The 144,179-nt window shown below is 40.5% G+C and overlaps 1 protein-coding gene across 1 annotated transcript; it reads right to left on the bottom strand.

Annotated features, from left to right (window-relative positions):
- Window positions 1-56,995: 56,995 nt before the first annotated feature.
- LOC126470287 (leucine-rich melanocyte differentiation-associated protein-like) lies at window positions 56,996-100,349 on the bottom strand. Its single transcript, XM_050098038.1, has 6 exons — window positions 100,122-100,349; window positions 98,912-99,139; window positions 87,617-87,756; window positions 82,814-82,937; window positions 62,256-62,340; window positions 56,996-59,936 (listed from the first exon to the last, which is right to left on the bottom strand). Exons 1-6 carry the CDS (start codon window positions 100,203-100,205, stop codon window positions 59,857-59,859), a joined length of 741 nt encoding a protein of 246 aa, XP_049953995.1. The 5' UTR covers window positions 100,206-100,349; the 3' UTR covers window positions 56,996-59,856.
- Between the last annotated feature and the right edge of the window lie 43,830 nt (window positions 100,350-144,179).

Below are 144,179 nucleotides of genomic sequence, written 5' to 3'. Positions count from 1 at the left end.
AGGTTCAGATGCAATGTCGTACACTTTCACGCTGAAAGGACGATCATGTGTATTACGTGCAAATTACTTCCCGCCAATTGATTTGAGCACTGGTCAATGGAGTGTTGCATTGATTGAACTGGAGACGTACAACAGCATGCCAAATATCACCGAGACTAACAATAAACTGCATCTCGATATTAATGGTGAAAAAGATATTCTGGAAATAGAACCTGGTGCATACGATATCGACAATTTAAACGACGTCTTAAAGTAGTCCAGAAAAGGTATTGAACTACGTGCAAACATCAATACACTTAAATCTCAAATAAGAACTGTAAATACAACTATAGACGTTAACCAGAAAGGTTCAATAGGACACCTGCTGACTTTCACAAAAGGACAGATTTTGAAGAAGGAGCCAAGTAAATTTTACAAGTCGAATCAGACAGTGGACATATTCCCAGTCAATACAATACGCGTCGAGTGTAACATTGCAACGAACTCCTATCTCAACGATACTCTCATTCACACTATTTACGGATTCTTCCCCTCAGTTGCAACGGGGTATAAGATTGTTGAGACCCCTGCCAATGCAATATACCTTCCGATGACAGCTCAGACATTGGACTATTTGGAGCTGCGTATTGTGGACCAGAATAATCAACTAGTTGACTTTCGTGGTGAGTAAATCATTGTACGATTACACCTAAGACAAGATGGACGTGCGACATAAAACAAGTGCACGCAATCCAAAGCTTGCCACTTCGCTACCGAACAGCAAAGTGATAACACCCGCGAACTACGAGTTTCTTAAATCAGTTAGCCTGAAGCTTCGCAATAACGTCATCACTCAATATAACCAGTCCAGTAGAGTATGATGAGAGAATTATACATCAGGAATACTTCTCACATAAACCTTACGCTTCAATCATATTTAAGAAGAATAATGAAATCAGGATTGTCATACAGCACCAGGACGCACTCACACTTCCGTGCAAGAGTTTCATATATCTCTAGGGGTCATTGAAGAAAACTGACGGCAGCGATACAGTGGGATCCAAGCTGACATGTAATGTATTAGCATTCCTCTTCCAATAGATACGCTATGAACTCAGTGTCTCTGAGATCGACCGTACACGCAATGTCGGCATAACATCGACCCTTAAAACATACGTCTCGGCATCGCCAGCAGATTTGCATAGTTTAGAAAATGTAGGCTGGTTCATAGACGAGCCAGAGGATGGAGCAGCTCAAGGGTACACGCGATTTACTGCTTGAATACCTCTAAAAGTGCTTGTGGGATACTTTGAGAATATGAGTCAGATTATTATGAATGCTAAACAAGGACTCATTCTGGCGCGGAGTGCGACGGACAATAACTCATACATTCAAGGAGCTCAAGAAGAGAATATGATCACAATCAACAAGATAATATGGAAAATGCCTCACATCAGTGTATCCGACAAGGAGTGTTTGAAGCTTTTAACAGTGCTGAATTCAGGTACATTTCTGTAACTGACATTCCGCTCATGGGAGATCTTCGAGTACCCAGTGTTACTGACCACGAGCAGACAAACATGGGCTATTAAGACCTCCAGCCATCTAGAGACACCCAGGTTCATCATACTTGCTTTTCAGACCGATAGAAGAGGAAATACAGCAAAAGATTCCACCGTGTTCGATAACTACAAGTTAACTAATGTCAAAGTCTACCTCAATTCAAAATTCTATCCATATGACAATCTACATCTGCAGTGGAACCAAAATGTATACAGCCTAGCATGTGGCATGTATGCAAGGTTTCGTCCTTCTTACTATGAAATTGCTGAAGGAGAGGGAGGTGGGTGCCTACTAGGTCCACATAAGTTCAATGAGCTTTCACCGATCATTGTAATAGACTGCTCTAAACAGAATGAAATAATTAAGTCTGGACCTACAGATGTGCGAATCGAATTTGAATCATCGACAAATTTCCCAGAACACACTGCCGCATATGCTTTAGTTCTACATGACCGTGTAATCCAATACTGTCCACTCACAGGTATTGTGCAGCGAACTGTATAAATGAATATATACTGCCCTGTACCTTGATCATCTGATGATGGCTTGTCACCAAGTGAACATCATTGCAGATGCTCAGGGATTCTATAATGGAGAGCGAAGACAGTTCATACTTAAAGATGTTGCGTTTGTTGCGTACACACAAGACGCTGGAATAATTGAGACATTCACTGCAAATATTGAATCACCAAGACCCTTCAAGAAAGTGAAGTGCTCTAAAACACAGAAGAACGTAAAGTGGTTAACTCATTTCTACCATGGAATTCATTGGGATGATGCTGGCATACCCTATAAAAATGTGCTGACTGCACTTAAATTATTCGATCACATGGACACCATAGTCTACGTGAAGGGAAAGGACAAATATTTAAATTTGCTTCTATTCAAGACCTGGAATTCTATGGCTGTCCATCTATCCATCGACTCAAGAACATTTATCAAAAAAGTGCTATTGTATCTGCAATGAGAATGTAAAATAACTTTTAAGTTGGATGAGAAATAAATAATATTTTATTCTTCCATGAGAGTACCTGCTTTCTTTCTGTGACACCGACGTCCGTAGCAAGTAAGTTTATTGGTTATACTGTGCCTGAGACACATTCCACTGTCTGAGGCACATACCTCTCAGCCTTTGAGTTCAGTTTCGCCTGATGAGTAACTCATTCTGCGTCATTAATAGACGAGCTTTCACCTCACCTGCGTGGAAGCCACTCAAAGTGACAGCTAAGATGCGATGCATCATGTACCAGCCACATGTGTGTGGCCACCGGACCTGAAAATGACAGCTCAGGGGCAATGCGTAAGCGAGATGGTCGCCACTGGATGAATTCCAGAATTTGTCATTCAGAAATCATTCTTTTAAAGCAACATACCTTATAGGCATGTGCAGTGCAATGTGGATGTACCCACGCCTTGTACAGAAATATATTTATCATGTTTTAATAAAAATAATGATGACTGAGGGTTGAAACAATAACATTCGACATTTTTACAATAAAGTAATTTATTATTGAATTCAGAATTTTTTAACACTGTTTGCGAAATATCAGTTTACACATACACCATTCAGATTTTTTTTGCGTTATATCAGTTTACAGATGCATGATTGGTTTTAGACGGAAAATATTAACATTGGTTCTGCTCTTTGCAGATACGTGTTTCAGATTTTACATTATTCAGGAATATGAGCATTCTGCTCAGGTAAATGATATATATATATATATATATATATATATATATATATATATATATATATATATATATAGTGTAATTAGCTTGTAATACCTCTGCATATACAGGGTGTTACAAAAAGGTACGGCCAAACTTTCAGGAAACATTCCTCACACACAAATAAAGAAAAGATGTTATGTGGACATGTGTCCAGAAACGCTTAATTTCCATGTTAGAGCTCATTTTAGTACTTCCTCGATTCACCGCCATGATTTCATGCGGGATACTCTACCTGTGCTGCTAGAACATGTGCCTTTACAAGTACGACACAACATGTGGTTCATGCACGATGGAGCTCCTGCACATTTCAGTCGAATTGTTCGTACGCTTCTCAACAACAGATTCGGTGACCAATGGATTGGTAGAGGTGGACCAATTCCATGGCCTCCACTCGCTCCTGACCTCAACCCTGTTGACCTTCATTTATGGGGGCATTTGACAGTTCATGTCTACGCAACCCCGGTACCAAATGTAGAGACTCTTCGTGCTCGTATCGTGGACGGCTGTGATACAATATGCCATTCTCCAGGGCTGCATCAGCGCGTCAGGGATTCCATGCGACGGAGGGTGGATGAGTTCGAAAGCATCGTTGATGCAAGCTCGCAGTTCTGGCACGTTTCTTGGTAGAGGTTTAAACACTGAATCTTTCACATGACCCCACAAAAGGAAATCGCATGGGGTTAGGTCGGGAGAGCGTGGAGGCCATGACATGAATTGCTGATCATGATCTCCACCACGACCGATCCATCGGTTTTCCAATCTCCTGTTTAAGAAATGCCGAACATCATGATGGAAGTGTGGTGGAGCACCATCCTATGGTACGTTTAGCTCCATGCTTGCTTTATTTGTCGACTTCCGTGGGCTACGTGTGAAACTTGCCCGCACGCGTTCAACCGTTTCTTCGCTCACGGCAGGCCGACCCGTTGATTTCCCCCTACAGAGGCATCCAGAAGCTCTAAACTGCGCATACCATCGCCGAATGGAGTTAGCAGTTGGTGGATCTTCGTTGAACTTCGTCCTGAAGTGTCGTTGCACTGTTATGACTGACTGATGCGAGTGCATTTCAAGCACGACATACGCCTTCTCGGCTCCTGTCGCCATTTTGTCTCACTGCGCTCTCGAGCGCTCTGGCGGCAGAAACCTGAAGTGCGGCTTCAGCCGAACAAAACTTTATGAGTTTTTCTACGTATCTGTAGTGTGTCGTGACCATATGTCAATGAATGGAGCTACAGTGAATTTATGAAATCGCTTCAATCATTTGTAATAACCCTGTACATGGAAGCACGCAAACTGATACACACCACACAACACTCTCATCCAATATTTACACTATGATAAAAGAGCCGTACTATTTCCATGCATAACCCTCAATCACCACATTCACACGCTCATTCCCTCTCTATCAATCAACCAGCGTCCCCCACCATAAATTCTGCGAGTATGAGAGGGTTTCCATCCCATCCTCACAAATGGCTCTTTTATTGTCATGAGGAGACAATCCGACTTTAAACTGCAGGACAGTGTATACATGATGACCCCGTGATCGAATGTTAGTTTGTTGAACCATGTGTGGACAAGCACCTTGAATGCTGTGACCATACAGGCATTGCAAATAGTCCTCAACCATAAGAACACGAGATGCCATGCATCTAACACCCTTTGCCCACCTCTGAGTGCCGCCGTCCATTGTACAATATGCATGCATTTTGGACCTCAATCCCACAAGCTCTACAATTGGTAAACCATTTGACTCGTCTTTCATGAGACCGACAACTTTCTTGTTCTGAGGAACAATACCATAAAGATTATCGTCCCCATAAAAAGAGGTGTCGAATTCTTTACCATTGCACCTAATTACTTCATATGGATCGCAGTTCTTGATCCAGTAGATAAATCTGTCTGTATCCATATGAAGTAACTTTGGTTCTACAAAATTAGGTTTCGCAAACTCATAGTGGAAGCGGTACATGTAGAATTTGGAGGTATCCAGTATGCACATTCCTAAATAGATAGGCTTCATAAACTCTACTGGAGTCTTCGACATCTCCAAAGCAACAAAGTTTTCATCGAAGATTGTGGCATGCTTAAAATATGGCCTGGCTATACATTTTCTCACGCCATAACGCCCTTCCGATTCGGTTATAATCAAAATATCGCGTTCATTTCGCACATTCTGCATAGTTTTCCCGAAAATGGAATTGTTCATTAATTTATAAAAAAAATTTTCAAAATCATTACTCGCGACCGCTCTCTTTTCGGTATTTAGTTCAATATACTCCTTCAACCAGGGGGATTGCTTGAAGGAGATTGCGCAGGTGACTCTGACAAGCTTCATCCCTAATCTGAGGCACTGCTGGAGGTTACGATAATGAATAATATACCTCTGCTTATCTCCAACAGTAGCCAAATTCCTCGCGGAATTTGTTGCTCTGTACATAACGACAAGTCGCTTGTCTCTCCATGCAAATTATTGGGGTATGCGATGTCTGCCTCAAGTACATACCCTACATCAGAAGCAGCCGCAAAACCCATTATTTGTCCACCTAATCCCTTCAGTTCGTCTTCGGGCACCCGTTGAAACCGACCAACTGGCAGTGGCTGCATCATGGCGTGCCCTTATAAGTTGTTCACACCTAAGTACAAAATGTAACTAGAATTAAGGGATGCGTTGAACTGGACACCCATCTGCGGGTTATTTGCCTTGGCATACCTGTGAAAACAATGACAAAGTCCCCCACGGATCCCTCGCTCAAAAAATAGAAGCATTGCAGGATCAGTCAAAAGTTCAATTCTGCGTCCCGTTTTTTTGAGCATAGCGTCCCAGGACAACCCAGGTGCCAGAGTCCAGAGAGTACATGGTCATACATACACTCCGGAACTTTTCGAAAACATATGCAAGCAAACACACGTCTGTGTCCATGTGTAACCTTGCACATTCTCCCAAATTGGGAATGTTGAATTCCCACCAGACATCCACGGCACGCTTATAATCTGCTGTAGTTATAGCATCACGTGTGAGAGCACTGGTGAAAGCAGATATGTCGGGAAGTCTGGTTTCATTGAGTTTCGCCATACTATCAACATACTCGTACGGGAAAACTCCGCTCCTAGTCGCAAGTTGGAACTTTTCCTCATCGGGAAATGCAGATCGAGTTATATGCATATCATTCCGCCGTAAAGTCTCAACCAGTTTCTGCATAAAGCGTAAAGGGTCAAGGAAATGGAGCGTAATTTTTGGTGTCATTCGTTTTGAAAAAGAAAGATACTTCTCAATACTTTCAGGGAGGACACTGACCTGATCTTTCTTCATACCGAACTTAGCCAAGTGCTCAACTAGAAAATGAGCGTCATACCTGCTCAAATTATGAAAAAAGACGGGTATGTGTCTAGGTAACTGATACTTCAAGTTGCATGCGTTGTGAGCTGCACTGCAGAACTTACCTGGAAGATGACAATGATCTCTACAGGGAGTTTCCACTTTTCTATCTAAGACCAGACCACAAATATGACAATTAACCGCCTTTTGATATAATTTATCATCTTCCTTTGATTTGGTCATGGGAAAATTGCTGCTGTATAGACTGTCTCCTTCCCATGAACGTTTTGAAGCCAAACCGCTGGGTCGTTCCCTACATAAGACTGATAGCGGTTAAGTTTAGAATCATATGCACATACAACTTGGAACACTGCCGAATAAGGTACGTGTTTTTGTGTGAAGTTTCTGTGTGAGCCTAGGGGATTCCCTTCACAACGAGTAATAGGAGCCAGCAGGCATTTAAAATCGGCAAACACAACAAAAGGACATCGTTGCTGATGGCGAGCATTTTGAAATTTAATGAAGTTATTTTCAAATGTCTCTGAGCTCTATGGGACTTAACTTATTAGGTCATCAGTCCCCTAGAACTTAGAATTGCTTAAACCTAACTAACCTAAGGACATCACACACATCCATGCCCGAGGCAGGATTCGAACCTGCGACCGTAGCGGTCGCGCAGTTAGAGACTGAAGTTATTTTCCTCAGTGGGCATAATCACATGTACCGCATCCTTGGAAGCACAATCTAATAGATGTATCACTAATAACTGTTCAGATGAAAAATAATTCAAACGCCTTAAACAAATATGATTTTTATCCTGATATCTACTTAACTAGGAGAAAAAGGAGTCGAGACATGTTTTTGATCCAGATGTAGTGGTGATTATGACCTTCAGAGAAGATCAGCATGTTTACATGCAACTCTCGCTCACCTGCAAATTTTGAGAAATGGAGGGGACCGACTATTGTGTGCTTGTCTTGCTCATCTAACTTGTCCTTCTGCTTCTTCTCCAGACCATAAACGTGAACCGATATTCCGGTATTCTGAGCCTCAAACTTACGTATTTCCTGGATATTTACAGGGAACTCTATACCGGCAAAGTTATAATGTCTCTTGGTATCTTTTACTTTGTAACTGCCCGGATGCTGGGGATGTTTCTTGTAATTTCTCTGACAAGCCAGGACTGACCATGCAAAACAAGCATTATCATACTGATTTTGAACATTAATGCACGCCTGATTATTAGCAATATCTAAAGGGAGTTTAATATAACTGGACCCTCCTTTTATTGGATCATAGACATGTATATGAATGTCGAGGTGTGGTATACAGCTGAGCGCTTTAATGGAGCCATGTACTTCTATCTCGGAAAATCGTGCCATAATAGCGCTCAAGGTGGATTCTCGACACCACTCAGCAATGGATGTGCTCCGAGAAATAACGCCATTATTACCCCATATATAGTGCAGAGTCGTTGTGTCTGCGTCACCCTGATGTTTAGGTGGGTGACTCAATTCGTAGCATAATACTGCGCTGCATTTAACGGCGTTAAATCCCAGATCTTCTAGGACTTTGAGCAGCTCGGTCTCCAAGACAGGGAGGCACACCTCTGAAAACCGGGGAGGGTCGCGATTCCTCCCGCCTGGATTCTCAATTCTAGTTAATGAGATGCGCCCCTCAAAAGCCCTAGCAACTGCTGAGTATTCTAAGGAGATCATTACGCCATTATTCTGATCCAAATCATTATCAATAGGACGGGGGAGAGGACTACCGCTAGCCATAGGATAATTACAATTACTAATGGTACTATTATAACTCGGAGCCCACCCGGTAGACGATTGAGCTGGCGATGGCGCGTCATCATCTACAGGGAGAGGTATGCGTGTTGGGACACGAACCTTGTGCTGGCGGAGGCGGGGGTGAGCTGCTTGAGGAGGAGGTGGCGTTGACAGCCGACTGAAGCAGCCGGGCTGCGTCAACGGCCCCCGGGCTGCGTTGCTCCCCCTACCTGCCTGTAGGGTGGGAGACCATTGTTCTTCTTCTTCTTCTTCTTCTTCGTGACCTGCCGGTTGAGTTGCCCAGGGACGCCAGTGGGGTGGTGCGGGGGTGGTGCCTGCGCGCCTTCCGCTGCTGCTGCTGCCGCCTCTCTCACAGCTGTGATAGGGGCTACACAGGGCACCACATGTCTTTGCGGCTGTGTGCCGTCGATTCCCGCCCCCGCAACCACCACTATAGGTATACGGGCTATGCCGTGTAATATACCTATAACATACACAAGAAAAAAATATAAGTTTAATGATGTAGATTTAAAAAAGCAATAAATAATAGTAAGACTAAATAATGGTAATTATTTGCAGTAATGTTAATGTTCGAAAGTATTCAACTTCTCCGCTCTGGTTCCATGGTTTGAGCAACTCATTGCCACATTCAACAAGGTCTCCAAACCAATGCGGCAGATCGATTTTTTCCTCCTCCTCTAAAAACTCGATAATTTGGCTGTCCTGTGCAGCGTCCACCATTTGACCCTCACCTTGCACGCCTTCCTCGGCACAACCCTCCCAGACGGCCGCTGGTGGCCGAGCGGTTCTAGGCGCTTCAGTCTGGAACCGCGCGACCGCTACGGTCGCAGGTTCGAATCCTGCCTCGGGCATGGATGTGTATGATCCTTAGGTTAGTTAGGTTTAAGTAGTTCTAAGTTCTGCCGATTAAGTGCCTCAAGTTCTGGACTGATGTAATCTAGAAAGATGGAAAAGACTGAGTATAACATCGAGTATGGAAATAAAAATGTCTGTAGAAGTGCAGTGACTTAAATGATACAGAAATCAGCGGACCAAAACAGCTATCACATATAGACACAAACACACACACAATCTGTTAAAAGACCTGGCAATCTTTGGAGAGATCGCTCCAAAACAGATATAACATGTAACACGTGGACGCAGAACATAGAGAGACAACACGTGGACACGCAGTCTGTATAGAGAGCGGTCCAAAATAGTTATAACACGTAACTCACAGAACATATAGACAAACAATCCGTTAAAAGACCAGGCTTTCTTTATAGAGAGCAGTCCAAAACGGATGTAGACAAACAACACGCAGTCTGTATAGAGAGCGGTCCAAAACAGATATAACACGTAACACGCAACATATAGACACAAACACACACACAATCCGTTAAAAGACCTGGCAATCTTTAGAGAGAGTGGTCCAAAACGGATATAACACGTAACATGTGGACACAGAACATAGAGACACACAACATATAGACACAGAACATAGACATACACAACACGTGGACACAAATACACACAGTCCATAAAAAGACCTAGCAATCTTTATACAGAGCGGTCCAAAACGGACGTCGCACTCATACACAGAGTTAGAGGGTACAGATATCGGAAATATGAATATGTACTTACCACGTAATGGAACTCGTCCACACGAGACCGTTTGCTGCTGCTACTGCCAGTGCCACAGTCGCTGGTGCTGGATGCTCGCTTCACAATGACTGAATGCACAATCAGGTCAGTAGGGGGACAACCTTCGCGCCAGGACACGGTTCATTGTTGCCAAATTTATTCAAGATGGCGGCGATAACGTCATCCAAGATGGCGGCATGTAGACTTGGCAACATCGCATGACGTCATCCAAGATGACGGATTTAGGCGGGGAAATAGGTCAATTGTGCTACATCCACTAACCTAACCTTCAGAAAAATGGCGGGAAGTTTGAATTTTGGCGAGAAAAAAGTCCAATTGTGCTACGTCCACTAACCTAAGGTTCCAGAAATAAAAAAAATGGCGGGAAGTTTGAATTCCAACAGGATAATGCATGCAAAGACTGTACTTGTCTTTATTATTATTACTGATTATCATTCATTGTCATTCGTTGTCATTCATTGTCATTCATTGCCATTCATTGTCATTCATTGTCATTCATTGTCACTCATTGTCACTCATTATCATTCATTATCATTCAGTATTATTGACCTGGCTCCACTAGAAAATTCCCTCCAAATTCAAATTCCTACACGAAAATGGCTGCAAAACCTTATTTTTGTTTATTATTATTCGTTATCATTTATTAACATTCATTATCAGTCATTGTCATTTATTATCATTTATTATCATTCATTATCATTTATTATTATAGGCCTACCTCCACTAGAAAATTGCGCCAAATTCAAATTCCAACACGATATTCTCTCGAAAACTGTACTTCTATGTATTATTATCATTTATTATTTATTCACGATGTCCGATTTTCTCGGTGAGAAAGCCATTCTCCTTACATCCATAACAAAAATCTATCACAAGTCCAAATCCCCAACACCATAATTGATCACATGTACGAGCTTTCTAAGTCACTAATCTTTTTTTTCACTGGTAGCCTATCATAATCGCGTCAAATAATAAACTGCACTTGTAGTAATGTAATTCAAGTCCTTTGATTTTGGAGGGGGGAAGGACTGAAGACTTTATTTCAAGCAGAACGGTCATCAGATGTTTCCAACACAGTCAGCACACACATCTTTGATATCGCAGTGCAGTCACCACGACGTCCGCGCTCCAACTGAATTAGTTCAAATCCTCACCACCCCATGGCCAGCGCGTGGGGACACTGGCTACGCCTGTTACGTGAGGCGGCCGGCCACTAGCGTGTGGGCCAAGCCCAGCGATCGCCCCCACGCTGCAGACCTGTTTTCGCTGGACATGCTGGAACTTGTCGAGTTTGACGTAACAGCGGCCCCTTGTCCGCTCACCACGTGTATTCGTCACCTCCGCACGTTTCCCGCCAAAATTGTCTCCCTCCGAGCTGAATCACACAACGGTCGGCCGTTTCCCTGCAACACTTTCGGCGCCATGTTCAAACCTGTCAATGCTGACCTCACACAGAAGTTCGCCACGTGTCCCTGTGCGAGCGAGAACGCAGTGCTACACTTTTGGCGGCAAAGTTTGCTCGACAGTGGAATCCGCCATGACTATATAACAGCACCTTTGGACCGCACTAGAACGCCCGCTAATTGACTCTTGCGTGCGCGTAATAAGTGTGCAATTGCTGTGCCGCCGCCCCGCTCACTTCACACACCCTCCATACACGCGACGGACATAGCCTTTTGTAAATACCTGAAAAATGACTCTTTACTTCAGACATTACGGTCATGCAGGTGTGTCCCAACTGACTTCTCCATGCTCACACAGCGAAACTCCAGAGCGCAGCTGACGTACGTGCGGCCGGCTGAGCCCGCTCCCTGGCCCGCTGACGTCAAGCACACCCCCACGGCCAGCGCGACAGGTAGGCGGCGGCGAGCGGCGCCTGAGCGTCCCACCACTAATAACGGTCGGCCGCGCCCGCGAGCACTTAACACCGGACACGATGTTTCCTGTCGATCGCATGTCGTACGAAGGATACGTTTGGCGCCAGAGTTTGACCGACAGTGGAATCCACCATGACCATATAACAGCACATTTGCTCGTCGCGAGAACGCTCGCTAATTCACCCTCACCACCCCGCTATATTAAATAATTCCATTTACAATTTCATATACATATTAAACGTGTTCAACTCCCTAATATCAACTACTTTTCGAAGACCAGAACGCCACCTACTCCTACTAGGAACCAGCGCAAAGTTTGAAATCTGCCAGTAAACATAGCTCACTTGCACTTCCGCCACCAACCTAAGAAAATTGTTTCAAACTAAGCCACCAGCACTCAACATCTTCCTACACGTTTCTGGTAAACGGACTCACCCTGCACTAGGTCCACGGACCGAGGAACGAATTTACTTTATTTAGGAATGGAGTACATATATCACACTGACATGTCCCACATCATACAGACCTGCAAAACACTCCTACATAACTCATTTATAATATTCTAGACACACGCTTGCTAATTGTAAACAGTTAAAAATAACTCATAGCACAGCCTACAGACATGCGAACCGTTCGTAAATAATGCAAAACATTTACCTCCAAATAGCCAAACAACTGCTAATTTTTGCAAATAATTTCAGTGCATAGGCCAATGCTACATATCTTTTTCAGACTTTTACTTCTCATATGTTTCGATATGTAAGGCTGACATAAGGCAGTTTCTGAACTCCAGTAGTGCACTACACTTGGCAACACAACCACACCCATCAAGATATTCATTCCATTCCAGACCTGTAGCTCCTCTACAGATAAATTTGTCCAGTTATTTGTCTAGTCACTCACATTCTGACCAGATTGCCGTTATTGCGCAAAAACAGCTCGGACTGCGCTGTACTGCTCGGGGAAGTAAGGAATTGCTGCACTCTATTTATTTGGAGCCCTTTTATTTAGTCGTGGAGTATATTTGTCACAAAACACCCGCACTGATTCGACTGTGGTCATCTGACACAGGCCACAAACACGTAAACAAGTCCTAATTTCACCACACAATAGCAAACAGTTTTTAAATAATGCAGTACACAATATCAGCAGACGAGCTCTGTATTCTTAAACTCTCCAAATAAAGCACCGCACAGTGCACAGACATGCTCGCAAAGTAGTGCAAGAGATGCGCCCAAACACCACCAGCTGCCAAACCGACCAAAAGTCTCTGCCCGGCCTCCCCCAAACATGACCTCAACACAGTCGCATTTGCACCTATCACCGGAGAAATTGATATCGCCTAAGCGCCTTAGATTACGCTCCAAGGCAGATCGCGCGTGCGCGCGTGCGGTCGTCGGGGAAGGGGATTCCAGAGTCTCCAGCCAAGTTCATCTTCCGAGCGCTCGTGACAGCCGACACATGTGAAAGCTGCATTGTTCTTCTCATGTGTACCGCCGGCGTCTCGGGTCTGGACCTACCTTCACGTCTATTCTCAGAATAGCTCATAGCTCGTTGACACACTCGATTAACGCGGCCGGGAAAACATTTACTACTCGCATGCAACCGAGATGGTGACGGTAAAACCAAATCACTCTGATCTGCGCTGCAGGCGCATGTAATCATTGAGAACACTATTTATTTTTTTCGAACAACTTATTTAACCATACAGTGTATCTATCACGCTATCACAAAACACCAATCCCAGATGTGCCCTGGACCATGTTGCACAGCCCACAGACACGTACCCAATCATAATTTCAGTACACACAATAGCAAACTGCTACTAAATAATTCTTCACACTGATGTGTAGATACGCTCAGTACTCGTAAACTATCCTAATAACGCATAGCAGAGCCTGCAGATCCGCTCGCAAAATAACTCAGCAGACGTGCGCAGGTACCCCCACTGTGCACCCTGCCCACTGGATCGTGAAGTCACCGATCCGTCTGATTTCAGACCTTGCACAGCCCCTGCTCGGCTTCCGCAAGCATGAGTTGGCGCGGTCAACGTTCTCGCCAGGTGTCAAAGCAAACCCATATGTCCGTCCAGGACAGCGATCCCGAGCCGCGACCACCGAACGCGGGTGAATGTCAACTTTATATCAACGTAGCATAATTCCAAAGCGCAGCCTCCATACGCTAGACACATCATAGCAGCACATGTCCTTACCTCCTATGACACTGTAGCACACTGTACATTGCTCCTTACAAGACATTACACGGACCTTTAACTAAACATAACTACACATCCCTGCTCTCGCCTTGTCGCGTGACCAGCCATCTAAAAATCTTCTCAGTATTATTCCTACTTTACAACTTTTTTTTTTAATAAGATCTAATTTACACCTCCCACCGCACATAACCTCACACCTGTCCCACTATCAACTTATGCAAACGTGCTCAACCCTATCTTGACACTCATATATCACCCCATAAACCATGCCCATCAATCAATTTACCATTCTCATCCCCTCTTTTCGAATTACAAACGTAGCCTCTATCTAAACACCAATCAACTCATCTTTCTCGCACTTTCAACAGTAAAATTAATTTTACACACACCCAGAAATACCAAACCCAATTAAAGATTCAAACTTTTATACAAACCATCAAGCACATACGAAAATATTCAAAGCCTGGTCCCTGATCTCTGCAATTTAAGTTGGAGAAAGGCATATCTATTACCTTCTGCAACCTGTCTATAAACAGAACGATCTCAGTTACTACAACAGGACCTTGTTTTGACCATTCGCCGGAAATGCGCGCAATGTTGTATGCCTCAAACTAGGTACAAGTACAACAGATCCTCAACACCCTATCATCTTTATCCTCTACCATCAAACAGTGAAAAAGTCGCGAAGGCACCAATGTGATCCACCTCCAGCGTGGACAAACGGAATTCACAATACTCCCCCCCCCCCCCCCCCAATAACTCAGAGTGCAACCATCCAAGAATTCCTAACAGCTCACCAAATCCAACACCTCAAACTACAAATGCCTATATGAACACGATCATATTAAATACCCTTTAAAGTTTGATCACCCATACTCTAAGCGAATGAGAAGCTGCCTCTGGCCCTTGTTCAAACAGTGTTTTCTAACACGCTTTTGCACACTGCCAAGCATTTCGTCTTTCTGCCGTGACTTCGAAGTCATTGTCTGATTCTAAACAGACATTAACACGGACTGATGCACACTCTCTCACAGGAAACTATACCTTACACCTTATAAATCATATTCTATCGACGATAGCATAACACTGAATGATTTTAAATAAAGGACACCCACAACACAAGGAAAATAGAAGAGCCTGCTGGCGTTGTAGCCACTTCCCTCGAAAGTGATTGACCACCTCTACATTTAAACTCATACGTTGCAGTGACCGAATAGTTTATAACTCTGCATTCAATTTCTAGTGATTGGTCATTTTTGCACACAAGTACAGGATCACCGTTTTCGGTGCTAGCAACCCTGGAAGTTGCGGTCCATCAACCAAAATTTCTCCCCCAACTCAAGCAAGCATTGTCAGTCAATCATTATGTCGTACCCAATGCACAGATGTGATGGATAAGACACCACCGATCTACTGTAATATTATCCATCACAGCTGATATCGCGAAAAATTTTCACAGTAAGTCCAACACTGGCTAATCATGTGACAGCTTGTTTTCTTAATTTCAGTATCATAGCTAAACCATACATCCTCTACTTTGCAAGTATCATTGCGATCACTCATAGATGACTGCTCAACACGTCCATTCACACTTAATAATCGAACACATAAAGATGATCAAATTACACCAGACAACGCTATACATATTTCTAAGACCTCGCACATAGTACACAATCAATCTCTCTGCATATGGCGGTCACAGAGCTATCTAGTCCTCTTACGTTAAAAGACCATCCTCACCTTGGCATTGACCTACCTACCCCGCAACATCACTACCCAATTATTCCTCAACCGAACAGATGAATACAGCTACACTCCACCTCTCTTAACTGAATAGAGCTTTCCTAGTCCTAATCCATCCAAGTGCACCACATTTCCCGAAATGTAACCAAGTCTTGGAGCTTAGCACACCATATCGATCTATAGTAACAGATCTCAAAGTGCCTTAGTTTAATAGCATATAGTTAAGAAGAACAAGAACGGAGCGATATTTATACACAATGTAGTTCGACAGATTTTTAAGCAAATCATCCAATCTATCATGTGTAAAGTATTGTTCCAGAGTCCATGATCGGTGCATCGAAGGTTCCGGTAGGAGAGAGAGAGAGAGAGAGAGAGAGAGAGAACATAAACACACACATGATCCTAAGACTAGAACGTTCAGCACTTAAAAACGGGCAATAACCTTAGATCGCTTACTTTTCCATCCTGTCAGACCTACATCCTTCTCCCCGGTCACCTTACGCTGAGCTATCTCTACCCCAATCATAAAACTTTTCCTTTATATGATACGAGCCCAATATAGCCCTGTGGATATGTCTAGTGCCCAATGATCACACCAGATCGCGAGTCAGAAATAATACTATTACTCCATCAGGTCTATATAAAAAATGATAGTTATTAGCAGCCGGTATATCCTACAAGCAAACAGATACGTATAACAGCAACGTCCAACATGTGAAAATTAAAAGTCATCCCGTCACCGACTCAGTGCGGGTGTTTTGTGACAAATATACTCCACGACTAAATAAAAGGGCTCCAAATAAATAGTGCAGCAATTCCTTACTTCCCCAAGCAGCACAGCGCAGTCAGAGCTGTTTTTGCAAAATAACGGCAATCTGGTCAGAATGTGAGTGAGTGGACAAATAACTGGACAAATTTATCTGTAGAGGAGTTACAGGTCTGGAATGGAATGAATATCTTGATGGGTGTTGTTGTGTTGCCAAGTGTAGTGCACTACTGGAGTTCAGAAACTGCCTTATGTCAGCCTTACATATCGAAACCTATGAGAAGTAAAAGTTTGAAAAAGATATGTAGCAAATAAATAAAGTACACTCGTTATTCCTTCCATCGGCCTATGCACTGAAATTATTTGCAAAAATTAGCAGTTGTTTGGCTATTTGGAGGTAAATGTTTTGCATTATTTACGAACGGTTCGCATGTCTGTAGGCTGTGCTATGAGTTATTTTTAACTGTTTACAATTAGCAAGTGTGTGTCTAGAATATTATAAATGAGTTATGTAGGAGTGTTTTGCAGGTCTGTATGATATGGGACAAGTCGGTGTGATATATGTACTCCATTCCCAAATAAAGTAAATTCGTTCCTCGGTCCGTGGACCTAGTGCAGGGTGAGTCCGTTTACCAGAAACGTGTAGGAAGATGTTGAGTGCTGGTGGCTTAGTTTGAAACAATTTTCTTAGGTTGGTGGCGGAAGTGCAAGTGAGCTATGTTTACTGGCAGATTTCAAACTTTGCGCTGGTTCCTAGTAGGAGTAGGTGGCGTTCTGGTCTTCGAAAAGTAGTTGATATTAGGGAGTTGAACACGTGTAATATGTATATGAAATTGTAAATGGAATTATTTAATATAGTGGGGTGGTGAGGGTGAATTAGCGAGCGTTGTCGCGACGAGCAAATGTGCTGTTATATGGTCATGGTGGATTCCACTGTCGGTCAAACTCTGGCGCCAAACGTATCCTTCGTACGACATGCGATCGACAGGAAACATCGTGTCCGGTGTTAAGTGCTCGCGGGCGCGGCCGACCGTTTGTGGTGGGACGCTCAGGCGCCGCTCGCCGCCGCCTACCTGTCGCGCTGGCCGTGGGGGTGTGCTTGACGTCAGCGGGCCAGGGAGCGGGCTCAGCCGGCCGCACGTACGTCAGCTGCGCTCTGGAGTTTCGCTGTGTGGGCATGGAGAAGTCAGTTGGGACACACCTGCGTGACCGTAATGTCTGAAGTAAAGAGTCATTTTTCAGGTATTTACAAAAGGCTATGTCCGTCGCGTCTATGGAGGGTGTGTGACGTGAGAGGGGCGGCGGCACAGCAATTGCACACTTATTACGCGCACGCAAGAGTCAATTAGCGGGCGTTCTAGTGCGGTCCAAAGATGCTGTTATATAGTCATGGCGGCTTCCACTGTCGAGCAAACTTTGCCGCCAAAAGTGTAGCACTGCGTTCTCGCTCGCACAGGGACACGTGGCGAACTTCTGTGTGAGGTCAGCATTGACAGGTTTGAACATGGCGCCGAAAGTGTTGCAGGGAAACGGCCGACCGTTGTGTGCTTCAGCTCGGAGGGAGACAATTTTGGCGGGAAACGTGCGGAGGTGACGAATACACGTGGTGAGCGGACAAGGGGCTGCTGTTACGTCAAACTCGACTAGTTCCAGCATGTCCAGCGAAAACAGGTTTGCAACGTGGGGGCGATCGCTGGGCTTGGCCCACACGCTAGTGGCCGGCCGCCTCACGCAACAGGCGTAGGCAGTGTCTCCACGCGCTGGCTATGGGGTGGTGAGGATTTGAACTAATTCAGTTGGAGCGCGGACGTCGTGGTGACTGCACTGCGATATCAAAGATGTGTGTGCTGACCGTGCTGCTTGAAATAAAGTCTTCAGTCCCTTCCCACCTGCAAAATCAAAGGACTTGAATTACGTTACTACAAGTGCAGTTTATTATTTGACGCGATTATGATAGGCTACCAGTGAAAAAAAAGATAAGTGACTTAGAAAGCTCATACATGTGATCAATTATGGTGTTGGGATTTGGACTTGTGATAGATTTTTGTTATGGATGTAAGGAGAATGGCTTTCTCACCGAGAAAATCGAACATCTTGAATAAATAATAAATGATAATAATACATAGAAGTACAGTTTTCGAGAGAATATCGTGTTGGAATTTGAATTTGGCGCAATTTTCTAGTGGAGGTAGGCCTATAATAATAAATGATAATGAATGATAATAAATGATAATAAATAACAATGACTGATAATGAATGTTAATAAATGATAATGAATAATAATAAACGAAAGTAAGGTTTTGCAGCCATTATCGTGTAGGAATTTGAATTTGGAGGGAATTTTCTAGTGGAGGTAGGTAAATAATAACAAATAATAATAAATGATAATAAATAATAATGAATGATAATGAATGATAATGAATGACAATGAATGACAATGAATGATAATGAATGTTAATAAATGATAATGAATGATAATGGATGTTAATGAATGATAATCAATAATGATAAAGACAAGTACGGTCTTTGCATGCATTATCCTGTTGGAATTGAAACTTCCCGCCATTTTTTTTCTTCTGGAGGCTTATGTTAGTGGACGTAGCACAACTGGAATTTTTTCCCGCCAAAATACAAACTTCCCGCCATTTTTTCTGAAGGTTAGGTTAGTGGACATAGCACAATTGACCTATTTTCCCGCCGAAATCCGCCATCTTAGATGACGTCATGTGAATATTGCCAATTCTACATGCCGCCATCTTGGATGACGTCATCGCCGCCATCTTGAATAAATTTGGCAACAATGCAGTGTGTCCTGACACGAAGGTTGTCCCCCTACTCACGTCTACGCACACACTTATCGAATAAAGTATAGGAGAAGTGATGGCGAGTTGGGTTGTGGTCTGGTTTATATAGGTTCTATGACGTAGAGTCACATGACTAGTGCAGTAGCCAATAGGAGAGCAGCATTCTATGGGTGGGTGGTAGTACATCATGAAGGATCACTGCGCCCCTAGTGGGAAAATGTGAAAATTTTGATTTGTTCATTGAATATAGAAGTAGTAGATTAAAGGTGAAATGGAATTAAGTACTTGGGTAATTAAAACGTTAGATGCGTGATGTGAGTGTTACTTCACTTAGAATATTTACAGAAGACTATGTCCGGTGCATGTATGGAGGTGGTGGCCGAGGGTGTATGACATAAGCGGTCGGACACCTGCGGGCCAGTGACACGGCACAAGAAGGAGCGGACGATCTTGTGTCATCACCCGGCGTCATGGTAGCGTCCTCTGGCGGCAACGATATGAACTAAGCCAGTTGGGCTCTGGAGCTCGTGGTGGATACTCTGGGTGCAGTCATCTTGAATAACAGTACTTCCGTCACGATCTGATGTCAAAGTGGCACTCTCTGGCGGCAGTGATATGAACTAAGCCAGTTGGAATCCAGACCCAGTGACAAACACATCTGCTTGAATTTGGTTAAATAATAAAGACAAGTACTTTTTTCCCACCATTTTCCTTGCATAGTAGAGATAACAGGGGTGTGATGCATTATCATGTTGGAATTTGAACTTCCCGCGATTTTTCTTGGGGAGGTGGTTAGGTTAGTGGAGGTAGTCCAAGTGACCTATCTTCCCGCCAAAATTCAAACTTCACGCCAAAATCCGCCATCTTGATTGACGTCACAGCCGCCATCTTGGATAACGGTACTTTGAGCTCATAGCAGTGTCGTCCCAATAGTAGTGTGATTTGCAAACATGTACATATACATGTAAAGCCTCAGCAGGATGTAATGTCAATTGTGCAGCACTTGTTGTGTCAGAGAAAAGGAGTACAAGACATGCTTAGAAATGAGCTGACATCCTCCTTATACACTGTTATTTGGCAAGGCAAGGTTCTTACCATAATTGCTTACTGTAATAAATGCATAGTTTTTTCATAAGAGTACAGAATGAATCAAGAAAATGTGGATGAGATGAGTACTGCGGACGAAACACAAGGAGTGAACATTGTAGACTGGGCCTGGCCGCAGCTTACAATGTACAGACTAGCCTGGTGTCAAGGCATGAGACTGATGTGGGCTGGTGAGCCAGCAGCCAGCTAACTGGCCAGTTTGCACCAGCTCGATTTAAAGGCACAAGATTGAGGCTGGCTGGTGAGCCAGCAAGTGGGCAACTGACCATTTCATGCCAGCCTGGTGTTGAGGAGTGAGACTGGGGTGGGCTGGTCAGCCAGCAAGTGAGCAACAGGCCAGTTCATGCCAACCCACATGTGGCAGGCAGCAGCAGGTTAGCAGTCTCCAGCAAGTGACACTGCACATGACACAACTTGTTGGGTGAGATGGTTGGGGGATCGGTTGTTGGGAAGTCATACCCAGCTGACTTCTCAACACAAAAAATCTGTTGGTCGTTTAGAACTGTTACGTGGTTATAAAAGAGTTCTCTATTGAACAGAGTACTCAGAAAAGTGTTGAGTTCACTGCACTACCGCCAAGCCTTTATGGCTTGATAAAGGTGCATAATGGACATGTTCCTCTAAGACCTACAATGAGTGCCACTGGTTCACCCACTTATTCGATTGCCAAGTTTTTGAGAACATTATTACGACCGTATGTGGGCCGATCAGATTCCTGTATCAAGAATTCGGCACATTTTATCAGTAAATTTAACGGCATAGTGGTCCAGCTGGCGGACCTATTAGTTAGTTTTGATGTGGTATCGCTATTTATTATGGTTCCACTCAATGAAGTGCTGCAACAGCTGAATCGGATTTTTTCTCCCGATATTGTAGAATTGTTTAAAAATTGCCCCAGGGCCACGTATTGCAAATAGAATTATGCGTTCTATGAAAAGACTGATGGTGTGGCTATGGGGAGCCTCTTAAGCCCAGTTATAGCAAATTTCTTTATGGAAAAATTCGAGGAATAGACATCGGAAACTGCCAACAAAAAACCTAATATCTGGTTCCACTACATTGATTATTGGTTGGTTGATTTGAGGGAAGGTACCAAAAAGCGAGGTCACCAGTCCCATCGGATTAGGGAAGGATGGGGAAGGAAGTCGGCTGTGCCCTTTCAAAGGAACCATCCTGGGACTTGCATGAAGTGATTTAGAGAAATCACAGAAAACCTAAATCAGGATGAACTGATGTGGGTTTGAACCATCGTCCTCCCAAATGCGAATCCAGTGTGCTAACCACTGTGGCACCTTGCTTGGTTACATGGATGATACATTTGTTTTGTGGAGGCATAGCAGAGAGGAAACAGGTCGTTTTCACGAGCATTAGTCCGAAGATTCAGTTTATCATGGTGGAGGAGGCAGGCAGAAGCTTAAATTTGCTTGATTTGTTAGTTTTCAAGTAAGAAGATGGTAGCTTAGGCCACACAGTTTGCTGAAAATCCATCCACACATACCATTACCTAAAACGGGATTCGAACCACCACCCACAACAAAAGTGAGGTGGGTAGAGCAGGGAACCATAACTAATTGAGGCGGAATTAAAATATCTCACCGACACATTACTCAAGAATGGTTATTTGTCTGCTGAGGTAAAACGAGCGCAAAAATCATATTGATGCACATGTGTCTGTGATATCGAAAGTTTTCCTCCCTTTCAGTAAGAACATTACAGACCGAAAAGGAAAAATCTTGAAAAAACGCAACATCAAGGTAATCTACTAACCCATTCAGTAGATTCCAGATCACTTAAAATTGGTCAAGGATGCTCGCTCGCAAACCACTGGAGAAAGAAGGAATTTATGGGATTCCATGTATTTGTGGGGAGATGTACGTGGGTACTACAAAAATAACGGTCAAAAAACTACTATAAGAGCACAGGGCCAATTTTAGAAGGGAGAGACTGACAGATCAGCTGTTGCAGAACACGCTTTTCAGCCTGGAGACCACCCATTCATTGTGATATGACTTGGGTACTGGTAGCCACAAGCAGATGCCATGAAAGTTTCTACAGATACGCCATAGAGATTGTAAAACACCCTATGGATTACAGTAGGAAGGAGGAGGGTGTGAGACTGAATGACATTTGGATGCCAGTGCTGAAGAAGACGTATACCAGTCTTGCACCATTGGGTAATAGCAACAGTGGACGACAGCAGTCCACAACGGGCATTTGGACTCGAGTATTCGAAGCATGTGACGTCAGGCTGCAGTCTAGGTTTATATGAGCCTTACTGCAGTCGGTAGTGAGCCGACCCTACATGAAGATATCCTCTCCAGATGGGGTTTAAGTATGAAATCCATTCGACCATGGCATAATAGCCTGAAACAATTCATTAAGTGTGACATTGACATCAGCTTCCCCCTGTGTGATTTGGCCATCGAAAACTGCATAATATTCACAGAAAAAACAGCTAAATATTTGCAACAAGTAATAATACAAAAGTCGTTGGTGCTCATTTCAGTCGCAGTAATTGACGTCATTCTCTTAGGTTCCTGTGTAACCACACGGTTGGAAATCACAACATACTGAGAAAAAAAACAGATAATTATTTGTGACAAGCAAGGAAAATAAATATCGTTTCACTCACAGCAATTTCATCCTTCGTTTTTTAATCAGACAGAAGTCACAAAATCGAAGTAACTCATTCCTGAGTGAGCGCCCTCTTATATGTAAATAACATCAAATATTGCAGAACGTACTTGTATTTCATTAATAATAAAACCACAGAATCTGTTAACAAACACAAAGGTGAAAAAACCAACTTCATTCAACTCCAGAACTTGGTGTCCCTAACAACAAGCCTAAGACATGTGATTCCCAACAATTTTATCATTCATTCCTTGAAGGTTTCTACCCCTGTCACATCATTAACTGATATTTAATTTAAGAAATTGTACCAAAGGTGGATGTGTTTGGGACAAATATTCAATGCATCATAGCCTTGAAATGGCATACTTCCATAACACACAAATTATAATACAAAAACAACGAAATAAGATGAAATCAATATGGTTTACCACAGTTTGCATTGAGTGACATGTCTCTTTGATGTCAGTTGTGAGTAAGCCAAGCATGTCACAAATGTGATATGGAAACACTGTGTTTTGCTGGACTGATCTTTGAAAATGTTGTTTTTGACCTGTGCTACACTGAATCTTTATGGTAAACTAAGTAGAGAACTATGCTCAAATGACTGTGTTCTTATAAATTGTGAGCTGTGGAATAAAGGTGTTTATGATAAGTGTTGCCACTGAAACTGTCACTGAATTTGTGGACTAGCCTTGTTGTTGTGTTATGTAAACAGCAGAGTTAAGTAACTCGTCGTCAACCCAAAAAGTCTGTTTAAGTTTAATAAATGTGTGAAATAAGAGATTATGAAGACAGTGGTGTTGAGTCTGTTTAACATCATCAGTACCAAAAAAAGAACTTTCAGTTTTGAGATTACATTTTTAAGGACTACCAAGAATGAGAATATAAGGCTGGAACCAGGCTAGTACCATCACACATCAGGGTTAGGACCAATACTGGCCTTATTAACAGGAATAGTGGTAACCAACTAAGTTCTCCTTGGGACACTTTACTAGCCACAATACACTGTGAGCACTTCCACCTGAGAGACATCTGTATGGCACACAAGGTGGAGATGGACTGACCACACCACGACTCGAGTGCGGCCCTTCCCACCAGTCCCATCCATCCAGCATTACAACCATCTAGCAGTTGTAGATGGGACTCCATAGATAAAGTTTTGAAAAGGATCCCATGCTCAGAAATGTAAAATGTGTCATTCAAATGTAAAATATGACGCCCCCCTCCCCCCCCCCCCCCCACACACACACATACACAGCAGAGACAATGAATTCTGACCTATGTGCTCTACAGGAGCTACTCCATGTGCTAACTCTGTGTGCACTGAACAAGGTCCATTTGCAATACATACATTCATACAGATGGTCCACAAACCGTGTTGTGTGTCCTCGAAGCAGTACAGTCCACCCTTCTAATTGCAATAGTACAATTTTTTCCAGCAGTTGTTGTAATCAGGCAAAAGTGGTACGTGATGGGCTGAGGCGATCAGGAAAACATTCACCATACACATGTTTTGCACATCTACCATTACATATTGTACCCTGAAGTGGGAGATTTGAAAGTGATTTGATCTTAAAACTTATTTTATATCCGAGTGGTACTTTCTGGACATGGGCTCCTTATGAAAACTTTATTTACTAAGTCCCCTCTATAACCCCTACAAGTTTGTAATAGGAATTGTGAAACACGCTGTACAAAGATAACTGAGACACCATCTCAACACTTAACCAGAAGATGATAGGACTAACACTCATTGAAAAGTCATGCCATTTCAATGAACCCATTTAGCTGGAAAACTGTGAGCTTTACATTAGTACCTACAATGAATGTTAATCTCAATGGTCAATCAAAATAAGTGTTTTATACACTGAAGCCCCAAAGAAACTGGTATAGGCATGCATAATCAAACAGACAAATGTAAACAGGCAGAATATGGCACGGCAGTTGGCAATGGCTATGTAAAACAACAAGTGTATGGCACATTTATTAGATTAGTTAGCTGCTGCTACAATGAAAAGATTTAAGTGAGTTTGAATGTAGTGTTATAGTTGGCACAAGAGCGATGGGACGCAGCATCTACGAGGTAGTGATGAAGTGGGGATTTTCCCGTATGACCATTTCACAAGTGTACTGTGAATATCAGGAATCTGGTAAAACGCCAAATCTCTGACATTGCTGCGGCTGGAAAAGACCCTCCAAGAACAGGACCAAAGACAACAGAAGAGAATCGTTCAATATGACAGAAGTGCAACCCTTCTGCAAATTGCTGCAGATGTCAATGCTGGGCCATCAACAAGTATCAGCATGCCAAGTATTCAACGAAACATCATTGATATGGGCTTTCAGAACCAAACCCCCACTTGTGTACCCTTGATGACTGCGTGGCACAAAGCTTTACGCTCACCTGGGCTGGGCCTGTCACCACTGACATTGAACTGTTGATGACTGGATACATGTTTCCTGATCAAACGAGTCTCGTTTCAAATTGTATCGAGCAGAGAGTTGTGTACGGGTATGGAGACAACTTCATGAATCCATGGGCAAGTTGTTGGAGGCTCTATAATGCTGTGGGGTGTGTGCAGTTGGAACGATATGGGACCCCTGATACAGCTAGATATGACTCTGAGAGGTGACACATACATAAGCATCCTGTCTGATCACTTGCATCCATTCATGTCCATTGTGCATTCCAATGGACCTGGGCAATTCCAGCAGAACAGTGGGACACCGCACATGTTCAGAATTGAGTTTAAACACTTCCAATGGCCACCAAGTTCCCCAGACATGAACGTTATTGAGCATATCTGGGATGCCTTGCAACATGCTGTTCAGAAGAGATCTCCACCATCTCGTACTCTTTTTATGGACAGCCCTGCAGAATTCACGGTGTCAGTTCCCTCCAGCACTACTTCAGACAATAGTTGAGTCCATGCCACATTGTATTGTGGCACTTCTGTATGCTTGCAAGGCTGTACCAGTTTCTTTGGCTCTTCAGTGTATTTTTTACTGTTTTTCCCATTCTCAAGCATTTTCAATACAATGTATATCAAATCTATTGAAATTTGGAATAATGCACTGTTTTGCTATTAATAAATTTGAGTAATGTGGAAATAGAAGCACAAACTCACAGAGGACAAGCTGGAGTAAGGAATTTGGCAATGAAATTTCTAAAGGAGGCATTCCAGTCATCACCTTCACAGATTTAGGGGAACAACTAGAAAATTCAATCTGAATCGTTGATTGGGGATTTGAACCCCTCTTTTCTCAAGTATGAGGTTAGTCAGGTGATGCAGATGGAATTAGACTAGAAAACAAGACTCTGAAATTAGTAGATGAGTTTTGCTATTTGGACAGCAAAATAACTGATGATGGCTGAAGTAGAGGGAATATAAATTGTAGACTGGCAATGAGAAGGAAAGTGTTTATGAAGAAGAGAATTTCATTAACATCGAATATTGATTTAAGTGTTAGGAAGCCTTTTCTGAAAGTACTTGTATGGAGTGTAGCCATGTATGAAAGTGAAACGTGGATGATAAACAGTTTGGAAAAGAAGAGAATAGAAGCTTTTGAAATATGGTGCTACAGAATAATGCTGAAGATTAGATGGGTAGAACAGTAACTGATAAGGAGGTACTCAATAGAATTGGAGAGAAACGAAATTGTGGTACAACCTGACTAGAAGAAGGGATTGATTGGTGGGACACATTCTGAGACATCAAGGGATCACCAGTTAAGTATCGAAGGGAAGTATAGGGGGTAAAAAGCATAGGGGGAGACCAAGAGATGGACATAGTAAGCAGATTGAGAAGGATGTAAGTTGCAGTGATTATTTGGAGGTGAAGAGGCTTTCACAGGATAGAGTAGCATGGAGAGTTCCATAAAACCAGTCTTTGGATTGAAGACCACAACAATGACGTCACTCAATCGCTCAGTCGCTGTAAATGGCATTGATGATCTTGACATATACAGGCCTCAAAAATTGTACACACAAATGTAACAGGAATAACTCAAAAGTTTTAGAAAACTGGTGCAAAAGTATTCTGTCTGCTCCCTAAAATCAGTAGCTAAGGCATATCGAGATGTTCAGTGCTTTCCAAGACCTTGCCCCCAGGTGGCATACTTTAAGTGAAGAACAGTACCTTAAATTCATAAGAAATCTCAAGGACTCTTTAAACTGTTGCATTTAAAATGGAGGGAAAGCATTCTCCCATAAGATAGAATTAAATAAATCGGTATTTAAAACGAGTTGTAACAGGTTGGGCTGTATGAATGAAGGCAGATGAAAACTAGTGTCTCATCAGTGAATCTCTCTGAGTATATTTTGCCTCCTTTAGTACATAGAAAATGTGTCAGTTATATGTCATTTTCATGGGAGACCCTGCTGTCTAGCTGCCTCCACCAGCATCATATTGAGAATGGTAGGCCAACATATATTTTTATTTTATACGTTGTAAAGGAAGTTTTGAATATGATCTCAACAGTTGTAAAATTTATTATTCTCATATGAATACATAGTAAGATGTGTTTTCAGAATGTTCAACAATCCAAGAGGGGTGGGGGAATTCATGGAGGGAAAGACAGGAAAGAACTGTGACCCACACCTGCCCACAACCATATCCTGGATCCATGTTTGTTCTAACTACTTTGAAATTGTGACCTTTCTGTAGAAGACCTACAGTGACAACATAACTAATATCATTTGTCTCTATCCGTATATTTCAAATCCGGTAACTCCAGTTAGTGAGCGATTTGTTTGGATATAGGATAAGTCAGTAAAATATGCTTTAGAAGTATTATTTCAAATACAGTTAGTAATAACAAGGTATGTAGGATATAAGAAGTACAAAAAAATGAATTAATGAATATCAGTACAGAACAGAAAATAATTAACAAAATGTTAGTAAAATAATGAATACAACGTGAACAAATAAGCCCACGTAACAGATATTTTAAAAGGACACAACCTTTATTAAAATAAATAACAATTTGTGTGTGTAAATACTTAATTGGTAAGAAATAGATTTTACTGAATAGTATTAGACTACATTATTTTAAATTATTGTGTGGAGCTAGCGTATTGCTGAGGTTCTTTAATTCACAATATACAGGATCTCTACAATTAAAGTTCCAGTTTCAAAACATTGTAGAAAGAGAACCATTGCTAAGAATGGCATCAAATTTGAAGAGTATATTATCAATGCAGGGGCAAATGTCATGGAGCAGTAAATAAATAAATAAATTTAACGAAAATTTGACCAATACATGGTACCATAAGCATCAGAATATGCACGCCAATAGATGCGCAGCACACAGCTATTCCTCAATTTACGTCTGTGAGACCCATCAGGACTGTCTCCATGATGGATTGTGTGCTGCTGGTAAAGCTCTTTTACAAGAATGGTGACTGTGCACCAGTATCCCTACAGAAGTTCTGGACACTCAAGCGTATGAAATAGGGCAATGGTCTGATGCCTGCTAACGGCTGGTGAAAATGATTACAAAATTCGAAAAGACAGGTTCTTTTGAAGTGCAATGTGCAGAGGGAGCAAAGTAGTTGATCTGATGTCTGTCAAAGACATGGCCCAGCATTGCAGGAGGCATCGGACAGTGGTGTGCAAACATGCTGTGCGTGGGGAATTGCCTGAATGTTGGACATGCTTGTGAGCATGGCGCAAAAAATCCTACAAACCATTCTCAATTGCTATCTGTACAAAACCACTCATGTTCAAGAGTTGCTTCCTGCTGACCTGCCAGCAAGACAAATATTTGCTCTGAAATTTCTTGCTCACATGGAAGTGGGCAATTAATCACCATGGAACATTCTGTGGACAGACAAAGCCCATTTCCATTTCAAGACCATGTCAATACGAAGAAATGCAGAATATTGGTAACAGAAAACCCGCACACACATCAATCAGTACCACTTCATTCCACAAAGATCTCTCTGTGGTGCAGGTTGATGGCATCATTTATCATAGGGCCATATTTTTTCATGAGATGAGTCCTGTGGGTCCTGTTACCTGTACCATCAATGGTAAAAGCTATGAGAGTCTTTTGCACACCAATGTCATTCCAACCCTTCAACATCGTGGATGTGAGGGCAGGATCATCTTTATGAAAGATGGCACTCCTCAGCACATTGCACAGCCAGAGAAGTGGCTGCTGCAGACACATTTCGAAAATGCTAGAATTATCAGCTATCATTTTCATACAACCTGGTCGTCCAGATCATCTGATCTTAACCTGTATGACTTCTGGCTGTGGGATTACCTGAAAGATGCTGTGTTCAGTGCACCAATTATGAATGTAGCTGAACTGAAGGCATGCACTGTGCAATGCCTTCTGAACATGAGGCGTGAGACATTCCAATCTGTTGTGGAACATGCTGTTTGTCGATTTCAACTTTTGGCAGAAAACAATGGACAGCATATTGAACATGTCTTGTGCCAGTACCATGACAGCTAGAAACCAATGTCATTTTCCTTTTTATGTGGTTTGGTTCCAGGACATCTAAAAACCAATGCAAGTTTGCTTTTTATGTGGTTTTTGACACCAAGACAATTCAAAACTGATGTCATTTTGCTTTTTATGCAGTTTTTGGCCTCAGGACAGTTAAAAACTGATTTTTCACATCTGATGTGATACAACCTTGCATTGGTGGATGGTCTTATCTAAAGAACAGTGTCACAACTGCTGACTGCCGAACTTGTGCAGTCATGTTCATGGAACAGTTCAAATGGAGTAATGTGCAACTTAAACCATAGCTGTCGTACTGCGATTCATTTGTCATTTGTATCTGATGCCATTTACATTAACATACTTACAGTGTCAACTGTTGGTAAAATTTTCGTTTTTTCCCCCACAGCTTTTCCCCCCGTGTCAATAATATGCCATTCAAATTTGATGTCATTCTGAGCAGTGGTTCTCTTTCTACGGTGTTTTGAAACTGGAACTTTAATTATGGACATCTTGTTGGTCAAGCTTTCCCCTTGTATTGTATTTATGATGTAAGACTTTTATTTTACGCAAAAAAAAACAACAAATCAGTGACTGGTGCCAAAATGATTTATTGTGTACAGTACATAGTATCACATGTCTGGGTGCCTGCGAGGCAAATCATCACAGTCTGACAGAAGGTTATTAAAGGGGCACCAGTTACCACATCTGGTAGTGTGGTATTGTTCTGCAGTGTAGTGACTAGTACTACAATGTACACACATCAGGATAATGTGGAAATGGTTTTCATCCACCCAGCGGGCTTGAGTCAACAGGAAGCAGCCTCAAAATATCACAAGAAACATCCAAACCAACATAAGCCTAATCACAGAAAGACTGGCCATTTAATGGAATTGTTAAAGTCTACAGGCAGTGTTCACAGTAAAAGACATTCCAGATGACCATGCATAGCAACAGGGGATGCAAAATCAGCAGCCATACTAGGTAAGGTGATAGTGAATGCAAGTTGGTCAACAAGAAATGTGACATCAGCCAAGCCTCTGTTTCCAGGACACTGTCCTCTAATCATTTCCACCCGTTTCATATCTGATTTGAGCAAGAACTTCAGAGTTATAATACTGACAGTCAGGTGAAAGCCTGTAAATAATCTGAAGAAAGACGCACACACCAGTGGAACCCTGAAGCTGATAGTTTCTTCAGCAATGAAACTGGTTTCCATTTGAAGGGGAGGGTGAATAGACATAATGTCATCTATTGGGCAAATGACAATCCCCATCTCACTATCGAGCTTACAATCAGACTATCCCTAGTTTAAATGTGAGATGTGGCATACATGGAGATGTTCTCATTGGCCCCATATTTTTTAACAGCATGCTCAATGTTGCACACTACAGACATCATCTTGACCAAACATTACTATATGATTTGGACAATCTGCCTCTTAAATGGAGATGTAGCTTTTTCTTCCAACAGGATGGCACACCTCCACACTTAGCATGAAATGTCTGCTGACTCCTGGATGAGGTTCTTCCTGGGCACTGGACTGATAGAGGGAGTCTTGGTGGAATGGTCACCTAGTCTGCTAGACCTAATGCAACTGGAATTTTTACTTTGGGGGCACCTCAAGTTTACAGTGTACACCAGCACACCAAGAACATTAATTGAACTACAGGAGAATATCACCAGAGCCTAAACAGAAGTACCAATAATGACATTACGGTCAGCATCTAGCAGTGTCTGTTGCTGTGCTCATGTGTGTTGTCTGTAGGATGGAAGTCAGTTTGAGCACCTTCTGCATTAGAGGTACGTGCAAACAACTGACCAGGGTTGGCAGTTATGTTGTACTGTTAAGTTTCAGGTCATCATTGATCAATGGTGTAAAATTTTGTTTGCATGATTAAAGCACATCTGTAGCATGCATTTGTCTTTTTGTATTTTAGCTATCTCCAATAATAACGACTTTGTCCTATGGGCCAAGACTAGTGAATCACCAATGTAGACTTAAAGTAAAGCACCCTGAGGAGGAGGGGGAAGTAAAATGAAAATTCATGGGTTGAGAGAGTACATGATGTTATTTCAATTATTACAAAATCATGGCCAATTTACAAATAACTTGGCAGTATGAGCCCATTCATCAGTATGATTTTGCAACCCCTCTGGCCTGGATCCACAAACTGATTTGGTTGGGAACAGTGTCATAAAGCCATTGCATTCTCTCCTGAGACAGCCTGGCCAACTGATGTTATAATTGGTCCTTGATATTTGGATAATGAAACTGGAACAATGTTGTTGTCTCAGCTGGTGGTACACACATTCTATTGGGGATGGATATGGAGATCTCCCTGGCCAGGACGGTACCTCAACATCATGTACACAGTTCATAGACACCAGTGTTGTTTGTGGATGAGCACTGTCCTCTTAAAGAATGGCACTATGATACTACTGGATAAGAGGTAACACACATGTACCCAGGACATCCATGAAGTATTGTTGGGCCGTCAGAGTTACCTCAATCATTACCAGCTATGACCTGAACTCCCACTTGATGGTTCCCTATGCCATGATGCCTGGAGTAACATTGTTGTGCTGTTGTGTCACCCCCATCCTTGCCAAAGTGGATATCTGGGGTAGTGTAGAACTGCAGTTAATCACTGAACTCAATACAACACCATTCATCAGCAGTCCACGCTAGCCAATCATGGCACCACTCCAAACACAGCCATTTGTTTTGTGGTGTTAAAAGCATCCTAAGACTGGGATGGTAATTCCCTAGTCCAGCTGCTGGTAATCTCTGACCAATGGTGTGTGATGACACAAAATGCTGCAGGGAGTCCATTACTTATTACTGGATGGTGGGCACAGACATGATGAGGTTATGATGTACTTGGTGCACATTATGGTGCTCCTTCCTTGTGGTGATCAGCTGTGGTAGACCAGAACCTTGAGAATGACTATGTCTACCCTCACATTCTCATGATGTTCAATATCAGACCACTGTCACATCAGAATGCCTCACAAATCTAGATACTGCACAATATGACCAAATGCCCAATTGAAAACCCATAATGAGGCACCTTTCAAATGTTGTCATGTGCTGGTAACACTGTCTGAGATGAGTATTGGCCTCTGTGTGTCCTTCACAGTGATCACCTAACACCTGATGATGTTCATGCTCATTATATTCCCTAGCAGGCCTGGTAACAAAACTAATGCATGCTGCTAGCTGTTTTACCTGTCACAGAGGATTGCAACTTTAATTATTTAGATGTTCACCTATGACTCGTACATGTATGAAGTTATAATGAGATCTGAATATATCTTCTGAGTGATTCACCTTTTTTGTTAGGCTGTGTATATTGCAGTATTACTGTAAGACTTCCTAATTTACTCATCAAATTTCTACATGAATGTCTAAGGTGAAATCTGTACATGACTCTAATAACTGTCTTTTGAATGGGAAAACTGTTGTTGCCTGTGATTAGTTCCCCCAGAGTACAGTAAATGTCATAGGACAGTAATGAGTGCAAGTAGCTGAAGCATGTAGTTTTGACTACATTAGTATTACAAATAGAAGTACAGTAGACTCTTGACTATCCAGCCTAATGTAGCAGAGGGTCAAGCCAGATGACAAAAAAGCCAGGCAGGCACAAGTTCTATAAATTCTCTCATCCGACCCCAGCCATACCATTCAAAACAGCCATTTTTTTATACCAAAACCCAATTTTATTAACATTTTCTGACCTCTTACGTAATACATGCTAGTTATAAGAGTTTTTTTTATGTACATACTGCGCCCTTCAAAAATTGTCACAGGAAACAGTTGGCATTGTAAAGTACGAAGGTATGATTACACATGTGTGAAAAGCCAGGCCTTTTTTATATAAAAAAAACCTTACAGGTTTTACAGTTTTTTAAAGTCTTTGACAGACAACTGTTTCCCTCCTTTAGCCTCTTGTGTGCTTTAATATCCCTCCACTAGCACAAACAGGTGAGATCAGTTGGTGTTGGTTCCTTCTGCTCACTGTATACTATAGTCATCTCTCAATTGTTTTGAATCCTTCAGAATGTGGGATGAGATATTTCTTGTCATTAACTTTGCCTCCTGCTCTCCCAGCATGACCACTTAGAAAATATCGTTGTCAGTTAGTTCACCAACTTCATCATTTGTCATCCATTCTGTGATGTCCTCTGCATCAGTGTACTCTAAGCCCAGTACATTTTTGAGCGGCAAAATGATTTCATCATTCCATCTTTGACTTCAGATTCACACATAGATTCAACCAAGTTAAAATGTCCACCTTCATGGTCTAATAGAATTTTCCAGACCTTACAAATAATATGTTCAGAATCCTTTCCCGTGCTTCGGCCACTCACCTTACAACATCTAGAAAGTCAATCCTCTTCAGAATGGTTACACAGTTTTCATTATTATCAATCACTTACATCAGTGATCTGAGAAGATGGTGGTGATACTTCTTCTTTAGTATTAGGATGCCTTAGTCCATCAGCTGACAAAGAACATTCGCTTTGATATCTCCATCTGTGAGTTTGTCACTGACAGGAGGCAAAGACGCATTATCAAGAAGCAGCAGAGCTTTCCTTGATAAATTTTTGGCTCTCAAATATTTCTCTACACCTGATAAGAATTCATTTTGGAACCAACTTTTAAAGATTCCTGAATTCATCCACACTTTCTTTTGACGAGAGTAACATAAGGGCAGTGATTCCTGATTTTTCAGGTTTTTGAAAGCTCTAGGTCTCCATAATTTCCCTATTAATGTAAGCCTAAGCTTGTGGTTGCCAGTTCTATTATGTACGGCAATATGGTAACTTATTCCCTACTTTCCTTGTACCTGGGGGCTGCAGCTTCCTTTTTTTAAAGCAGCATTTTCATAGGGACCATCTTGTAATTTAAATCACTCTCATCACAACTGTACAACTGTTCACCAGAAATTCTGTCCTTGTCAACTAACTTCGAAAGATAGTCTTTAAACAAAGGCACAGCCTCCTTGCCAGTGGGCAAAGTCTCTCCACTAATGGTAATGTAGCGAATACCAACCCGTTTTTATCCACTAATCCAGCCATCCATCACTGGCAGTAAATTCTGAATCTTCTCCTTCTATTTCCCACTGAAATTGCAGTGCTTTTTCCTGCAATATCGGCCCAGTAACAGGTAAACCTTTTGCTCTTAAATGTTCATGCCACAAAAATAAAGCTTCCTTAACTTCTTTATGCTTACCTTTCAACAATGTCTTCCTTTCTTTTATTCCGCTTCCACTAGCTTGGGAAGCACACCACTTTTCAGTTTCTACTAGATTTTTCTTCCAGCCTTCAACATTACTTTTTCCTACCCATAACTCAGAAGCATTAGTTTTGGTTGCTACCTACCTGGAGGTAAAATAGTCCCCCATTCGGATCTCCAGGCGGGAACTACTCAGGAGGACATTGTTATCAGGAGAAAGAAAACTGGTGTTCTACGGGTCGGAGCGTGGAATGTCAGATCCTTTAATTGGGCACGTAGGTTAGAAAATTTAAAAAGGGAAATGGATAGGTTAAAGTTAGATATAGTGGGAATTAGTGAAGTCCAGCGGCAGGAGGAACAAGACTTCTGGTCAGGTGAATACAGGGTTATAAATACAAAATCAAATTAGGGTAATGCAGGAGTAGGTTTAATAATGAATAAAAAAATAGGAATGCGGGTAAGCTACTACAAACAGCATAGTGAATGCATAATTGTGGCCAAGATAGATACAAATCCCACACCTACGACAGTAGTACAAGTTTATATGCCAACTAGCTCCGCAGATGACAAAGAGATTGATGAAATGTACGATGAGATAAAAGAAATTATTCAGATAGTGAAGGGGGACGAAAATTTAATAGTCATGGGTGACTGGAATTTGATAGTAGGAAAAGGAAGAGAAGGAAACGTAGTAGGTGACTATGGAATGGGGGTAAGGAATGAAAGAGGAAGCCGACTGGTAGAATTTTGCACAGAGCATAACTTAGTCATAGCTAACACTTGGTTCAAGAACCATAAAAGAAGGTTGTATACATGGAAGAAGCCTGGAGATACTGACAGGTTTCAGATAGATTATATAATGGTAAGGCAGAGATTTAGGAACCAGGTTTTAAATTGTAAGACATTTCCAGGGGCAGATGTGGATCTGACCACAATCTATTGGTTATGAACTGTAGATTAAAATTAAAGAAACTGCAAAAAGGTGGGAATTTAAGGAGATGGGACCTGGATAAACTGACAGAACCAGAGGTTGTAGAGAGTTTCAGAGAGAGCATTAGGGAACAATTGACAACAATGGGTGAAAGAAATACAGTAGAAGAAGAATGGGTAGCTTTGAGAGATGAAATAGTGAAGGCAGCAGAGGATCAAATAGGTAAAAAGACAAGGGCAAATAGAAATCCTTGGGTAACAGAAGAGATACTGAATTTAATTGATGAAAGGAGAAAATACAAAAATGCAGTAAATGAAGCAGGCAAAAAGGAATACAAACGTCTCAAAAATGAGATCGACAGGAAGTGCAAAATGGCTAAGCAGGGATGGTTAGAGGACAAATGTAAGGATGTAGAGTCGTATATCACTAGGGGTAAGATAGATACTGCCTACAGGAAAATTAAAGAAACCTTTGCAGAAAAGAGAACCACTTGCATGAATATCAAGAGCTCAGATGGAAACCCAGTTTTAAGCAAAGAAGGGAAAGCAGATAGGTATAAGGAGTATATACAGGGTCTATACAAGGACAATGTTCTTGAGGACAATATTATGGAAATGGAAGAAGATGTAGATGAAGATGAAATGGGAGATATGATACTGCATGAAGAGTTTGACAGAGCACTGAAAGACCTAAGTCAAAACAAGGCCTCGGGAGTAGACAACATTCCATTAGAACTACTGACGGCCTTGGGAGAGCCAGCCCCGACAAAACTCTACCATCTGGTGAGCAAGATGTATGAGACAAGCGAAATACCCTCAGACTTCAAGAAGAATATAATAATTCCAATCCCAAAGAAAGCAGGTGTTGACAGATGTGAAAATTACCGAACTATAAGTTTAATAAGCCATGGCTGCAAAATGCTAACATGAATTCTTTACAGACGAATGGAAAAACTAGTAGAAGCCAACCTCGGGGAAGATCAGTTTGGATTCCATAGAAATGTTGGAACACGTGAGGCAATACTGACCCTACAACTTATCTTAGAAAATAGAATAAGGAAAGGCAAACCTACATTGCTAGCATTTGTAGACTTAGAGAAAGCTTTTGACAATGTTGACCGGAATACTCTCTTTCAAATTCTGAAGGTGGCATGGGTAAAATACAGGGAGCCAAAGGCTATTTACAATTTGTACAGAAACCAGATGGCAGTTATAAGAGTCGAGGGACATGAAGGGGAAGCAGTGGTTGGGAAGGGGGTGAGACAGGGTTGTAGCCTATCCCCGATGTTATTCAATCTGTATATTGAGCAAGCAGTAAAGGAAACAAAAGGAAAATTCGGAGTAAGTATTAAAATCCGTGGAGAAGAAATAAAAACTGAGGTTCGCCGATGACATTGTAATTCTGTCAGAGACAGCAAAGGACCTGGAAGAGCAGCTGAATGGAATGGACATGGTCTTGAAAGGAGGATATATGATGAACATCAACAAAAGCAAAACTAGGATAATGGAATGTAGTCGAATTAAATCGGGTGATGCTGTGGGAATTAGATTAGGAAATGAGATGCTTAAAGTAGTAAATGAGTTTTGCTACTTGGGGAGCAAAATAACTGATGTGGTCGAAGTAGAGAGGATATAAAATGTAGACTGGCAATGGCAAGAAAAGTGTTTCTGAAGAAGAGAAATGTGTTAACATGGAGTATAGATTTAAGTGTCAGGAAGTCTTATGGAGTGTAGCCATGTGAAACGTGGATGATAAATAGTTTGGACAAGAAGAGAATACAAACTTTCGAAATGTGGTGCTACAGAAGAATGCTGTAGATTAGATGGGTAGATCACATAACTAATGAGAAGATATTGAATAGAATTGGGGAGAAGAGAAATTTGTGGCACACCTTGACTAGAAGAAGGGATCGGTTGGTAGGGCATATTCTGAGGCATCATGGGATCAGCAATTTAGTATTGGAGGGCAGCACAGAGGGTAAAAATCATAGAGGGAGACCAAGAGATGAATACACTAAACAGATTCAGAAGGATGTAGGTTGCAGTAGGTACTGGGAGTTGAAGAAGCTTGCACAGGATAGACTAGCATGGAGAGCTGCATCAAACCAGCCTCTGGACTAAAGACTACAACAACAGCTACCTCAGAATCCAGTCACATTACAGCACGTAAATTTTTATCCATTGTCACCATAAGTTTTCTTTCTTTTCTTTTTTTAGTGCTCATTTTGAATTCTTTAATTAAAGTACAAAGGACTGCACAAAACAACAGTTTAACAATGCATGCACTTTGGATGTCTGATGTACAAATGAAGAAACAAAAAATACACCATTGCCAACAGAGCTGCCCTCTACGTGGGTTCCTCGTAGTTTGTGAGTACTGGAATAGGACTTCAAAGTAATGTTTGTTGAAGAGTGATTCTGGTAATTTATTCAGTATTAACAATACAGCATGTACCTTATAACAGTGACTCCAGATATTCTAGAAACACAAAAGATGCATGAAACACTTTGAAAGGCCAGGCAGCATTGTAGCCAGCACCAGCTTGCTAAAGATTTGGAAAAGTACCATAAGTGTAATAAATTAATCCTCATTTTTATCACAGAGATGTATTATTATGATATTAATTAAATATGCCAGATAATATAGAGGCCAGATAGCCTCAAGCCAGATAGTCAAGGGTGTACTGTAACAATACAGACAGCATATGAGGGTGAACTAAAGTTTTTTTATAGGTGAGGCACATGATCAGTCCATTTATACTCATTGCCATTAAAGAACTATGTCAAAAAGGATCCAACCAATGTGCTGCATATTGAGTGGGTATGTTGCATACCATCAGCTATGCCACTGATTACTTTTTCGCAGTCGGCCGCTCACATGGGGACTATGAGTGGAGCCGTGATGTCATGCACACTGGTTGATATAAGAGGGCCCCAAACAGCCATACTGGTCAGTACAACAGTGGTAGTGTCACTAGAGCATTATCTGAACATGCATTATGCCTAGGCAACACACCTGTCAGTAATTGCTCAGCTGGATGAGTTTGAGTGGGGCCGCGTTATAAGGTCATGGGAAACTAGTTGGTCCTATCAATATATTGTGCACTATACCAGTTTTACAGACACCACCATTGCCCATTGTAGGAGGCAATGAATAAAGGAAGGCACACATGCACACAGGTAGGATCTGAACGTCCGACATGCACTGCAGGGAGGGAGCACCAAAGGATTGTCCACCACGCACAGGCAGATCTGATGACAAAGATAGAGGCTATTCAGTGGGCTGTCCTGCCTTCTATGCAATATCCTGTAAGTGCTACTATCACTGGTAGGCAGCTGCATGATGCAGGGCTCATCACAAAGCTACTGTTATGATGCCTGCCACTCACACCCCCACATTGTCATACCCGACTCACTTGCTGTTGGCAACAATGGACATGGAGACATGCAGAATGGCAGCAGGTCATCTTTAGTGATGACTTCTGTCTTGGAGGTGACCACAATCGAGTCAGTGTCTGTAGGTGCACCGGAGAGTACAATGGAGAGCGGTTTGCGGCCTCCCGTCACACATCCCACCAGGCTGTTGTGACGCTGTAAGGAGTGTTATCCATTAGTGCCCATTAACTGTGAGTGTTCGTAACAGGCTCCATGACAGCTACACAGTACATGTATCAGGTCTTGCAAGTGGTAGCAATGCTGTTCGAGAACATTCACACTCGTGCCCTATTTCAACAGGAAAAGCCTCGTCCTCATACCGCAGCTGCATGTCTTGCACCTGTGGGTACTCTACTGTGGCTGGCCATGTTGCCCAATCTCTCTCTTATAAAGAATGTGTGGGACACCATGGAGCAAGTCATCAGGTCTCCACCTCCAACCACCAAGCAAGATCTGCCTGCTCAGATGCAAGCAGCATGGTATTGAGTATCACAGGACTACATTCGAGATATGTAAAGCTCCACGCTGCATGTCTTGATGCTTGTATTCACAAACATGGGAGCGTGACACCATATTAGCATGTACATTTTGTAGCCATGTAGCACAATACATGGTCCTTCCAAGTTGAAAGTGTAATCATTTCGTATGTGTGGTGCCATCTATTTGATCTACAATGATTGCAATCTGCTTTGTCCTTCTGGGTGCAGCTCTTTTTATGACAATGAGTATAAGATTATCATCAGTCTGTAACAGGTATTTAAGTGGTATGTATCGATGATAATGATAATAATAATAATAATAATAATAATAATGATAATAATAATGGGATAAGAAAGAATACCACAAAATATATCTGAATACATATAACAGGGGAAGACCATAATTTAAATGGATTCAAGGAATAGAAAGGAATATGCCCAACAGACATTTGACCATTGAATACAGACAAACAGATTATTATGGAGGCTCAGATGTGGGATGCGGTAGGAACCCATAGGATCCCCACAAATATACAAGTATATACACCTAAAAAAGCTTACATGATTCCACACTCATTGGGTGTTGATAATTACATTTCATGTTAATTTGTCCCTGCAATTTTCTGTTCAACCTGAACTGAATAAACTGTGTTTTGTCTGCATTTAGAGAGAGTGCACTTGATTCAAACTACTTTAGAACTTCACAAAATACAGTATGCCATACTGGAAATGTCATCAGTAACAAGTGTAAAATGTGTCTCAAGGTGAGAATACATTGGAAAGCCATTAATAAGGATAAGGAACAAGAGGGAACCAAGCATAAAGACCTATGAGACACCACATTCACCAAAGTAAGGAAGGAAGATTGGGTTTAATGTCCCTCAACATTGAGGTCATTAGAGATGGAGCATAAGCTCGGATTGTGCTGAGGATGTGGAAGGAAATCAGCTGTGCCCTCTCAAAGGAACCATCCCGCCATTAGCCTGGAGTGATTTAGGGAAATCATGGAAAACCTAAGTCTCTATGGCCAGACACAAGTGTGAACCATTATCCTTCCAAATGCAAGTCTAGTGTGACTCAGTTACCAGTGCCCAACTGATATGGGTTTTGCAGCAGTGAAATTCAACAAAACCATCATTTAGATAGAATTTTATCCACATCTCATATGATCCACTTGATCCATAAAACTCTGCCTTCCCTAAAAGAATCTCATGGTTGACACATTCAAAGGCTTTGGCCAGGTCACAAAATATTCTGTTAATAGATTATAAGATTTAGCTGGTAAATGAGAATATGGCTTGTTCACCTGATATACCCTGTTGGAAGCCACCTTCGGTTTTGATCAGTAAGTTATGGTGGGTAACTAGCTTTCATGAACAAGCTTTTCTAAAATTTTTGAGAATCATGTAAGAAGGGAAACTGGAGGGTAATTGTTTCCACTTGCTAATCCTTTTTATGAGGTTTAACAATGGCATACTTAAGTTGATCTGGGACAGATCCTTGTTGCAGTGATTCATTAAAGTTACAGTATTTACAGCATAGTATCCCATTTATAGGATAATAATGGTATTTAAAAATTTCGATCAATATTTCACCAATACCAGTGGAGATCTTTTTTTTTCATTTCCCTCTCAATTTCATTTACATTGATGGGGACATTTGGATCTCATTAACATTTGAGAGACCTGTTTTTTGAAACAGAGCCACAGCCTCATCAACAGATCCACTACATCTAATTTGGGATGCAGCTACCACGAAATGATTGTGGAAAATCTCTACTACTTCTTAGTTTTATTAAAAATGATCCTATAATGTTTGACGTCATTGACATTTGTATCCCCTGAAGTTTTTCTGGTTTCTGTTTTTATTATACTCCATATAGTCTTTATCTTACACACATCAAAAAAAGTTTTGCATCATCTCAGTTCCGAGAGTTCCGAAATCTGTACAGAAAATTGGAATAGAGATCAACATAAACATCATTTCGGCCCTTTTTATTACTCATGAAAACTACAAATTGCATGTTGTACCACCATACAGCAAGACCTTCAGAGGAGGAGGTCCAAATTGCTGTACACACTGGTACCTGTAATACCCAGTAGCACGTCCTCTTGCATTGCTACATGCCTGTATTCGTCGTGGCATACTATCCACAAGTTCATCAAGGCACTGTTGGTCCAGATTCTCCCACTCCTCAATGGCAATTTGGCATAGATCCTCAGAGTGGTTGGTGGCTCATGTTGTCCATAAGTAGCCCTTTTCAATCTATCCCAGGCATGTTCGATAGGGTTCATGTCTGGAGAACATGTTGGCCACTCTAGTTAAGCAATATTATATCCTGAAGGAAGTCATTCACAAGATGTGGACGATGGGGGTGCGAATTGTCATCTATGAAGAAGAATGCCTCGCCAATATGCTGCCAATATGGTTGCACTATTGGTCGGAGGATGGTATTCATGTATCATACAGCCGGTTATGGTGCCTTCCATGACCGCCAGGGGTGTACTTCGGCCCCACATAATGCCACCCCAAAACATCAGGGAACCTCCACCTTGCTGCACCCGCTGGACAGTGTGTCTAAAGACTGATGAGGTTGCCTTCAAATATGTCTGTGACGATCGTCTGGTTGAAGGCATCTGCGACACTCATCAGTGAAGAGAATGCGATTCCAATCCTGAGCCACAGTCCTTTTACACAAAGTGTTGATCCCTTGGGTAAACCAACATTTATTAGTGGGGGACACAGTAGTTTTTATGAGCAGTTTTTTTGGTAAATATTGACTGAAACTAAAAAATAAACTGTTTTACAAATAGTTTAAACTCATCATCTACATTATCTTCATTACAGATTGCACCCAAGTCCATGTCCTGTAAGTAATTTCTGAAGCTTATAAAATTTTCCGTATTGATACACCTAAAAATTGGGTAACAGAAACTGACTTCATATGTTGGGTATCACCTCTGATTACAAGTAATTGGCTATCATGTTCACAAAGACCATTTAAAATTTGCTGAATTGTTCCTGAATGCAGTATTTGCTTCTGTCTACCACTCTATACACTACATTGTCTCTGAAGTAAATAATGACTACACCTTTCAACAAACATTTTTACTACAGTTGGCATACTATAATTATTGAGTTTTAGAATGTTAATTTTTTCTCTTGTGCTGTGTTGTGTAAATATGCACATATATCTGTTATCACTCTTGAAATTTTTGTATAATTTTACTGATAAAACTTCCCCCCTCTCCAAGTACTTTATAATCACTTAGGGAACAGTGAATTTTACGATAATCATTTACATCTAACATTTCTATATTTTTTATTTCCTTATAAAAGTCAGCATCTGTCCAGTAAATCTGTAGATTAATAATACAGTTCAGTGTTATGTCCATATTTGGATTTCATAATGCAGTAATGAAAACCATAAATTCATACCCTAGATAAATCTCAAGTGCTCAGTTCCATATAAATTGGGCTGTTAAACATTATTTTCTTCCCTAACTTTTGTAAGACTGCAAGTGTTTAACATTAAAATGGGTCTAATTTTAAACATGTTAGGAACACTCAGTTTCTTATAATTCCCGTAGTTATTTGTTTATATCATCACACATTGCTCACAGTATATATTTTTTGTAATTAATCTCCACACCAATATAAATAGTTCTGGTTGTAAATATGTTCAGCAGTTCTATAGATTACCAACTTTGTAATGGTTTGTGACTGTTAACTGTTTAGAAAACATGAAGTTTTCAACACCTTTACCCCAGAGGCAAGTGGTAGTGAAGACACACAGCACATTAAATTCGTTGGAAGAACATACAAGTGAGTTGTACAACAGGTTTGGTGAGAATCTGTTCATCTACGATCTCCTTATGGGGCAAGTAGAGGCAACACTTAGTTACCATAAATGAAATTTGTTTCAATTCAATGATTGTTTAAATTTTTTATTTTTTTCTGGGGGGGGGGGGGGGGGGGGGCGGGCGGCACCAGGCAAAGTGTGATATATGAGTCTAACAAAGATGGCTACATCACTTTTAGCACTTGACCCACTTGAGGCATCCTCTTAGTAAAGGTTGTAGCATCAGTTGGGGTATCTTCTTTTTATGGCCTGTTGGACAAGAGATTCCATGTATTAGTAGTTTCAATTTAATTGATTTCAGGAGGAATGCAGTTCAAACATCATTGTCATATTCCCCTCTGTCAGATTAAGCACACCTATACTGCATGAAAATGATGAGAATAAACTGGTGTACAGAACTCAAGGATGAAAGTCACTTTCACATGATTTGTCACTGCCACGTAACATAGCTTGATGAAACTAGGACAATACATAGAATAAACAGTTACAGTATAACCTGAAGGGGAACCGAAAAAAAAGAAAAGAAAAACAATGAGACAGACAGAAACAACACTTTTATTTACCATGGATGATGGTGCATGCTCTGCAACATTTTACCATGTTGGTCACAATGCTGGTGAGGTGTTCTTGTGGTAGAGCATTCCATTCTTCCACCAACATACTCGACAACCGCTAAATGGCGACTGGTGCATGTGGACATGCTACAATATGCATCCCACATGTGATCAGTGGGATTTAAGTTGGGAGAATGGGTAAGCCAGTCCATTTGCTGAATATCCTCTCATTCCAAGTGCTCCTTCAGCTGTGCAGTTTGATGTGGTCGTACATTATCATGAGTAAAAATGAAGTCAGGGCCAAAAACACCCCTGAAAAGATGCACATTGGGAAGCAATACAGTATCACAATAATATTAACTGGGGAGTGTACTGTACTCAAATTTTCAAAGCCAGTATTCCCATACAACATTATGCATACCCACACCATGGTACCTGCACCACCAAAAAAAGTGACCATGTTCAACAATGTTCCGGGGTGCATTACGTTCCCACCTCTCACCATATGAAACAATACCCAGAATCACAAATAAGTTTGAATCTGTTCTAATATGAGAAGAGCACGAGACCGCACTCCACGCTGTATGACATTCACTTGCTTTATTTCTTTGTTCATAGTCCTTGGTGTCGACGTACTGCATTGTTATACTGGCTGAAAAATGGGAGGTGGAAGTTCAACACTGACTGCTGTCAATGATGTAGCTGACAATTGCACATTTACATTTCATAGTTCTTTACTTCCACTGTTCACAATGCCCCCCCCCCCCCCCCAATATTACAAAGTTATATGGCCAGTTCACTATTGGTGAATGATAAGCCTCATTAATAGCTTGCCGGCAAACATCAGCATACTGCTACAATAGTTTGCTGTTGAACATCTACGAGCAGTAAATACCTAACCACACAGTTCACAATTTTTGCAGAATATTAAGGTACTTGTGACACTATTTCTCACATAAATTGAACAGACACTGTCATTGTTTTAAAACATGTCCTATTGGTATTACACTAATTCCACTGTTGAGTTAATGCATTATTGTTATTCTAACTGATACAGAATTCCAGCCTGAAAATCAGCCGTGGACTGACTGTCTTGGGGCCAAAAATCAGGCCTTTATATATCTTCACAATAATAGGCACTGAAACTACATTGTTCGATTTTAAATTTAGAGAAATTACAATTAAAATATAACTCATTCAATTAACTGAATCCATTGAAAAATCCCTCCTTTTCTAACAGTTTCCTCTATCACAAAGATTAGTCTGAATTGTTCATTAAATAATGAAACTAACAGATATAGTTATACAAACAATACTTTTGACAAACTTGGTAATTATTTTGGAATTAATTAAGTGCTCGCTTTGCTAATATGTTTTTGAGTAGAGCCAAATAAATATTTTTATTGCTCGACCCTTGCATTTTTGCACTGGAGGCCTTGAATTACTAGCAATGGTATTTTTTTTTTTCACAATTTTGCATTTTTCAATATTTTTACAATCTGCAAATGATGACTTACTTCCCCACGAATCCTGACTGTGGTAACTTCAAAGTATATAAGAAAACAGTCATATGCTGAGCCATACCAATGTGATCCTGTGCCCTTGATAGAACTGCTAAGCCTGCACACTGTCTGTCCCCCCCCCCTACCCCTTTCTACAATGTTTTCTACATACATTTAGTGAATTTTGTAATTTGTGAAGCAAGTTTGATAAAAATTAAGCATTATTGACAATATATTTCTTAAATGAGCTATATAGATGAAATGATACAGATACCATAGGTGTAACCACAATGAAGAAATATTTGTGAAGACACCAAATAACCTGTACTTCCTGAACAATGTCAGCAGCCTTTTCAATAGTTTCTGAATGACTGATCTGACCTTGTAACATCAACCAACACGGCCTTGCTGTGCTAGTACTGCAAACGGCTGAAGGCAAGTGGAAACTATAGCTGTAACTTTTCTCTCACACAAGAATGCGAGAATGCACTTGTACTAAATAGTTAAGTGAAGATAGCATCCTCTTACTTAAGATATTCTAGAGGTAAAGTAGTTCCCCCATTTGGATCTCTGGATGGGGACTACTTAGCACGATGACATCATCAGGAAAAACGAAACATATTCTTCGGGTCACAGTGTGGTATGTTATATACCTCAATCGGATAAGCAGGTTAGAGAATTTAATTTGGGAAATGGATATATTAAAGTTAGCGATAGTGAGAGTTAATGAAGTGCACTAGCAGGAAGAACATAACCTGTGTTCAAGTCAGTACAAGGTTATCAATGCAAAATCAGATAGAGATAATCTAGTAGTAGGTTTAATAATAAGACAATAGAAATGTGGGTAAGCTTCTACGAACAGCATAATTATCATAGCCAAGATATACAAAAGCTTACAGGCATTACAGTAGCACAAGTTTATATGCTTACTAGCTCCACAGGTGATGAGGAGATTGACGAATGATTGTTCAGATAGTTGTGATGGATGACTGAAATTCAGTAGTAGGAAAAAGAAAAGATGGAAAAATACATAGTTTGGAACTTAAATAGTGGCAACACTGCTGTGGAGACACTATGCAATGGAATCTGCTATTGTCGCTGATGTGCGCACAATCAAGGGAAACACAGTCACTTGTGAGCGAGTGGTCTAACGTAATGGTGTCACTATGTTTTCGAAGCAGGAGCAATGGAGTTGGATCAAGATTGAATGTGCCAGAGGTCATCCAGCACGACAGTGTCATCAAGGCCTTCAAGAGGCGTGCGGGAAATCAGCATTGCCGTACAGAACCTTCAACGAAGGTTGGCAAACTGTAGCAGACATGCATTGGGGAGGTCGTCCTAGCGTCTCTGAAGAAGACATGCATGCTATTGCCGCTTTAGTGGACAGTGATTGATGACATATGATTCGTGAGCTCACCCACAAAACCAGGTTAGCACATACGACTGTGCTTTCCAGAAGGAATGCCTGGGCATGCGAAAAATTTCAACACAATGGATTCCACATAACTTGATGGAAATGCAGAAATGGATGCATTACAACGCTTCTCAGACACACTTGGTGCGCTATGAGCGTGAAGGAAAGGCTTTCTTGCACCGTATTGTAACACTGGATGAGACATGGGCCACATCGTATGAACCAAAACTGAAACACCAATCCAACGAATGGCGTCATTATGGGTCGCCACGAAAGTTGAAAGTGTGTCAGAGCCCCAGTATGATGAAAGTTATGGTGATTCTCATGTACGACTGTGATTGTGTTATACTAACACATTACATTCCTCCATGACAGGTCATCATCAATGCACAGTATTACTGTTCATTTTTGGAGCATCACCTGTGATCAGTTTTGCAAAAGAAGCGGCGACACTTTCTGCACAACCCACCCATCATTTTGCCCGACAATGCCCAGGCGCAAGCTGTGGCTGCTCTGTTCGGTCGATGGGACTGGGAAGTACTGTACCATCCACCACACTCACTGGATTTAAGTCCTTGTGACTTTGATTTGATTCCAAAGATGAAGTAACTACTTCATGACATTCACTTCAGAACTGTTCCAGAGATTCGACAGGCAGTAGATGGCCCCATTCGCACCATCAACAGAACAGGCTTTGCTAACAGTGTACTACGCCTCCCACATCGCTGGCAACGGATTCTATACAACACTGGTGACTACTTTGAAGGACAGTAACAGGTGCCCATGTAACTCTTTTGTATCAGTTGTGAATAAATAGTTGCCACTATTTAAGTTCCAACCCTCGTATTTGGAGAACATGGTCTGGATAAAAGGAATGAAAGAGGAATCCGTGTGGTAAAATGTTACAAAGAACGTAACTGAATCATTGCCTACATTTGATTTCAATTCATGTAAGAAGATTGTGTATGGGGAAGACACCTAGAGACACTGGAAGGTTTCAGAGTGATTATGTGATGGAAAGCCGAGTTTTTGGAATCAGGTTTTAAAGTGTAAAGGCATTTCCAGAGGCAGGTGTGCACTCTGACCATAATTTATCCGTTATTAGCTGTAGATTAAAAGTGAAAAATTAGCATAATGGTAGGAAAGTAAGGAGATGGGACATGGATAAGTTGAAAGAACCAGAGTTTCAGAAGGAGCATTAGACAATGTTAGACTGAAACAAGGGAAACAAATACAATAGAAATAAATGGATAACTTTGAGAGGTGAAACAGTGAAGGCAGCAGAGGATCACATAGGTAAAAAGACAGGACCTAGTACGAATCCTTGGATATCACAGTAGATAATGAATTTAATTGGCAAGAGGAATGGCTTGGCTCTGTGCACTATGGGACTCAACATCTTAGGTCATAAGTCCCCTAGAACTTAGAACTACTTAAACCTAACTAACCTAAGGACATCACACACACCCATGCCCGAGGCAGGATTCGAACCTGCGACCGTAGCAGTCCCGCGGTTCTGGACTGCGGCAAGAGGAGTAAATATAAAAATGAAGCAGGTGAAAGGGAATACAGATGTCTAAAAAATGAAACTGATAGAAAGGGCAAAAAGATTAAGCAGGAAGGGGTGGAGGATAAATGCGAGGCTGTAGAAGCATACATAAGTAGATGAGAAATACACGCTGCTCATGGAAAATCAAAGAGATCTTTGGAAAAAAGAGAAGCGACTGTATAAATATTATGAGTTCAGATAGCAGCCAGTGCTGTGCAAAAAAGGGAAAGCTGAAATGCAGTGTAGGATTATTGCCTCTACCAGGGCAATGAATCTGAAGACACGATTATAGGAAGGGAAGAAGAAGCAGATGAAGATGAGGTGGGAGATATGCTAATGGAAGAAGAATTTAACAGAGCACTGAAACATCTAAGTGAAAACAAGCCTCCTGGAGTAAAGGACATTTCCTCAGAGTCCATGGGAGAGCTAGCCACGACAAAACTATTCCACCTGGTGTGCAAGATATATGACAAAGGCAAAATACGCAATGATTCCAGGAAGAATATAATAATTCCAATTCCAAAGAACACAGGTGTTGACAGTTGTTATAAGAACTACCAAACCATCAGTCATGGTTCCAAAATATTGATATGAATTATTTACAGAAGAATGGAAAAATTAGTAGCAGCTGACTTTGGGGTTCAAAAGTTTGGGTTCCAGACAAATGTAGAAACCATGCAAGACAATACTGATCCTATGAGATATCCTACAGGATAGGTCAAAGAAAGGCAAACTTACATTAATTGCATTTGTAGATTTAGAGAAACCTTTGGACAATGTGGATTGGACTATATACTTTGAAATTTTAAAAGTAGCATGGATAAAATACAAGGAGCAAAACGTTATTCACAACTTCTATAGAAACCACACTGCAATTATGAGACTCAATGGACATAAACGGGAAGCAACTGTTGAGAAGAGAGTGATACAAGGATGTAGTTTATCCCTGATGTTATTCAGTCTGCACATTGAGCAAGTTGTGAAGGAAACCAAAGGGAAATTTTAAAACGGAATTAAAGTTCAGGAACAAGGCATAAGGATTTGCAGTTTTCTGATGAGATTGTAATTCTGTCAAAGATGGTTAAGGACTTGGTAGCCGTTGAACAGACTGGAAATTTTCTTGAAAAGAAATTATGAGATGTAGGTCAATAAATGTAAAAACAAGAGAAGTGGGATGAAATTGTAATAAATCAGGTGATGCTGAGGGAATTAGATTATGAAATGACACACTGAAAGCAGCAGATGAGTTTTGTTGTTTGGGCAACAAAATAACTGATGATGGTCCCAAAATGGTTACGAAATCTTTTCTGAAGGTACTTGACTGGAATGTAGCTGTGTATGGCAGTGAAACATGGGCGAAAGGCAATTCAGACAAGAAGATAATACACTGAAGTCCCAAATAAATTGGTATAGGCATGCGTATTCAAATACAGATATATGTAAACAGGCAGAATACGGTACTGTGGTTGGCAGTGCCTATATAAGACGACAAGTGTCTGTTGTTGTTAGATTGGTTACTGCTGCTACAATAGCAGGTTATCAAGATTTAAGAGAGTTTGAATGTGATGTTACAGTCAGCGCACAAGCGATGGGACACAGCATCTACAAGGTAGCGATGAAGTGGGGATTTTCCCTTACGACCATTTCACGAGTGAATTGTGAATATCAGGAATCTAGTAAAACATCAAATCTCTGACATCGCTGCGGCCGGAAAAAGATCCTGCAAGAATGGGACCAATGACAACTCAGGAGAATTGTTCCACATGACAGAAGTGGAGCCCTTCTGCAAATTGCTGCATATTTCAATGCTGAGCCATCAACTAGTATCAGTGTGAGAACCATTCAACGAAACATTATCAATATGGGCTTTCAGAGCTGAAGGCCAACTCGTGTACCCTTGATGACTGTGCAACACAAAGTTTTACACCTCACTTGGGCCCATCAACACTGACATTGAACTGTTGATGACTGGAAACATATCGCCTAGTCGGACAAGTCTCACTTCAAATTGTATCAAACGGATGGATGTGTACAGGTATGGAGACAATCTCATGACTCTATGGACCCTGCATATCAGCAGGGGACTGTTCAAGCTGGTGGAGGCTGGTGTGAGGCATGACATGGGACCCCTGATACGTCTATATATGACTTTGACATGTGACATGTTCGTAAGCATCCTGTCTGATCACCTGCATCCATTCAGGTCCGTTGTGCATTCCAATGGTCTTGACCATAGATGTTAAGTCCCATAGTACTCAGAGCCATTTCCAATGGACTTGAGCAATTCCAGCATGACATATTTTCAGAATCTCTACTGAGTGGCTCCAGGAACACACTTCTGAATTTAAACACTTCCGCTGGCTTCCAAACTTTCCAGACATGAACATTAGTGAGCATATCTGGGATGCCTTGCAACGTACTGTTCAGAAGATATCTCCACTGCCTCATTCTCTTACAGATTTATGGGCAGCCCTGCAAGATTCACTGTGCCAATTCCCGCCCCTCCCCCCCCCCCCTTCCCCCCTCCCAGCATTACTTCAGACATTAGTCGAGTCCATGCCACGTCATGTTGTGGCACTTCTGCATGCTTGCGGGAGCCCTACAAGGTATTAGGCAGGTCTACCTGTTCCTTTGGCTCTTGAGTGTAGAAGCTTTTAGAATGTCACGTTACAAAAGACTACTGAAGATTAGATGGGTTGATGGAATAGCAAATAAATCAAAATGGGGAAAAAAGAAATGTAGGCACAACTAAACCAAAATAATGGGTCAGTTCGCTGAACACATTGTGGGGCATCAAGGAATTATCAGTTTGGTAATGGAAGTATCGCATGCTCTAAGCCAAAATCACAAAACCACCGAGTGGTCACATGTGCAACTCCGCTTGCTTGTCATCAACTGGCTTGTGAATAACACCGACCATTCCTACCCTGCTACATTACTGGTGACCGGATATGTTGTCTTCATGCTAACATAAGGAAAAGAAAGGAATGGTTGAGCCCAAACAAAGCAGCAAGTTCTTAAACAAAGATCTGGGCACATACACGAAAGATAATATTATGCATCTGGTGGAACAGCGACATTGTGGGATACTAAAAATTGCCTCCCTAAGATGTAATCATCACTGCTGACAATTAGTGTGACAAACTGAGATGTCTTGCAGACACAGTCCATGAGCAATGGCCAGGAAGACTCCATAAAGTGATGCAACTCCACGATATCGCCTGCCTACATTCTGATAGACTGACAAAATACACTATACAGAAGTTGGTCTGGGAAGTCTTTCGCACCCACATTATTCGCCTGAATGTGTGCCCTCATGTTTTCACCTCTTCCACTCTCTATCAAAGAACCTTCAGGGAACTTCCTTCCCAGATGAAAATGCGCTGAAAACATGGCTCAATGAATTCTTCACCTCAAAACTAAGTGATTTCTACAGACACGAAATCCAAAAGTTACCCTAACTTTGGTAGACTGTTGTAAACAATGAAGGAGAATATATTATTGATAACTAAGTCACTGTTATGTTTATCCATTGTGTTTATTAAACTTACGGAAATGTGCTACAAACTTATACACTAGCCAAATACAGCGTATAGTAACTAACAGATTTGCTCCTCATGAATTATTAATAGTGCATAAATTATTAATTGGATATGATTAAAACTGAAAAATTTGCGAAAAGGTAGGAAGTTAAGGAGCTGTGACACAGATTAATTGAAAGAACCACAGGTTGTTGAGAATTTCAAGAGTATTAGATGTTCGCCTGAAACTAGGGCAACAAATACAATAAAAATGAATGGATAGCTTTGAGAGTTGAAATCATTTCCCAAAATTACATTTTTATTATAATTTTAATTTAAATTTGTTTGCTTTGAGCAAAGCAAACTCATTGGTTATGTCTCTGAAATGAAATTGGCAGCTGTGTCATATTCTGTCGACAAGACAGCTAAATTTGACAATCTGTTTCACTTATACTCCACCTTAAGTAGCTTTCTATCATCTTCAGTTTCCTTAAGCTGCACTGAAAAGATGCTGGTGTCACTAGACTTGTTATAAGTTTCCTCAACTAATTTCAATATTGTAACCCATACTTGGTTAAAAAAACTTCAAAATACACAAATGGGAAGCTGTATCAGTGTTTTTCATCAACTTTTTTCCCTGGTATTTGAAAGCCACCATTTCGTTAAACAGCTCACCTATATCAATATTTCTGCTATATTTGACACCAAAATCTGCTGCATATTTTTCAAAATAAGATACAGAGCTCTCATTTCAGACATTGCTAACAGGGAATAAAAGTAAGATGAAATAATATGTTACATGTGAGATCTGTTTCACATTTCATTTCACTTATTGTTGAATCAAATAAGTTAAACAACTTTACTTCAATCCTTAGTTGGCAGAAATCAGCAAAAATCAGAAGCCTTCGGTCAAATATCATATTTGCTTCAGCACCCACTCACCAAACTTTGAGAACCTACAATACCACAGCGAAGTTGCATCAGATACTTCATTGTTGCTCGTGAGTTGCATAGTTGTCAGCTGCATGAACCAAGAGTACTGTTACTAAACTGAGTTAACTTGGGTTGAAGGAATTTCAAGTCAATCCACATTAGACTGTTGCCAACTTAAATTGTGTTCATGCGGTGTGCGGCCGCCGTCACTATCGATAAGTTTCATGTGAGGTTGGAGTTTACTGCCGCTGTGCGGAATGAACCTGAGTTGAATTGTGTTGAGTCTAAGCCTGCAAAATGGAATGTCACTCACTACTGCATCTACATTTATACTCCACAAGCCACCCAATGGTGTGTGGCGGAGGGCACTTTACGTGCCACTGTCATTATCTCCATTTTCTGTTCCAGCCGCGTATGATTCGCGGGAAGAATGACTGTCTGAAAGCCTCCGTGCGCAATCGAATCTCTCTAATTTTACATTCGTGATCTCCTCAGGAGGTATAAGTAGGGGGAAGCAATATATTCGATACCTCATCCAGAAACGCACCCTCTCGAAACCTGGCGAGCAAGCTACACCGCGATGCAGAGCGCCTCTCTTGCAGAGTCTGCCATTTGAGTTTGCTAAACATCTCCATAACGCTATGACGGTTACCAAATAACCCTGTGACGAAATGCGCCGCTCTTCTTTGGATCTTCTCTATCTCCTCCGTCAACCTGATCTGGTATGGATCCCACACTGATGAGCAATACTCAAGTATAGGTCGAACAAGTGTTTTGTAAGCCACCTGTGACCTTTAAAAATGCAGTAGTTTATTATGATCAGCTTTGTTTGATAAAAATTCGTGAAGTGCTTGATAAGTGTTATTTACAAGAGGGTCTATACAAAAAATTAGCATCATGGCAATTCAGAAATATATATATTTAAATTTTTGAGTACAAAATGACTGAGGGTAATGACGAAGAAACGAGAATTTACACAATTCATGTTAGAGTTGTGGTATTTGGCTGCCTGAAGATCATCAGACTGTCATCAAAATCCTTATAGCAAATGCCGTGTCTCTCTCATGAGTGCGTTTTTGAATTGTGGCCTATAGCACGGAAACCATTCATGTACATGACAAAGCATTTGGCAACCTTGAGATCATGCGAGCACCATCCAGATCTTACAACAAATTCAACATGTCTCATGAGTGTATTTTCAAATTTCAGCCCATAGTATGGCATCCATTAATGCTAGTGATGAGGCAACTGGCTACCTTAAGATCATCAGATCACTGACAAACCATTACAGCAAATTCTGGGTGTATCACCATCTTCAAAATTTCATGAATATATAGCCCATAAGGAAAAAAAAAACTTGCAATGGGTGGAACATATTGATTTGACATCAAATATTTGTTTGTCAGAAAAAAAAAAAAAAATGTGTTTTCAGTTTGATCACTGATTTCATATATGAAATTGCAATCAAACCAGTTCACAAACCACGCATATGCTACTGAGAGGAATTAACACTATTAGGATTTTCCTACCAACACGGTTTGGTTACCGCATCTTAACAGAAGTTACAATCCAAGCAGATGTGAACGTGGCAAATGACGTCCTGCCGACTGCGAAATTTGGGTTGGTTAACCTAACTGAATTGTAATTTGTGCTGATGTGAGCAAGAGAACAATGTTTAATGTTCTCTCAGCCTTTACGTTCCAACTAGGTTTGAACTTTGCTTACGCACAGTTTCAACTTGGTTTGGTGAAAACTCTTATTGAACCCCCACTAGGATCGGTTTGAGAACATCTTTCAACACAAGCAACTTATCATTTGGCACCTGCCCTCTCCCCCTTTTCCCTCGTAGGGTTTCAACCATGTCAGTTTTCACTATTACCTGTAATACACACTGTATACAACTCTTACACTGATGCTCGTTCCCACTTGTCACCCTAAGCAGCTACTACTAATCGTGATATGTCCTGTATAGAAAACTTAACAATTGTCTCTCCCCTGGTGTTCCTTTCTGCTTGGCACCCTCCAAGCAGCGGCTTGTGTTGCACAGGCCCTAAATCAGCACCGGCACTGTTGACACACAGTCCATGTGATGCCTGTTTGGTAGAGGTCATTTCTTTATGATATTACTATGAAGAACTGACACTGTGACAACAGCGTGAATTTAGTCTGTGGTTGAGAGAAAGGCTTCTTCTCACAGGTAGGGCATGTGAACTCATGTACTGCTCCCAGTTAATTCTTTCTTTTTGTTTTTTCTTATGATCAGTTTCTGTACCCCCTTTGCACCTGCACCCTTGGCAGAGGCCAATCTTGCCAAGACCTTGGTACGGCTCTGGTCATATGAATTAGAAAATGAATTCCCTTTTCCATAAGGTGTGATATTATAAACGTCTTTCAACTTGTTTAAACCTCTATACATATTTTGCTGGTTTGAACACATTGCTTACCAGCATTGCTACTGCTACCCAGTACAAGTGCCTGAGCAATAAAATTTTTTATCTGTACGTGTAGTATTTTGTGCGAGAATATCACTCATCTGGTAAGCTAACTCATATGAACTTGAATATCTTATCTACTGGTATAGCTTTTCAACCCTTATTTCATCAACAGACTATGTGAAACAGACACAATACTCATAAGAAGGAATAGTAATAATTGGATTCTACTCCGTCAAAGACCTTGCATCGTGCTGGCTGTAATTATTATGAGTATTAAATGATAGAAATTTGTTCCTCCACTCTCTTACTCAGTGAGTCTAATGGGTGTGAGCACTGAGATACAGATTAAGCTTTGTCAAAAATAAGAATACAACAACAGAGTAATAACACACTGATGGAAAGGAAATTCACAACACAAAAAATAATTAATGTAGAGTAATGAAATTTCAGGAATGCATTTGTCTAAGTAACATATTTAAGTGGTTGACATTGCAAGATCACAGGTTAATGTAAGCACGAGATAGGCTGTTGCAAATGTGAAAAGCTGGTACATTAATAACGCATGTAACCACAAGAATGTTGAACGCAAGCATGCAGACGTGCATGCATTGTGTTGTGCAGGTGCCAGATGTCAATTTGTGGGCTGGAGTTCCATGCCTGTTACACTCACCACATCCATTCTCAAAGGTAATTAATGTTCACAACTGTTACAATGTGTATTTAAAGCAAAATTGATCTGCATCCTCATAGAGACGCTACTAATGCCACTCTTATGCAACTGGCACAAAATATGAATAGACATCATCTTTCACGTGTAGAAACATGCCTACCAACTTTCATTTATGTCATGCAACTCCTCCTCGTTATGTCCTAGACCAGCAGCAGAAAAAATATATTAAAAGTCACCTTAAGTGTTACATACTTAGGTGCTCTCTAATCTTAGACTACTCACTGGATAGTTTCAAGTTATATATGCACACTGTGGTGTTCCTCACTGCACAGTTTCAAGTTACCTATCCTCCCCAATCAGTGTCCCTCAGTGTACACCATAAGATTACATACAGACACATTTTCACACATATGCAAATATGTACACAAAAGGAGAACACCATCCTTCTCCCCCACACGAGCGTGTGCACACATACCTTCAGTACTGCCTACATACTTTAAGAGTCAGTTATATTTTATGAAAAAATTACTAACTATTGCACTGAATACAAATATTATTCTTTCCCAGCTTATGCTGCTAACAGTCCATGCCTCTGAATTTGAACTGAATTAGTTTCATTATTTTTCCAGTTTTGGAACATAATATGTATACCATCATTTCCACTGCTTCAGTAGAAAAACATCTATGTACTGTAAGTAGAAAGTTTCAAGGCTGTTTAGTCTTCAGACGACACTGTTTCAGTTACAATAAAACTACCCAGTATTGAATGAAAAAGGCAGCAAGGAAGCCCTATAACAGCAAGAAATACACTGAGGATCATCTAAAATGTAGAGACGACTGTTAACTATATTTATTTACAAAATCTCGTATACAATACAAATTCTGTTACGTATAAAAGAGTTATAATACACACAAAGGCCTTAATAGAATAACATGATTCATATGAGAGAAGCATTTGTACATGTTTCAGATCTTTGTTGGTGACATCACAGTTGTTAGATATACCACTCAGTTTATTACAATAATAAAATATTTTTCTACAAAAGTATCAAGAGATATTTCACAATATCAACCACTGAAAACAAACATGAGTACCATCTTACCATCACGTTATTAAAGAGTATCATTTCTCACATGAGATTCTTAATATTGCAGTAAAGCTCATACAGGATTAGTGTATCTTGGTCAAATTTATTTCTGACATGGAACTGGCACAACGTTAAGGCACAACTTTTATTTTTGCACATGACTATTCCACTTTTGCAATTTTTAAGATCAACTTATAATGGTAGTAGCAATTGTAGTAAATAATAACAATGGCAAAGTTTATTAAGAATATGTTTCTTCTCTAGCTTTTGTCCAGTTTATCTCTAAGATGAGACTTGAACTGACAGTTATGAAATTAACAATTCCTACGCAATTTTATTGTGTTACGAATGACCACAGTTTTCATCATTTTTTTCTTCTTTTTATCACTTGCCAATACAGTTGTCTCAAAAATTAGGATGACTAACTTTATTATCATCATTAGCTTCCACTTTTCTTTAGGACACATGTTTAACATGTACTCAATCTACTTGGTCAATTGCTGCACAATTCGTTTTGGAAACAGATCTAATGACACAAACAAACTGTATATTTTAGTGAAAAAACAAGTGGTATTAAATTTATATTTGATTCAGAAGTTCTCTCCATTCAAGTAAAAGATTAGTTAACAATTGCACCAAATTAAAATGGCCATAGACATCAGAACCCAATTTACTGCTAGAAGTTTATAACTTGTCAATTATAAAATGACAATGGCTACATTTCATGTTAATGTCAATTCTAACTATATCACAAAACTTATTTTCTGTGCTGCTGCTGCTGCTGCTAGATTACGTTTTCCACTTAATATAGAAACAATAGTTCCAAGGCATCCAAATAATAACAATGTAAATTCCATCATATCTGTAAACTAGATCTGACATATGCATCTACAGAGTCCTATGGCGTGTAGTGGAAGTAATGAACATGTAATGGATTCACATATTGTGAAAACGTATTAGCGTCAGCTACTTGTGACAAAAATAAAAGTTTGTGCTGGACTGGGACTCGAACCTGGATTTCCCACTTGACACTATCAACTGCCTTAACCACTCTGGTTATCCGAACGTGCCCCCAGTGCTGGTCCAAACATCAGATTCAGCTATTCAAGCATGCCCCCAGTACCGATCTGAACCTCGGATAGCCAAGGTTTGGACCAGCAATGAGGGCATGCTCGGACAGCCGAAGTGATTAAGGCAACTGCTGATGACAAGTGGGAAATCTGGATTTGAGTCCCCATCGAGCACAAATTTTCATTTGTTACAAGTTGCCGAAGCTAATACATATTCATGATATGTTAATACATTTCATAATTCCCACAGCTGCAAATCATCAAAGACGGTGTCTGTTCGTTCAGACATGCATGCATGTCTGAAGGACATTGTATTTTAATAAATGCAGTTACTGCAGAAACGCAGACACTGTTGCCATTAATAATTAACAGATATTAATTTCATATAATTGGAAATCTAAGAAAGGCCTGCAGAGGTAACCTCATGTCAGAATAACAGAAAATATTCACTAACACCTGTTCTTTTTACTGTTGTAATGTATCAGTGCCTACCTCAATTACACTGGATTACAGGGCACTAGGCATCAAGGGAATGTAATTCCTTTTGTGGAGCTTTTATTTCAATGCAATTCTGTCACAGGATGACAAACTGAGGTGTTTAACAGACTAACAAAATTGACAAATTTCACTTCTTTTATGATGAAGTTGAACAAACATTTACAGTTACAGCAGAACTCTACTGAAAAATCATTGAAACATGCCCTGTGCCTGTAATTGCAGATGTGGTGATTTCTAATACCACTAATATGGTGGCATGGTGCATAGTGCCACAATAAGCAGTGACTACTTTTCTCAATGTATCCAGGTGGTTTCATTTCCTACTTTGGGAATTCCTTTCTTTTTGTCTATCTGAAGCAGTAAATATTTCACACTAGGTTGGTAAATATGAGGTAGCTGAAAAAATATATATAAACAGGATATAAAATGACATACCACATCATGTCATGGTTAGTTTGAGCAATGTGTGCAACATAAAAGTGTACTCTCATAGTGTGCCAATATACAAGAAATGTACTTCACACATGTATGCCACAGAATGTAAGCTAGTAACTGGATTTTCTTTTTGATACATTGAACATAAGCTCTCATTTACAATTAAAATAAGTTCTGTAAAACATGAAATACTGATGACCACTATGCTCCGTCCAGCAAGAAAAAATATGGGAAAGGCACAACAAAAAAACTGTTACACATAATTGCTTTTGGGCAAAGCATTCTTCAGCAAAGAAAACACACATACACATTTACACAAGCAAGTCCGTGTTTTCTTTGCTGGAAAAGGCTTTAGCCAAAAGCTGTGATGTGTAACAATCTTTTTGTTCTGCCTGACTACAATTCAATGGGCCATCTTTACAGTGAGGAGCAATCTATCCTTTTCCTAATATTGTTAATATTCCAGCCTGGAGTTTCCACTGTTTGATTATGCTATGGTAAAGTAACTTAATGATTATGAGAGAAGTGCAAGGAGAGAAGGCAAGATAATGACAATACCACATTAAATTTACAGTGACACCAGCTGCATGTCTTGCTTCAATTTCTTAAAGGTCATTATTCTTAATGAAACGATTCCCTTCAGAGTGTTTCCCAGAGTAGCGATACCGACATTTACCATATGCACCTGAAAAAAGGAAACACTAAGTATTTACTTTCTGAGACTAATTATGATTATAAAATATGTTTCAATGTCTCATATTAACATGCAGTTCAATAAACAAATAGCAATTTGAATGTAGTGCACAAATTTTTAGAACTACAAATTAGAACTACTGTTCCTTTTAGGGACTGGCTCTGTAGCTAATCAATATATTAATTTTCGTACTGGTGAAATAAACTGTATTTTTATAAGACCCTGAGAATTTTAAAAAGAATGCAGTTGTTTTTCATATAATTTTCAGAAGCAACCAATGTTGTTTTAAAGCTTTCCACAAGACATTTTTCATGAAACAGCCATTTTGGATTGCTTTAGCTGCTGTTTGTTAAGGTGACATGTCTTAAATGGTTGGAGGATGTGACACAATGGAATTCTAAGTCAGTCCATGAGGCACAATTGGTTGGTGTAATTATTAGTGCACAGCAAACAAAATGACAAAATTTAGGGATATGTACAGACTAGCACAGAGTTTTAAATTGAACACATAATCCTTTCCCAGCAGCTCTCTCTCTCTCCCAGCAGCTCTCTCTCTCTCTATCTGGGAGGTGAGAATGCTTCATTAAGGTTTGCTAACCACCCGTCCTATATTCACATGTTGCTTCTGATGTGGCAAAACCAAATAGTACATGCGCTGTAGAAATTATGACCAAGCTCAACAGGAAAGTGACTTATGGAGCCCTGTCTGTTGCGTCCCAAATGTAGTGTGTTGACTCAACTTGTGTTTTTTGCACAAAATTGGACAAGATACACTTAAGACATTACTTAAGTGACCCCTATCTAGTAAGGCACATCCTCATACCATGACAGTAATACAATATGCTCTATAACTTCTACTCTCAGCCTCATCAAGAATTTGTGGCACCGCAGAAATGTACTAGTACTGTGATTTCCACCCATTCTGAACAGGTTTCAGCACCCAGAATGGTTGTTTATCGACCGTGCCATATTTAACTTTGGACAGTCATGGGAAATTTGTCACACAATTAATCGACATGGTAACATGTATCACTATCCCTATTTAACTGTGTTCAACTTCATAGAGACTGGTCCCATGTGAGTTTCCTTAGTCTATGAAACACAAAAACTGTCTACAGTAAATTGTACTGTAGAACTGCAGCTCAGCACAGGTCCAGATGTCTAGGTGATTCACAGATGGTAAAGAAGATTGGAGGCAGACAGTTCCCAAAACATATGTTCTCCATCTCTGTCATCTCGACACACTGATTAGCAGCTGGATATAACGATCTTTAAAGTAACTTTGATTGACAGAACAATGACTGCCAGAGACATCTCAGCTACTGTACATACTAATTAGCTGATCTCTTGCTGGGAGTGGTACTATGTTCCTTTGGTATGTTTATCATTGACACTGGTTTATCTGTGAGTATGTTTCTGGTATTAAGCTGACTGTCTCTGATGAAATGACAGTTTTATGTCCTTAGATATGATGACATGCAAAACACATTGTGTGTTCACAACCGCTGTTCAGAACCAACAGGTACAATAAGCTGCACATGCCAACTGTCGCGGTTTGGGGGGGATACTAATCTGGAGGAATCTGGCAAGTGATTTTTACATCTGTGTGGTCATCAGTCCTGTCACCAGAACATATCTGAACCCTTTTCGGAACCCAATCTGACAATGCACATCTCCACACCACTTGTTCAATGTAGCATGCTCTGTATCTTCCACTTGGGCTGTCTAAGCAATTAAATCTCAGCCCCATCAAGCATACATGGGACAGCAGAGCTGTCATTGATGTCTATTAGCTCACTGGCCCATAATGACCACTACCCAGTTACACCAAAATGAAATAAAAGCCTTTGTTTCTGTAGCACAAACACACATTCAACACCACAATAACACATCACACGAAATGTTAGATTCTTGTGTGGTCTCATACACTGGTCCTACTCATTATCAAGGGCTGTAGCAACTAATCTCTCTCTCTCTCTCTCTCTCTCTCTCTCTCTCTCTCTCTCTCTCTCTCTCTCTGTGTGTGTGTGTGTGTGTGTGTGTGTGTATGTGTGTGTGTGTGAGAGAGAGAGAGAGAGAGAGAGAGAGAGAGAGAGAGAGAGAGAGAGAGTTAAAAACGGGAAGAAAGTGAGACAACAATCATTCTGGAAGACTGGACTTTGCTTTATTAATGAAACTAAAGTGTGAGAACTCTATGCACAATACCATAATTCTAAAATAGCCAAAAACATGCTGTATATTTTAATAAAAATAATCTTGCAACACTATTTCTATGGAGAAATTAATATGACATTCTGAATTTTTATTCACCTTGATGATCTCCAATACTTCGCTTAGAACCTGGTAGTGGTGTGTACTTGGAATTGAAGGTTGCATGCGAGTCATCTCTACCTTCCTGCAGAATTGACAAAAACGAAAGTACTGTATAAATATTTTTCGCAACACATTTTGCTGTAATAGTTCATTACTTTCTACACAAAATATAAGAGCCGATAGTGGTAGTCTTGTAAATCACTACTGATTAGTTAAATTACCTCAACAATCCATTTAAATGTCTTAATAATAAACTATTCCTCATTCATGCAAAAATCCCTTGATTTCTCTTTTATTATAACATTGCTGTTGTTATCCTCAAAGTGATAAAAAAGGAAGGAACGAAGGAAGGTAGATTAGAGATTAATGTCCCATCAACAGTACAGTCATTACGGATGGAGCACTAGCACAGATTATGAAAGGATGGGGAATGAAATCGTCCATGCACTTTTTAAAGGAACCATCTCAGCATTTGCCCGAAGTGATTTAGAGAAATTGTGGAAAACCTAAATATGGATGGCTGGAATTTGAACTGTCGTCCTCCCGAATGTGAGCCCACTGTACTAGCCACTGCGCCACCTTGCTCAGTCACAAAGTGACAGTTTGTAACAAGTGTAACAGAAAAAGTTTGTTACAAAATTTATTTATGAAACCTTGGTGCAGAATTAGTAATCATACTTTACAGGACCACAGATTGTGATTTAAGATTTGCTCCCTTTGCTGCAAGTCAATAGAATTTATTACAATATGTCAATTGATTGTGTTTTCTACATTACACACACATTGTACAGTAAATGGTGGATTACATTTTTTGCATGATACACAATGCAAAATCAGTTTTTCCATGTCCACTATATTCTTCACTATATCCAAAAGATACAGGTTGTACATGGGCTGTTAATACAGCAATGCAACAAAACAGAAATTGGAAAGGGAAAAAAGGACAACAAATCGGTACAACTACCACTTTCGGCAACACATTTTGCTGTCATGATTCATTAATTTCTGTATCAAAATATCAAAAGCTTGCAGTAATAGCCAATTTTAATAGTCTTATAAATTACAAATGATACAGTAAATTCTCTCTACAATCCATTTTACAAACAAGATACAGAGTGAGGTGGTTTAGTGTTAAGGAACTAGACCCTGCATTTCGGACAGTGTGGCTCAAACTTCAAATCCAACCATCCAGATAATGTTTTATGTGCTTTAGGTAAGTAGCTAAGGTGAATGCTGGCATGGTTTTGCTGAACGTGCTACAGCTGACTTCCTGTTTCATCCTTTAAGAATCCAACCCGAGCTTCTTAATTTTCTCATAAAAACACTTGTCAAAATTTCTGTAATGTATTTACACATTTTATATTATTATATCAAACAACCACATGTTACATCAAGAAGTAACTAAAAGCAATAGAGTGTATTTCATAATAATGCCATAGTTGCTATTTCTTTCAGCCATATACTGAAAACAGTCTTTAACACTTGAACCATTGTTTCTTTGGTGTTATTTTTTGAAAATTCATGCAGGTCAGCCCCATGTGTAAAATATAAGTAATGGAGTAAACTATTAGCTCTTAATGCCCAAATAACTGAAGGGAATGCAGCTGCATGACATTGTTGACAGCTGCAGGTGGGTTTTTACGATGTCACTTATTAGTTGCATTCCCAAGTTATTTGAACATTGTATATGTCGGGAAAAACTGAGGTCTCATATGTTTGTTCTTTACATGGTATATAAAAAATGTTATGTAATCTTATAACACATCCTATAATATTATAACTAGCAGAAGGAACAGGCAACTCTGTCTTATTTTTAATTCTCTGAAATGAATTTCATGTGACATGGTGCTCACTCTTGTAGTGATAAAAATAGTAACACTCTTCCTCTTTTAGTAAATAGGATATGGCTGTGCATTTGAAATATTTTTTTTCATCCTACCAGGGATTTACAGTTAATTGTTATGTTTGAAAAAATTCTTCTGTGAGTGACATGTGACACCAAAGTGACAATAATAAAGCAACTAGGAAAAGATCTTGATCTAACTTATAAAACGAACCTGTAGGTTAAGTGGAATCTGTTAAAGGCAAAAAGTGGTACTAAGAAGCTGTTTTGAAGCCTCCATTTAAGATCTTACATTATGCAGTTTTTGGAGGCACAATATACCACAGTGTGATGTATGCACTGAGTAGGACAGCAGCCAACACATACAGTGGTGCAGACAACTATCCACAATGTCACATAGCAATCAGTGTTATAAAACCTGATATGGAGCCGTGGGGGAAGGAGCATGTTTAGGATTGCAGCATATTGACTCTGACAGGGAGTCAGACATCGATCTGCTGTCAAAGTGATGCAATACTTAGCACAAACATCACATGAGATGTGACCGTGGTAGATGTAACGCACTTTACAACCAGTGCTAGTGTGGCTACAAGCCAATTGCTGCTGTTTTATGAGGCTTTGTGTCTTGTGCCATACAAATATTAATACCACAACCCTGCTGTCCAATGGATTTCTTTGGAAATTGTTTCCAATTTGTTTGTTTATTCACTATTGACGCGGCATTCTCTTCAGATCAGCGCTCACTTTGTGAATCTCATCACTTGTGAAGCAACTGCTACATGTCACCACAGCTGGACTGTAACAACTATCTTAACAGAACTTAGTATCTGGCATCAGGACACTATACAAAGGCATGTAATGTGGAACTACAACATTGTATATTACTCCCAGTACCAACGTTAGTCGATCTCAAAGCCTGGCTGATCATTACCCAAAGTCAACTACAGAACTGGACCCACTCGGTACACATGAAATATACAGCTCCCAACGCACAGCAGTCAATGGTTGGGAGGAGCACACAAAAGGAGTCACAGCTTCACGTAAACGAGGTCAATACAGGTGGAGCACAAGCTAAGATTATGGAAGGATGGGGAAGGAGATTGGCTATGCCCTTTCAAAGGAACCATTCTGCCATTTGCCTGAAGCAATTTGGGGAAATCACAGAAAACCTAAATCAGAACGGCCAGATGCAGGTTTGAACCATCGTCCTCCCAATTGCGAGTACAGTGTGCTAATCACTGCCTCACTTCTTGCACAAATGAGGTTCATTAGAGTGACATCTACATAATATTCCATCATGAAAGATTAGCATGTGACATAGGTGTGTCTTTATGGAAAATGAGGACTGAGCATGAACCTTTTCAGTGACACATACTGTGCAGCATTTGAGGGACTAAAGTTCCTGATAATGGTTTCAATGTCATCTGGTAACAGATAGTGTAGTGGCATAACTACCGGAGCACTATCTATGTCTACTATTCAATAGGGAATGCTGACAGCAAGACGGCTCAGGGTAGTGCAAATGCCTGAAGCAAGCTGGCAACCATGTCACAGAAACACACCCTTGCTTCCTACCGTCAACTGAGCAAGTTTGAAGGGGGTCAAATTGTGGCCTTCCTAGTTGCACGATGGTCCTTATGGAGAATTACCACACCAGTTGCATGTGCTGTGTCAATTGTGCAACAATGCTGGCATGACTAGTAATGTGAATATTCTCACACCTGTAGATGAGGTTCTGGATGTCCATGCAGAACAGAAAGCCACCAGGATTATTGTATTGAGATCATACACCTACCACAGCACAGATGTGTCAACCAAATTTTTGTGAACCAGTTATTCGCAGTGGGACTATGGGCATGTACACCTCTAGCCTGTCTTCCACTCACGCAACAACATTGAAGTGCATGGCTTGGCGTGATTTTCAGCGATGAAAGCACATTCTGTATGCATGCAAGTGACGGTCATTTGTGGGTATGATGTACACCTGGTGAGCCCTGTCTCATGGAGTGCATTCATCCAAGCAACCTCGAGGTCTGGGGTGCGATAAGCTACAACTTTCGTTCACTTTGGTGTTCCTGGAGAGGACACAAGCCAGCACTTGGTACATACAGGATGCTGTTAGACCATTTCTTCTGCTGTTCTTGCAAAAGGAATGTTGTGTGTTGTTCTAACAGGATAAGGCTTGCCCACACACTGCTCGTTAAGCTCAATGTGCTCTGGAAGACATGCAGCAACTTCCCTGGTCAACATGATCTCTAGAGTTGTCTCCAATCAAGCACATATGAGATATGATGGGACAAGAAATGACTCATGTGACTCATCAACCAAAAACCCTTACAGAACTACATGAACAGCATGAGCAGGCATGGCATAACATATCCCAGGATAGTAGTCACCATCTGTATGATTGACTGGATGCCAGAGTCAGTGCCTGCATTACTGCCTGTGGAGGCCACACCACGTACTAATATTAGTGTTTCAGCATGGTTCAATACCTAGTACCTAAGAACTGCTTGTGCTACTGATCTGCAATCATTTCATGTACTCCATATGCATTGTTGCAGCAATAAATCTTGAATGAAATGGAAATGTTGCAAAGGGTGTACTATTTCTTTCCAACAGCATATATGTTATTTTAAGAAATGGTTATTATATGTTCCGTATTGTGTTACCCATATTAATTGTTTTAGAGATTATGTCCTGTAATCACATATGTTGCAAAGTGTGCACAGCTATCTTGTACATCATTGAATATGCTGTGGTAGGAGATTTTCTTCCTGCTACCTACGGATTTTTGGTGCTAAACTTGCTTTGCGAATACATCAAAGTGGATCCCCAATATGAGGGCCACATGCATGCAAAACATGAAGTTATTGTTGTTTTACTGAGAGTGCATTCTGGTTGGCAAAGTGCTACAGTTAATTAAAGATGATTTATGAAGCCTAAATGACTGCAGCAGAATGAAAATTAGAAACGAGTAACCAAGGATTTCTTTATCTAGGAAAGTATATTTGTGACAATGAATAAGATTTTTGTAAACTGTTTTTAAATTATTAAGTATGGTCTCCCTTATAAAGGTTTTAGGTATGTTCAAATTGTAACAGTACTGTGCCTCATTTAGTACATGATGTTGTCTGTATTCTCTATGATAAATATCTATAACGTAATAATCTATCGAGTTATTTCATAATAAGCGACAATATGTACGGGCATACAATGCATGCTGTCATGGCTGGTATTTACATCCTTGGCAATTTTTGTTATACAAGCATTAGGCCATGGTCTAAGGCATGTTTCTGTACCAAACATGTCATCTCCTAATGCTGCAGGCATCACAGAAACTATACAGTTGCAGGTAGCATATTAAAACTTAAACAAGCTCAGCAAGCCGAACTGCTTGATGGAGTTATATGTTTTAAGACTCAGTTTCCTGGAATGAGGTTTGGCATTCAAGTAACTGAGAGAGGAAATTTTGGTAAAAGATTGTACTGTAATAGTGCTGATTGAATTTTCAAATTACATTATGTGTTTATTAACGAATCTGCCAACAGGTGCAGTACATACATTTGGCAACTAGTTTCGAACCAGCTGGTTCATTTTTCAAGCCTGGCCTACTGTGGATGTACAGTTAACAATAAACATAAAAATGGCAATACGTGCTTTATAAAATGATCTCAGAATGAGTTTGATTTTTACATGCTAAGAGGCACATGTGGATTGTGACAGTCATTCTGCGAACATTTTATAAACCATGTATTGCCATTTTGATGTTTATTAATAAGATTAGGCACCTTCAGTGCAGCCTCAGCTGGCCAGGCTTAAAAATGAAAAAGTTGGTTATAAACTGCTCACCAAACATATGAACTGCAACTGTTGAAAGACTCGTTAATAAATGCTTCATGGAATAGTAAAAAAGATGCTGGTTCCATGTCAATAAAATGTTGAAACTGAAGTTTAAAACTCTATCATAATTGACATTTAGCACTGACCCTGCAAATACTTGTCACAGAATATGCCCTGTAATCCTGGTTTATCAGGTTCAAACTTGTTATGCATGTTGGCATTCATTTGTATTAGTAAATGAATAAACACAGACTTGTTTGCTACAGTAGTTATTCTCTGCAGCAATCTGATAAATATTTACTATTAAAAACAGTCTTTATCATGATTCATTTATCAGGTGACCGGTTTCGACCACTACTGTGGTCATCTTCAGACCATTGAGTAGGAACCTCTTTCTGTTGGAGAGAGCGATTCTCCAACAGAAAGAGGTTCCTACTCAATGGTCTGAAGATGACCACAGTAGTGGTCGAAACCAGTCACCTGATAAATAAATAGTGATCAAGACTGTTTTTAATAGTAAATATTTGTAAGACATTGATCACTGCCTTTCCCATAATGTATTCAAAAGTAATCTGATAAATGACATTAATCATTCAATGTTTAGAGTTATTTATCATCATTAATCAGTTTACATGGCCTCATTTCTTGACTCACTTCATAAGTAACTGAACCTTCAATTAGACCTTCCCATGCATAGCAATCTTCAGCTCTTCCTAATATAATCTGAAGAGATACACTGGTAATTTTCTTTGCTTGACCCATCCATCCACTTGCTGCTCTTCGTAATGGCTTTCTGCTTTCAATTTTACCTTGCAAGATGCCTTCTCTTCTCAAAATATGCCCAATTAACTGAAAGTATCTTTGACTGGCAGAAAATGATTAACTTCTTGTGATTCTATGTTCTTCTATAATGGAAGAAACAGTTTTTCTTTCTCGCTATCATACAGATGTAATGTCTTCCATCAACACTGCATCTCAAAGCCATTACTTCAGCTTTTGTCACTAGCTTTCAGGGCCAGGGCTTGCAGCCATACAAGTGATACCAGCAAGCACATCTTTGTTGTTCTGGATATTGCACAGTTCTGTCAGAACTTAGTGAGTTAAACCATTGCTGCTTGGCCAAAGATGATTTATTATTTTATTTCTTTAGCACGCTTTCCAGTGTCCTAGTTATGCACAATCATTCTCTACCTCCACATCCTTTAAGCAACCTGTACAACAGATTACATCTAAATCTTGGCAATTAATAACCATTAGTTTGCTCCTTTTCATGTTCATCTCTTGATTGAAATTTAGACTTATAGTCTTCACTCTGGGAAACAAATCACCAAGTTTTACCTCACTTCCTGCAATGAGGGTAGTATCAGCCCGAAAATGTAGATTATTGATTTTCTAGTTGCTAACTGAAATTCTACCATCTCATCCATCCAGTGTGCTCCTGATGACACAGTTTGCATACATGTTATAGAGTTGATGGGATACAGTCTTATCTAACACCATTTGTCACATCGAAAAAGTCCAAGTATTCACCACCAACCTTTATGCTTGAAGTATGGCTGTTATAAAGGCATTTTAGTAATGATACTAGGTGTTTTGGAAACGCAAATTCATTTAGCACATGCCACATCTTGTCCCACATGACACAAACAAACAAACATGCTGCACATGCCCAGCTAGGCAAAATTTTATTCATTGGCGACTCCATAGAGTGCTGTGTGCACAACGACCATATACGTGAAAGTAGAATGAAGGTCAGCGTTGTCCGTAATTTTGATGGTTTATTGACAGCAAAATAGATTTTCAATCACATAGTGATCCTCTTCAGTGCTGTAGTGTACAAATTAAACTCACAGGCACTGGTGTAAAGTTATCATCAGCAACCAAAACTATGTAACGATCGCAATGAGTTATTGTGATCGTTACATAGCTTTGGTTGCTGACGATAACTTGACACCAGTGCCTATGAGTTTAATTTGTACACTACAGCACTGAAGATGATCACTATGTGATTGAAAATCAATTTTGCTGTCAATAAACCAGCAAAATTACAGCCAACACTGACCTTTCTTCTAACAAACACCTTTTTAATCTAGGATGTAAGCGAAGACAGGTAAACAGAACTCATGAGATTTTTCTATTATCTGCCTCAAATTTGTGACTGCTTCTCATGTACCTTTGCCTGTCACAAAACGTGCTCATTCTGCAGACATCTGAGATTGCAGAAATGTCTTTAGGTGCTGATTCATTATGTACAGGAGGACTTTGCTAGTATGCAATAGTAATACTATGATCTGATAATTGGAGCAGTCCATAATTGAACCTTTTTATATGAAGAGGAATTAGAACAGATGTAAAACTTCCTGGCAGATTAAAACTGTGTGCCCGACCGAGACTCGAACTCGGGACCTTTGCCTTCGAGTCTCGGTCGGGCACACAGTTTTAATCTGCCAGGAAGTTTCATATCAGCGCACACTCCGCTGCAGAGTGAAAATCTCATTCTGGAGAACAGATGTAGTCCTGTCTTTTGACCATTTACAAATGTATTTGTATTGTTTGTAAAGCAATTTAAGAAGTATAATATAATAATATTTGTTACAAATGTCAATATACTAACTACTTTATGAAATAGTTGAAGTGAGTTGAATGAGACGGTCGAAGTTACCCACTGCCAATGTCCATGGCTTGATTCTTTTTACTCTTTTCCAACTTAATGTTTTTTCATGGAAGTTTTCAATCTACAAATTTGCAAATTAGTCTAAGGGGAGACTGTGTGATGGTCAACTTCTTTTATTCATTTTACGGAAGCCTCATAGTCACAGTGTGTACTGTGCATCGACTTCGCTTGCAGATACGGAAAATGCATTATAACACCTAATTTTGTGAATAAATGAGAATTTTTCACTACTTGGACATGTGGAAAGCCTCTTGACATACAAGGGGCATTCAAAAAGAAATGAGCTGGAGGCATAATTACAGAAACCAGTACCTGTATGTTAGAAGTATTGGCCCTGGCTGTTGTGACACATTCTAACATACAGGTACTGGTTTCTGTAATTATGCCTCCAGCTCATTTCTTTTTGAATGCAACTTATATTAACATTCGTTTCATATATTTTGTGAATTACTGTGGCTTGTGTTTCCAAATTTATATACAAACATAGCAAGCCAATCATAGGTGAGGAGAGCCAATTGCTCACACCTGTAGCTATATCTCAACTGACAGCTAATCAGTAACTAAAATCTAAGCAAGCCACAACTCCATGAAAATACACATGAGCTTACCTATTGGCTAGTACAAAAAACTAGTATGCAGTTAAAATTAAAAGCACGGAACACACTCACCAAGGAGTTGGCCCTCCCTTCCTGACAGAGGAACGTAATAACATACATCGAGTACAATACACTTTTCAATGTTATTCACCTGTCATTGAAGCAATTGAACTATTGTCCGATTCATGAATGAAGGAAGCCTGTGCATGGCGAGGCACAGATGGGGGATGCAGCACTGTGGGTTCCAGACGACAGCTGCAGTACGTGCATACAGGGGTTTTGCACTTGAAGAAAGTATGTATCCTGCAAATTATGTTTATTGTTTGTTTACGTAGAATCTGTTGCTTACCACCATCATCAGCCATGACAACATGCGGCAAATGCAATAAAAATTCACTGAGAAACTCACTACAATCAGATTTAATGCTCGCATTGACTGTAACACTCACAGCAGAGGACTCATGACACTACTGAATGCCCACTGGCTGTCAGAGAATTCATGACATCAAGTGCACAGAATGAGTCCAAACTTGATGGCCTTCGTTCATGACTTTGAATATAGATGGCAGTGGTACTTATGGTAGCGACCACCTATGCTGCTACAAGGACAGATACGCATAACCCTAGCTATTGCAAAATACAAAAATAAAGAAAGAAATTAAAAGCACTTTAGTTCACAGTTATTACACAAATAACATGAACATCTGTTTTTATGTCATGGAATATTACCATACGATAATGATTACCAGACCACTCACTCATATCATGCCATAGAACATTATTACTATTTCACACTCACAATACAAATTGCAAGTTTATGTCACTGTATGCAGATAATAAGCTATCTTATCAGCAACAATGAGTTTTGCTGAATAAAGTTTAGAAATTCTGTTGATAGATAGTAAGTTGCAGCATTCATTAATAGCATATTGCAGTATTAACCTAGACGTTAATTCTTGAGATTGAGTGCATACACAAAGCATACAACAGAATTTTTTTTCAGGTATGTCAGTGTTTGTGACACATCTTACTTAATATGATTCCCTATAATTAAAAAAATTAAGCCACCCACAGCTATACATTTAATTAAATAAATTACTCTTTCTTTTCTTTGTTATTCACAGTGGTATCATTTTATCAATTGACATGGCGGTCCAAATTGTGAAGAGTGTGTGTGTGTGTGTGTGTGTGTGTGTGTGTGTGTGTGTGTGTGTGTGTGTGCTTCCCTGTCAACTACGCACCTGTAGTTAATTGTAATTTTGTATAATTATTGTTCAGTTAATCTAGTGATGTACAACCACAATGAGTAGCAGAGACAGTGGGCCTACCCTAACAGTTAACAAATTTGGCCATGATATATCAGTTGTTCTGCTTGACACCCAAGAAAGCACATGTTACTATGATGATCATCAATTCAATACTTCTGGAGATTTAGTCATTTGTTTGGCCCCAATAGTGCAGCTATCAACACTGCACCAGTGAGTTTTCGGCAAATTTGAGCCATAATATCTTCGGCAATATTTTCTTGAAAGAAATGAAACTTGGTCATCTTGTACACCTTTTTGTGCTGTCTGAAGTGAAATAACCCAGAAAAAGCCTTCCTGAGTGATTGCATATGGATAATTTGAAGCAAAGTTGGCCAAAAAAATAGGCATTAAAAAAATGTGAAGTTTAGCTTTTTATATCTCCAGAAGTAATTGTGGGGTACAACTGAAACCTTAAACATAATAACTTACCAATACAAGATCTTAGAATACACAATTTCATTCACCTACTACTTTCCAATAGTTTACAAAGTGAGGGCAAACATGACAATTTTTCTAAAAATGACAAAAAGGCTACTTTTGGCCCACTTTTACAAAAAAAAGTGTCTTCAGCAAACTCTTTTAAACCATTGTAAGCAAGTTTCCAGTATCACTGCTTAAAGCATTTATTGATTATTACGACAGCTGTTTTGGAGGATTTCCATTTTCAAGTATGTCTACATTGTCCTGACATGTGTGTGTGTCTGTCTATATGCAACTTTTTTTGTCATGGTTTTAGGGTGCAAAACTGCTACAGTCATAAGTGCTGCATTCTGTGGCTTAGGGAAGGGTAGAAAAAACCAATGTGAAATCAGCAGCAACAAGAGCAAAACTCAAGCAGGAGGGAAACTAAAAACAGAAGGAAATCTTAGAAAACTACTATTGAAGGGGGGGGGGGGGGGTTGTATTCCCCAAATAAGAGCTTCAAATGACCGACCTCATCTCACTGACACTGATAAAATCAAGGACGCGATCAGCTGAGCACTGTAGTCCCAGAATTTCATGAAAGTCTGGAGACATTTGTGTTCCAGCCTTTTCAAACACGCGTTATTTTAAAGCAGGGTGTAAGGATGAGTATGGGATACTGCACCCACTTATTGTTTGTGCAGGCGAAACTGGAAGGGAGAAAATTCATCGGCGCTGGCCAGTGTTCAGCGCGACCTGCCAAGAATACACACATACAGCCTGGAAGCTCCGTGGCCGGCTGCAAGGAGTAATGTAGCTTTGTATTGTTGAAAAACAAATGGAGTGACTCGAGATAGTGACTGTTTAGTAGACATTGAACTGCTGTTGAGAGTACGTGGACTGGACATGGATAGTTAGCCACAATAAAAGCTTATGTATTCATTGTGTTCAAAAATGTGTAATTACTGATCTACGGTGCCCGGTAGTGTGTGGGCTTACGTCATAAAGTTTAGTTGTTTTTTTGTACAAAGTGGACATAAATATGTTCTGGTGCATTGAATGATATTCCACGAGTAGCGTATTTTTAAATAAGAAGAGAGAGACAGAGAGAGAGAGAGAGAGAGAGAGAGAGAGAGAATTTCCCCTTCCTAGCAGTGATATCTTCGGAGAAGCGTCCAGTGCTAGCAGAAGACATTGGTGCTGCAAGAAAGCAGAACCAGCATTCTTCAACAAGTAAGTCCACAAAAACGCTTAAGCTGTATAGAGAGAGCTTAAAATTACACCAGGCCACCGCAAGAACGTGGCGACCGTATGGAAAGGGACCTGGAGGGGGGGGGGGGGGGGGGGGGACAGTTGGGAGTTGCCGATAACAGCGAGGCTGAGGAATGATTGCGTGATACTTATCCAGAAATATCATGTTGATAAATGGTGAAATGATTAAGGGAATCAAGAAAATCACACAACACTGCAGTTTGTCTCAAAACGCTGACGCCGCCGTACACCAACGCTGACATCGCATCACACCAATGCCGACGCAGCCGTCCACAAAAGCCGACGCAGCCGTCCACCTACCCCGATGCTGTTGTCCATCAATGTTGACGCCGCCGTACACCGGCGCCGACACCGCCTTCCACCAACGCCGGGTGAGCTACTACTGATCTTTGATTGTTTGTGACGTGTGGGGTGTTGTGGAAATAAGCGAGTGTACTTTTAATGATAACAAGATTAAAGGCAAAACAAAACACAATGGAAAAGGAACATCAATCCGTAGAGTCTGTTGGGGCTTTGGGAATTGAAAAACAGGGGCCAGATTTAGGCGAATTAATGAGGTTTGTCAAAGCGCAGTTTGAATCACAACAGGACGAACTGAAGGCAGAATTAAACTCCAAGTTAGATTTGCAAAACACAAAACTAGAGGCTCAAGTTAATATCCTAAGTAATCAGATGCAAGTATGGAAAACAGAATTGAAAAAAGAATTGTCCGATTCCCTGAGTGAACAGACAAATATTTTATTTAAGGATTTAGAACAAAGAAATGAAGCTAATATAAGAGTTAGTTCAAATATTAGAATATGATGTAGACTGTAAATGTAGTAATTTGGAAACACAATTTAACGAAAAATACGACTCTTTGAAAAATGTATGTAATGTTACATTTGATGTGGTCGAACAAGAATTAACTACGCTAAAAACCAATGTCCAGAAATAAGATAAGTTGCTCCCCCTAGTACAGGCGCAAATTTCAGGGGTCAAATCACGGGTGGAAACCGTAGAACTGAACTTCAAAGAAAAGTTAATGACTGCAGAGCTTATAAATTTGAATGGCTTAAAAGAACAAGTAGAAGAATTAATAGGATGAAAGGTTGAAGAGAAACTAAGTGTTGATATCTCTTCGTCTATAGTAACTTCTGATTTAGATAACACCAAGAAAGACTTAGAAATGTTGAGGAAAGAATTCAAGCTTATGCAGGAGAAACTAGAGAAAAGCACAGTTTCCCAAAATATTATATTAAATAAGGACATGATAACTGATTTGCAATGGGGATCAAATTCAGGCTTGTCGAGATAGTTTCCAAAATTCAAACCAAATGGGGAGGTACACCCCATCCATTTCTTAAAACGGTTTAACCAAGCCATAACTAAATTTTTTTCTGAAATACGTAGGACCTTATTGTATTCAATCAATAGCACACCAAAAAACCCTGTATTTAATAGATCCTGTGACGGAAGAGGAAAAGGGAATGTATAATGATAAGGATATAAAACGATATGTACAAAACCCCCAGGGACGTTGACGTTCTGTGTCAATGGGCAGAGTGACGTCCGCCGGTTCCCGAGTTGGGTTCGGTGTTACTTCCACATTAGTTTTCCTACACCGAACTCTCTTCAAATCTTCGACTATCCTGTAATCTATTTATAGCCCTTAAGCTATCCTATCATATTAGTATTAAAAGAGACTAATTATGACTACACGATTATGACTAATTTAAGGAGTCACAATAAACAGTAACCTCTAAGCATGAGATAAAACTAACAGGGTAACATTCTAACAGGAGATATAATACGATGGTACTGTTTAGGAAGAATGATAAACTGAACATGTGTATGAAATATAAAGAAAAGTGACTAACTGAATAACTATTTGATTACAGTGTATATAATTTCTATTTTTATAGAATGTTTTATATTTTTTGTAAAGTGTGATGTGGTTGGGGAGGGTTTATATCTAATTTTGAAAGGGGTGGGTAGCATAGGCACAGACACGACCTACACACCACGCCCTTCATACAATCCTCACAAACAAGTGTGACTGGTTCTTCAACATTTGCCATTCCATAGGAGTTGCTAAGATCTTTTCTTCGGGGACTTCAAAGGTGACGGTGAGAATGTCTGTTCTGCAGGAGACACCGAACATCATACCTCCTCCGGCTTCTCACTTAAGTACCAGCAAAGTGGGAATCCTGGGGAAGGGGGGTGGGAAGGGTTTCCTGTCTTTGGGGCTGTCTTCTTTCTTTCTTCGATCTTAGCAACCAATTCTTTTATTTCCTTTCTTACTTCTCTTAAGAGTACCAATCTATCTTTCCCTCTGTCCACATTTATATACTTCTATCGCTGAAGTCCTCGTCTTTTCCATGATTTCTAAAAATCTTCAACAAAGAACCTTAGTAGGCCGAAGAATCAGGACGCACGATCACACTTCCACACTCAAACAATTAAATACAAAGACGCAGATAAGTAATACACAGGGAGATGTAACAACCGTCACAGATAAGGGGGGAGGTAGTGCTCAGGAAGGGCTCGAGCACATGTGCTAAGTAATGATGGTTGCACATCTCAAAGTAATAGATATTAAGCCAGAGGTATCGAGTCAAATAAGCTAAAGGAGCAAGGGGGGACAAAGTGTACATCCACCTGTGTTCATAGCTAGAGTAGTACAAAGTAATATGAATGGAGATAAAAAGAAACAGATATTAAGCCGGAGGTATCGAGTCAAATAAGTTTCTGATGAATAATAGGATTGTGCAGACTGAATAGCCTGATGAAAAGAAATAAAGTTACAACAATGGACGAAACATATTTAGTTATTAAGGCTATGTAAGTGAGCTGTAAGCAATGAACAAGCGAAGAATTTAAGTGGGTAGGCTGAAGGACTCAGGAGGAAGAAAGGAGAGGTAGGTAGAAATTTTATCAGGAAACTTTAAATAAAATAGTGTGCACAGGAGTGCGAAAAGAGGCAAGACTGTTAATCATTGTTAGAGAAGATAGGGAGGGCACATCCGATATAGATGAAATGAGAGAAAGAGAGGCAGGTAGGCAGACCCAGAGGAGGCTGACCTATACTGTGCGGGCAGGGGCACCAAAAAGGGGATTGACCTGTACCACAGTTTAGTATAAATGGAAGGGGCGTACGAACCCACGTAGATTGGAACCCACAGGGAAAGGGTGGTATAGTGACCTGAGATTGTAGTGGAAAGTTTCTCCTGGTAAATTTGAATTCTAAAATTTTTTAAAATAGAAAAGACGAGTCCTGCATGAGGAGATAGAAAAAAGAGAAAACCCCCAGTACAACTAATTTTTTTCAGACCCGGAAAACTGGTGGTTATCATTGCAACAGCTTCTTTTTTTTTTTTTAAAAAAAAAAAAAAAAAAAAAAAAAAAAAAAAAAAAAAAAAAAAAAAGTAAAGGCTCTACTCAGAATAACGCCTGAACTTTGAAACTGGCTAAGGGAAGGGATTTATTTTGGCTCAATCCTGGAAGCAAGAGTAGATAAATCTATTGGAAATAGCTAATACTTGTTGTACTATTAGTTTATCATACTACTATGCCTATGAAAGATATTACCAACAGCTTAATGAAATACCGGAGAGGAAAGAGAGTTTTTGTACCTAATGTTTTATGTAGTACAAAGTAACAAGATAAGTGTTAAGAAAAAAAATTATTGAAATATATGTTGTGTGCAAAATAACGAGCGTTCGAGCTAAGGGGAGGGATATGCAGTGCCCCCACAATTTTACGAAAGTCTGGAGACACTTGTGTTCCAGCCGTTTCAAACATGTGTTATTTTAAAGCAGGGCATAAGGATGAGCATGGGATACTGCTCCCATTTATTGTTTGTGCAGGCAAAACTGGAAGGGAGAAAATTTGTCGGCGCAGGCAAGTGTTCAGCGCGACCTGCCAAGAATAAACACATACGGCCCGGAAGCTCCATGGCCGGCTGCAAGGAGTTATGTAGCTTTGTATTGTTGAAAAACAAATGGAGTGACTCGAGATAGTGACTGTTTAGTAGACATTGAACTGCTGCTGAGAGTACGAGGACTGGACATGGATAGTCAGCCACGATACAAGATTATGTGTTCATTGTGTTCAAAAATGTGTAATTAACTAATCTTGGGTGCCCGGTAATGTGTGGGCTTATGTCGTAAAGTTTAGTTGTTTTTTGTAGAAAGTGGAAATAAATATGTTCTGGTGCATTGAATAATATTCCACGAGTAGCGTATTTTTAAATAAGAATAGAGAGAGAGAGAGAGAGAGAGAGAGAGAGAGAGAGAGAGAGAGAGAGAGAGTGAAAATTTCCCCTTCCTAGCAGTGAAATCTTCGGAGAAGAAGCAGAGACATTGGCACTGCAAGAAAGCAGAACCAGCATTCTTCAACAAGTAAGTCCATGAAAACGCTTAAGCAGTATAGAGGGAGCTTAACATTACACCGGACCACCGCAGCACGTGTCATCTGCTAAAAGGGAAGATATATCAGGCGACAGCTATAAACGGGCGCGTAGCGGATTAAAATAGGGGCACTGAAGTAAAAGGTGTCTCACTGTCCACAGTTGAGAGCAGTGAGGACAAAGTGGGAGAGGATCACCATTTAAAAGATGTTGATGTCTAAAAGGACAGTGCCCTATCCGGAGTCTAGTTAAAATTACCTCCTCTCGACGACGAGGCCGGGAGGAAGAGGCCCAAGCACACGGAAGAGCTTTTACATCTCATAATTTATTATCGGGAAGTGTAGACCAATGTGTGTGCCATAAAAGAGTAACACAACGACATAAAACGCTCTGCAGATCAGCAAATGGAACCATGTGAACAGCAGGCCGAGGAAGAGAGACTGCAGCCTTGGCCGCTATATCAGCTGCCTCATTTCCGCGGATATCAAAGTGCCCTGCGATCCAGAGTTATGCCACAGAGACTCCCCCCAAGTGGAGCAAGTAGAATCTTCCCTAAATCCAGTGGAACAGAGGGTGGACGGGATAAAGAGCTTGGAGGTTGAGAAGAGAGCTGAGCGAAGCCAAACATATAATATACTGTAGCCGCTTATGGCAATGGATGTATTGGACAGTCGGAGAACAGCATAAAGCTCCGCAGTAAAAACTGAACATTGGTTGGGAAGCCGAAATCTATTAGGGGTGTCGCCAACAATACAGGCACTCCCAACACTAAATGTGGTCTTTGAGCCATCAGTGTAAATAAATGTGACATCCTCCCATCCTCCATTTGTGCGCGTAAAGCAGCACATGTCCGACGATAAACTATGGAGGGGGGGGGGGGGGGTTACTATTCTTGGGGTACATAAAAAAATCTTTGCGAGTAGGCTCTTTTTTGGAAGTCCAGGCATCCGATTTTGAGGCCCGTGATTTAGCAGGGGCCGATGAAGTGTGAGCCTGAGAATGAGCAGGTGATAGTGGAAGATGAATGGGCGATTTTTGGGCTGGCCAATCTGATGACCATAGTGCTAAAGATGAGATCGCAAGTCTGTGTGGCTACCCCTCCTTAGTACGCCGAGGTGATGCAAGGACAGTGCTATATTTACCTGCTGGGAGCACAGTGGGCTTTCTACTGGCGAATAACTTATGAACAGCAAATGTGGACACCTTTTCCTTCACTCGGATTTCCTGAATAACTCGTTTATCTTTGAAAACAGGGCAATCTCTAAAAGAAGCAGCGTGGTCACCCATACAGTTGATGCAACGAGAGGATGAAGGTGGACAATCACCCTCATGGGCATCCCTGCCACATGTAACGCATTTGGCCAGATTGGAACATGACTGGCTGGTAAGATTAAACTTCTGACACCGATAGCAACGCATAGGGTTGGGGATGTAAGGGCAAACTGAAATGATCTCATATCCTGCTTTAATGTTCGATGGAAGTTGAACTCTTTCAAACATCAAGAAGAGAGCACGGGTCGGTACCAAGTCCTTGTCAACCCTTTTCATGACTCAATGTATGGCGGTTACGCTCTGGTCAGAGAGGTAGTGTTGAATGTCCTCGTTGGATAATCCGTTGAGAGTGTCCAAACCACCCAGCGTGATGAATTTAAAGTACGGTGTGCCTCCACCTAAACAGGGAAGGTGTGTAGCAGTGTAGTTTGCAGCAATTTTTGTGCCTGGAGGGCACTGACTGTTTCTAACAACAAGGTGCCATTTTGTAATCGGGAACAAGACTTTACAGGGCCAGCAATTGCATCGACACCTTTCTGAATAATGAAAGGGTTGACTGTGGAGAAGTCTTGACCTTTGTCAAACAGTGAAACAACTAGGAACTTTGCCACTGATGGAATAACTGTCCATGGCTGAGACTCCTCAAGCTTTCTCTTGTGGGCAGAAGTTGTAAGAGTAGAGGAAACCACTGTAAAAGTATCCCCCCCATGATTACCGGCATCTCCAATGGCGCGCTCCTTCCTTGTGGGGGCCTTCTCTGAGGGCACTCCTGCCTTAGATGATTGTCCACACCTCAGGTCACACCTCCTGAGAAACGGACGAAGGGAGGGACCAATCGGCACGCTCGGAAGGTACCAGCTCGGGTAATCACCCCTCGCTGGGCCTGATCTTTACCAGGGAGTACGTACTTGTCCTACTTGTATACCTATGAAAGAAAGAGAAAGGGAGGTGCACAGAAAAGGAAAGAAGAGAGGTCTCAAAATGCTGGAGTGGAGAAGAGGGTAAAGAGAAGAAGCAACAAAAGAGAAGGACACAGAGGTGACAGAGACTTTCCAGCAGAGAGAGCAAAGAAGAAAAACTATGTCTTACAGTTACAAGTGTCCATCTCCGGACGTAGGCACCAAACATACTCCTGAAGAGAGGGAGAAGGGGAAGGGGAGGGGGCGGGGAAGGATGGGAGACGGGGAAGGATGTGGAAAAGGAAGGTAAGCAGCCCGGAAAGGAAGGAGAGCCGCACTAGCTCAAGGTCCTGTGTTTGCCACTCACGTATCCACAAAAGAGTTGTGGACTCCTGAAGGGGGGTGCAATATTTTGATATGATACTGTAAATATTCCTTGTATTTTCTTGACAGTTCCTATCATGGATGTTCTATATTTACATATGTACTATGTAAATATAAAACATCTATAGTGATAACTGTCAAAAAATACAGGAAATATCACCAGATACTATCTCATCAGATGTTATATATACATCAGGACAACGTAGACGTACTTGAAAACTGAAATCTTCCAAAACAGCTGTCATAATAATCAATAAACGCATTAAGCAGTGATACTGGAATCTTACTTGCAATGTCCTTTCAAGACATATAGTTCACTGTAGGCCCAGTCATCAAGAAACTAATCTTTTAAGCCATTTACATTAAAAAGACCATGTTTTAAGCTGCTTAAAAAGCTATATTTGGTTTTGCAATGTGAGCATACAAGGCCCTAAAAAAATGACAAGGTGGAGGAGGTACAATGAAAATGGGTCCATATTCTGCTAGGTGCTCAAATTAAATGTGACATCTTTCATTATGTTCTACAATTATTCAGTAGTCTCCGGGAAAGGCAGTATCAAAAGTCTTGATGACTAGGAAGTGAGGTAAACTCCGAATAACTCACAAAACTTCAGAAAAAGGGCATGTGTTTTGTCATGATTCATTGTGACATATTTCAGTCTGTTTTTCTGCCATAAGTACATAGTCAAACTGGTTATACACTTCACAATTCAATCATGCACTACCAAGGCAGTGGAAAATATGGCAGTAAAATTGTTTCTTAACAGCTGCTACACCCATCATATAAATAGCCTTCAGATTTTACACAATTGTCATATTGTCTAAATTTTGGTAACGTTCACAGCAATCTTACTGACATTTTTTTGAATGGATTCATGTTATAGAGCATAATTAGTATATTTCGGATTGTGTAATGCTACTTATGTGCTAGTTTAATTCTGGTTTAAGGTACAGTACTTTGTGTTAGCTTAGTTAACAGTTAATGTGGAACATCAGTATACACATGAAAAATCGTATAAATGTGTTGGTATGGTCCAAATCCATAGCTTTCCTGCCACATGTTGGAAGCCTATTCTCAAAATTTGGTTGGATTCCCACTAAGCACAAAGTGATTTTTCGCCCTCCATCGAAGACAGTAGCAATTTTTGGAGTTCCACCAAAGATGTCTTGATCCTCTACAATCCTAATGTTTACAAGATCCTCAGGGAGTGGGGGCTTTCATACATTTCATACATCGGACATAGTACAGTCCATGAAAGATGCATGGAACACTGTAGGTACACCTAGCTCTTACAGCCCAATAAATCAGCTGTGGCTGAGCACTACACAAACACCAGTCACTCCATGTGGTATGAAAATGTTGAAATTCTTGCACTGTCTTCATCTTTTCAGGACTCTGTGGTGAAAGAACCAACTGAAATTCGTTTGGTGAAGAATTTAATTGCCAGAGATAATGGTTTCAACCTGGACAAATCATGGAATCCAGATCTTTGTTTAATAAACTCGCAAAGACCTTGCTACAGTGCAGCTAATAATGATACATCAGTATCCCAGTTACAACTTAGTCCTGTTTATGTGAAATAAATCTTATGTTGTACTGAATTCAGTACCATATCTCTCTACAGGAAAATGACATATTACTTCAGAGTAAAAGTTACTTTTAAAGTACATACCACATTTGTGGGGCAGACCACCTTCATCAACTGACCTCTGCGACTAGCTTCCAAACGCTCTTCAGTTGTTACCTTTGTTGAATCAAGAAACTGAAGATTAGGTAGTCTATATAGTACATAGTACCTACAACAAAAAATACACATATATAATAAAGAATGCTATCACTCCACAGCATCCTTTTTTCTTTATTGCCTTCCCCTGTACCCCTACTTCCACCACTGGAGGGATGGAGGGGGGAGGGGGAGTGGGTACATAAGTTCTGACATTAAAAACTCTCTGCCAGAGTTTCATCAAAACTAGATTAATGATATGGATGTGACTTTTCTGAAGAAATGGCACTGATCTTCAGCTAGGCCTGCTTTGGATAGACACAAATCACTTGAATGAAGATAACTGATTCAGGTTCTTCCAAATTTGTGAATAGTATTACATAACACTACTAATCCACTGAATTTCATTCTAGGAAAACAACTACAATTTAAACAGAAAAGTTATCTTTGATAAAGTAATGAAAACATGACTTGGTCAACAAACTGTAGAGTCCATTCAAAACAGGAAACAGCATTAAAATATTATATATGGAAACAGATTCAGTTATAAAATGTGTGGCTAAATGTTGTAACTATCAAAACTAAATAACCACAAGCTTTACTGTTCACATGGAGAAAATAGTCTTCAATTTGTAACACATAAATATTCATATTTAGTACAACTAGCACACACTTTTTAAGATCATGTCAAACAGATGGTAATGAGTCTACATCTACAAATATAAGACAGTGAAGGATTAAAACTACATGCTAGAGCAGGCCTAAAAATGAACCTTTGATTTTCATCAAGCAAATCCGAGTTACAATGCAAATTTTAATGTCCTCTCTGATGTAAACAGCAAGATTTAATTTAAAAGCAAGTGTAAATTTGTGACAGAGCAGTTCTCTTACAAGAAATTTATGATGGTGCTGAAAACAGTGCTTGCAGGAATTAGTTTTTCCTGCAAGGATAGTCGCTGTCTAGCAGTAATCCAGGCAAATTAAAATGCTTCAGATGTCATATGTGATAAACCAACTTGAGGTAGATTAGATATCAGCAGTAAATTGTACATAGCATTAATATGCTTGGATTTTGAGGGTCTCAGACAAAGAGCAATGATTGGATGCTGGAGAAAGAAGGAAAGTATGCATTGTTAATTCTGAACACTATCTTTTTGAGAAAAAATTGTTTCAGCTGCATCATGGAATAACAATAATGTGTATTGCAGGAGAATTGACAGTTACTTATGTCTAAGACACTTGTCCCAAATAGAGGCGGAAGTAAAAATCTGATGTAGAACAATGAGTGACTATGTAGTTGCACTATACTTTGTACAGATAAACTGTTACAACACACTGTGCATTTATCCTGAAAGGAACTGTCTCTATAACTCCGAGAGATTCACAACATGTAAGAGTTCTGTCACACGCTCATCACGCATCTGTGATGACTTAAACAATGTATACCTTTTCCAACAGACTGAAATGATTAGACATCTCATGCAGTCTACCATAGGGCAAGGTCTACTAACATGGACTGTCTTCTTGCGAGACACATACAAAGACAATGTATCTGCACATTGGAGATGGAAGGGCCTAACAGCTTTCAAGACCTGAATGTAATGGTCTTGTGTACCAGTGCATCTCCCATGTGATAATGTTAGAGGATGTTAGTCCAACGGTACATGTTCCTACATGTGTAAATACTCTGATCCGATGTATGAGAGGACCTGCAGGTTAAGCAAGTAAATCACACAGGAGAACACTTCAAGGAGTTACTAGTTTAACAAACTGATTCCAATACCTTGGTTCACATCAACTGGCCATTGCATTCCCTTTTGCCATAAAACTTATGACACTTCTTTAAAACTGAACTTCATTCACAGCCAATAACTGAAAATAAATGTCAGGAATCAATTTCTCCATCTAAATAGAACTGTAAAGATTAAACAAATATTTGACAGCTTTTATGATGCAGAACTTAAACATATGACACTCAAATTCACATGTTTTGTAATGTCTGCACAACAGCTTCCACATCTACATATATACTTTCCAAGCCACTGTACAGAGCACAGTGCTGCACATTCTGAACCAAGATGAGTAACTTTCTTTGCTGTTCTATTCACAAATAAAACATGGAGGAAAAGACACTATGTTTGTCTCATTACATACCCCAATATATATGTTCTTGTTCTAACAGTCTTCCTGCAAGTTACACAATGGAGGTAGCACAACAGTTGCAAAGTCCCCTTGAGTACTGGCCTTTAAATTTACCTAAGAGAGTTTTACCATAACAATACTTCCTTTCTCCCAAACAGTTCCATTTAAGTTCTCAGGCCATTTCTGCAGCATTTCTATATAGGTTACAATTCTAGCAACCCATCTCCAACTTTATTAAATGTTTACTTGATAAGAGTGGAGTGGTACTGTGGGAAATGTCTCACAAGTGACTTATGTTTAATTTCCTTTACAGGTGCCCTACACTTTTCCATGGCACTACCAGTAAATTCAAGTCTTGTATTTGCCTTCCCTACAACTGATTTTACATCTTCATGCCACTTCATATTGCTTCATATTCTTATCACCAAACATTTAAACAATGAGATAGGCTTCAGAATTTTGCCATTACACGCCTACAGGTTCCCTCTCTTTGTCGTGGGCATCATCTTCCATTTACCCACATTTAAAGAGAACTACTACTCAGTACACCAAATTCTGCATTTCCTTATGAGCATCCAGTAACAGCACCTTTCAGGTAACAATCAGGGCACTGCAGTGTATCTGTTATGTATATTGAGAACAGTAGTGTGAATACTGATTTTACTTCCACTTTTGTTGAAAATTAGTTGTCCAATATCATGTTCTCGGACCTCTCAGCCAAATATTCTTTTAGTTTATCACTTTGGTTACTTACAAAAACAATAGAGAAAAAGTACTTGAACGGGAACTGTATAATTTGTTAACTTTACCCACATGAGATCATTCTTAATTTTAATCACGATGAAGTGATAGTAATGGCCAACTAGACAGTTGGACAAACTGTTAACTCGTTAATCTATATCACCAACACCTCATACTTTCATTAATATGACTCTTCTTTTATCAGCAATGGATCACTAAATGCTTTGTTATCACACATCAACACTAGAAATTTTGCAGCTACTTCTATAAGGCTGGGGATAAAGCACCTCATCAAATAAGTGCTGCTATGATGAAACCAATCTGGTATAATATGTACATTAGGCTATTATTGGAGAACTTTGAAGATACTAACAGGTATGTAAGTCTGTATCCAAGTGAACATGGAGAGATCTACATTCATTTCTCTATGAACTGCAGTTACAATGTCTATTTCCACATCAGGTGCTGATTTTTCAATTTTCCATGAAAATGCACGTTTCTCGATATAAGGACAAAGGTAATTTTCATGTGATGTGTTACTGCCAAGTAACAAAGCTCAATGAAACTTGGACCATACATAGAAAGAGCCACTACAATATAATACAGAAGGTAAGTGAAAGAAATATTACACTGATGTCATCATGATTTATGGTGATCCCCTGGGTATTCGAAAGGCAGGACATGGTTCTTAATAAAGTGTGTGATCACCATGGATGGCAATGCATGCATCGCAATGTGCTCTTATGCTGATCACAAGCCTGGTAAGGAGTGGTACAGCATTACATTCCTCTACAGGTGTGGTTGACTATAGCTGGATGGTCATTGGTGCATGCAGACATGCTGCAATATGTCTTCCTGACACACTCCACTTGTGCTCTGCACTATCAGTCCTGAAAAGATGCACATGGGGAAGGGGTACAGTAACACAATAACACTGACCGGTGAGTGTACCGTGGTCAAAGATTTGGAAGTCAGTATTCCCATGGTAACTACATTATTCATACCCACACCATAAAACCTGGACCACCAAAACAATCATGTTTGACAACATTCCTGGGTGCATTAAGTGTTCCTGCCTCTCACCATATGGTGCAGTCACCCATTGAGCACATGTGGGTAGTGTTTGGGAGACATATTGCAGCACATTTACATGCACCAAAGACCATCCAGCTATAATCAACTGCAATGGTGGAGGAATGGAATGTTCTATCACAGGAACTCCTTACCAACCTTGTGATCAGCACAGAAGCATGTTGCAGAGCAACCACTATCACCCGTGCTGAACACACTCCCTATTATGAAACATGTGCCACCTTTTGTGACATCTAGAGGACCATCACATATCACAGTGACTGCACAGTAATCATTTCTACTCGGCTCATTGCTTATTTCTTTCAGTTTTCTTCTGTACTTACTGCAGCAGTTCTTTCCATGTATGGTCCCAGTTTCATTGAGCTGCATCAGTCGGCAGTGATACATCATCATGCAAAAGTTACTTTCATCCCCAAGTTTTGCACACCAGTCTATATAGACATCTAATGCCCTTAATGTACTGCATTTTTATCTCCAATTATAAATGTTAACTTTGTACTTCTTGCTCACATACAAATGATTCAGATACCATTTGTTAACAAAACATTTGGGTATTAGCCACACTAGCTATAGTTGCAACATAGTTTGCAGCAATAGTAACTGTCACCATTTAACAGAGGTACAAACTGTAGCACGAGACAAAGAAAAATTATATGGTATTTGCAGATGTACACAATTCCAGCTGTACTCACTTCTGAGAGACAAGAATGTCTAAAACTAAAAAAAAATATTCAGTTACTTGGAATAATATTTTCTGTCCTTTTCACAATTGCTTACCTGTATCTTTGGTAGTCCTCTTCATCTTTTTCCATGTCTGACAGCTGATTTGGACATGCTACATTCCCCAAAAGGCTCAGGTACCGTAACGCTGGCAAATTATTTGATATTTTGTTCAACAGGAGCTCTAAGTTGACAATCTAAAAGCAGAAAACTTTTTTTCATGCTTATTTATTGCATTGGCATTTTTGTACAGCGTGAAATTAAGTAACACTGTACAATTTTGGGTACCATGAATAATTTCTGCAGAATTTACCAGAATACAAGTTATGTGACGTACTCGCACAATGAGTCATGCACAATTTAAAACTAATGACAGCAATATGAAGCAAACTGTTGACATAAGAACTCAGAATAAGTCAATCGACTCGCTTAACAACTACAGATTTACAGCAAAAATAATCCTCACATATGATTAAGTGGGTGGTTGACTATTTCTAGATTGTGCAGCAGTGTGAAAATAGATTGATGCCTCACCTCAAAATTTGATAGCTTGTCCCAAGCGTGGGATATTTTAGGTCAAAGTGTCTCACGAAGACCAGTACCAAAACACTATAAGACTCCCCCACATGGAGCAATTGGTCATAAAGGCAGAGTTCTGGTTGCGGACAGACAGTACAGAAGTGCAGGACGCATGTCTTGGCAGCTGAAAACTGGATGCCATGGGTGAGAGCTCAGGACTGTGCCTTTCATATGGCATCCTGCAGTTAGCATTCAGCCACACCCACAGGGGAGGAGATATCCCACAGCTGCTGCAAGATCATTGATAGCACTAGAAAAAGGGGCACACTCAATAGAGAGCCCAGCAGGACTCCAACTTTTGTATACGAGGGTTGCCCAGTAAATAATGCCCCATATTTTTTTTCTCCAGAAGTATTTATTCCACAACAATCAAATTTACATATGTGAAAGACTGATGTTTTGTCTACTTGCTTTATTTTTCCACATAATCTCCTTCAAGTTCGACGGCCTTTTTCCAGCGAGACACAAGAGCGTGTATTCCCTGCCGGTAAAAATCTTTACTCTGCCTACGGAGCCAGGTTGTCACTTCGTGAATCACTTCTTCGTCATCGGCAAAATGTCTTCCATGAATGAAATTCTTCATTGGCCCAAACAAGTGAAAGTCTGAAGGAGCCAAATCGGGGCTGTAGGGTGGATGGGGTAACACTATCCAACCCAGTTTCGCGATGTGTTCACAAGTCCTCAAACTTGTGTGAGGACGAGCGTTATCATGCTGAATCAAAACATCCTGTGGGTTAACATGACGCCCAAGGCGCCGGAAGCGCTGCTTAAGTTTGTCTAATGTTTTGACATAAGCCTCTGAATTAATGGTACTGCCTTTTGGCATCACATCAATGAGAATTACGCCCTCGCAATCCCAAAACACAGTCATCATGACTTTTCCGGCTGAAGGAACTGTTTTGAATTTTTTCTTCTGTGGAGAATAAGCATGACGCCATTCCATCGATTGTCTTTTTGTTTCGGGCTCAAAATGATGCACCCAAGTTTCATCACCTGTCACAATCCGTGACAAAAAGGCCTCCCCGTCAACGTGAAAGCGTCGCAACAAATCGAAAGAAATGTCTTTTCTTTGGGATTTGTGATCGACAGTAAGACACCGAGGAACCCATCTTGCACACACTTTTGAGTATCCAAGCTGATTGATAATCACATCCACACTTCCTTTGCTTACTGACAACTCCAGTGCCAATTGTCGAGTCATAATGCGTCGATCCCGTCGAATGAGAACATCAGCCCGCTGCAACATGTCAGGCGCGACAGCCGTGGGAGGCCTTCCCGACCGCGGCAAATCTCGGAGCTCCGCAGCACCGCCCTCTGATGCTTTCACCCTCTGTGCCCAGCGACCAACAGTACTCCTATCGACTGCAGATGTTCCGTAGACGTTGCACAAGCGTTTATGAATATTGCCCACGGTTTCTTCCTCTGCTACAAGAAATTCAATCACTGCACGTTGTTTCTGACGGATGTCACTTGCAGACGCCATTTTAGAACATTCCTACACCACCGCTCTCTGTCGGAGGAAATTTAAACTTTGCGTACACACGCGGGAAACTTCAAATAACTCGCACCTAAAGTGTCACATTTCTAATATTTTTTATTTCGGAGAAAAAAAATATGGGGCATTATTTACTGGGCAACCCTCGTATTTGGGGGTTGGAGGGGGGAGGGGGTACAGTGGGACACACCAATTTTTACATGGAAAGTACAGTGTTACAAGAAGTTCCAGAAAAAAATTGGGAGCAGGCCCCGGAGACCCCACTCATGGAGGGTGAAGAAGATGTGATGATGGCATGTGGTATCATAAGGCTTTTGCAAGTCGAAGAAGACAGCGATAAGGTGTTGATGCCAGGGGAAAGCTGACTGGACAGCATACTCCAGACAGACCAAATTTTTAGCAGTAGAATGGCCTTGGCAAAAACCGCGCTGGGACGGGACTGAAAGACCACGAGACTTGAGGTACAAACTCTGCCGCTAGCTCATCATACGTTCGAGCAACTTGCAGAGAGCATTAGTGAGATTAATTGGGCGATCACTCTCCACCTCAAGGGGGTATTTACTCGGTTTCAGTACTAGGACAATCACAATTTCTTGCCACTGAGATGGAAACTCACCCTCACTCCAGATACAGCTGAAAATGGAAAGGACATGATGTTGCCAATCCACTGATAGGTGTCTTGAGCATTTGGCTGTGGAAGTGGTCTGGCCCTGGAATGGCATCAGTGTAGAGGGCTAGAGCACTGGGGAATTCCCATTCACTGAACAGATGATTATAAGGCTCCAGGTGACGTGTATTGAAAGGTTAACGACAGAATGGCTGCAGTTGTGCTACACGAATATCTTCACATGGTAGGGTGCTAAGAGTGAGAGAAAGGACAAAGGCATCCTAGTCAGCATTTCCCAGAGCCCATCAGGATGGACGACCAGGCTAGTGACGTTGAGGGAGAGACAGGGTGATCTGTCACAAAGATCATTATGGACTCTACATGAATGGAAAAGACCAGGGTTGCAAATGGAAAGACAAATGGCCAAATAAGATCCTTATGACACACTGAAGTGTGTAGGGTCACAGATATTCAAGAGAGAAAAATCAATTTCTGTAAGCAACGTTTTGATAGCTTCATCACAGCCAGTGTTCATAGTTCCAAACCACAAAGTGTTGCTGGCAATGAAGTCACCCAAAATGAGGAAGGGTAGGGGGAGCTGAGAAATCAGTGCACACAACATGTTCTGAGCCGCTTCACCATCGGGATTGAGCTACACATTACAGACAGTAAAATCAAGAAACATCCTCATACAAACAGTCACAGCCTCCAAAGTTGTATCAAGTGGCATGTGTTCACTGCAGACAGAGTCTAGAACATACGTGCAAACTCAGACCGGCACTCTGTCATAGTCAACTTTATTCTTAAAATAGCCCCAATAGTCACGGAGGGTAAGGATTTGGAATGCTGTAAACTAAGTTTCCTGGATGGACATGCAGAAAGCTGGGGAAATGCATAAGAGATGTTGTAACTCAGCCAGGTGGTGGGAAAAACTGAGACATTTCCACTGGAGGATCATGCTTTTGGTATCCTGTGGGGGTGTGAAGGGACCAAGGAGGCAAATATTGCTGAACTACATATGCTCCCCGGGCAGTTGGGAGTGTTGACTTCTTCACCCACTGGGGACGTAGATTCCCAACCCCAGGCCAGAAAAGCAGGGTTGCCTGCTGCCACTGGTTGCAAGGATATGGCATCAATACACATCAGTTCAGAAGCAGGTTGTTGGGGGCGAGGGGGTGGGGGTGGGGGGGGGGGAGGCAAGGGGGCTTCAGTGACACAGGAGCCACCAGGAACTCTGCCAAGGGTACAGAGTTTAAACACGCAGGGTGCAGCAGCACAGGAACCACTGGAATCTCATTTACCTTTATCTTGGACATCATCTTTTTGTTCCTCTTCACCTTGAATGATTTCAGTGTTGGCGAGATCTATTCTGCACAAGTTTCAGGGACAGAGGAGGAATGTGAAGCCCCTACAACCAGCAACATGTGGCTCCTACAGCCACAGCCTGAGATCTGGTTGCAGATCAACATAATCCTGGGAGGGGAGCATCTTGCAGGACCCGTTCCTGGTGAGAGATGCTGGAGAAGGGAGTCGCTTTTCTGGCCTGGGGTTGGGAATCAACGTCCCCAGTGGGTGAAGAAGTCAACACTCCCAACTGCCAGGGGAGCATATGTAGTTTAGCAATTCCCAAAGGCCCAATGTGGGAGGCGCAAAGGGCAGGGTCCTGTTGCTAGAGAGGATGATAATGTAGCAATAGCAAAAATCACCACCACATGTACAGGATGCAGATGATCATATTTCTTCTTGACCTCCTGATACCCCAGTTGATCAAGGGTCTTGTATTCTTGGATTTTCTTTTCTTTTTGGAAGATAGTGCAGTCCAGTGAACAGGAGAATGGTGTTCCTCACAGCTGACATAGATAGGAGGTGGGGCACGAAGAGCGCCTGTGTACAATGGGAAGACATGTGCTTTAATATTGCGCGTTTCTAGCACCGCATGGGAGGGGAACATATGATTTCACATCACACAGATACACCATCATAATGATGTTTTCCAATGAGTCACCTTCAAAGGCCAAGATGAAGGTCCCAGTATCGACCCTACTGTCTAGTCCCCACTTGACATGGCAGACAAAATGCACACCCCATCTCTCCAAACTGGCATGCAACTCATCATCGGTCTGTAAAAGGAGGTCATGGTGGAAGTTGATATCCTGTTATGTGGAGGGGGTGGGGGTTGATAGTAACAGGAATGGAATCCAGCTTGTCACAGGCAAGCAGTGCCTGTGACTGAGCAGGCCCTGCATTTTCAATTAGAAGCTAATGACTTTTTCATTTTCCTTATCACTTCTACTTCCCCAAACCTGTTCTCAAGATGTTCAACAAAGAATAATGGTTTTATGGCCACAAAGGAATCCCTGTTGGTCCAAGAGTAAACAAAGTATTCTGGGGAGTATTTCTCTCCTTGTCTCTTAGCCCTGTGTTCCCCCTATGGCATAGCCAGGAAACATTGTGGGGGTCATATCTCTCTGTATTGTAGGAATTTCTGTTGCCAAACAGTCAGTGGAAGAAAGTTTAAGGCGCTTCATTTGCAAGTCATCTGCCTTGGTTATTGAAGAGAAATAGTAGGTAAAGCTCAACAATGGGGGCCATGTAGTGAAAGATAAAATGGTGTATAAAGTGCCAGAAAAAAGTGTCCCCCCAAATCCAAACATGGCTGGCACACAAAGATCGTGCAATGGCAAGTCAGTGGGGGAAAAAAGAATAGGAGAAGGATAGATTTAAAGCACAAAAGGGAAGTAGTGCTGTCGCAGCTGGGGTCACGTGTTAGTTAAACACGTACTCACAAAATAGATGTGTGCCCTGTTGGAGGTGGTGGGGGGGGGGGGGGGAGGGGGAGGGGGTGAAGGGGTCTGTAAGATGATTCAGCATGGCAATGGACCTAATTAACCAATGGCTGAATACACCACACCATACATTTAAAGACGAGTTAGATAAAAATGTGCTCAACAGTGGTATGTGGATTTTTGAAGCATCATCCCATGACGAAACTGTATGAAAAGAATTAATCATTGATTAAGGAGTACCCACTCAGAAATCTCCATCTGTTGAGAAGTACCATCTGTACAAAGATGTAACAATGAATGAAAAACAAACCACACTGACTTAACATTCATTGGACTATTATGTATGGATCACAAATAGGTATCTAAATGTCCCAGATTCTACAATTGTAACTACATTCTATCAGCTGAAGAGTGGCTTCTACTTCCTCCACATGTGTCCACTTTCACACTCAGAAGATATATGTATAAAAGGGTTAAAATACGCAAAGTGGTGGATAACTGGCATACAAGAAGACTGAGAACTGAAGCTCACAGCATTCTCTGCTATGATTATGTGAGGTTTCAGTTTATGCAAGAGTGCAAAAGTCCACGTAACTCAATGCTTTTGTTTAACTGAATACTGCATATACTGTCCCCAATGTCTTATTTACTTCAGTAAGTGTATGAGAAAAACTTTTTAAGACACTTTACATCAATGATTCACTTTGAAGCTGTCCACACTACTTTCTCCTTTGATGAGACACTAAAGCACCTGCTGATGTCCTGACTACAATGTCAGTTATGCCTTCCTCTTCGTTAACACTACCAGGGCCAGAGTGGCACAAAAAGTATAGATATACTGTTGAATATACTCATTCTCCCCCACCCACCCCCCCACCCACCCCCTCCGTCACCCTCCCTCTCCCTCTCTCCCTCTCCCTCTCCCTCTCTCTCTCTCCCTCCCTCTCTCTCGTGGTGGCAACTGAATAGCTAGAAGTATGTGCAGTTGTATGACATTTTACTCTGGCAGAGGAGAATCTTGCCAGAGAGAGACCGATGAATCCAAATGGTGAAGCTTGTGGAGAACAACAATGAAATGTTTCTGTACAAACTCATGGTTTTGAGTAGGTCCAACTTTAATTTATTTCATGCCAAAAGCAGCAGATAGGCAACAGAAAAGGATTAAGGAGACATACTTTACTGCACAGACCTCAGTATATCCCAATTCATTCAGTGATTTAGATGATTGTTCAACAAAATGCAGTACAGTTACATTAATCGAGTTCTCTCACTGGGTCCTGTGTCACTGTGGTTAGGGAGACAAGATCCGGCTGCAACATTAACAGAGAGAGAGAGAGAGAGAGAGAGAGACAGAGAGAGAGAGAGAGAGAGAGAGAGAGAGAGAGAGAGAGAGTTTAAGCTATGAAGTAATATATCCTCAATACATGTACCAATGAATTGTTTCATTGTTTACAAAAATTTACAAGGCATAGTGTACAAAAATTTGGCTCCGGGACTGGAAAATTACATAAACTATAAAATATGTATGATTTTTCTTGAGTAACTGATATCCCATACATTACCAAGATATTGGGGATGTTGGCTGTGAAGTACGCAGAGAGCATAACTTACAGAATTATTCTGATGGTGTGCATCCCAGAAACTCAAGAGCATACCCCAGAGACAAGATAACATTCCACTCCCATGTACGCCTCAATTATGTCATATGGATTATTGTGGAAACATTACTATAACAAAGCACTGCTTCAAATCACACTACAAGGCACAAAATAAATTATCTTCAGGGTGGCAATCAGGCTAGGATGATTATAATGTCAGGGGCAACTGAAGTTTGCGGTACCATCCATCTGCTTTGACCAGTGACATAACGATGATGTGATGTGCTATGTCATGGTGTCACAGTATATTTTAAATAGACTGTATTTGCAGCAGGTGTGGTTGTAGTATGCACTGGCACTCTCAGGTGTGGGATGCTTATGTTTCCAAATTAGTTGAGAGTGACATTAATGATTCAATGTACTCTGAGTATTTTTTGTGAGAATAATACAGGAGAGTTTGTGGCGGTTGTTAGTGAGTTATTTTGATGTTGGAGGTTATCGGCAATAGGTTAGTTTCAGAATTATTAGTGTGGTGTGTTGTTTATAGTTAGGGATTTAATTTTATATTTCGTTTTTTTATTAGTTATGAATATGACAACCAAGTTCATGAGTATGACACAATGGAGAATATCATGTTGACCACAACTGAATTCCAAAAGTTATTCGGTTTAATTGTTGAGTATACGGAAGATTATGTTTGTGGAGAATATACGAGACTGAACAAAGTTGCTGAATCTCCAACCTGCCAATAGTATACGTGGTGTGTTCAGCAGGACGATGTATGGCATTCTATGTGGAGGAGTTTCTGGCTTGAGAATTCAAAGCTAGCCATTTGGGAGATTGTGTTAATGTCATATTATTTTTGCTATCACCAGACTGCTAGATTTATCTGTCACTGGACATTGTTTGGTAAGTGTGTAATTTTTTCTTTTATTTTTAGTATGTATGGTATGTGAGTTTATGTGCATAAGTGGGTGTTTCTTGTACATCAAAATTGATGTTAATGTAATTTTTTATGAATTTTTCAGCTTTGTTGACAGCCATGAGTAATTATGCTGTATTGTGATTAGTGAATATCATGGAATTTGTTTTACCTAAATTAGATTAGATTAGATTCAGTTTTCGTTCCATAGACCCAAAAAATGAGATGATTCTCGTGGGCATGGAACATGTCAGAACATATAACATTTGAATATAATACTTATTACCCTCTCACCAACTGTCAAGAGATTGTCGAAATAGATGAATACAATGCGGTAAACTGGAACAGCTAATATTTACAGAATTAACACTCTGTCAGAATGAAGAATTGTTATGCACTATTAATAAGTTTATCATGCAAAAAATACCTAATCTTGACTGTTGTGACCAAGTACTGTCAAAACTGAAATCTGACAGACATTTTTACTTAAACTGGCTTACCAGTATCTGATAAGATATTCATCTATAGAGTAGGAGTTGCCCATCAAAAAGTCTTTCAAACTCTATTTAAACCAAGCTTTATCTGAAACCAAGTTTTTAATGGTTGTTGGTAATTTATTGAAAATGTGTGTTCCTGAATATTGGACCCCTTTTCGGACCAAGGTAAGTGATTTTAGGTCTTTATGTAGATTGTTCTTATTCCTAGTACTGATACTATGTATTGAGCTATTGGTTAGAATAAACATATATTACTTGCAACAAATTTCATTAAGGAATAAATATACTGAGAAGCAGTGGTTAGAATACCAAGTTACTTAAAAGGTTTCTACATGATGTTCTTGAATTTACACCACAAATTATTCTTATCACATGCTTTTGCACCCTAAAAACTTTTGCTCGGTTTGATGAGTTACCCCAGAATATAATCCTGTATGACATAATAGGCAAAGTATGCAAGGTTTTTTATATTCATATCTCCTACATCTGACACCATTCTCACTGCAAATACAGACTTGTTTAGACGCTTAAGCAATTCTGTGGTATGCCCTTCCCAACTGAATTTATTATCGAGTTGTAATCCCAGAAATTCAACACTGTCAACCTCTTCGATCTGCATGTCTTCATATGTTATACACATACTGGAAGGAAATCTCTTACAGGTTCTGAACTGCATATAGTGGGTCTTCTGAAAATTTAATGACAGTGAATTAGCTTTAAATCATTTATTAATGTGAGTGAAAATTTGATTAGCAGCTATTTCTAAATCTGTACTTGACTTGCCACTTATTGCAATGTTTGTATCATCTGCAAACAAAACAAACTTAGCATCTGGCAATGTAACAGATGAGAGATCATTAACGTACACAAGAAAAAGCAATGGTCCCAAGATGGAACTATGAGGAACACCACATGTAATTAATTCCCAATCAGATGAAGACTGACTTCTTACTGCACAGGTATTTTGCAACAACACCCTTTGTTTCCTGTTAGATAGACAAGACTCAAACCAGTTCGCAGCATTGCCGGTGACACCATAATATTCTAATTTACTTAAGAGAATGCTGTAGTTCACACAGTCAAAGGCTTTTGACAGGTCACAGAAAATGAAAGTAGCTTCTAATTTATTATCTAATGAATTAAGTGCATTCTTACTGTAAGTGTAAATAGCTTTCTCTACATCAGAACCCTTAAGAAATCCAGACTGTGACTTGGACAATATATTATTTGCAGTCAGATGCTTAAGGAGATGCTTGAACACAAGCTTTTCAAATACTTTTGAGAAAGCCGGCAAAAGTAAGGTTAGGTTTTCAATATTAGTTATATGAGCTCTTGTTTTGTTGCACTGTGGACCTGGTTTTAGCTTATAGATCAAGTGAATTGTTAGATGCTTGATTTGTTGACTTGTATATGGTTTTGTGGTATTGCATATTTTGTTTGATCTATACACATCAAGCAAAATTTCCGGTACCAGGCTTTTGAGCTATGCATCATGAAAATCATCTGAGCAATATAGGCCATGTGAAATCTTTGGAGCTGGGTTTTGAAGCTACATGTGGGTTCATGGGCTTGGTTTGAGCCATATGTGTCAAGTGAAACATTCAGTATCTCTTTTTTTTTCTTTTTGTAGCTTTGTGTGGGTTCTTGGTATTGTGGATTTTGTTTGCGTCATGTAAGTCAAGTAAAATTTCCAATAGCAGTTCTTTTTCGGGTGTTTTTTATTGTAATTTTATGGACTGCTAACAATTTCATTAATTTGACCTTTGCATTCGTGATAGGCTTGACATGTCTTCATTATTATGATAGCCATACATTTTGCTTGTCTTCACTCAAAAACTCCCTAAATCCTGTTGTCCAGTTAGTTTCAAATATTTCTGCAGTTAAATATTTTTCATATTATCTGTATCTGTTCATGTGTGTAATGAGTGACATCATGGTACCCATATTGTACAAGGCTGGATTCATCTGACAGAAGTTTGCAGTCTTTTTTGTGTGTCTTTTGATGAATCAGCACCTCTCCTATTCAGTTTTGTATTTGGTTTACATTACTTGATACAGTTTTGTGTTGGATACAATAAAAATTTATGAGCAGGAAGAGAACAGGATTTGAGAAATATCTTAATTCTTTTTCCTGAACTATTCACAAGTGCCAGAAAATTACAATGATCTCTAGATGTGTACTTTTTTTATCTTTTTCATTTGACCCTTAGATTTCTGTGTGATATGTGTAGGGAGGTGACAACAATTACTTCCTTTATCTCCTTTCAGAAAATCTCCCACTGGTAGCTGACTTTTTCCACACTATGATGTCTCACCTTCATAATGGGATTTATGGAACACAATGTTCAAAATTTCATTTGTCTTGGTACTAAAACAATATTGTAGCACAACTTACAGATTATATGAAATTATGAGAAATTTTAAAGAGTGAGGAACCAAACTAATGGAATACAGTAGCATAATTCTATGTGTTTGTGCTTCTGAACTGATAAATAACAAGAGAGAGCAATAGCTGTTGATGATGATTTTTCGTTTGTGGGGCACTCAACTGCGTGGTCATCAATTTTTACACAGTCCAATCTAGCCACTGTCATGAATGATGATGATAAGGATGAAATGATGAGAACAACACAAACACCCAGTCCCCGGGCAGAGAAAATCCCCAACCCAGCCGGGAATCGAACCCGGGACCCCGTGATCCAGAGGCAGCAATGGTAGCCATTAGACCACAAGCTGCAGACAGCAACAGCTGTGAACATCCGAGTGAACAGCCAAGGCAAATACATGAAAATAATTTAAATTGTAAGAGTTAAATATGTTCTTACGAAATACAGTAAAAAAGTCATCAGATTTTTGGCACAGACTTACATTATTCTTATTGAGGGAAAGTGTATGCAAATGCTGCAAACGTGGCAGGCACAATGTATCTGTTAAATTGTTGTTGTCCAACACCAGTTCTTTCAACAAGGTGAAATGTTCAAGGCCCTGAAGAGTTGAGAGTTGGTTGAAGCTAAGGTCCATATAATGCACACTTGGTGCATACACTTGTATCAATGGAGATGGAATACGCGAGCAGTCTTGACCCACATAGGTTAGCTAGAATAACAAGTAAAGATTAGTGTACATTGAAAACTTGGAAAATCAAAAATAAGCCGTTTCATTCCTTTGCTATTTAAAACATTATACTCTCTGAAATAATTACAGATTTCAACAAGACATGGTACTGAACAAACAATTACAGTATTATAAATAAATGCACATTTGCTTCTCCTATCTGCTGTTATTACATAATCTGTGTGACATAATGGGCAATAAAACTTAAATAAAAAGTAATTAAAGTGATCATGAACCAGAGTGTTGGTTTAAACACTACAGTCTTTACTACATATGCTCTTGCAAAAGGGAAAATGTCTTTCCCTTCCCCATATAAATAGGGTGTACATTTTGAATTACACAGCAAATTATCCATTTTATAGACCTACATAACCACAGGCGAAAATTAAGTTTTGTGGCAAAATAAAACTACAGGAAAAACTGGGTACTCAATCCCGAATGTTTCAATTTGTAGCATGCCACTTCCCATTGTGACATCCACATATAAGGTCAACTTCTCTGTCATACTACTTTATTTTAGGTCTGTCATCATCATATGATGTAAATCTAGTAATAGACTGAAGCCAATACTTAGTGATTATTTCACAAAATGTTAGATGAAACGTTAGGCACAAAAATTCCAAAAATAAATACTGGGAACTGGCATCTGTCGCAGTGCAAAAAAATTTGGTTCCAGAGGATGTATCTTGAGGAAAACACTTTCAAGCTTGCATGTAGTTCTCTTTGATGGTAAAACAGGGCCTTAATTTCTGATACTATCCCTAAATAAAACTAGTAATCAAAATACCGACGTCATTCTCATTTTACATGCACTGTATCGTAGAGTATGTTCTTTTGGCTATTATTAAAAAAATACTTAATGGAAAATTATTCTGTAACACACGAGCTCATAAAATACATTTAAGGAACACCGTCAGCGGCATCCCACACACGTCTACGGCCCTTTAATATCACGGTGTCTCACCTTACTGTTTTCGAAAACTATGGCATTTCGATTCACTTCAGCACATTTACTGTCCTTTTCCAAACACAAATCACTGGTTTTCATGATCGAATTGTATTTATAAATCTACGCAACACTATAAACAAATCACTTCACATTGCAAAGATTATATTTTGTTCGATAAAAATTTTTGACGTTTATCATTTGTTTACAAGTCATGTGAACTGTGATGCAAGGCTTAAAAGGTCCGTGCGCACACAATGATCTGCATGCCCAAATACTTGCGCAAATGCGAGTGCATGCAGTATCTTGCCGCAAAGCTCGTGTGTCGCCATGACAAAGTTTCATCCTCTATTCGTCTACTGGTCTGTCATATGTCCGTCTAAGAAAGAACTTTCAGGAGCAAGTGGCAAACATCTCGCGAAAAATACTTCAGTTTCGGACAAGGTTCGCAACTACGCTTAAAAAGGTGTTAATAATGTGTTAGATGTAGAAAGTACAATGTAAGTGGTCAAGACATTGCCTCCTTAAGCTAGCTCAGTTTTCACATTTTAACTTACACCTTTTGAGTTGTACGGGACGACTGTCGAAATTATTTGCGATTGTACAGTCATGTTCAAAAGTATCCGAACGACCTGAATTTCATTTCGCCTTATTCGCATGCAACCCGCATAACGCAGCTGTCTAGCAGGTCCCCTAATCGCTCCTCAGTACAGTCGTTTGACTGTTGAAAACGGTTCCAACAAGTCACCACTAGAAAACACTGATCTGTATCGCAATAACTCAAGATATAAAGTAATACCACGATACTACAAATATCAGGGAACACCTTATCACAGATAATACTGTCGTTAAGGCTTGTAAGCTCACATTTATTACAGTAAATGACATACCTGAAATGTTAACACTCTCATTATTACGTCAGATAGTTAATGCACGTAGTTAGTTCGTCGTATTCATAATTTCCTCTTCAAAGTAACATACCTTACTTATTATTTAACACAAAATGACCTGAAAATTTAAGTTATTCACTAGCAGCTAGTTGAGAATATGTATGAACTTCAAATGAAACGACGAACCGTCTTGTTCTGCATACGGATTCAAACCCAGGCCAGATTTCGTGACTGACGGAAACTAGCAGTAATTCCTGAGTAGGCATACAGAGAGTGATATACCTCGATTTTAGACAGTATCAGTTAGCAAATATCAGCTTTCAATTACATAACGTAAACCTTTTTAACAGACACAATTCCTACTCAGCATCTATTGTCCCTGTTAACGAACTACGAGAGATATTAAATATTGCTTCTTCACAAGTAACTTACTTGAAATGCCATGAGATAAAGCTTTGTGTTGGATAGGGACTCGAACCCAGAACCTAATCCGTTTGTTACCGATGCACAATCAACTGTGACATATAGGATTTTCTCGGCAATAGCTAGTTGTTTTAACTGAAATGACGAGAAGAAACATTAACTTTTTCCTTCCGAGGACTCCAACCCGGCACCTATCGCTGTTATATTCCACAGAAAATGAACGTTAAATATAGGTTTGTTACACCAGCAGCGACATGTGAGCTTATTTGAACTAGAAATAATACGACGAAGAGTTCAGTGCTGACTGGGAATCGAACACCACACATATCGTTGTTGACTACACGAAACGGAATTTTTCTCTACTAGCGGCTCAGAATAACATCCTTGAACTTACAGTGATCTCGCAAATAGTTCTGTGCCTCACAGTGAGTCAAAAACGTCAGATGTCGTTAGTGTTGACAATGAATGAAAATACATTAAAAAATTAAAATTATTATACACCAACAGATAGGTGTTCTCATGCTAGAGCTTGATAATACATAATGAAAACTTTAGTGCCGGGTCAAGATTCGAACCAACTCACGCGAAATATGTGGAGATGTTCTACATCTACATCTACATCTACATTTATACTCCGCAAGCCACCCAACGGTGTGTGGCGGAGGGCACTTTACGTGCCACTGTCATTACCTCCCTTTCCTGTTCCAGTCGCGCATGGTTCGCAGGAAGAACGACTGTCTGAAAGCCTCCGTGCGCGCTCTAATCTCTCTAATTTTACATTCGTGATCTCCTCGGGAGGTATAAGTAGGGGGAAGCAATATATTCGATACCTCATCCAGAAACGCACCCTCTCGAAACCTGGCGAGCAAGCTACACCGCGATGCAGAGCGCCTCTCTTGCAGAGTCTGCCACTTGAGTTTATTAAACATCTCCGTAACGCTATCACGGCTACCAAATAACCCTGTGACGAAACGCGCCGCTCTTCTTTGGATCTTCTCTATCTCCTCCGTCAAACCGATCTGGTACGGATCCCACACTGATGAGCAATACTCAAGTATAGGTCGAACGAGTGTTTTGTAAGCCACCTCCTTTGTTGATGGACTACATTTTCTTAGCACTCTCCCAATTAATCTCAACCTGGTACCCGCCTTACCAACAATTAATTTTATATGATCATTCCACTTCAAATCGTTCCGTATGCATACTCCCAGATATTTTACAGAAGTTACTGCTACCAGTGTTTGTTCCGCTATCATATAATCATACAATAAAGGATCCTTCTTTCTATGTATTCGCAATACATTACATTTGTCTATGTTAAGGGTCAGTTGCCACTCCCTGCACCAAGTGCCTATCCGCTGCAGATCTTCCTGCATTTCGCTACAATTTTCTAATGCTGCAACTTCTCTGTATACTACAGCATCATCCGCGAAAAGCCGCATGGAACTTCCAACACTATCTACTAGGTCATTTTATATATATTGTGAAAAGCAATGGTCCCATAACACTCCCCTGCGGCACGCCAGAGGTTACTTTAACGTCTGTAGACGTCTCTCCATTGATAACAACATGCTGTGTTCTGTTTGCTAAAAACTCTTCAATCCAGCCACACAGCTGGTCTGATATTCCGTAGGCTCTTACTTTGTGTATCAGGCGACAGTGCGGAACTGTATCGAACGCCTTCCGGAAGTCAAGGAAAATAGCATCTACCTGGGAGCCTGTATTTAATATTTTCTGGGTCTCATGAACAAATACGAGTAAAGCGAGTTGGGTCTCACACGATCGCTGTTTCCGGAATCCATGTTGATTCCTACATAGTAGATAATGGGTTTCCAAAAACGACATGATACTCGAGCAAAAAACATGTTCTAAAATTCTACAACAGATCGACGTCAGAGATATAGGTCTATAGTTTTGCGCATCTGCTCGACGACCCTTCTTGAAGACTGGGACTATCTGTGCTCTTTTCCAATCATTTGGAACCTTCCGTTCCTCTAGAGACTTGCGGTACACGGCTGTTAGAAGGGGGGCAAGTTCTTTCGCGTACTCTGTGTAGAATCGAATTGGTATCCCGTCAGGTCCAGTGGACTTTCCTCTGTTGAGTGATTCCAGTTGCTTTTCTATTCCTTGGACACTTATTTCGATGTCAGCCATTTTTTCGTTTGTGCGAGGATTTAGAGAAGGAACTGCAGTGCGGTCTTCCTCTGTGAAACAGCTTTGGAAAAAGGTGTTTAGTATTTCAGCTTTACGCGTGTCATCCTCTGTTTCAATGCCATCATCATCCCATAGTGTCTGGATATGCTGTTTCGAGCCACTTACTGATTTAACGTAAGACCAGAACTTCCTAAGATTTTTTGTCAAGTCGGTACATAGAATTTTACTTTCAAATTCACTGAACGCTTCACGCATAGTCCTCCTTACGTTAACTTTGACATCGTTTAGCTTCTGTTTGTCTGAGAGGTTTTGGCTGCGTTTAAACTTGGTGTGGAGCTCTCTTTGCTTTCGCAGTAGTTTCCTAACTTTGTTGTTGTACCACGGTGGGTTTTTCCCGTCCCTCACAGTTTTACTCGGCACGTACCTGTCTAAAACGCATTTTACGATTGCCTTGAACTTTTTCCATAAACACTCAACATTGTCAGTGTCAGAACAGAAATTTTCGTTTTGATCTGTTAGGTAGTCTGAAATCTGCCTTCTATTACTCTTGCTAAACAGATAAACCTTCCTCCCTTTTTTTATATTCCTATTAACTTCCATATTCAGGGATGCTGCAACGGCCTTAAGATCACTGATTCCCTGTTCTGTACATCTGCAGTTTTGGAGTTCAGAACCAATTTTATCGACATACAAAAGCTCAAATAAAAGATGGAATAAGTGTCCTGTAACTCTGCATAGCGTTTGTTTCGTCACTAGAAATAAATAACTAGTATAAGAAATGTTACTGGTGATAGTTTCTCTACATGTCGCCACTACTGACTTTATTGTGGTTCAACCTAACGTCTACTTGGTAGAGAAGGAATATCATGTTTAATATGAATTTCAGACCACAATTCCATTATACCTTCTTCACTTGGCGTAGCCAGGAGAGAATAGAATCTGTCTCTCCCTATCAAAAACCATTGGCAGAAGTTGGAATCGAACCCACACCATAAGTAAATGAACCTATTATCAATCCAACAGACCACCAAATCCCTTTTTCTGTGACTCATTTTTCTATCATAACGCCGTTGCGCCACACTGGATGAGAATTTTGACACAAAGGCTCCATGTAGTGGTTTGCAGGAAATTGAGTACATACTTAGTTGACTAAATCGCCATGAACTAGCTGCCTCGGCTACCCAGTGCATACATTCGACTCTATTTTGTAATCATCGAAATAAAATCATGTGACTGTCACCTACACAGAACTGCCAACAAATGTAGGATGCATAAATTTAAATAGGAAGTGTTCCTTTCCACTTGAACTAGTCTATTGCGCTATCTGTTTGTTGAAAACGTCGTGCAGTGCAAAAGAAAAGCTGTAACTGTCTGTCTCTCAGAAGTCTAGATCCGGTCATATGCATTATCTCCCAGCACTGTGGAATGCAGAAGATCTGGAGGAATTGTTGTTGACTTCCGTAACGGCAGTAGCTACATATTAGTTAGTAGCGTAATGGTAAGCGTCGCGCACTGTAGACATTACGTCGCTACTTCGAGTACATTCGCTGCTACATTTTTTAAAACACAGTTCTGCTGTCTGCTGAAGTTATCAATCTAATGGAACTTTGAACATAATTCCCTTCACTTCTCAACCCAGAATAGTCGCATGTGGAAAAGGGCTAACTTCTGCGACATTTTATTCTTTTTACGTTTAATAGACGTATTATTTATGGAGAGAGCGCATCGTGCCAGAATACGTCAGAAAAGTATTTTCTACTTAGATGTCCTGTGGTAGTGGCATTTTATTCTTCTTCAAACCTTGTTTGACAGGTTTAACTCAGAACAAGTTTTCTACATGCATGTAATCAATAAACTGTATGTGCATTGACAGACGGTTATAAATAACATCAGAGAATTCGCATACATCGTCGATAATTAATTTCTCTCTCATGTTTACAATTGTTTTAACAACACTAAAAATTATAAGAAATGAAATAAAACTACCCACGATAACCTTATGATGAAAGTCTGTTTTAATAAAACTGAGTATCTGTACGCATGTGTGCCTCTACTGGCATGAATTAGTAAAATACTACTCACTTAGATTTGGATTGGGTCTGTGTTCAATTGGTATGGTGTTTCATACTCAAGAGGTATGCAAATGTGGCATTTCATAAACAAAGTTATGTATTCCTAGAAACCTAAAATTTTCTTGTCAGCAGCGGAAAGAGGCATTACCTGTTGTGCTGCATTGTAAGTGTTTCACCATTGCACTATGAGCCGAAAGAATTTTCTTGCAATTTCCTTATCAATATTTGATCTGACTACTTGTAGCTCTTTCACAGACGAGATAAGATCTTCACAGTCAGCGAGACTGGAACCGCGAACCATAAAAGAAACTTTTTCGTAGGTCAGCAGGTTACTACAGAGCTGGCGAATAGGTATCTGTCTTGGTTTCCTCTTACGAGGCCAATAGTGGCAAGAACTCGTAAAGTGCTATTTGAAGGACGAGATCAGTTGCGCTCTCCAAGGGCAACGACTTTACTGGGCTGAAAACCGTAAATTAACAATCTTTTGTTACACCTCAAGCGATAATAACTCAGGTTATTCAATGGAAATGACAGGAAAAATCAAGTGAACTTTGAGTCTTAATTCTGTGCACACCAGGAAGTAACTCGTCGATCACAGAGTTGCCAAACATAACTTGTCTTGTTGCCAAATCTCAGTTACAATAACAGCAGGAAGAAGACGAACCGATGTGATCGCTGCTGGTGTGTTAAATAATAAGTAAGGTATGTTACTTTGAAGAGGAAATCATGAATACGACGAACTAACTACGTGCATTAACTATCTGACGTAATAATGAGAGTGTTAACATTTCAGGTATGACATTTATTGTAATAAATGTGAGCTTACAAGCCTTAAGGACAGTATTATCTGTGATAAGGTGTTCCCTGATATTTGTAGTATCGTAGTATTACTTTAAATCTTGAGTTATTGCAATGCAGAGCATTGTTTTCTAGTGGTGACTTGTTGGAACCATTTTCAATAGTCAAACGACTGCACGGAGGAGCGATTAGGGGACCTGCTAGACAGCTGCGTTATGCGGGTTGCATGCGAATCAGGCCAAATGCAATTCTGGTTGTTCGGTTACTTTTGAGCACGCCTGTAAATGTAAATATTAAGTAGCACTCCTAACTTCTCATATAACACTGTAAAATACTTGTATGCGGAGAGTAATTTCACACCACAACCCGCTGATCGTGACATTGCGATTGCTGGCAATAAGAAATTACAAAGTTTTGGCTTTTTGGCAGCAATATCCAAAAAAGTATTGAGCGAAACAATACCTGACATATGCGAAGCTATATAATTGTTGCGAAGAAGGATGCTGTGAAGAGTAAAATATCTGAGTTACGTAATATATCAATTGTGAAAAGCTGCAGATTTCTTATAAGATACTTTGTAGACGTGTTCTGAAGTTAATACATTTTAATAAATGATAGGAGGAAAACCAATGTGCACTCTTTTACTTTGTTTCTGAGTTTATGGGAATTTTCAAATCTCTCCCTGGAGTCCACCAGCAACCTGTTATAAACTCTTGCACCTGGATATAAAACTCGATTCTAAATTCTAGATAGAGATTCATAATCTATATTAAAAGCCTTGTCAGTGGTATTGTGGTAGTGAACTGTACAGTTTATCTTTAATTCAGTCTTGTTGTGGACCATTTACTTCATTAGGGAATAAACGCATTGACACATAAGCATTAATTTCCTTTTGTCTCTGAAGAGACAGCTGCAACATACTAGTTTAACTTCTTAAGACAGTAATCTGACAGCACTTTCCTCTTTAATAAATACGTTTAAGATTTACTATTATTTTATGTACACTGGCACAAAAGACTGTGGTCCCCACATGTAAATATTGGTCAGCGCAAATGTCAATGCCTCCAATAAATTGCTGTAAATGTTGTGTGTCCACAGGACACAAATTCCAGTACACTGTAGGTCTAGAAAAGAAATTTTCAGCGGCAAGCGTCTAGGTAAGTGGTCGTCAAACTGCGGTCGAGTCAAATATTCATGTGGCCTATAGTTCTCAGCCGTATTTCGTAATAATGTGCTTCCAGCACTTAACAGCAGAATCACTTGGCGTCAAGAACTTCTTAATAGTGTATCCTCCATAGCAAGTAATATAAAATCAAATTAAGTCTGTTATAATACAATGCAACAAGTAAAAGAAAAATAACAGTCAAAATGTTTAATAAACATTAGTGATCATGTCTTATATTTCAATTACTGTTATTAATTAATGTAGTACACTAATTTATGTAGTTGATCATTTAACAGTAAGATCGTTAGAGGAAGGTGTGGTAAAGTGGCCAAAGCGGGAAAAGCGGCCATTGTTTGAATTCAGTAGAAGGGTAACAGCAGCAGAGGCAGCCAGAAACATCTGCATAGTGTACGGGGATAATGCCACTGGATGGAGCATGGTAAGAAAATTCTTTTCTCGTTTTAAAGAGGATCGGTTTGAGATTAGTGACTATCCACACTCAGGAAGACTTTGGGCTTTGATGAAAATCTTTTAAATGCATTAATCCACAATGATCCATGTCAGTGTATGCGAGAATTGGCAAATGTGATGAACTGTAATCATTCCGCCATCGTGTGATATTTGCATCTAATGGGGAAGGTTCAAAAATCGGGTCAATGGCTACTGCATGCTGTAAGCCAAAATCATAAAAAGCAGCGAGTGGTCATATGTGTAACTGTGCTTGCTCGTCATCAACTGGCTCGTGAACAACAACAACGATTCCTATCCTGTATCATTACTGGTGATGAGAAATGGAGCTTCTATGCTAACATAAGGAAAAGAAAGGAATGGTTGAGCCCAAGGGAAAAAAAGAAAGAAAAGAAAAACTGCAGCTCCCCGTACAGACACCTGAGAGCATCCACAAAAGATAGTGTTTTGCATCTGGTGGAACAGCGATGATGTGGTGTACTACAAATTGCTTCTCTGAGGTGTAACCATCACTGCTTATATTTGTTGTCAACAACTAAGGCGTCTGGCGGACGCAGTCCAAGTACAACGACGAGGAAGACTGCATGAAGTGATGCTACTCCACAATAACGCTTGCCCGCATTCTGCTAGACTGACAGAAAAACAGTATACAGCTGTTTGGTTGGGAAGTCATTCTGCACCTACCTTATTCACCTGATCTTTCTCCCTCCGATTTTCACGTTTTCCACTCTGTATCAACCTTTAAGGAACTTCCTTTCTGAAAGAAAATGCTCCCTGAACATGCCTCGCCGAGTTTTTCGCCTCGTACCGCGTGATTTCTACAGTTACGGAAATGAAAAGTTGTCCCAACGTTGGCAGACTGCTGTAAATAGTGAAGGAGAAAGTATTATTGATGACCAAGTATCCGTTATGTCTATCTCCGGTATTTATTACACTTATGTGAAAACGCTATGAACTTATGCTCTAACACAATAATTAAACTTTCGCTACGTGAGCCAGTATAGACGGAAAACTATTTACCATGTGGATACCTAGCTTTATAGGAAAGATATTCAGACTGTGTGCTGCAGGATTTGCGTTGTTTGTAGTGCTAGTGTGGTGAGTGCCATTAGGTGCTGGTACTGGTATGGCGATGTAGGGTTGAGAAACAAGCATGTGCATTACAATTGCAGACAGTCAACATGGGTCTGGACAAGGGTAGCTAGGCTTTACTCGCAAAGCTGTTGTATCAAAACAGCAGCAATAGTGCTGTTGCTCTTCCAAGTATTGATGTATTGATGGAATATGGAGAGGTCCTCTTTCCGCAATAGGGTTGAGGAATATGATTAGAAGTTTCGAATTAACTGGCGATTTGGGAATTGCTTCTGTGGGAGGCGGAAGGCCAATTGTGCCAGAAATTGTTGAAGAAGTTACTGTTTCCACGTCTGAGGATGGTGAAGAAAATGAAGGAAACTGAATCATTGGCTGATCGTTCGAAACTATGTGGCCACCAAGATCACCAGATTTGATCCCTTGTGATTTCTAGCCATGGGGTAACCTGAAGGTCAGGATTATGAACAAGACACTAACACACATTGGAGGTTGAAGATGAATATAACGAGGATGGTAGCCAAATCCCAGCCGAGATGTCTCATGCAGCAGTAGAGCATTCTTCAATGCGGTTCCAGGCTGGTATGGAAGCAGATCGCCGTCACATTGAGCATCGTTTGTAACCTGGAACGTAAATGTGGTACACGATTAACAAATTCTATCCTCTCGTGTGGAAATTAAAATATGCTTCCTTTCAGTGGTTTATTCATTATTTCCCTATTGCATGTCTTTGCAAATGTTTCTACATAGTTTCATTGTCATACAATCACTTCATTTTTGGCGGGGGCCCTCTCAAGTAGCGAAAGTTTTATTATAACCTTCCTTTACGTCGCCATTCTTGTCAGTGAGATTGAAAGAGGGAGCTTGTTGCGTCATTTTTCAGTAAAAAATAGTATTCTGTTGTAAGATAAGTCATTTATATTATTCCTGTTACTTGACCTGTTGTGAGTCCGATAACATTTTACAGTATCAATGTTTAAACAACGTCTTTTGATATATAAATGTAGTTCATTGTTGGTTATTTCAGTCTGACAATTTCTTCTGTGGACTGCTAATCTCGACATGGAGTATGATACGAAAAAGTGACCACTCTGCTCCTTGGGAAATGTGACCAAGGTGTTTATCCCAATAACAGTCAGTTACCTCGAAAAAATACGCATTATACAACAAATAAAACTGCCTTCTGAGCCCTTTTATACTTGTTCACAAAGTTATCGTCCACCATTCTACCCCCACCAATCAAAAGGAAGTTTCCGCACAAATATACCTCGTGAGTTGCAGGGCAAACTCGGCGACTAGTGTAATTACTTGCGGATGGACTTGGAAATATGTAATTACCTTTTGACGCTCATAACACCTTATGCTTGTGAAATACGGAAAAATACTTGTGTACGGAGAGCAATTACTTCAAACAAACAGCTGACACTGACGTTAAGATTCCTGGCAATAGCTAGAAGCTACAAGGAGCTAGAATTCTCATTACAATTTCTGAACAAGCTTTGAGCGGAATCGTACCCAACATATGTGAAGCTATTTACTCTGTCCTGAAAGATTTTATGAAGGCAAATAGTGTACCTCAATTCTGTAACATATCTATCCTCGATGTTGCAGACAGTATTTTTAGAGTTTTATATGTGTTTGAAACAAAGCATAGTCTTAGAAATTACAGGTCAATGAGCTTTAGTTTAGTTTCTTTTCCGAGTCGGGATTTCGCTGTCTGAAGTCTACCCACAACCTGTTATAGACTTTAGCACCAGAATATACGATTCTGATCTCTAGACAGGTATTCTTAATATATCTTGAAAGTTTTACTTCTGGTATTGTGGTAGTGAATTCTACAGTTCACCTCTAATGCACTCGTATTATAAACCACATATCATTTTAGGAAGTAAAACAAGTATAACGAACTCTATGTCACATAGGCTCTCCTCAAGACCTCCGATTATCATCTTAACACAAAATTATGACTGCACTCTTCTTTAAAATAAATAGGGCCTACTTCTTGGCTACACTGTCTTGTAAGATTATGAGATAGGACAGTACTGAACGAAAGTGTGTTAGCAATCCCTTTTGTAGATCAACACACTGAGAAAGATTTCTAAATGCAAAACAAGCAGAACTGAGATTTTAGTAAAGTTATCCACATGCTAGTGCCACCTCACTTTCACGAAGTGATTTCTATCTGTATCATCTAGAAGAGCAATTGGGTAAAGCTCTGTGTTCATATCTGCAGTCATTTTCCTGAGTTGTTACTTGCATGCTTTTTGTCTTCTACATACGTAAGTAGAGTTTCAAAAGGCAAGTAATAGACAATGATATCTACAAGAGAAACCTTCATCTCTATTTCATGTGATCCACCTACATTGTAATCACTCAGAAAGCAGAAGATGTCGAAACACCACAAACTTGGCTTATTAGTTCATCGTCCCCAGTGCCAGATCAAATAGCTTTTGTTAACTCGCTTAGCTCCTTCTGGTCACTGACCAGTATAATTGTTGGGCATTTCTTGCTTGAAATGTATGTAGGTTAAACATTAAAATGTTGTTCCTGCTGAACCTCTCAGTGTGGTGTCATGTTTTACCTGCCTTGCTGGATTGGCCTTAGGCAATGTGGAGATGATTGTCCTCATGTTGCTGCATTATTCTCGCAGTAAGATTGGCCTGTGGTGATGTGGAGGTGAGTTTACCTCAGGATTGTTGTGGAGAAAATTATTCTCACAGCCGGTCAGACCAACATGTTTTCAGCCAGTGGTGCGGTTGGTAGCCCATTTTCATGATTATCTGACTGTAGGATTGATCCAAATTATTGAAGAATGCATGTGCACTTTGCGGGATTCTGTAGCGTAAAAGCGGAAATCCAGTGTCTTCATGCAGCAGACGAGTTGAATACAGCCTCGGGAAGTGCAGAACGAGTTTCAGTACTCAGTTCTGAACCCCCTGAAGCATTTCGATGTGTGAGCTGGCAGACTTCCCCCACACTCCAACACTGGTCTGACCAGTGTCTGGTAAAGTGTAACGCCGTGGTGCAGCGGTAGTGACGACTGTGGAGTATACAGCGGATACAGGGCGTGGAGGCGCCCCACTGCTCTCCTTCTGACGTCATGAATATGTGGGACCCAGGTGAGTTTTTGGTCGAAGATCAACCCGAGGTGGTCTTCATCCATGGGATGGGGACTCCCATTATGTTTACAGGCGATAGATACGGGAGCAGCTTCCTTTGGGTGAAGATTACTGGCCTGGCTCTTGGTGGCATTGAATTTAAGTCGCCAGCTCGTTGCACGTGGTCCCATTCTTTCGCACCCGATTTGTATGCGGCGTCTCATCTGGATGTTCACGCTGCGGTTGAGCAGCTCTGTATGACCAGCTCTTTGCAGTAAACAGTACACAACAATTTTGTTTTATTATTGTTTTCCTCATTGTTGTAGGATCAACCGCTAGTAATTTCTCTATTAAAGAATAATAAGAAACTGCCTTCTTATCTTGATCGCTGTAGTCCTTGCTCTTAATTTTCCACAAACATGTGTAACTCCTCTACAGGGTGTTACAAAAAGGTACGCCCAAACTTTCAGGAAACATTCCTCACACATAAAGAAAGAAAATATGTTATGTGGACATGTGTCCGGAAACGCTTACTTTCCATGTTAGAGCTCATTTTATTACTTCTCTTCAAATCACATTAATTATGGAATGGTAACACACAGCAACAGAACGTACCAGCGTGACTTCAAACACTTTGTTACAGGAAATGTTCAAAATGTCCTCTGTTAGCGAGGATACATGCATCCACCCTCCGTCGCATGGAATCCCTGATGTGGTGATGTAGCCCAGGAGAATGACGTATTGTATCACAGCTGTCCGCAATACGAGCATGAAGAGTCTCTACATTTGGTACCGGGGTTGCGTAGACAAGAGCTTTCAAATGCCCCCATAAATGAAAGTCAAGAGGGTTGAGGTCAGGAGAGCGTGGAGGCCATGGAATTGGTCCATCTCTACCAATCCATCGGTCACCGAATTTGCTGTTGAGAAGTGTACGAACACTTCGTCTGAAATGTGCAGGAGCTCCATCGTGCATGAACCACATGTTGCGTCGTACTTGTAAAGGCACATGTTCTAGCAGCACAGGTAGAGTATCCCGTATGAAATGATGATAAAGACAGATGGCGCTTCATCTGATCAGAATAGCAATAATTAGCATAACAAAGTAAGACAAAGCAAAGATGATCTTCTTTACAGGTAATGCTCAATATGTCCACCATCATTCCTCAACAATAGCTGTAGTCGAGGAATAATGTTGTGAACAGCACTGTAAACCATGTTCGGAGTTATGGTGAGGCGTTGGCGTCGGATTTTGTCTTTCAGCATACCTAGAGATGTCGGTCGATCATGATACACTTGCGACTTCAGGTAACCCCAAAGCCAATAATCGCACGGACCGAGGTCTGGGGACCTGGAAGGCCAAGCATGACGAAAGTGGCGGCTGAGCACACGATCATCACCAGACGACGCGGGCAAGAGAACTTTCACGCGTCTAGCAATATGGGGTAGGGCGCCATCCTGCGTTTTGGTTCTAATAAAACCCCATGTCATTCCAAGCATGTGTGTCAATTTTTACCTTTCTATCTACATTATTCCGTGGTTTATTTAGATTTCAAATTTGTACTGACTTTTTGATCACCCGGTACATTGTGCTGAAGAAAAATTTATTCAAAAATGGTTCAAATGGCTCTGAACACTATGGAACTTAACTTCTGAGGTCATCAGTCCCCAAAAATTTATTAATGACAAATGAAGTATCTCAGTTATGTAACATATTAATTGTCACAAGCTACAGATAATATTTTTACATGTTTAGCCATGCTTCGATGTCCATATATTGTAATAAATTATACTAGTTGTAAAAGTGGTATCTTTTACTTTCGTTCAGATTATATGGGGATTTTCAATTCGCTGTCCGAAGTCTATCAGCATCCTATTACGAACTTTTGCACCAGAATCTAAAATTATATTCTGAATTCTATATGTGAATTTGCAGTCTATTCAAAAGCTTTATTTTTAATATTTTGGTAGTGAACAGTGTAATTTTCCTTTAATTCACTTTTGTTACGGATCACATATTTCATTAGAGAGTAAATGAACCATATTGACACACAGGTTTAAGAACCACTACGTCCCAGTCACTGCTGCAAGTGCTCCTTTATCAACTTAACACAGTATTCTAATTGCACTACTCTGTATAATAAATAATTTTATTTTTATTTTATCTACACTGCCACAAATGATTATGGCAGAGGACAGCACTGATTAAATAATATTTTTGTTTAAGTCCACAACTAGTCTATCTTCCTCTGTTATATGCTGAGAATGCTTTGAGACTGTGGCAGGACTGAATTGTTGTTATGCTTATACGAACAGCTTGCTTAGATATGGTGTGGTCTATTGGCGAAATATAGCTATGGCAAAACAAACTTTCGAACTTCAAAAAAGGGCAACCAAAATAATAAAAGGAGTTCCCTACAGAAAGCCATACAGGGAAATATTTAAAGAATTTAAAATAATGATACCTCTTAGCTTATACGTTTATTCATGTGTGCTTTCTGAAAAGTCACACGGAATTTCCAGTGTAGAATAATCAGATCCGTGACTACGAAACAAGAAGCAGATTATTTTCATAGAGACACTCAGAAAAGCCCTGTCTCACAAAAGTGTATTTTATCAATCCAATATGCTTTTAGCGTATTGCCTGATACAATAGACAACATCAAATGATTTCATACATTCAAAGCAGAGCTACAACAATTTATAACCACACATAGCTCTTATAACATTGAAGAATATCTGAAAATGATAAAGTAAGATTGTTTACATATACTGATTTATTTAAATGTAATTTTGTAAACAAGCTAAGTATAAGACATTTTATTGCAATTAGTTCTGGCTATGAACTGACTACATTCATAGAATGTGTATTGTTAATGGCTGATTGAAGAGACTGAACTGAATTTAACAAGTGGCTGCTTCTTTATCTTGATCACTAAATCCTTGGTCTTAACTTTCCACATATTTCAGTAAATTCAGCAACAAACCCCCTAAAGCACTGATGCATGTCAACCATTTCAGATTTCACGTTGTAGTTAAAGCCAAGAAATACTACGCTGCAGACTGAACAAACAGCTTACCAAACGTGTTTCACTTGCCAATTTTTGGTGACCTTCTGTCCACAGGCTACGACTTTTCCTACACAGATCTGTTTTGCGTCCACATGTTTAAGCAATTGTGGTCAAACCTCCAACTTCCAGTTTGCACACATATTATATCTGCACAAATCTCCTGTCCTCATGCTACAATCTGTTTGCGCAACTGTCATGGGTGTGGACATTTGTGCAGACAGATCTTTGTGTGTGGACTAGCTTTAACTTGTAGACAATTTTGTGGTGTGTCAAGACAAGTGACTAAAATAGGATGCCACAATTGTTTTCGGCTGGTGTTCACCTGAAATCAGAAATTGGTCACGTGACGTCCCTCGCTCGCTACTTTTGAGATGCCATATTTTACTCATCGTATTTTGTTGTTTCTGTATTATAACTTGTGTGTTATGACAGTATGCCATTTCAGCACACTTAAGGTACGATTTGTTTTAATTGTATGTCATTTAATGACACATCACCTGTAAAAGTCCTAAGAATATTCTAACATGAAAGATAATAAAGCTCAAAATATGCAGGTAATCACCATGGTCATCTGGTTGCAGATGTGTGATTACGAAGTCGAAGGAAGTACGCTTGTGTCCTGGTACATACTAATATTTATTTGTGCATCTTCATGTTTGTAACACATTCTTGGACTTTCTTATTCACGTAACAGAAGAATGTTCTGCAATATTCGATGTAACCCATGAAGGGTGTTCAGTAAGTAATGCAACACCTTTCTTTCTGAAAGCAGGTTGTTTTTCTTCAGGATTCCAACACACCCTATTAAACATAAGTTCCATTCAATTCGATGACCTTATGCCACCTAACAGAGAGGGCTCGTACTCCCTCATGGGACCACTCTAGTGGTCGACATTGGAGCCAACGTCTTGCTGCATGAATGACCTCCCTATCATCTACATAGTGTTTCCTGCGGAGTGCATCCTTCAATAGGCCAAACAGATGGAAGTCGGAAGGTGCAAGATCCAGGCTGTGTGGGATGGATGCAGAATAACAGTCTAATGAGGTTTTGTGAGCTCTTGTCGGGCGTGCAGACTTGGGTAAGGCCTTGCATTGTGATGGAGAAGAAGTTCGTTTGCATTTATGTGGTGATGAACACGCTGAAGTCGTTTTTTCAGTTTCCTGAGGGTAGCACAATACTGTTCAGGGTTGATCGTTGCACCACGAGGGAGAACATCAAACAGAATAACCACTTCAGAGGCCCAGAAGACCGTCGCAATGTCTTACTGACTGAGGATGCATGCGGCTTTGAACTTTTTTCTTCAAAGGAGAGGTAGTGTGGTACCATTCTATAGATTGGCGTTTTGTTTCCTATTCGAAGTGACGAACCCATGTTTCAGAATATTAATTTTATGTAATTATGCAAAGTAAAGATGGCAGCCATTAAGCCATGTAAGAATATCGCAGTCTGCCTCCATCTTGTTTCCAGGTAAAATTGTTGCTACAAAAGTTGTTAAAGTAAATTCGCTTCTGGTACATTTAAAGATAAACTGAAATAAAGTATTGAAGTTGCTCCTTCAGAGCTGGTGACCAAAATAATCTTCGTAGACATAGTTTTCGTTCAGTGGATCTCTCGTAAGGTAAGGCCACATAGCTGCAAGTTGTTTGCTACAGGGGGGCAGATAAAACCAAATCCAGGTAGGCCATACAAAGTTTTGTGTGTGTTAAAACGCGTGTGGCACAGCAGTCCTGAGAATCGAGCCCCGTTATCCACACCTCGCTTTGGTGAGTTTAAAACATAGTAAGTGCCTTGCTAATAATAATATACTGTTCGGTAACAAGTGTCAAAATTTGTGTTAGGGACTTTTGTTAATGTTAGTAAAAACAATGTAATGTTGAGCAGTTCGATGAAAATACTCCTACTGTGCGAACTAAAAGCTATATATTTCTCAGAAGTGACACGTAAGCAACGCGGAAGGGACAAAGGTTCCTCTTTTTTGTAAGGTAGTCCCAGCAGGTAGCGGTACATGGTGGGGGGGGAGCATGAACCCGACCACTAAACGGATTCACTTTCGGTAGTGCGGCAGAAAGCAGAGAACGATGCAGAAATTATTCTGCAAATCATTACCTTCATTTTAAGCAATATTAGCAAGTCAGCCAACAAACTACAGGGTTATTACAAATGATTGAAGCGATTTCACAGCTCTACAATAACTTTATTATTTGAGATATTTTCACAATGCTTTGCACACACATACAAAAACTCAAAAAGTTTTTTTAGGTATTCACAAATGTTCGATATGTGCCCCTTTAGTGATTCGGCAGACATCAAGCCGATAATCAAGTTCCTCCCACACTCGGCGCAGCATGTCCCCATCAATGAGTTCGAAAGCATCGTTGATGCGAGCTCGCAGTTCTGGCACGTTTCTTGGTAGAGGAGGTTTAAACACTGAATCTTTCACATAACCCCACAGAAAGAAATTGCATAGGGTTAAGTCGGGAGAGCGTGGAGGCCATGACATGAATTGCTGATCATGGTCTCCACCACGACCAATCCATCGGTTTTCCAATCTCCTGTTTAAGAAATGCCGAATATCATGATGGAAGTGTGGTGGAGCACTATCCTGTTGAAAGATGAAGTCGGCGCTGTCGGTCTCCAGTTGTGGCATGAGCCAATTTTCCAGCATGTCCAGATACACGAGTCCTGTAACTTTTTTTCGCAGAAGAAAAAGGGGCCGTAAACTTTAAACCGTGAGATTGCACAAAACACGTTATCTTTTGGTGAATTGCGAATTTGCTGCACGAGTGCGTGAGGATTCTCTACCGCCCAGATTCGCACATTGTGTCTGTTCACTTCACCATTAAGTAAAAAATGTTGCTTCATCACTGAAAACAAGTTTCGCACTGAATGCACCTTCCATGAGCTGTTGCAACCGCGCCGAAAATTCAAAGCGTTTGACTTTGTCATCGGGTGTCAGGGCTTGTAGCAATTGTAAACGGTAAGGCTTCTGCTTTAGCCTTTTCCGTAAGATTTTCCAAACCGTCGGCTGTGGTACGTTTAACTCCCTGCTTGCTTTATTCGTCGACTTCCGCGGGCTACGCGTGAAACTTGCCCACACGCGTTCAACCGTTTCTTCGCTCACTGCAGGCCGACCCGTTGATTTCCCCTTACAGAGGCATCCAGAAGTTATGACGGACTGATGTGAGTGCATTCCAAGCACGACATACGCTTTCTCGGCTACTGTCGCCATTTTGTCTCACTGCGCTCTCGAGCGCTCTGGCGGCAGAAACCTGAAGTGCGGCTTCAGCCGAACAAAACTTTATGAGTTTTTCTACGTATCTGTAGTGTGTTGTGACCATATGTCAATGAATGGAGCTACAGTGAATTTATGAAATCGCTTCAATCATTTGTAATAGCTCTGTATTGTCATGCTCATAGTTAAAAAGTTTTCATTTCCCTGTTACGTAACGTTAAAAACAGTCCGATTACACGCGACTTGGAATTGGCGGGTTCGGTTGCACCTTCCTTAGGCACTGTATATGCTGTTCCATATTACTCAGAAAGACGGTTATATCATCAGGACACAATATGCATTGACGTAGTTTGAACCTTCTGAGAACTGCATTGAACAACCTATGATACTTCACAGGTGCTTTTTTTAATTCAAAAGGCATCCTTCTGAATTGATGTCCCCATGGCAGAGAAAAAGCTGTTTTTGGTCGGTCCTCCAGAGCGACTTCTAACTGTTGATAGACACTCCTTAATTCCACCGTCAAGAAATACTTGCACTGGCCTAAATAGACTATGGTTTCCATAATGTTCGGCAGAGGGTAGACATCTGTTATAGTCTTGGCATTCAAGTGTCGATAATCGCGACTAGACCTATATTTTCGTGATTCATCTGCTGATTTCTTGGGCACGACGACAATTCAGGCTCTGTAGTGGCTATTACTTCCCTCAGTTATCCCACCCTTCAGCTGCTGATGAATTCCTCTAGAACCAGCTGTAAATATCTCAGTGCCCTATATGGTTTGTGATAAACTGGTTATTCATTTCCCATCAGTATTTGGTGCTGTGTAATATGTGTTCCAGGCGAAAACCGTTTTGGAAGAAACAAACACCTAAATTCCATCTATTATTTATCACTCCCCCTCTCCCTTGTAATGCAGTTTTGGTAGTGTTTGGCAACTATCTCTGACTGAAGCCTGTCGTGTCCCATTCATCCTCCTCCAAGAGATCCATGTTAGTGAACAAGAACCCCTTTGTTAACATTAAATCCTCTGTGATGAAATTATCCAGAAAACAGTTACCATTTTTCTCACCATTTACCTCCTGTATATGTACAACACTTCTTTTCACTAAACAACCCGCCTGATACAATGCTACATTTACTTCCAATGGTTCCACCACAACATCTGTCAGTAAATTATACTTAATATTAACCCAAAGGCATGTCCCGGTAACCTTAGGTACATAAATGTGTGAAACGCATCTTAGTGTGATTGTTCGTGGTTAAAATAGTTTGTCATACTTAATAGACCTCCCTCAAGACATCATTACACTGGAATGGGTTTGCCCAATTGGAATATTTTTCCATGGAGCTCCACCATGTGTTGCTGAAACTCGATTTTGCACAATGCTGATGCAAGAAATCCAACCCCAGAATCATGTCATAGCCCCCTGCTCACTTGTAGCACAATCTCAACACATTGTCTGAGCTGAAATGTTCCCAGACAAAATTCTATGTCCAATGATCCCAACAATGTCACATCACTAACCCCCACCCGACACAATCTATACTCCCATGTGTTCTGTTGCATATGTTCCACCAGATCACCACTGGCAAGCGATACTTCTGTCCCTGTGTCCAACGATATCCTGCAATTCTTCTTCCCCACTGTTCCATTGATCACACTATCCAGCTCTACATATGCCTTCGTAGCGTCTAATTCAACTGGGAATGTCCATAGGTCTCCCTTTGGCGTTTAACACCTGCTTCATTCCTGGTCTCCTATCATTGAAATTACCGCTACCATTATGTTGATCTCTGCCTCTGCTCCCACTGTCCTGTGGTTGGCAGCATTGCTTGCATGTACCCCATCTGCCTATATTCATAAGACCTTATATTGGCTGAAAAAATTGTCCATCTAATTCGTAACTCATCAATTCCTTTGCTTCCTACAGCTAGTCTAAATCAATCGATACCCCTGTTCGTACTGTCCTCGACATTTCTGAGGGCAACTCTGTTAAAAATGGTCAAGTGCCCTCCGCTCTTCCTCCTGTAAAATTACTCCATTCGCTATAGAATTCTGTCCCAGCTCGTATGTACAACCAGTGAGCTTCCTTATTCTATTTGCATATTCCTCTACTGATTCCATATGCGTGTGTTTTAGCATGCCCAACTGTTTCCTTAAACGGCTTACACTGTTCTGCTTTGTGTAACTTTGAACTAGCTCCTTTTTAAATTCTCCAAATTTCCTGCTCCCTTAGAAGCCTCCATATAACCCACACAAGCTTTAGCTTTTCCAGTTAATTTTGCTCCCCTCAAAAGTTCTACATCAGACCACCCTTACATCTACGCCAAATTCCTAATATCCTCCACAAATGCTTGCACATTCTCAGTTGTTTTACTAGAGAAAGGAGCAATTAAACTTGTGGCTGACAAACCTATATTACACTGTGGTGACTCGCCTCTAATAGACTATTAAACTCTGTGTGAACAGGCCTTGTAAGGACCAACGGTGCAGACGACCGCCGTGTCATCCTCAGTCATTGGTGTCACTGTATGCAGACATGGAGGGGCACACCACTCTCCCGGCCATTGTTAGTTTTCCTGACTGAGACTCGCTATTAACTGCTGTTAACTATGCTACCCTTTCCAACAATATACTGCTTCTGGTTCTGATACTCCTTGTATCTCTGACTCTGCCAAAGCCTTGTCCTCCTCGATAATAATTTTGAAACACCAACAATTACAAGACACATAAAATAAAGTAACTTGATTCTTAAATATAATAATCAGCCATTTCGATTCATATCACTATCTAGCCTTATTCCTGTAACACACATGAAATATACTACTAATACTAATTCTGTACACTGTGCTAAATGACCTTCCAAATTACACTGCATACATCTGACAGGTACTAGCCAATAATGTCCCCCATTACCTCTAAAAAGCGAAAACTCCACTCGTTCCTTACTTTTAACAAAATTCAACTTACTAAGAGGTTGGCAGTCAAGCTTCTTTCGAATTTTTTTGACAGTGACAATTAAATTTCTTGACTCACCATACTGCAGACCGTAGGTCAGATGCAGTGCTGGAAACGTCGCGCCAGTATTCTAACACCAGTTGTAATAGCTGGTGTATTTGGGGTGCCGGAGGACGCTGTGTGGCGCCAATCGAACGCCCTGAAATTCTAAATTTCTTTATCATGGCTCCCTGCTGTGGCAGAAGCATCCAGTGGCCTCCTGTTTATTGTCGCCTCGCAATGCTGACAAACACAGCGTGAGCCGAACAGTGGCTCATGACGCAACTACCTCTGTCAGTGTTGCCTACAGGTCTGGGCAGTCTTCGCTAGCTATGGCTGCGTGTGTTGAGGAATGGCTTGCTCTCCCTGCTAGCGGCAGGCAGGTGACATAACAGCAGTGATTCACTGGCTCGTGTTGATGGCCAGCAAGCTGTTTCCTGCAGCTGATGATGTGTTGGCTGCAGGACCTGTGGTTTCAGAGTGGACTGCCTTGAAGCAGAGTTGAACTGTGGCCCGCAAAAAGCATTCTGGACAGCGCCCAACCGTCACAGACTCATGGCAATAGAGCTGCGATACTAACATAAGTGAGTTTCGAGTAAAATGGATAGGTATTTATATGCTTCCAAGCTGCGCTTGAATTAGCTTCCCTGTGCACTGTGGCTCGTATACTAAACATTTTGGTGGTCGCCACTTTGGAAAGGCTTCTGTCCACCTCCACCTAGGTATTGCTGTGTCATACCTCACCAGGCTGGCTCGCCTCACAACGTTGCGATGGCTGTGTTCTATTTTGTAAGGCATAAACTCATTCTTGCTTGCTGTTGGCACTACCACAAAGCACTTCCTATATTGAGCATTTCTGACCAAATATTATTAGTTTGCTACAAGAGCAATCAGTCCCTAAGTGCAGACTGTGTTGAGAAGGCTGAAACTGCAACACATTTAATCTCCCAATACGAAGCTTTCGAGGCCAAGGTATGCAGACTATAAAGGTCATTTATTCCTGAAAAAATTGTGATTAGTAAAGAACTAGTAAAACGCCTACTACTGTGCTTTGAAGGGTCCAGCTGGTTTTACTAGAATTACAGGGAGAGAAACTGTACAATAAACTCAGTTTCATTGCAGGCAACAGGGCACTAAGACCACCATCGTTTTGTCTCACTGCATAAATCGATTAGTCACTTAATCAATCAAATCTTTCTCCAGTGTGCAATGACAAATGGTAATCTCTCAAGTTAATGGGACTGATATTCTCCTCTCTCCATAATTACTAGTACATAATTTTTATGAGGCCTGTGGAGATTTTCTCTGTTCTAAAAATTCACATGTGCGTATCACACACACACACACAGCTAAACTATTAGCCACTGCTGTATGGTATGCACAATCTATGAAGGGATCCTACAATTCTCCACCTCACTGTGGAGGTCGAGAATTCGCATCAAAGATCATCATATACTTCTCAGAGCATCTGGTTAGACCTTCCATTCCAGTCCAGGTCAGAGGACTGTGACTGGTTCTGTGAACAGTTCTGCAAAACGCTCGGCTTCCACCTCCCTCCCCCCCCTCCCTCCTCCTATCCATGTGAGGCTACCGATCTTCACCAATTCAGCCACCTATCTTCAAGAACCGAGGATGGCCTCTTAAGCTAGGTGGGAGGAGTCATTCATGCTGACACGAAGTGCGATTTGCAGTCAGCTGTACCCACAGCATTCACTAATCACCATATCTCGTAGGAGATCTCCCAGCTTACACGCGGCCCTCCTTCCTGACCTACCAGCTATTTCCCTGAGGGCTTCATCGCCTACCTAATGTAGTAATCAGTAAACACACCCTCGGCACTTGTCCACACCTTTCAGAGAGATCGGTAGGAGTTCCAATAGACAATGTCTCCCATACTGGCTCTGTTGTACTCTCAATTATGGGCGAGTCGTCTAATCCGTTTTTAAGAGACAAAGGCACAGCCATGAATAGTACCCACGTCTGCCTTTCGCCCAGAGGTATGTGATCCTGCCACTATTCTTCGTTTAGTCTCAGATGTGTGTGCACTGATTAAGTCAGCAATCTCGTAAGGCGCTGCGACATCAGACGTCCTAAGTGACGCTAGTGACACCAGAGAATCCACAGGTTTCTTTATGAGTGCCTCAACGCCATTGGAGCGCGGGCGAGCAGCTTGATATCTGCTGACCACGGCCAATGCAGGTTTCAACTGTTTCCAGGGCCAATTCTCCGTAAGTTTGTACACACAGCTATCATCCTTATCCATCCTTTACCAGTGTAGAACTGTAGAAATACACTGCTAATTCAAGCAGTCACTAGATATATTCGAAGAACCGCTGCTCCAGGCTCACTCTTCAAGGACTGGAGCACTACGGACCGTTTGCAATGGCCACTAATTCAGATCGAATCAGTCGATTGTTGTGTTGTGAAATTACACTACAAAGTCTGGTAACACAACACTACCATTCACAAAATATGCAAACAATTAGATAAATTAACGAAACACACTACTCATTAAATAAATAGGTACTGGTCACTTCCAAGTGGCAGCAAACCATTATATTATTAAACTAGGTGATCTATACAAACTAAATAATCCTGCTGCAGACTTGTACTTACGCCAAAGGCTAAAGCACTATGCTACAAAGTCAGATAATGTGATACTAACGGTCCATAAATACGCAAACACTTAGAAAAAGCCTTACAAACACTACTAAACATATTTAAATAGAACAGACAGTCACTGAAGAACATTAGGAGACAACTAAACTGTCTGAAACATGTACAGCTACTGCTGGTGACACTGATCTAAAATTGTACTACCTCCTTGATTACCATCTACTCCGAATAATATAAGAGCAGCTCTGAATCTCATAAATACTGTGTAAATTTGTTCTAAAGCAAGTGAACATAAAGCAAACCAGTGGTGATAACTGGAAAAACCGATAACTGCTATCGAATTCTAATATCAATAACGTTTGTTGGTCGAGTGAACGACCGTTGTTCTTTAATGTCGAATAAAACAGGGTTCCTAATCTTGCTTAAAGGGTAACCCTTGTCTCTACTTATCATGCCAATCTAATTCGATAGATTCCTCTAAAAAGAGTCCCAATAGCGAAATACTGGGGTAATCATGCATGTCTCATCACATAACATTCTGTGTCCCTTGGTAAGACAATTCCCTGCCACTGTAGATTTCTCAGGATGCATCAAATGTGTGTGGTGATGGTGCTCAGTATATCTATGTTAAATACAGCAAACTATCTGGACAACATACAATTTCGCACAATGGCAAGTGATTTTATAAACAATGGCCTTCCTCAATTCTAGGTCATCTTCAGGCAAGCCAAGGAGCATTCTAATCTTGGTTGGCAATGAAATGCACTTTTGGTATTATATATTTTTCTGATCATTCCTGTCTTAGAAACTGTGCCCCCAGGATATTGTAGAAAAGGCCATCAATCTACATCCATCTTCTTGTGGTTCCTACACTGGTCCCAAATTGAAGGCACAAGGAATCTGATTGTCTGTGTAGCCATTCTGCTTGAACACGAGCTTAAGGTGATCCTCCTCTTGTGCCAAGCTCTTAGCATCTGAGATGGTGTACACCCTCTTTGCAGGTCCCCTGTGCATTGGTGTGATGGATAGCAATATGCTGCATCCAGATACCAGTGCATGTGCATCAGTGCATACTTTATGTATATGAGTACGTTTAGAAACGGAAGCTTTCATCCCTTTCGACCTCCACCATGAACGTGATGCAGGGATGACCACAATTAAAGTAATCCAGGAAACGGTTCAGAGCATCTATTCCATGTGGGTATATGATAAACATATCATTGATTTACTTTTGAAAACAGGTAGGTTGTAAAAACGCCATCCTCAGCACTCTCCCTTCAAAATCTTCCATAAACAAGTTGGCATCTATAGGAGATAATATGCCACCAACAGCCACTCTGTCAATTTGTTCAAAATAACTATCATTGAATAAAAGATTCTTGTTGACATCAGCACATGACTGTGGAGTTTCGTCCTTTCCACATATCCAGTTTTTCACAAGTTAATGTCAAGGATTCTTCAAGAGGAACCCAGGTAAAAAGAAACTAAATCAAATCCAAGGGACCAAGACACAAAGACTTCAATCACTAGATAAAAATCATAGACTTGTAAATAAATATGATATTCACATTTTCCAATGTGACGGCTAGGAAAGGATGCTAAATACGAGTATTTAGCCAAGTTGTAAGTGGGCTTAGCCATGTAAGTGGGCCCACCCAAATTGCTCACAATGAAACGTAGTGGAATCCTTTCTTTATGATTCCATTACCTCCCACTGTGAGCAATTTTGGTGCGACCACTTACAACTTGGCTAAGAACAGGGCAATTATAATTAAACTTGCCCTGTTTAACACGTTATAACATGGAAACTAATTACCGTACAAATACCAAACATGGTAGAACTGATGCATGGGATGCACGATTTCCATGCGTCACAGCGCCACCATCCAGTTCCAGCTATGGCCACCAGGTGCCGTGATCAGTGATTGTGATTCATAGTTTCACGTGCCTGACCAGTCGCAGCTCACTTGTTGACGTGTTAACATGAGTTTGGACAAAAGGAACAGGAAGTTATTTGTGAAGCTCTGTTATCAAAACAACAGTACTGCTGCAGCTGAACTCCGAGAATATCACCGGCTGGAAGGAGTATGGAAGGGTCATCTTTCTCCACGTGCTGCGCAGAGCACGATGAAGAAGTTTGAATCAACTGGAGAGCTGGGCGTTACTCGGGGAGAGGCCGACGACCGGTTGCACCACAGGTGGTTGATGAAAACAATGTTGCTATGGCAGCCAATGCTGTGTGCAATTCCCGATCTTTAGACAGTGCGTGTGCTGTGTCATGACAGTTGAACATCCCGTGGTCCACTGTACAGAAGGTGCTTCGAACCATTCTCAAATGGTATCCGTACAAGATCTGTATCATACAGCAGCTTGCACCACAGAACACATAACAACGTGTTGGCTTCGCTCTCCACTTTGTTGCAACAATTGAAGGTGACGAGGGCTGGCCCTGGACCATCCTATGGACAGACGAAGCTCATTTTTCTCTGATGGGTGAGGTGAACACACAGAACTGCTGAGTGTGGGAATCTTCACCTCGAGTCACTGTGCATAAAGTTCATGTGTATGGTGAACGTGTAGCTGTATGGTGTGGCTGCATGGCTACATTCATTACTGGCACAGTCTTTTTTTGAACAGAATGGCGCTCAAGGACCAAAGACGTGCACCGTTTCTGGCCAGCATTACTGCAATATGTTTCGCCAGCATGTCATACCCGCCCTAATGGACAGAGATGCACTGAAGTCTACAGTTTTCATGCAAATGGGGCCCCACCCCACACCACTCGTGAAATTTACCTGCTTCTCTGAAACACATTTGGAAACGATCGAATTATCAGCCGATCGTTTCCAAATGCTTGGCAGACATGATCACCTGATATTCCCTGTGATTACTGCCCGCATCTCGTGGTCGTGCGGTAGCGTTCTCGCTTCCCACGCCCAGGTTCCCGGGTTCGATTCCCGGCGGGGTCAGGGATTTTCTCTGCCTCGTGATGGCTGGGTGTTGTGTGATGTCCTTAGGTTAGTTAAGTTTAAGTAGTTCTAAGTTCTAAGGGACTGATGACCTAAGATGTTAAGTCCCATCGTGCTCAGAGCCATTTTTTTTGTGATTACTGGTTGTGGTTCTACCTGAGGGGCAGGGTTTACCAGGGGAACATCCACACATATGCTGATATGAAGCACAGCATATCAAGACAGGTAGCAAGCATACCCACGTACATGCTTCGTTCTCCTGTGCAGAGTGCAATTCTGCGCTTTCAGACTCTTCTAAACACTGATGCGCACCATGTTGAGGCCTTCTGTAGCAGTAATGACACCGGTATGTAATGGTATGATGTACTATAGCAGCAAATTAAAACAGTTTCAGTGGAAGTGATTCTGCATTATTTCCCTTCCCCATGTCCTTGACATTAATGCTACCAAGTTTGGTACTCATATGGTAATTAGTTTCCGTGTTATAACGTGTTAAATAGGAACTGTTTAATGATAACCACCTGGTGATTAGAGTCTGTTCTTAGCCCTCACGTCGGAAAATGTAAGTATCATATTTCCAACAGTATGATTTTTATTCAGTGATTGAAGTCTTAATGTCTTGGTCTCCTTGATTTTTTTGCGAGCTTTGATGTATTCTCTCTTTTTACCTGGGTTCCTCTTGAATAATCACTGATGATAATTCATGAAAAAATGGACATGGAAATGAAGCTCTGCAGTCACATCCTGACGTTGACATATTTTTTATTCATTGACAATTATTTTGTATAAACTGATGGAGTGGCTGTGGGAAGCCCATGATCCCCCTAAACTGCCAACTTCTTTGTGGAATATTTTGAAGACAGGGGGCTGAGGAGAGCGTTTTTTAAAACATGCATGTTTTTGGAGGTACATCGACGGTACATTTCCATTATGGTCACATAGAATGGATGCCCTGAACCGTTTCTTGGACCGTTTTAATTGCCTTCATCACAGCATCAAGTTCATGGTGGGGTCATAAGGGATGGAAAGCTCTCACCTCTAGACGTACTGTTCTACATAATGGATGGTAGGACACTAGGACATAGTGTTTATCGAAAACCGACACATACAGAGTAGTATTTGCATGCAGTATGTTGCCATCCCTTGTACCAATGTATGAGGATCCTGCAAATGTTGAGAAAGAGGGGGTACACCATCTCAGATGTAGAGACATGACGCAACACCCCTCAGGGGCTCTGCATTCGTTTGTTGAGTACAGGCTTAACGACCCCAGTGTTCCTGAGCTGGAGACTGGTAAGCGTCGCTTTCTTCTATCACTGCAACCTCTGGGCATGGTTCAGCGACCACTTTGTGGCCGGTTGGTGGACCGTTCCGTTTCCCAGATCTCGAGAATGGCAGTAAAAACTTTTATAAAAAAAAACCCTCACTTGAAGGTGACAAGATGCACTGCTGTCGAGGTAGAACAGTCATTAGGGGCCACCTCCGGGAGATCTGCCGCACCTCAGTTGTATAAGGCTCACCTTAGGCACACAGGGTTCTGTCTAGGTGAACTTTTATTTCCCTATCTGCTGATGGGACAGAAATGGAACCCTCGAAATTCTCTCCTTCTCCTCTTCCCGGCAGAACAGTTAGGCTGCTGGTAGGTACTAACACCTAGTCAAACAAGAGAGCTCCTGTAGCCATTTCTTCAGACTTGGAGGTTTCACAGAGTCTTTTAGTCTCTAGTAACAGAATACATGCTAATGGTCAGAATGTGTTTCTACTAATTAAACGGAAAGAGGGCAGTTTTGCGGAAGTTTCATCTTTCTACATCGAAAAAAGTCTAGAGGGCATTGATGGAACTTTATAATCTATAAAACGCTTGCAAAATGGGACCCTGTTGGTAGAAACGTCTATTTTTTATTCAAGTAAAATGGCGGCCAGTGCAAAAGTATGTCGTGCATCTCCTCGGAAAAATGTAAATATTGCCAGTAAAAAGAAATCGTCTGCAAATTGTAAGGACGAAATATCGAAACTACACGAACGAGTATCCAGTCTACAGTTTACTATCAGTACACTAAAAATGGAAATTACTAAACTTCAAACACCAAAATGTGAACCGCTGATAAAGAAAAGTGCGCCGAAAATTCCGCCAGAAATAACGCCCTTTTCTGACGAGTGGTCTCAAGTGATCAAGAACGAAGTTAAAAAATGTTGCAAGAAGAAAACAGTGCTATGAAGACTAAACTCAAGGATTCAGAAGCACAAATACCTCATTGTGAGCAAAATGCAGTAAAAAACCGTAACCATGTTTCATGTGAAAACTCGCGATCTGTTAGGCCTCAAACAACTGCTAGAAAAGGAAATAAAGTTCTTGTTTTAAGTGACAGTCATGGCAGAAACTTTGGGAGGATACTGTAAGACTAATTAGGCAAAAAATTCAGTGTGCTAATTGTTATAAAACCTAGGGCGCCAATTAAGGAAGTTGTGGAAAACGCATACAAATTCACTGATAACTTCTCCATCAACGATACTTTAATCATTATTGGTGGCGCAAATGACACTGATAAACCTCTGGAAGAATTGCAGGGGAACATGAAAGATTCTTTGGAATACATACTTAAAATCACGCAAAAAACAAGTGTGATCCAATACCGCTTAGACGTGACGCACAAGGTTGAAATGGAAAAATCAGAGCTGCAATTTGCATTATATTAGAAAAAATGAACACTGCCACAGGCGTGTGTAGGGAGAGACTGTCTGTGAATTTCGAAATTGAACGCCTGAATAGAAATGAAAATACAATTCATGGTTTACATCTAAACCAACAAGGAAAGATTCGCATGTGTAATAGGCTTGCTTCTTTCATAGACATGGCGAAAACTGAAAAACCAAGTACCGATACAGGAAAAAAAGCATAAGTAAACGAATAATCAGATAGAAAGTGCCAGTCTCGAAGTGAAAGTGCCACCCATGAAAAAACAGACAGTTATGGACCATTTTATAACAAAAGATAAGCCCAGTGAAAGTCATAACAACACACTTACTAGGTCGAAATGCAAGCCATCAAATGCAGCAACAAGGCAGTCGTTAATGGACAGATGGGTGAAGGAGGACAGAAAAAAATTGAAAATTGGGAACATTTCGACAGAAGAGAGGCAGGAATCCACAAACGGTGAACCAGCAAACCACACGTCAAACACCATGAATACCATCCCTCGAAAACATGAGGATTTTTAACCACTAAGTAAACTAACTCAAATAGTGAGGTAAGTGGTCAAGCAATAAATGATTCCCTCCTTGGCCCTAATTTTAAATTACTCCATCAAAATGTTCAGTCGCTCCCGAATAAACTAAATTAAATACAAATAATATTAAATGACCTAAATGATATTTCTGTACTATGCTTTACAGAACACTGGCTCAAACAAGATATATTAGAGCAAACATACCTTCCTCAGTTCAAACTTGCAAGCATGTTTTGTAGGAAAATATCGAGTCATGGAGGTACTTGTATATATGTTGAAGAAAATATTGAATTCAATACTGTAACTAAATATCATAAACTGTGCTGTGAAAAAGGTATAGAACTATCTATTGCTGAACTACCAAGGCAAAATACAGTTATTATTTGTGTATACGGGTCACCAGATGGAGACAAAAAAAGTGTTTTACAAACACATGGAAGAACTCTTGGAAGAAATTCACTCTCCCAAGAAAAATATAATTATATGTGGTGACTTTAATATTGATTTCTTGAAATCCAATAAATTCAGAGATGACATTAGAAATTTACTATAATCGTTCAACATCAGTCCAACGGTAACTGAACCAACTCGAGAAACTCCTACCTCTGCACCTATTATTGATCAGATCTTGATAAAAATGTGCAAATATGCCTATAACATACAACTTGTAAACATGGGTTTTAGCGATCACTATGCTCAAATTCTTGCAATGAATGTTTCAGGACACCAAATTCCCAGTCGAATACAACACACTGTAAGGAATTTCAGTATAAAAAATGTGGAATATTTTTGTACTCTTCTAGATGGTGAGAGTTGGAAAGATGTATATGACTGTAATGAGACCAATGAGAAATATGATAAGTTTGTGGCTACATTCAAACAGCTTTTTGAAATGGCTTTTCCAAAGAAAAGAACTATGGTGAACTCTACTCAAAAAACAAACAAGTTGATTACAAAAGGGATATGGACATAATGTCAAAATAAAAGGAAATTATATGAGTACTCCAAGCATAAAAACAGTCCTGTCTTTATTGCATACTTCAAAAGATACAAAATAACACTAACACAAGTTATTTCAAATCCAAAAAAGCTAGAAAATGACAAAATATTGTGTGAGATTCCAAGAATAAAACTAAAGCAACCTGGCAAATTATAAGGAAAGAAATGGGTACCAGGCCAGTTAATCACAGTAATATAGAGCTGATTATGAATAAAAATAAACTAACTGACCCCAAACATGTTGCTAGTGCTTTCAACAATTATTTCTCAAATATAGCAGAACAGTTAATAAACACACACCATAAAAAACAGCCAACCAGTCACTCAGATCAAAAAATTCATTCAAACACATTGTTCCTGTATGCAGCAACACGTGAGGAATTGTCAAGAATCCTAAAAGAATTACCTAATAAGTATTCAGTGGGTGTTGATGAGATACCAGATGCTATTATCAAAGCTAGTGAAACATTTCTTGCGGAACCACTAACAAACATAGTAAATTCATCTTTTGAGAGTGGTGTATTTCCAAATAATCTAAAAACTTCAAAAGTAACACCTTTGCATAAGAGGGGGCAAAAAGTTATATTGCTAATTATAAGCCACTTTCAGTTTTGTCAGGCTTCAGCAAAATTATGGAAAAAAATTTTCGTTAGAAGATTAACAGTTTTCTTAAATAAAGAGAGGCTGGTAAGTGACTCCCGACATGGGTTGAGAGCTGTAAAGTCAAGTCAGTCAGCAATTTTTGTCTTCTTAAATGAAGTATTAAAAGCAGTGGATGATAAACAACATGTATCTGGGATATTTCTGGATCTAAGTAAAGCCTTTGATGTAGCTGATCATGGCATTCTCTTGTGTAAATTAAGTAATTATGGGATTAGAGGCCAGTCTGAAAAGTGGATCCAGTCGTACCTCAGTAATCGTCAGCAGATTACAGAAATAAAACACAAAGATAGTGAAACACAAAAAATTCTAGTTTTTACAGTGATGAGCAGAAAAATCACGTATTGGTCCCCACAAGGGTCAGTTCTAGGACCTGTGCTATTTCTGCTGTATGTAAATGACTTGGCTAGTAAAATACATGATGAAACCACTGCACTGTTTGCAGATGACACTAATATTCTAATTAAATCACAGAACAAGGAAAATCTGCAGGAGGCTGCAGTATCAGTTATGTGTACCTTAACACACTGGTTCAAGACCAACAGACTCATCATAAATACTGAAAAAACTGTGGCAGTTAACTTTCACACCACACAAAACCTCGACCCTGCAAACCCTGTTTTCACTCTCGTAGGAAAAAATTTGTTGAAGGTCAGTCACAAAATTTCTAGGTGTAACATGTTCAGGCAGATATGAAGTGGCAGGTTCACCTAAACAATTTAAATAAGAGACTGAATTCACTAGCATATGCTGTTAGGATCTTCACTCAAAATACAAGCTGCTCATCAGTGCTGACAATGTATCATTGTAGAATACAGTTGCTACTTATGTACGGAATAATTTTTTGGGGGGAATTCCACAAATACTACAAAAACATTTAAAATACAGAAAAATATTATCAGGATGTTAAAAAAAGTTAAATGTAAGGATTCCTGTAGACCCATTTTTAAACTCTGAAAATATTGCCACTGACTTGCTTGTATATATATCTGAAATACTAATTTTCACAAAAGAGAGCATTTAAAAAAAGGAAAATCTCTTCAAACACAACTATGATATACACACATATGAAACTGGACAGAAGATGAACCTACACAGGAACACAGTAAATACAAACTTATGCAAAAGAGGAGTGCATCATTCTGGAACTATGTTATATAACCATATGCCTTCTTACCTAAAATGCATACCAACATTAAATGCATTTAAAATAAAGTTAAAACAGTTCTTGCTTGACTACTGCTTTTATTCTTTGTCTGAATTTATGGAACATCATAATAAGTAAACCTCATTTACCAAATTTCACTAATTGTCAATTCATAATATAGTTTACATTGTGCTTATCATGTCATCTCACTTAATAGCTGCTATTATCACATGTAGAAGGAATGTAGTACACCAACCTACATTATTATGCATTTTTATTGCGTCAACAAAGTAGTCAAAATGACTACTGTATTGTCAACTAATTAGGTTTACCACTGCCCTATATCACATGTACAAACAATGTACGAAACTGATTCTTGTAGCAATAAATAAACAATAAATAAATAAATAAACAGCCAGAAGCTCAGTGCCTTGGGTATTATGCAAGTGAAAGTGAACAGCAAAATACCTTGGACTACAGCAAATGTGTTGTGACTTGCAGGGATCAGGTTGACATTCCCTGAGAAGAACTGAAAGCTGACTGGGCCCAGGAAAGCATTGTCAATGTGAAAAACATAACGAAAGGGTGAACGGCGATCTAGTAAATCAGATTTGTTTACACTGCATTTAAATAGCACAATACTTCCAGAGCATGTCAAGGCAGGTTTTCTTTGTCTAGTCCTTTGGCCTTATTTCCCCAACCCAATGAAATATTTTAAATTCCAGGGCTTTAGGGACACTATTGTTGGTTATGAAAGAGAAGCCACCTGTGGCAAATTCAGTAAGGCTGCCCACAAAGGAGTCGGTTGCTCCTCTCCACCAAAGTGCTTCATTTTCTCTGCGGATCACCCTGTCTGGAGTAGGAATTACAATGTCTTCCTTATAGAAAGGAAGATACAGAAGATAAAAACAACAAAGCACATCCCATATGGGAAGCCAAAGAGATCTATAAGGCCATGCAGGTGCCCACATTTGCTGCATCCTTTGGTTCAGTTCTGAAATAACCAGTCCAAAAAACTCATGCTACTACACAAACGAAGACTGCTGGTGTCAGCACTAGTACCTACGTTTGTTAAAGCACTTGTGCTGCTGCAGTTATTTCAAAACCCATAACTCCCCCCCCCCCCCTGGATATTAGAAAAGGCTGAGGTTACTGCCATTATGGAGCTCACTGCCCCTCCAAAGAGTCAGCCTGGTCCACTGTCCAGTGCTGGAACTATCACAGCCATGGTAAAAAATTAAAGGCAAAGCGTCAACTGATGACAGAGCTGGGAAGTAATCAATTCGGCAATGTCAATGTCATCCTCCCTGACGTATCTCTTGATCCTTCTTCAGAGCCAATGGACCTTCATGTCGGACTGGCGCCGTCATCTCGCCCCTAGTCTGACACCCCACCCACTGCAGGCTCCCCTCCTAGGTGGAAAGACAGGGTGAAGGTGCAACCCTGTGATAAAAGGCTGCCGTACTATAGTGGAACATAAATGGTTTCAGGACAGATATGGAGGAACTGAAACTCTTAACCCAGGAACGCCCTCTGCACTTGTGTTTGCAGGAATGTCATTTTAAAGCATCTGATGCCACTATACTATGTCGCTAAATGCTCTACTGCAAGGACGACATGACTGGGGAAAAGGCCAAAGGAAGGGTCGCTGCATTTGCCAATATGTGCACCATTCCTCTGTTCTCTCCTTGGTCACTGACCTACAAATGGTTGCACTTGAAGTTCACGTTCATTGGAGGACCATTATGTGCTTGTTATATTTACCACTGAAACATGGCATTGAATCTGAGGCTCTAATGGATCTTATAGAACAACTTCCCCAGTCATTTCACCTACCGGGAGACTTCAATGTTCATCATGTATTGTGGGGCTCAATCTCTAATTGCCCTCAGTGTCCAGGTTTGGAGAGCCTCATGACATCTCATGAGCTGTGCATCCTCAACACAGGCACTCTTACTCAATTTGGTGCTACTACTGAGTCATTCTCAGCTGTTGACCTCTCCTTCTGCCCTCCAGCCCTTTTGGACTCCGTACAGTGAGAAGTCATTGATGACCTTCATTCCAGTGACCACTTCCCACTTGGCATTCACCTACTGGATGGAGCTCTCCCTGAAAGGACGCAGCCACGATGGATGATCATCAGAGCTGATTGTACACTGTTCAGCCAGCTGGCTGTATTTCAGTGCTATGACAGTGCCCAGAAAGGGGCGGACAACATCACATGAGTGATCCACCAGCTACTGACTTCTCCATCTTGAAGTCCTCAGGTCATCTGAGGAGGCAACCTGTTCCTTGGTGGACTGATGAGTGCCATTCAGTAATCCAGGTCAAGCTTGCGGCTCTGTGGCGGTTTAAGTGCCGCCCAAAGGCGGGAAACCTCACAGCCTTTTGATAGCGAGGCCAAGGCTCGATGCATCAGCAAGGAGAGCAATACAATGGTCATGGGAAGCATTCCTGTGATCCATAAACCTTTCCACTTGTTCTACAACAGTATGGGAAGCCATCAGGAGTATTTCAAGTAAAGGCAGTTGGTTACCTATAGTGGTGTTGTTGAAATGGGTGTCTCCAACAACACCTTCGTCCAGACACTGGTAAAGCACTTCCTCTTACTACTGCCACTGCCAGCCAGGATCCAGTGTCCCGCCGTTACCATGCCCCCATGGAATTTCATTTAACAGGTCTACAAAAAAATATTTTTTTAAAAATTTGTTTGAAATTTGATAACTGACTCTTATGTACTTTACAGCGCTAATTTAAAAAATGCAATCCATTTTTTTCTACCACATCAGGTTTTCTCACAAAAAAGGGAGCATTTTTGGTGTAATAACAAAATTTAAGCAATTTCTCACATTTGTTCCAACGTTAAAAATTTTTATTTTATTTATAAATCATGTTCTAAACTATATTTCCAGTACACATATTTCTCTTTAAGCTCATAAGTCCATATAATAACAGTTTCACTTTCTGTCAAAGCTTCTTTTATTGCTTTTCTGGCTGTGGACTCGTTGAGGATCATCTCTTTTTATCATCTAGCAGTAGTCCACTATCATGTTGACGTTCCATCTTCCTTGATATCTTCTTTCCATTTCTCTGATGTCTTGGTGGAATCTTTCGCCCTGCTCTTCATTTATATCACCACGGTTTGCAGGGAAGTAGTCAAGATGTGAGTGGAGAAAATGAACATTAGTGCTCAATTTACACCCCATCTTCTTAAAGTTGTCGAGCATATATGCGATGATTGTCTTGTAGTTTGGATCTCATTTGTTTCCTAGGAAACCGGTAACAACTAATTTAAGAGATGTCCATGCTGTCTTTTCTTTTTTTTCCATTTTGTCCACAAACTTAGGATCTCTCATTAGTTTTCTAATGTCTGGTCTGAGAAAGATTCCTTCCTTTACCTTTGCCTTGGATAAACCAGGAAACTGTCCACAAAGATATCTGAAACACTCCCCTTCTTTTGGCAATGCCTTAACAAATTGTTTCATCAGCCCCAACTTAATGTGAAGTGGTGGAAGTAACACCTATTTGGGATCCACAAGGCTTTCCCTCTCAACGCTTTTAACCACTATCTGTAAGGTTTTTCTCAAGAGCCAAGCTTTTTTTATGTATTGTTGATTTCTGTCTCTACTGTCCCATTCACAGAGAAAGCAAGGGAACTTTGTATAGCCGCTTTGTTGACCAAGCAGCATTGAAATCACTTTTAAATCACCACATAGTGTCTAGTTTGCTTAAAACCAGTACAAGGTTTTCATAACATTTTTTAAGTGAACTGGTATAGAAGCATACTTATTGCCATTGTGTAGAAGTACTGCTTTAAGGCTTCTTTTTGAAGAATCAATAAAAAGTCTCCACTCATCAGGAGCATATTCTATTTTGAAACGTGCCATAAGTCCAGGAACATCACTGCAAAACATCAGGTCATCTTCTTGTGAAAAGAAAGATACAAACACCTTTTCCCTCGATCGATACCAAGAAAAGGATGTACCAGGAGCCAACATTTTTTAATCTAGGTCCTAAAACTTCTGCCGATTCTTTAGAAACGCCTAGGTCTCTGATTAAATCGTTCAGTTCCGATTGTGAGCATGGAATGGGATCGGTTTGCCAGGATCGTAGCAATCTCTGGCTTCTTCACTATCACCTTGCTAAGCCAATGGCTCGTGATCATCTATATCATGCAAAGAATCTGGAGGAGATGGTATTGGTACTTCAGGTGCATGAGGAACAGGGCGAATGGCAGACTGAATGTTAGGGTAAGAAATATCGCTTTTGTTTTTCAAATTCAAACCTTGTACGTTGCAAGAACAAAAATAGCAGTTATCACTATGATTTTTGGGCTCCCGCCAAATCACTGGTATTCCAAGACGTAAGGACAGCTTTTTATGTCGAATCCATTGCCTCAGTTCTTCAACACACATTGAACAAACTTTGTGTGGGGCCCAAGGCTTATCTTGATCGCCTAACTTTATACCAAAATAGGCGAAATATACTTTTTCAACAAAATCGGAAATGAATCTTCGTTGCCTTTTAACGGTATAGTTACCACAAATGTAGCAGAAGCAATCTGCCGAGTTTATACATCCTCTGGTAGCCATTGTCCATTGTCCATAAAACAACTCCACAACACAAGAAAACAGTCACTACTCTAAAACACTAGTAACAACAACACGTGAACAGCACAGAGTGAAGAGGCACTGTGAACTGAAGGACAATAGCAGAAGCTCACTGCTTGTCCCGATGGTGGGGGAAGGGGCAGACAGGCACTGACATGAAAATACTGCTGCTTCCTCCTAATTACTCTTTATATTACGTATATCTAGTATAAAAACGGATAAATAACAGTTTATGGAGATCCTAAAAACCAAAATTCAAACTCGCTAGAGCGCTGAAATATCGAAAAAAGCTAAAACTAGACGAGCAGTTTGTGAAATAACTGTATGTGATGGAATTTTTTCACAACTTTTTCCCGAAATCAGCGTTGAAAACACTATAAAAATCACTTAATAAATTTGAAACAACTTTTTTGTTACAGACCTATGTGTTAGCGACCTTTTTTTTTTGTTATGTTGGTACACATGTTCCAAACATATGTTCACAGTTTCAAGTGTACAGCATACTTTTTTTGTTTTTGACAGATAGAAGGGTTAGAGATGTTTTAGTGTGCTCGGCGATTTTCGATTGTTATAAAAATGGAGCAAAGAATTTCTACGAAATTTTATGTGAAAAATGGAATCCAAAACACTTGAAATGTTGACAGTGGCATACTGTGAGTCTGCTCTAATTTAAAAAAAAAATGTTTAAAAGTGGTACAAGCTCTTCCAAGACGGCCGTGAAGATGTCAATGACGTACAACGCTTGGACGCCAGAGCACATCAAGAACAGATGATAAAGGCGAAGCTGTAGTGAAAATTGTTTCGGAAAATCGTCGAATTACCATAAGAGAAGTTGCTGAGTATGTTGGCATATCGCTCGGCTCGTGCCATACAATTTTTTGGATGTTTTGGGCATAAGACGTGTGTCAGCGAAGTCTGTTCCAGAACTTCAAAATTTTGATCAGCGGAACCGTCGCACGAGCATCGCTCAGGAGCTCTTGAATGACGTCAGTGATGACCCTGGTTTGTTCAAAAGGGTCATAACTTTTGACGAAATATGGGTTTACGGTTATGACGTCGAAACCAAAGCCCTGTCGTCCCAGTGGAAGCATCCCAGTGAGCCAAGACCGAAAAAAGCACGCCAAGTTCGATCAAATGTCAAAGTTTTACTCACTGTTTTTCTCAATTATCATGGCGTAGGGCACCATGAATTTTTGCTTCAAGGCCACATGGTCAATAAGGGGTATTACCTTGACGTTATGCCCCGTTTGCGAGAAGCAATACCCAAAAAACGTCCGGAATTGTGGGAAAACAATTCATGGCTTTTGCACCACGGCAATGCACCTGCTCATTCATCGTTGCTTGTGAGAGATTTTCTGGCCAAAAACAACACGACAATCATGCCTCAGCGACCATATTCACCGGATTTAGCCCCTGCGATTTTTCCTGTTCCCAAAACTGAAGAGACCTATGAAAGGACGAAGATTTTCGACGATTGAGGAAATTAAAACTGCATCCCTGGAAGAGCTCAAGGCTGTACCAAAAAGTGCTTATGAGAAGTGCTTCGAGGATTGGAAGAAGTGTTGGCACTGATGTACTGTATCCGAGAGGAATTACTTTGAAGGAGACAACATGAATATTGATGAATAAATAAATATTTTTTCATAAAAATGTAAAATCACCTTACTTTTTGAACACACCTCGTATATAGCTACCAGGCCAGGCCCCAACTCACGGTGGGAAGCAATTTTGATAACTCTCCTCAACCCAGGAAAGGACCTAACATGTGCCTTAGTTATTGGAGCACCTCCTTAACAGGTTTTGTAAGAAAGACCATAGAGCGAACGATCAACGTCTGGTTTGGGTATTAGAGACCAAGCTGCTCCTTAGTCACTCTCAGTGTGGATTCAGGAGATATTGGTTCAAAAATGGTTCAAATGGCTCTGAGCACTGTGGAACTTAACTTCTGAGGTCATCAGTCCCCTAGAACTTAGAACTACTTAAACCTAACTAACCTAAGGACATCACACACATCCATGCCCGAGGCAGGATTCGAACCTGCGACCGTAGCGGTAGCGCGGTTCCAAACTGTAGCGCCTAGAATCGCTCGGCCACCCTGGCCGGTGAGATATGGGTCCACTGTTGTCAAGTAACCCTGCTAGAGGCAGGCTTTCCTATGTAACACCTATTGGCTAGGAGTATTTTTTGCCATCAGTAAGGCATACAACACTACTTGGAGGCACAATATTCTCTGTCAGCTATACCAATGGGTTTTGTGGCCACCTCCCCATCTTCATTCAGTCCTTTCTGTGAAGACACTTTTTTAGGTACAGAGTCAGTGACATGCTGTAAGATAGCTTTGTCCAGGAGAATAGTATTCCCAAGGGCAGTGTTTTAAGTGGTACTCTCTTCGCCACAGCTATTAATAGTATCACTTCCATACTATGTAGTCCTGTCCAGTGCTCCTTATTCGTGGATGATTCTGTGGTCTTCTGCTCTTCTTCCAACACTGCAACAGCGAGTCATCAGCTGTCATTCTCGTCGTATTTCTAATTCACTTGACTTGTGTATCTAGGACTCCATTCTCCCTGGGCCTCATTTTTGACTGAAAACTTTCGTGGTTACCACACTTCAAGGTCCTGAAGGCAAGGGCTCAGAAGGCAAAAGTTCTGGGACGCGAACAGGGCACATCTGCTAGAGTTTTATTGAATCTTCCAGTGATCGTGGCTAGACTATGGGTGCCACTGTGTGTGCATCGACGAGGTATCCTTACCGGAAGATCATTGATGTTATACACCATGAGAGCTAGCTGTAGGCACTTGCAGGACCAGCTCCATGCCAAGTCTATGTGCAGAGGCTGGTGCACCACCACTTACCACCTTGTGTCAACTCCTCATGGTGCATCAGGTGTGTAACTTCCTTGCAACTCCAGCCTTCCCAGCATAGCATATCCTTACTCGTCCAGCTATAGAATGCCACTTTACATATCATTCATGGACAATGAAGTTATTTGGGATCTGCACGAACTGTGTGCTGGAATCACTTGGTGTGGAGCACATATGGGTTCAAATTTGGAGTTTTAACTGTCATCCTAGTTACTGCATAGGCCCAGAGCTATTTTACATTTAGTGCAGTACAGGAGAGATCGCACTCATGAATATGTTTTAACACAACTTTTATGAAATTTTAACTGAACACTACAACTATGAAGCTCTATTTATAGACAGACCTATACAGGCGAATTTCGTGTGTTGCAGCGTTGTTTTCACTGACTGTGTCCTCAAGGGACCATTGCCTCACGAGTTTACTGTCTTCAACACAGAATTATACGCAATCTTGCAGGCACTGGAGCAGATGAGACGTTTTGAGTGCTAAATTCCTTGTCTGCTCTGATTCTGTGAGTGTCCTTCACTCTCTCCAGTGCTTGTAGCCAGCAGATAAAGTAGTCCAGAATATCATGGATACACTCCTCAACCTCCAAAGAGGTTTCTGCTGGGTTCCAGGGCACATGGTTATTGCAAGGAACGTAAAGTCGGATGTAGCAGCCAAGGAGGAGTGTCGTGATCCTCAGATGCTTCAGTGTGCTGTCTCCCTAGATGCTATTGCCTCGTGGTTGAGGTAGTCATGGGTCAATGGGAAGAAGAGTGACTGGCAGTGGAAGACAGTAAGTTGCATTTGATAAAGTCCACAACACAGCTGTGGCGTACCTCCTTCCAGCCACACAGGTGAGATAAGGTCCTCCTTACCTAACTTCACATAAGCCACAATCCTATGACGCAGGGCTTCTTGCTGCAGTGAGAGGACCCTCCAGCGTGTGGTGGGGGTGCTTGTGATGTACAGATGACTGTGTGCTACATTTTATTTGAGTGTGTTTTATTTTCAGGTGAGTGGGCAGCAGCAAATTTGCTGACAGATATGCCTTCTATTTTAAGTGACGTTCACCTGAATGTGGCAAGAGTATTACGGTTTTGTGATATATCCAAATTGTTTCCTAAAATTTAAGGGAGATTTTCTTAATGTGTTAATTCGTTGATTGACTAATCAACTTTTTTTGCAAGTGGTCAGCGAGTTGCATTCACTGTGGCGTTATTTTAGCTGAACTTTCGTTTCATTTATGTTTTAATTCAGTGTGTAGCACCTTTCACCCTTTCTCCATTGTTTTAAGGCGTGTGAGATTGTGTGGGTCAACGTGAGTGAGGTGGCAGTGAATGAGTGAATGAGTGAGTGTGTGGGGCGGCTGGTGGAATTATTGTTGTTATTTAAATGTAGAAACACTGCAGTTCCCGGCCGTTTAACCATATGTGGGGCGGCGGGTGGAATTAATTGTTTGTTTATATAAAATGTTGAATGTTTTTCCTATTATTTATGCTGTCTTTTGCCGTTCTCAACACTGGCTCTCTAACTACAATATTGGCAACCAGAAAGTGATTAGCAAAACGTGAAGCCTGTAATTAGAATTCCTAGTGTCCACTTCATCTGAGAAATACACTTATAGCTACACCTTATAGCTCTGAGGAATTAGGAGATTGTCTGGGATTCATAATCAAAAACGATCGTGAAAAAACGTTCGCTATATTCTGAAAGTCACAGATGAAAAAAAAGAATCCACACAATCTGACTAACAGAGCAGTCCAGAGTCTAATGCGCTGATGCAACTATAACTGTCCAAATTAAATGTTTAAGTGAATGCTCCCCATAATTTGATGATAATGTTCATCAAACGCCACGCGAAATAATGGTAGAATGTTTGTCCCGCGACGGCACGTGAAAATACGACATATGCAAACTGAAGATAGATCATTAAAGTCATCCCAGAATTAACACTTCACTCGAAAATGATTTCATGGTTACGCGTATCCTGATTAACTTAATACGGCATCCGAGGCTGTTTATAGCAATGATACCGATGCGATGCGACTCCCGACACAGATGGTATGCTATCGAGTGTCTGGAGAGAACTGGGGCCTTTTTCCTCGCGCAGCGTTCTTATATATAAAGCCGCGGTGCGGACGGCTAAGGGAACGCCTGATCAAATCGGCTCTCCCGACTAGCCGCTGGGCTAGTAATGCACCACATTAAGTTATTGAATAAATCATCGCTTCCTTTGCTGAAGGCCGATGAAGCTCTCAATTTAAATGTGCAATCAGCACACAGGTAAGTAAACATAACAAAAGTCTGACGTGGCTAAGTAAAATATTTTGGGCGAGAGAATTAATTTAATTACACTACACGCAGTAGACGAGCTCTGAACTTGCCCTCTGGAGATACGCTATCGCTATAGTTTTATAGTTATTCAGATGAAACTTCTCACATCTTTATGGATATAGCGGATCTCCATTCTACTTAAATATAAACATCCTAGCCTTGTTTATTAGCCTACTTAATCTATCTTGCTTCCTTAATTTTTTAGACTAGAACCAGAAAATCGTGAATTTCAACTAAAATCTTAATTTGTGAGATCCAAAGTACTGTTTCTATTAAATTATTATGAAAAAGGAATCTAAATATAAATTTTTAAGTCTCTAGATCTTTTCTGTTGCGCCAATGATTTTTACAGAAAAACGTCCAAATTTCGAAAATGGTTAAAGTTATTTAACTGACATTCAACACATGTTGATTTAGTATTACTCCTGACATGCTAGAAACGTTCCAGGTTATTTACTTGATTTTTAAAGTATTGCGCAACATTTATGACGTCAGAGCTATAGTTCAATTCTTTTATCTTGGCGGCTCGCGCATGCCCACCCAGATGCGGGAGATTGCTGCGTTGCCAGTTGCACACGACACAAGCGCCAATAGAAGCAGCAACATAGTATAGCATAGTTCGCTAGCTTACGTTTAGGGGGAAGCGCGCAGTTCATGAAATAAAGCCACCACGCCCGCATTAACCCTTTCGCTGCTACAAAGACGTGCTCCCTGCAATCCGCGCCGTGCGCGATTTTGTCACTGCACTGCTCGCCTGTGCAGACACATCGTGTTCCGACTGCTTTGACACCCTTATCATTCGGTTCCACAAAAACTATTTGGCCCAAAAATTTGATTTTTACACATCTTCTTGACTGATACCTTCCCCCCATAAATGACTTAATTTTGTTTCGATGTTCAACGCAGTTATTATGCAGCATTAAATATAGTAAACCATTGCACGAAATTTTGAAGAGTTTGCAGAGGTAAAAGTCTATAGCGTATACTTTCCGTATGGTCGATTTTAGTTGCCACAATGTTGAGAATGAAATGTGGACAAGATACCTAAATTTCATATAAAATTTACTGTATAACAATATCTAATTTAAGTACCACAAAGGTGTCGTATGTAACATTGAGAAATATTCCGTCTTCCACGACTGTAACAGAAGTTTTATATACACTGAGCATGTTTGGCTTTATTTTAAAGCACTTCAATCAATCAAAAG

This window comes from Schistocerca serialis, chromosome 3, assembly GCF_023864345.2.
Source record: "Schistocerca serialis cubense isolate TAMUIC-IGC-003099 chromosome 3, iqSchSeri2.2, whole genome shotgun sequence".
Taxonomy (NCBI): domain Eukaryota; kingdom Metazoa; phylum Arthropoda; class Insecta; order Orthoptera; family Acrididae; genus Schistocerca; species Schistocerca serialis.
The sequence above is the reverse complement of the archived record's forward strand: the minus strand, read 5'-3'. Positions and strand labels throughout refer to the sequence as shown.

Excerpts from the sequence above, each read along its gene's own strand:
- LOC126470287 (XM_050098038.1), bottom strand. The coding sequence starts at position 100,205 with ATGAAAACCAGTGATTTGTGTTTGGAAAAGGACAGTAAATGTGCTGAA. Across the intron at positions 99,140-100,121 it reads TAGTTTTCGAAAACAGTAAG|CTAACCTATGTGGGTCAAGA; the intron begins GTGAGACACCGT and ends TTGTTATTCTAG. Across the intron at positions 87,757-98,911 it reads TTTCCCTCAATAAGAATAAT|ATTGTCAACTTAGAGCTCCT; the intron begins GTAAGTCTGTGC and ends TTCTGCTTTTAG.